The sequence below is a fragment of the Macaca fascicularis genome, chromosome 1 (genome assembly GCF_037993035.2).
Source record: "Macaca fascicularis isolate 582-1 chromosome 1, T2T-MFA8v1.1".
NCBI lineage: Eukaryota > Metazoa > Chordata > Mammalia > Primates > Cercopithecidae > Macaca > Macaca fascicularis.
Window position 1 is genome coordinate 211,637,408 of NC_088375.1, and position 115,607 is coordinate 211,753,014.

The 115,607-nt window shown below is 49.3% G+C and overlaps 2 protein-coding genes across 16 annotated transcripts; both read left to right on the forward strand.

Annotated features, from left to right (window-relative positions):
* Positions 1–592: 592 nt before the first annotated feature.
* On the forward strand, positions 593–55,392 carry ASAP3 (ArfGAP with SH3 domain, ankyrin repeat and PH domain 3). Of its 7 annotated transcripts, none has more exons than XM_045378280.3 (25): positions 593–796; positions 29,205–29,277; positions 29,373–29,518; positions 32,601–32,675; positions 33,844–33,893; positions 41,662–41,773; positions 42,002–42,087; positions 42,544–42,619; positions 42,801–42,887; positions 43,057–43,172; positions 44,717–44,786; positions 45,110–45,197; positions 46,480–46,528; positions 46,618–46,808; positions 46,894–47,027; positions 47,284–47,378; positions 47,934–48,111; positions 49,298–49,383; positions 49,547–49,662; positions 50,226–50,293; positions 50,387–50,494; positions 50,647–50,842; positions 52,006–52,228; positions 52,778–52,868; positions 54,039–55,392. In XM_045378280.3, exons 1-25 carry the CDS (start codon positions 668–670, stop codon positions 54,111–54,113), a joined length of 2,718 nt encoding a protein of 905 aa, XP_045234215.2. In that variant the 5' UTR covers positions 593–667; the 3' UTR covers positions 54,114–55,392. The 7 variants fall into 7 exon arrangements, 5 of the variants coding, with proteins under 5 accessions (XP_045234215.2, XP_005544528.3, XP_073873360.1 ...); XM_005544471.4 differs by having other exon boundaries at positions 43,063–43,172; XR_012424620.1 differs by lacking the exon at positions 47,284–47,378.
* Positions 55,393–59,291: 3,899 nt separating this feature from the next.
* Positions 59,292–104,799, forward strand: TCEA3 (transcription elongation factor A3). 9 transcript variants are annotated; one of them, XM_074017290.1, is made up of 12 exons: positions 59,292–59,646; positions 65,237–65,299; positions 66,377–66,482; positions 66,997–67,138; positions 74,632–74,694; positions 86,295–86,458; positions 86,649–86,704; positions 90,846–91,001; positions 98,639–98,785; positions 101,695–101,766; positions 104,321–104,414; positions 104,627–104,799. In XM_074017290.1, the coding sequence occupies exons 1-11, from the start codon at positions 59,407–59,409 to the stop codon at positions 104,375–104,377; spliced, it is 1,266 nt and encodes a 421-aa protein (XP_073873391.1). In that variant the 5' UTR covers positions 59,292–59,406; the 3' UTR covers positions 104,378–104,414; positions 104,627–104,799. The 9 variants fall into 9 exon arrangements, with proteins under 9 accessions (XP_073873391.1, XP_073873401.1, XP_065384011.1 ...); XM_074017300.1 differs by having other exon boundaries at positions 104,378–104,414; XM_065527939.2 differs by having other exon boundaries at positions 104,321–104,799.
* Positions 104,800–115,607: the final 10,808 nt, after the last annotated feature.

Consider the following 115,607-nt stretch of genomic DNA (forward strand, 5'->3'; position numbering starts at 1 on the left):
CAGAGCTTAGGCTGAGAGCTGGACGTAAGCAGCAAGGGAGGGGTGGGGCGATTCGGGGCGGAGCGAGGCAAGGAGATTGGGCGGGGCTGGGGAGAGAAGAAGGGAGGGTGGGTTTGGATAGGGCCGAAGGGGCGAGGTCATGGGGAACTCGGAACGGATCAGCAGAGGAGGGAGGAAGAGGCAGGGGGCTCTAAGACTGGGCGCGGAGATGGGGCAGCCTGGGCGGTGCGAGGGAGGAGGATTTGGAAGACCCAGAGCGGATGAAAGGAGACTGTGCCGTGGAGGGGCAGGAATGGGGGAAGGCGGAGGAGTTTCGACTGAGGCCAGGGGCGGGGCATCGAGCCAGGGGGCGGGGTCTGACGCCGTGAGGGGCTGGGGGCGGGGCCGAGGGGGCTGGCGAGGGCCCGGGGGTGCGGCCTGAGGCGGCGCGGGGCGGGGACTGGGGCCGAGGCCCGGACTGTGGCCGTGGAGGCCGGCGAAGGGCCGGGGGCGGGGCCGTCCCAGCTGAGGATCGGAGAGCGGCTGGAGGGGCGGGGGCGGGGCCTGCGGAGGGGCGGGGCGTGCGGAGGCCGGGACGGCGCCCCCGGCAGGCAGTGAGGCCGGCTGAGCGCGGAGCAGCGCAGTGCCCCCCGCGCCCCGCTCCGGCAGCCCCACGCCCGCGCCCGCCATGCCTGAGCAGTTCAGCGTCGCCGAGTTCCTGGCCGTCACCGCGGAAGACCTCAGCTCCCCGGCTGGGGCCGCTACCTTCGCCGCCAAGATGCCCCGGTGCCGGGGGGCGGCGCTGGCGCGGGAGGAGGTAAGGGGGCCGAGGCGGGAGGGGTCGGGGGTCGGCGCCGGGCCTGGCTTTGACCTCCACAGACGTGCCCCAAGCTGCGACGGCCCTTCACCGCGCCCCGAAACCTGCCCCCTCCCTAGGTCTGGGAGGACAGAGCGCATCTCCAACAGCTGCGTCCTTACCGTCGAGGCGGGGAGAGGCCCAAGGGACCGTTTTGGGGGGCCTCGAGGTCACTTCGATGACAGACTCCACAGGTCGGGGGACGTACCCCAAGTGCCCCGCGTGACCACCTCATCACATATGTGTTTGCCTAGCGCCTTCCAGCCGCAGTTTGCGTTTTCATCTTCGGAGCCCCACAAGTGTGACCCCCGAGTCACTCCTCTTCTGAGAAGCAGGCTTCCCGCCTCAGTCCTGAACTTTCTTTCCCCGGGCTGCAAGGAGGCCCTCTCCCCCTTGCGGCTGGTTCGGAGATTTGGCCCGCGTTTGTGGAATGAATGCGGATGGGAAGGCGCCAGGAGCCGGGGTTCACCTTGGCCCGGCTGTTGGCAAGTTTATCGTCTCCTCTCCCCTCCCCTCTCCTCTTTGTCTTTCCCAGCAAAGCGTCCCAGGCCTTTTCTTTCGGCCTTGCAGGCTGCCCCACCCCATTCCCATGCGCTTCGGAGTTCCTTCCATTCCTCTTCTCCGAACCTGCCGCAACTTTCCCCAGCTCCTCTGCAAGGAATATTCTAGGACAGACACCCCGTGTCTTGGTCCAACGGAGAATAATGTGTTTTTACAGCTCCCCATCCAAAGGATAATGTGTTTTTACAGCTCCCCATCCAACCGATGCCCTGAATTTTTACAGCTCCGCGTCCAAAGGATGTCCTGAATTTGGGTGGCATTTTGGACCTCAGCAACTCTTCCACCCTTCACCCTAAGTGTACTAGGCACCCATTGTGGGGCAGATACAAAGCTCAGTAGTTCATAACACCCTGCACCAGTGTCGGGAAATCTCTCCTTCTCTTCTCTCTTGGCAGGCTGGCCCTCCATCTCAGAGTCTGGTTGTACCACTTTGTAAGGGTGATAGAGGATTGTGGAAGGAGCATCGACTTTGGGGAAGGCAGACCTTTTTTCAGATGCTGGCTCTGCAGTTTGCCATTTGGGTGAACGTGGGCATGTGACCTGTTCTGTCATCTGTGGAATGGGGGTAATAATGTGTACCTCACATGAGACAATGCATATAAAGCATGCATCTTTCTTTTTAGAGACAGAGTCTCGCTCCATCTCTCAGGCTGGAGTGCAGTGGTGCGATCTCGGCTGACTGCAATCTCTGCCTCCAGGGTTCAAGCAGTTTTCATTCCTCAGCCTCCCAAGCGGCTGGAATTACAGGGGCCCGCCACCACACCCGGCTAATATTTGTATTTTTAGTAGAGACAGGGTTTCACCATGTTGGTCAGGCTGTTCTTGAACTTCTGAGCTCAGGCAATCTATCCGCCTTGGCCGTTCAAAGTGTTAGGATTATAGGCGTGAGCCACTGCGCTGGCCCGTGCTTCTTGATAAATGGAATGATTATTATCAGTTTAATTGGCAGATCTCTTTAGACAGTGATTGGGTCTCTTTTGTCTTCATTTGTCTCACAGAGCCTAGCCTTGTCTCATTTGTCTCACGGAGCCTAGCCTACTACTTTGCACATAGTAGGAGTACATGTTTTATTAAAATAAGCAGCCGGTCAGCTTTGGCTTCCTTCCTTGGGCAGAGCCAGTAGCTTGGAGTCCACTGCCTGTGGATGTGGGTTATATTTTACTGTGGGGCTCACAGGGAAACACTGCTGTCCAGCCCATCCTTTGGAGAGCTTCCTGAGGTTTGTCTTCATAGCCTTACATTTCACGACTCAGAAGAGCTCAGTGCCGTCTGCATTCTTAGGGGTTTCATTGTTCATCCTTCTGCCCAGGTTGTTCATTAGAATCTTAAGAGCAGGAGAAGGGGCTCCAATATGAACCTTATCCATGGACAGAAATGCCCATTTATGTAAGTGTAAGTGTAAGCACTGTGTGTTGGGGAGGGGCCCTTAGAATGGGTCTAGAGGCCACAGCAGGCTCTGTTCAGGGCTCAGCTTTGCCCCAGTTCAGGCAAGACAAAACCCATACTCCTTTGCCTTCAGATTTTTGGTTTGGTGCATGCAGAGGTTCCAACAAAAAGCCTTGTGGCCCCCAAACACAGCTTTTCTCTTCAGCATTTCAGGGCCCCAAAAGTTAGAGTCTGACCTTTGGATTAGACTTCCCTGAGGTTTCCTGTTTGGTTTTGCATTTGCATTTATATTTTGCGATTACATTGTGTTTACATGTAGTTTGATGCTGCAATTTTTTCCCCCAGTTCTGGGCATGACTAACCCACCCCCAGGCTTGAAGCTCTACTTGACCGAAGCAAAATGCAACTGATTCTTAAGTCAAGTCTTCCAGTTCTGGCTGGTTTCCTGGGAGTAACTAGGGACCCTGTCCTGGGACTTGCAGCCCTTTTGTACAGTCCTCCTGGGAAGGACCCTGGGCAGATCACAGGAAACTAGAATGTCAGGGTTGAGGGACCCTTTCAAGATAGAGACCAGCTAGAAAGTCTCTCAGATAAGATGGAGAAACTGAAGTCCAGAGAGGCCAAGAGACTTGTCCAAGCTCCTGCAGCTGGATAGTGGGAAAGTTAGCATTTCTACACACGTGTTTTACCCCTGGTCCTGTTCTCTTGCCTTTTAAAGTCCATCTGTCTGTCCTCCCTGTGTAACTTCTGTGAACCTCGTTATTTTATCCTTAAAATGGATCTCTTAATCACTCCCTGCTTACCTTACTGGGTTGTTAAAGTTTTTTGTGTTAAATTATGAAACAGCAGGCAACTGTGAGGGAGTATGTTAAGATAGTCATTACGTCAACCAGCCTCTTCCTGTCTTGGGCCCCTTTATGCCCATGATGTCATTGATATTCACAACAACAGGTGAAACCGGGCCTAGGGCAGTGAAGGCAGCTGCCCTGTGTCACATAGTGGGTCTCTCTGACTCTGCTGTGCTCTGCCTGGGCTCTGGCCAGCTCTCTGTGCCATCTCGACGGACATAAAGGACGCTAAGGACATAAAGATGCTGCTTTGATGTGCTGACTGACTAGGGAGAAGCAGAAGCCTGTTACAGGGAGATCAGTAAGAACCCCAGGAATTTGTCCTGAGTCCCCAGAGAAGGGTACAGTGAATGCCATAAGAGGCAAGTAGAGCAGGAGAGGGGGAGAGCAGTAAGGACTCGTGCAATGTGGGAGAAGTTCCTGGAGGAGGTGATACTTCTAGGTGGAAGGATAGATGAACCCCATTTAGCGGAGAGGACAAGGGGGTGATTTCAGAGACTGGTGGGAAGAGTGCATATTGGGAACCAAGTAAGCCATTTTGACCAGAGCTAACAATTCATACTATATTGTGTGCCTCAAACTGCTAGTGGACACACACCCGCCCCCTGAGTAGGTGTCAGATGAAGCAGTCTGCCACAAATAGGAGGTCTTCAAAGGCTTGTTTTGTATATATTTTTTGAAATTTTAAAATAAAATTTTAATTTGACAAGCAGCACAATTTATTATTATTTTATTTTTTGAGACAGGGTCTTGCTCTGTCACCCAGGCTGGAGTGCAGTGGCACAATCATGACTTATCACAGCCTTAGCCTCCCGGGCTCAGGTGATTTTCCCACCTCAGCCTCCTGAGTAGCTAGGATTACAGGTGCCTGGTTAATTTTTTTTTTTTTTTTTGAGACGGAGTTTCACTGTGTAGCCCAGGCTGGAGTGCAATGGCGCAATCTTGGCTCACTGCAACCTCCGCCTCCTGGGTTCAAGTGATTCTCCTGCCTCAGTCTCCCGAGTAGCTGGGACTACAGGCACATGCCACCATGTCCGGTTAATTTTTTTTGTGTATTTTTTTTTTTTTTATTGTAGAGACGAGGTTTCATTGTGTTAGCCAGGATGGTCTCAATCTCCTGACCTCATGATCTACCCGCCTCGGCCTCCCAAAGTGCTAGGATTACAGGCGTGAGCCACCACACCTGGTGTGCCTGGTTAATTTTTGTATTTTTTGTAGGAATGGGGTTTCAGCACGTTGCCTGGCTGGTCTTGAACTCCTGGGCTCAAGCGATCTGTCCACCTCGGCCTCTGAAAATGTTAGGATTACAGGCGTGAGCCATCATGCTCGGCCAGGGCATAATTTTTAATAAGAAATTTAAAACGTAACAGACAAGGCCTATGAACAACTATCTCAATCCCTATATTCTCCCCAGAGGTAATTGCTATGGAAATGTACATGCTTCCCAATGTATGTTCTCATGGAAAATATATTATCGGTGGGGGAATGGGAGTGGCTGGGGGAATGTTTACCTAAACTGGTATCAGGTCTTATAATGCACAGTTTAAATTGTTTTGGAGTCACATTTTTCTTTTCCTTTGTGACTTTTGCTTTTTTGAATCTTGTTTTAGAAAGGATTTCCTTCTTAATTTTTAATATTCTTGTGAATTTTACAGTTTGCTTTGTAATATGTATTTTAGTGTTAAAATTGTGTAATCTTAGAGATTGTTTGCAAGAAACATAAACCCTGTCAAGCTTGTTTCTGTTGGAGGGAAATTTGTTTGTTTGTTTTTTGATCATCAGGCAAGAAGATTGAGGGAAATTGGCTTTAAAGAATTAGATGTGCCTAATGGGACTGAAGAGCGAGAGGTAAAAGTACACCTCTCCAGGGCCTGGAACTGGAGGCTGGGAAGTTGTCAGGAACTAAGGCAGCTGCTTCATCATTCTTGTTCTTTCCTGCCTCTGCTTCTCTCTGCACATCTGATCAGTGCTTTTGCTCATTCATCATCACACAGGCCCCAAAGCACAGCCCCCATGCTCACGTGACCTCACTGGGCCAGTGTCTAAAGGTAACCGGACACAAGATTGAGCCAGTCTCATGTCCCACTTCCAAGTTCCTGGCAAAGGTTGACAGCCCGGCCCAGCTTCTGGATTGGTTCCAGTAGCTGGGTCTCCACCCCTGGTTTCATCACCAGAGGTCATGGAGGGAAAGTGACAGGCAGGGTAAACATGGCCATTGAGACCTACGGTGTGGGAGGGGGCACTTCTCAGAGAAGAGGGGCGCAGCCTGGAAAGTCCCCTCAGAAGTATCTATGGCGAGTCCTCTTTGTTTCACACAGTCCAGGTTCCAGGGGGAGGTGCCTTGCCCATCCTGTTCTGTGCCTCCCTGGTTTAGATCATTTATGCATACGCTCAGGTATAGAAGAACCCGTTTAGAAAACTCAGGTACAGGAGTGTTTTTATTTTTTATTTTTATTTTTATTTTTATTTTTTCGAGACGGAGTCTCGCTCTGTCACGCAGGCTGGAGTGCGGTGGTGTGATCTCAGCTCACTGCAAGCTCCGTTTCCCGGGTTCACACCATTCTTCTGCCTCAGCTTCCCGAGTAGCTGGGACTACAGGTGCCCACCACCACGCTCGGATAATTTTTTGTATTTTTAGTAGAGACAGGGGTTCACCGTGTTAGCCAGGATGGTCTTGTTCTCCTGACCTTGTGATTCGCTCACCTCGGCCGCCCAAAGTGCTGGGATTACAGGCGTGAGCCACTACCCGGCTGGAGTTGTTTTTTTTTTTTTTTTAAGACAGAATTTCAAAAAAAAAAAAAAAAAAAAAAGACAGAATTTCACTCTTGTCATCCAGGCTGGAGTGCAATGGCACAATCTGGGCTCACTGCAACCTCCACCTCCCGGGTTCAAGCTGGGATTCAAGGATTTTCCTGCCTCAGCCTCCCGAGTAACTGGGATTACAGGCACTCGCCACCATGCCTGGCTAATTTTTGTACTTTCAGTAGAGAGGGGTTTTGCCATGTTGGCCAGGCTAGTCTCGAACTCCTGACCTCAGGTGATCCACCTGCCTCTGCTTCCCAAAGTGCTGGGATTATAGGCATGAGCCACTGCGCCCAGCCAGGTATAGGGGTTTAAAAGATTTAAAAGATGAGATTAGAATGCTAAGGGGGTGCAGCAAGACTTGGAGGGTCTTGAATGCCAGTTGAGCATTCTGACTTTTTATTGGGCAGTGGGGACAAGTGGACTCAATCATGTTGCTCAAGGAATGGATGAGGTTGGCCCTGCCTGCTCCATGCCAGGCCCTGTGTGAGGCACTGGGCAGATGCATTGCTCGGTTAAAGAGATACAGTCCCTGCCCTGTGGACCTTACAGTCTTCTGGCAAAGCCTGACAGGAAGCAGGCAAACAAGTCACAACCAGGTGCAGTGGCTTATGGCTGTAATGCCAGCACTTTGGGAGGCCAAGGTGAGAGGATCACTGGAGCACAGGAGGTTGAGGCTGCAGTGAACTCTGATGGTGCCACTGCACTCTAGCCTGGGCGATAGAGCAAGATCCTGTCTCCAAAACAAAACAAAACAAACAAAAAGAACAAATAAGTCAGAAATTGCTCATTGTACTAAGTGGCACGAAGACTCATCCTCCTTGTCAAGGCCTTCCTTGAGGTTTGTTCCGGGTCCTCATCTCTTCAGGGAATCTCGTCCACACATGTGGCCTTAGTTACCTCTCATCTCCAGGTGACTCACACATTTGTACCTGTAGCCCAGATCCTCATGTGCCACTGCATACTTGACCACACTTCTGACTTTCCTCCAGGCTCCCTTCCAGCATTCTTTTCACAATGAGTGGTATGACCTCTCACCTCCACACTTGTGCCCCTCATCACCAAGGATCATCAGTTTTACCTTCTTTTTTTTTGTTTATTTGAGACGGAGTGTCGCTCTGTCACCCATACTGGAGTGCGGTGGCGCGATCTCGGCTCACTGCAACCTCCATCTCCCGGGTTCAAGTGATTCTGCTGCCTCAGCCTCCCCAAGGCAGGTGGATCACCTGAGGTCAGGAGTTCGAGACCAACCTGGCCAACATGGTGAAACCCCGTCTCTACTAAAAGTACAAAAATTAGCCGGGTGTGGTGGCATTTGCCTGTAATCCCAGCTACTCAGGTGGCTGAGACACAAGAATTGCTCGAACCCGGGAGGTAGTTCAAATGATCGCACCATTGCACTCCAGCCTGGGTAGCAGAGCAAGACTCTGTCCCCCCTGCAAAAAATTATTTTATTAAGATCTGATTTGTCAATAGATTTTGACTTCTATGAGGATATAAACTAATCTCACTCTTGTGTCCCTAGTATTTACCATAGAACCATAGTGTGTTTTCAGAAAATATTGGTTGAATAACAAATGAAAGGAAAAAAAACTAAAAAGGAGCATTCGTAGAGAATAATGGTATGGGGGTGCTCCAGATGGAGGGAACGTCTGGCAAAGGTCCTGAGGCAGTAAAGAAGCTGAAATATATGTGACCCTGAAAGGGGGCCCAAGGGGCAAAAGCACTGAGATGGGCAAAGGGAAGGGTGGCACTGGCTGAGTTCGGGTGGCGGTGGCGAGGTCATATTCAAGTTTGATGGCCCTGGTAGCGAGTTTAAGTTTTATTTCATATACAGGCAAGCAACATAATCCAGTTTATATTTTAGAAAGATCGTATCAGTTGTTGTGTGGAGACTAGATTGGAAGGGCCAGGAGAGGACCCAAGGAGGCCATGCAGTTATTTAGGGAAGAGATGATGGTGGTGTGGATAGGGTTGTGGTTGGTGGAGGAGGAGAGAAGAGCACAGATTGTAGAAGGGTTTTATAAGCAGTCAAGATTTGTTGATGTAGTACATGTGGGCAGTGCTCAAGACTGGGTCCCACATTTCTTTTTTTCCTTTTTCTTTTTTTGTTTGATTGGGATGGAGTCTTACTCTGTTGCCCAGGCTGGAGTCCAGTGGCACCATCTTGGCTTACTGCAACCTCCACCTCCGGGGTTCAAGTGATTTTCCTGCCTCAGCCTCCCAAGTAGCTGGGACTACAGGTGCCCGCCACCACACCCAGCTAATTTTTGTATTTTTAATAGAGACGGGGTTTCACCATGTTGGCCAGGCTGATCTCAAACTCCTGACCTCAAATGATCCGCCCGCCTCAGCCTCTCAAAGTGCTGGGATTACAAGTGTGAGCCACCGTGCCCAGCCTTAAATTTCTGATGGAAGGGTGCCATATACCGAGAAGGGGAAATCTGGCAGGGGAACAGGTTTGGGAGAAAACAAGAATTCTATTTTTTAAAAAATTTTTTGTGTTTTAGAGACAGGGTCTCCTTCTTTTGCCTAGGCTGGAATGCAGTGGTGCAATCATGGCTCACCACAGCCTTGAATTCCTGGGCTTAAGCAATCCTCCCGCTTCCATAGGCACATGCCACCACATCCATGCTAATTTGTTTTTTCTTTTGGTAAAGATGAGGTCTCACTGTGTTGCTTACGCTGGTCTCAAACTCTTGGGCTTAAGTGATCCTCCTGCCTTGGCCTCCCAAAGTGTTAGGGTTACAAGCACGAGCCACTTGCGTCTGGCCAATAATTCTATCTGTATATCTTTATAGGTCTTGAGACATCCAAGTGGAGATGTCAAGAAGGCAATATGTGAGTTTGGAATTCAAAGGAGCAGGCTGGAGATACACATTTGAGAGCTGTCAGCATCGAGACAGTGGGTTTCAAACTTGCATCTGTGTCAGAATCACCTGGCATCATTCCCAGAGAGTATGATTCAGTGGAGGTATCTTAGGCTTTTTATGGCAAGCAAGAGAAACCATCCTGAGCTGATTTAAGCAGAAAAGGGCTGCACTGAAAGGGAATGTTCAGTAGCTCACAGAATTTCTGGGAAGTTGGAAAACTGGGGCTGGGCAGCAGGCAGGATCTCAGCCAAAATCATGCCACCGAGCCAGTTTGGCAGGACACTGCTGCCACACACTAAATGCCATTGCTGTGTCACTGTCCCCTGGACACTAGGCACCATTGCTGCTGTTGCCACCAGCATTGGAATGGATCTTCCACTGTGCTCCTGATTCAAACTGTAATGAGGGCTTCTGATTGGTTGAGCTTAGGTGTAAGGGAGGCTGGAAAAGCAAGAATTTGTTGTTTTCAGCTTTCATAGGAGGTGAACTCTGCCAAGACTTGTGCAGCGAGGAAGTCCCCAGACATAAGAAGGAGGTCAGCTGCCAGACTGGCACACAATGATGGATGTACTTGACAGCAGGTTTGCCAGCTTGTGGGACTGTCTGGGAATCTGCATTTAAACCAGCACCCTGGAAATTCCCATGCAGGTGCTGCCTGAATCACATTTGCATCCATTGCTTGAACTAGTACTTAAAGCTGTGGGGGCTGGGCGTGGTGGCCCACACCCGTAATCCCAGCACTTTGGGAGGCTGAGGCAGGGGGATCACTTGAGGTCAGGAGTTTGAGACCAGCCTGGCCAACATGGCGAAACCCCGTCCACTAAAAATGCAAAAAATTAGCCGGGTGTGGTGGCGCGCACCTGTAATCCCAGCTACTCAGAGGCTGAGGTAGGAGAATCACTTGAACCTGGGAGGTGGAGGTTGCAGTGAGCCAAGATTGCGCCACTGCACTCCAGCTGGGATGAAAGGGCAAGACTGTGTCTCAAAAAAATAAAAAAATAAAAAATAAATAAAGCTGTGGAATGGACAAGATCACCTAGAGAGAGGAGTGAAGAAGGCCCAGGCCCAAGCTCTGGGGACCCTCAGTATCAAGAGATTGGGATAGGAAGAGGAATTAATAAAGGAGACCAAGAATGGGCTGCCAGTGGGGAAGGAAGGAAATAAGACAGTGCTGTGCCTCAGAAGCCAGGAGAGAAGTGTTCTGAGGAGAAGGGATGCTCGACTCTGTTAGATGCTGTCCAGATGCCCAGAGGTAAAATAAGACAATGACAGAGACACAGCCTCTGGTTTTGGCGACATGGAGGTCATTGGGAACCTTAAGAGCAGATTTATGGCTCACGCCTGTAATCCCAACACTTTGGAGGGCTGAGGTGGGTGGATCACCTGAGGTCAGGAGTTCGAGACCAACCTGGCCAACATGGCAAAACCCCATCTCTATTAAAAATACAAAAATTAGCCAGGCATGGTGGCGGGCACCTGTAATCCCAGCTACTCAGGAGGCTGAGGCAGGAGAATTGCTTGAACCCGGGAGATGGATGTTGCAGTGAGCCGAGATCGTGCCACTGCAGACACAACAAGACTCCATCTCAAAAAAAAAAAAGAAAGAAAGAAAAAGAAAAAAGAGCAGATTTAATGCCATTTTCGCCTCCACACCAGCCTGGACTGATTTGAGGAGGGGGCAGATGAGAAGTTCTCCCGAGAAGGGAAGCAGAGACATAGGGTGTGGCTAGGGCCCTGGGATCAACAGGGTTTTCTAGGATGGACTGGGGACCCAACTCCACTGAGCCAGCCTCCTCCCTACCAACAGCCTCTGCACAGGGGGCCAAGGGTCTTCCCAGAGTTGTCAGCCTTGAGCCTGTCTCTCAAAGTCTCCTTCTCTCCCCAAATTTGTCTTTTTTTGTACTCACTTCCTTGCCTAGTGTTCAGCTGTTTCTGGTCACTGAGGTGCAAGGAGACAGATGACTCAGGCAGATCTGGAGGCAGAAACTGTAACTTTAGGTCAGAGCAGAAGGAACATGCTTTCCCTGAAGGCGACTTGATCATATCATTCGCAGACAAGATGCTGCTAGAGAGTCCCTTTGATGGACCTAGAACTTGGGCCCAGGGCAGATGAGGGAGTGAGACCCACAGGGGCACAGTGAGTGGCTTCTGTGACTCTAGGGCAGGGCCCTGGGAAAACTGTGATTCCACCTCACCAACGTCACAGGAGGTGCTTTAGAGGGCATGGGAGGCTGAGCTGGGAACAGCTGCTGAAGGTTCTCTCACTTGACTGGTTTTAGACCTTGAAAGAGCTTTTAAGAATCCCAGCTGCCGCGGGCTACACCCAGACCCACTGAATCAGAATCTCCCAAGGGCGAGGCCTGGGCAAGTGTGCAGTTCAGAAGTTCCCAGGTAACTGATGGGCAGTCGGGGTGAAAACTATTGTGGTGAGCTATTGCATGCCCACTGAAGGTTGGTAATCCATTAAGCCGTATTTACTCAACGCCTGTGGTGTACAAAGGCAGGCTCTGAGGGCATGGAGAGATCCAGACAAGGTCCCCTTCTCGGTGGGAGGACTCTGCCAGTGAAAAGCTGATTGACAGCCTGTAGCTTACAGGGATGTGGCTGAGGTCTGTGGCGAGAGTCCAGTAACTAAAGTCAGACAGACTTGGGTTTCAATTCCTATTGGCTATGTGACTTTGGCCAAACGACTTAACCTTTCTGAATCTTGGTTTTCTGATCTGTGAATTAGGGATGATGATAACTGTCTTATGGGTTTGTTTGATGGAATAACACATAAAAAATCTAGCAAGCATATGCCTAGCACCTAACAGGTACTTAGTAATTTTTAAAAATTCCCTCTTACTGTAAACACAAGTACACCTGCACACAGGGTAGTTAAAGAGATCAGGAAACATACAGAGAAAAGAAGAAAGTAATTGCAATAGGGATGAGGTAATTACCATGAGTGAGTGTTGAGATTATCTGTGCGGTCCTGGCACCAGAGCAAAAAGGGAAACCTTGTATACCTTGGAGGTGTTGGGGAATGAACAGCTGAGCCTGATTTTGGACAAGGCAGGGTCTTCCCTCAGCTCTGCCCTTTGCTCTCTGCCTTCTGTTCATTTCTTTGTCAAACATTTGCTGAGGCCAGTGCAGTGGCTCATACCTGTAATCCCAGCACTGTGGGAGGCCAAGGTGGGAGGATCACTTGAAGCCAGGAGTTTTGAGACCACCCTGGGCAACAAAGAAAGACCCTGTCTCTACAAACACAAAACAAAATGTTTGCTGAGAGGCCACCTAGCAGTTCTCAGTCCTGGCTGCACCCTACAATCCCTTAGGTTGCTTCTAGGGAGATTTCTTCTCATTCAGATAAAATTCACATAACAGAAAACTCAACCATTTTAAAATGTACAATTCAGTGGCCTTAAGTATAGTCACAGTATTGTGCAGTCATCACCACTATGTAATTCCAGAACATTTCCATCACCCCAAAAAGAAACCCTGTATTGATTAGTAGTTACTCTCCACTCCCTTTCACCCAGCCCCCGGCAACTTTCCACCTCTATGGCTTTACCTATTCTGGACAGTTCACGTGAATGAAATCCTACTACATGTGGCCTTTTGTGTCTGATCTCTTTCAGTTGCATAATGTTTTCAGGGTTCATCCATGTTGTCTGGGTTGTGTTAAAAAGCAATAAAAATAGGAATAATAAACACACCGGGCAGTGTTGTAAGCATTTTTCAGATATTAACACATCATAACACAGGGCCTTCCAGTTATTTGGCTACATAGAAGGTGTCTGCTGGGCAGGAATAGCTACCGTGAAGCCCTTTCTGTGTGTCATATGCTGGGCCATGTGCTTAAATGCCTGACTGAGTTCAGTCTGATTAGATAGATGCTGTTATTATGCCATTTGACAGATGGGGAACATCTGTCAGAGAAGCTGTGTCACTTGCCTCATGTCACACAGCTAAGAGGACTGGAACCAGAATTTGGACTTTAGGACAGTACGACTTGAAAGCTGGAGTCCTTAACCCTTGCTCTGTTTTCTGTATTGCCATTGGGCCTTGCTAATAAGTATTCATACATTTAATCATTCATTCATTCATTCCACACGTGCTTATTAACACCCATATCCTGAGCCTGTGTTGAGTGCTGCAGATACAAAGGTAAATGAGCCATTCCCTGCCTTTCTGGAGTTTTCAGCCCCAGACTGAAAACTAGAGATCAGACATGTATGGCAAATAAGGGCCTGGATGCCCTAATGAAAGCCTGTAGTGGGCACAGGATGGAATAAAGGCAGGCAGGATCAGTTCTGTTGTGGTGGGGGGGTGACCTGTAAGTTGAGTCGGGAAAGATGAAGTGTTTACTAGACAGAATGGGGCAGAGGGAGCAGCATGAGCAAAGTTCTGATGACTGGAAACAGTTTGGCATATTTAGGAAATTGCCAAGAGTTCGATAGGGCTGGTTTTAAGGGATCAGTGATGGATAGCAAGTCCAAGTGGGGGGCAGGGAGGGATTAATCCTGGCCAAAAAGGGAACCCAGAAGGTGGGAAGTACCGTTTGTTGCTCTGTCCAAGAGGGCAGGCCAGGTTCTTCCCCAGGGTTGGGTGGAATTCAGGGCTTGGGGCCAGGGGTCGGGTAGAAACCTTTGGCGGTTAGTCCAGCAAAGTTCTTGTTCTCTTAGCTCATCACCGCCAAGCAATCTCCTGAGGACAATCCCAGCCAGGAAACTTGGGGTTTGCAGAGGCCTCAGCATATATTGAGGGTGTGGCTCCCTTCCTGCAACCCCTCTTCCTCCCTGCTTCCCACCACCCCACAAGGGGCAGCCTGTAAGGCTGAGCTGGGGAGGCTGGACAAGTGCCCAGGCTAGGAAGACGTCTGCAGAGGCCTGACCAAGGGGCGCACGGCCAGTCACGGGCTCCAGCAGTGCAGGAAGGAAAACAGCAAGAGGCCAAAGGATCCTGAAATAATAAATGTCAGAGCAGACAGGAGCCTTCCTTGTCACCACCCAAACCCTTCATTCCAGAAGAGGAGTCAGAGGCTCAGGGTGGGAAGGAGACTGGCCAGGTCACACTGTGGGACAGGGGCAGGGCTGGGGCTGGCTCTGGGTCCTGGCTCCCAGGCCTGGCCGTGTAGCCACCACAGCGGCTGTGGGGTGGCAAGCAGGGCCAAGGGCCACCTTTGCATGGATGAGGCAGAGGGATAGCTGGGAAGAGCACTGCCCTCCTCTGGCACCTCCTTCTGCCCCAGCCTGGACTCTCAGGTGCTGGGAGTGGGGGCTGATCCAGAGGAAAACCATTTGGAGTCTTTTGCTCGCTCCTGCTGGCGGCTGAGGTTGGAGCAGCCTTGTAGGGTATGACTGACCTCAACTGTGTCCCAGCGCTTTGGCCTGGAAGGGGATTTAGAGCTCATGTCTGTTAGCTCAAAATTGGACAGATGAGGAAACTGAGGCATAGAAGGAGGAAGGAACTTGCTCAGAGGCACACAGAGGGCTTAATGGCAGAGACAACCCTAAAATTCAGCACTTTCCAGTTCAGGGCTTTTGGTCTCATGGCCTTGTTCTATATGCAGTAGAAGGCTGTTTTCACAGAGTGTTTCTGCGGCTCCTCTAAAGATGACTGGCGTCCACCATTAGAGAAAACATTATCTCAATTTGTTTTCACAGCAATCCTTACAGAGATAACTGGGGCTCAGAGAGAGAGGATTTAGCTCGTAGTTTGCTTTAGTGTGATAGCAAGAAAGGGCTCTGGAGGCAGAGTTCTCTGCGCTTTTTTTTTTTTTTTTTTTTTGAGATGGAGTCTCGCTCTCTCGCCCAGGCTGGAGTGCAGTGGCCTGATCTCAGCTCATTGCAAGCTCTGCTTCCCGGGTTCACACCATTCTCCTGCCTCAGCCTCCCGAGTAGCTGGGACTACAGGCTCCTGCCACCACGCCTGGCAAATTGTTTTGTATTTTTTGTAGAGACGGGGTTTCGCCGTGTTGCCCAGGCTTGTCTCAAACTTGTGGGCTCAAGCAATCCACCCACTTAGGCCCCCCAAAGTGCTGGGATTACAGGCAGGAGCCACCACACCTGACCTGCATTTTCTGTAAATTGGTAATTGGATCTGAAAGTGAGAAGCCCTGGGTTTTTGGGGGTTTTTTTTGTACTTTATTTATCATTTTATTAAATACTTTAAGTGTAACTTGGTTTGTTCATTAAGATATTGTAATTTTTTTTTTTTGGAAATGGAGTCTTACTCTGTCTCCCAGGCTGGAGTGCAGTGGTGTGACCTTGGCTCACTGCAAGCTCCACTTCCTGGGTTCAAGCGATTCTCCTGCCTCAGCCTCCCGAGTAGCTGGGACTACAGGCATAAGCCACCACACCCGGCTAATTTTTGTATTTTTAGTAGAGACGGGGTTTCACCATGTTGGCAAGGATAGTCTCAAACTCCTGACCTTGTGATCTGCCTGCCCCGGCCTCCCAAAGTGCTGGGATTACAGGCGTGAGCCACCACGCCCGACCAAACATTGTATTTTTAGGATCATGCTTAATATGTAGTACATATAATTTAATCATCTTTGTGGACATTGGAGTCAAAGACCAAAGAGCCAGGATTCAGCCACCTCACAGGAAAACTCCTTTTTAGCGTTGGAGTTTCATTGATCTTCCCATATCACTTATACTGTTAGTATTGATTGATTGAAAAATACGGGAAAGAACATAAAGCTACCATGAATTCAGGAATGCTTTTAAAGAGTTCTGTGTCTTATTGATCATAGAGTTGCACATATTTGGAATGTGGTCAGACTAATTTGTGAAACTTTTTTTTTTTTGTTTTTGAGACGGAGTCTCGCTCTGTCGCCCAGGCTGGAGTGCATTGGCACAGTCTTGGCTCACTGCAAGCTCCGCCTTCCAGGTTTACGCCATTCTCCTGCCTCAGCCTCCCGAGTAGCTGGGACTACAGGCGCCTGCCACCTCGCCCGGCTTGTTTTTTGTATTTTTTAGTAGAGACGGGGTTTCACCGTGTTAGCCAGGATGGTCTCGATCTCCTGACCTCGTGATCTGCCCGTCTCGGCCTCCCAAAGTGCTGGGATTACAGGCTTGAGCCACCGCGCCCGGCCATGAAACATTTTTATACTCGTTGGTAGTGCTCATGATAAGTGTAGCTTCAGAGGGTCCTGCTAGTAACACCGTGGACCTCCAGGGTCTGGGTCCATTGCCTGGAAATGAACAAGGGAATTAGAGTCTTAACAGTTTAGTTCCCAGGTCCACGTTTTGGCTGTGTGAGTTCAGGCAATGATTTTCACTGTTCTGTGCCTCACTGACTCATCAGCCAGATGGGAACAAAAACGATGACTGCCCTGTTAAGATGCTGTGTGTGTTAAATGGTGGGTGTCAAACTCCCTTACAAACTGCAAAGCTTGATACAAGTTTTAGTTTGCCTTTTTTTTCCTTTTTTTTTTTTTTTTTTGAAACGGAGTTTCGCTCTGTCACCCAGGCTGGAGTGCAGTGGTGTGATCTCGGCTCACTGCAACCTCCGCCTCCTGGGTTCAAGCAATTCTCTGCCTCAGCCTCCTGAGTAGCCGGGACTACAGGCGCCTCCCACCACACCCGGCTAATTTTTTTTTTTTTGTATTTTCAATAGAGACGGAGTTTCACCATCTTGGCCAGGGTGGTCTTGAACTCCTGACCTTGTGATCCACCTGCCTCTGCCTCCCAAAGTGCTGGGATTACAGACGTGAGCCCCCACACCGGCCTAGTTTGTATTTCTTCCTTAGTTTGTTTGCATTTCTAGTGAAACCTGGGGCAAGAAACTCACCTGAGCCTTTATTTTGCAGTCTATAAAATGAGGAGGTAATGTTAGATAATCTCTAATATTCTGTGACTTTCCTCTTAAGGAACAACACCATAGTCCAAAGCAAAGATAGAAAATGTTTTTCACTTCCTGTACCAACTCTAGTTTAATTGGTAGGAGCTACTGTCATATCTTAACAGAATGATGAACCAAACCCACAGTCAGTGGGGAAAATACTGTGATCGATTAATAACAGCTGTAATGGGCCGGGCGTGGTGGCTCACACCTGTAATCCCAGTACTTTGGGAGGCCGAGCCGGGCAGATCATGAGGTCAGGAGATCGAGACCATCCTGGCTGACACGGTGAAACACCCATCTCTACTACAAATATGAAAAAATTAGCCAGGCGTGGTGGCGGGCGCCTGTAGTCCCAGCTACTCGGGAGGAGAGGAGAATGGTGTGAACATGGGAGGCGGAGCTTGCAGTGAGCTGAGATTGTGCTACTGCACTCTAGCCTGGGTGACAGACAGAGTGAGACTCCATCTCAATAATAATAATAACAATAATAATAATAATAATGACTGTAATGGGCCGGGTGAGGTGGCTCACACCTGTAGACCTACCACTTTGGAGGCTGAGGCAGATGGATTACCTGAGGTTGAGAGTTCAAGACCAGCCTGGCCAACATGGTGAAACCCCCATTTCTACTACAAAAACTTAGCCAGGTGCAGTGGTGCATGCATGCCTGTAATCCCAGCTACTCTGGAGGCTGAGGCAGGATAATCGCTTGAACTTGGGAGGTGGAGGTTGCAGTGAACTGAGATCATGCCAATACACTCCAGCCTGGGCTGCAGAGTGAGATTTCATCTCAATTCATCTCAAAATAATAGTAATAATAATAATCATAATCATAATGGCTGTAATGGTCATGGGATGACACAGAAGTGATGCCTATGCACTGTATTATAATTGTCCGAAGGAATGAATGTCTAATGGTGAAATGTAATCTGTATCTCTCAAGGCCTTAGCTCTAGCAGCTCTGCCCCCTTGGCTGAGTTGCCTTGGTAACCACAGCTGGCTCTGATAAACCATGGGAATGAAGAATGGGTCCTATTGATGAATCCTGACCCAGGAGGGGGGCATGCAGAAGGCCCTTCTAGGCAGGGCAGCTGGGCATGGCCTAGTGCTGCCATCTGTGGTCTTTTGCCTGCAGAGAACACAAACCAGGGAGCCAGAGCATGGTGTGTGTGGGGGTGTGTGTGTGTGTGTGTGTGTGTGTGTGTGTGTTGGGATCAGGGTAGGGGACACAAAGGGCAGTGCCAGCAGCTGGAATTTAGGCCTTGTCTAGGGCCAGCCAGGGTAGGCTTCCCAGAGGACTCCAGTGGGCTTTCCAAGCTCAGACGTGTCTCTTACACTCAGACGTGTTTTAGCCACCTTTGCCCAGTGCCTGCCAGGCTCTTGCATGGATCCATTGACTCTTAGCTTTGAATGAAATCTAAATAGCTGTCCATTCTAATCCAAAATCCAGTGTCTGAATCACTCTGTAGCACCTAAAGTATTTGAATACTTCAAGTGACAGGGAGCTCACTCCCTTCAGGGGTGGCCTCTTCTTCCTTAGGAATGTCCCCTGTTTGAGCTGAAATCTGTTTCTGTCTCCCTAACTCCCACCTCTCAGTCCTGGGAATCCTCTCTGAGGCCAGCCTGAACAAATTCGTTTTCTTTTCAGTAGGATATCCTTTAGAGTGTTTGTATTCGGGGCCTCACCATTGCTGTCAACCTTGTTTTCCTTGGACAGATCTCCCTCTGTGCCCCGCCTTCTCCCTCTCCTAAGACTGAGGGAATGGTGAGGGAATATGGTATAGTAGTGGAATTGGGATTTAGGTTTGAAGGCAGATCCAGTCGCAGGATCAAAGAAGCTGTGCCCCCTAATCTTTGTGGGGCAGCTTGGAGATGGGGAAAGAACATTGGCCCTGGATTTGGCTAGTCCTGGGTTTAAATTATAACTCTGGGCCAGGTGCGGTGGCTCACACCTATAATCCCAGCATTTTGGGAGGCCAAGGCAGGTGGAACACCTGAGGTCAGGAGTTTGAGATCAGCCTGGCCAAGATGGTGAAACCCTGTCTCTACTAAAAATACAAAAATTAGCTGGGCATGATGGCACATGCCTGTAATCCCAGCTACTCAGAAGGCTGAGGCAGGAGGCTTGCTTGAACCCAGGAGGCAGAGGTGGCAGTGACTGAGATCATGTGTCTGCACTCTAGCCTGGGTGACAGAGTAAGACTCTGTCTCAAAAAAAAAAAAAAAAGTTACAGCTCTACCACTGTTCATCACTATGTGACTTGGACATGTTCCTCCCCCTGACAGCTTCATCTTTAAAATGGGAATGGCAATGCCTTCCTCAAAGAGTGGCCAGGATAGTGACAAGTAATGAGGCTGCACAGAGCAGGCACTTGGGACATACTGCTTGCACTCCCCCTGCCTGGTAGTGGAGGTCTCCCGTGGTCCCTCTCCACCTGTGGTTCTTCACAGCTTGCTGATGAGGATCAACATGGAGTTGGGAGTGTGGGGAGATATGTTTAATTAATTCAATGAAACTTGAGAAATTCCTAAACCAAATTCAATTTAATTTTGAAGTAGATGACATTTTTAGTTATCAAATAGTAGACAGTATTCTAAGCACTTTACCTATAGAATTTACTTAATCTCCCCAACAACCTTATGTGGTAGGCAATATTATCATCTTCATTTTGTGAATGGGGAAATTGAGGGACTGAGCGGTCACCTCAGGTACCTGGTGGAGCTGGAATTCAAATCCAGGTAGTTTGGGGACAGCCCCATACTTTTTAGCAATGATGATGTACTGCATCTCTGAAGAGAATTAGAACAGTAAATGCCCAAACTTTAGCATGCATTAGAATCACCTGGAGGGCTTGTTAAACTACAGATTGCTGGACCTCACCCACAGATTTTCTGATTCAGCTGGAGAATTTGCTTTTCTAACAAGTTCCTGGGTGATGCTGCTGCTGGTTGAGGGCCCCCACCTTGAGAATCGCTGACTATAGGGATTAAATGGGCCCACCTGAACCTAGAGGCTGATTTCTTTTTTTTTTTTTTTAAGACAGTGTCTCATTCTGTCACTCAGGCTGGAGTGCAGTGGCATGATTATAGCTTTCTGCAACCTCGAATTCCTGGACTCAAGGCATCCTCCCACCTTAGCCTCCCAAATAGCTGGGACTACAGGTGTGTGTCACAGCACTTGGCTAATTTTTTTCTTTTTTAATTTTTTGTAGATGGTCGGGTGCAGTGGCTCATGCCTGTAATCCCAGCACTTTGGGAGGCCAAGGCAGGAGGATCACTTGAGGTCAGGAGTTCGAGACTAGCCTGGCCAACATGGTGAAACCCTATCTCTACTAAAAATACAAAAATTAGCCAGGCATGGTGGTGGGCGCCTATAGTCCCAACTACTTAGGAGGCTGAGGCAGGAGAATCGCTTGAACCTGGGAAGCGGAGGTTGCAGTGAGCCGAGATCACACCACTGCACTCCAACCTAGGCAAGAGAGAGAGACTCTGTCTCGAAAAAAAAAAAATTTTTTTTTTTTGGTATAGATGGGGTCTCACTTTGTTACCGAGGCTGGTCTTGAACTCCTGGGCTCAAGCAATCCTCTCACCTTGGCCTCCCAAAGTGCTGGGATGATAGGAGGGAGCCACCACACCCGGCTTTTCCTTAATCTCTCCAGTTTCATGGGGAATGAGGGCTGATCTCATACAGAGGCAGAAAACAAACCACAGTAAGAACCATGCTCATGTTTTCCAAATGCCTCAAGCCTTGCCACATGCTGCCATGTTTGTGATCTCATTAAGCCTCACAGTAATTCTGTGAGTTAAGCAGAGAATGGATTTTTTCCACCTGTAATCCCAGCACTTTGGGAGGCCGAGGCCGGCGGATCACGAGTTCAGGAGTTTGAGACCAGCCTGGCCAACATGGTGAAACCCCATCTCTATTAAAGATACAAAAAATTAGCCGGGCGTGTTGGCGGGAGGTGGAGGTTGCAGTGAGCCGAGATTGCACCATTGCACTCCAGCCTGGGTGATAGGGCGAGATTCCATCTCAAAAAAAAAAAAAAAAAAAAAGGTTTTAAAGAGAGGAAGTTTAGAAAACTAACTGGGCTAATATCACCCAAGGAGATAATTTTGGAGAGGCTGGGGCTAGAATCTTAGCTACTGACTCATCACAGCACTCTGGAAACCTCTCTGCCTTTCCCCACAATATCTTCCTTTCCCCAGGCTACTATCAGAATTGTCTCCTTAAAACTAAATTTTTTTATTGGTGTGCAGATGAGTGGATTAAAAAAAAACCCTGCATTTCTTTAGCTTAAATCTTTGAGCCCCATTACACCACGGGATAGATGTTATCAGTCATTTATACCCCAGTGTGAATGATTTTCAGATATTTTCTTGAGAAAGGAGTCATTAGAACTTTTCTCTTTTCATGCTCCCTTTGGGCACTTACATGTTCTGAAGTCTGTGGGTCTCTTGAAGGAAGGGGCCGTGTCTTATGTGTCCCCACCATCTGGCACCATGCCTGGCTGAAACAGTCACCAAGAAATGCTTGTTGAAATGAATGAATGAATGGAGGAACTATGTTCCTTTCCTTGCTCATTCTTCCCAGAGCAAGCCTTCCTGGTAGTCCTACCATTTATACCAAGCGTGCCCTCCCCTCTACCTCACAGTGCAGTCTCTTTAGTCTCTTTTCTGCCTGTCCAGGGGCCAGAGTTAAGCATCACAGCTTAAGGGAAGCCTTCCCCATTCCTTCAAAGCAGACATGGCTCTGTTTTCCCTGGACTCCCAGGAACCTTCCATCATAGCGCTCATCACATTGCATGATAAGTGTCTGCTTATAATGGCTTTTTCTTTTTCTTTTTTTTTTTTTTTTTTTTGAGGCAGAATCTCGCTGTGTCGCCCAGGCTGGAGTGCAGTGGTGTGATCTCAGCTCACTGCAAGCTCCGCCTCCTGGGTTCACGCCATTCTCCTGCCTCAGCCTCCTGAGTAGCTGGGACTATAGGTGCCCGCCACCACACCTGGCTAATTTTTTGTATTTTTAGTAGAGACGGGGTTTCACCGTGTTAGTCAGGATGGTCTCGATCTCCTGACCTCGTGATCCACCCGTCTCAGCCTCCCAAAGTGCTGGGATTATAGGCATGAGCCACTCGCCTGGCCTATAATGGCTTTTTCTTCCCTTCAATGATGATGTTCTTGAGAGCTGAGATTGTGTCTTTTTTTTTTTTTTTGAGACGGAGTCTGGCACTGTCCCCCTGGCTGGGGTACAATGGCGCAATCTCGGCTCACTGCAGCCTCCACCTCCCGGGTTCAAGCTATTCTCCTGCCTCTGCCTCCCGAGTAGCTGGGACTACAGGCACCCGCCACCACGCCGGCTAATTTTTTGTATTTTTAGTAGAGATGGGGTTTCACCATGTTAGCCAGGATGGTCTCAATCTCTTGACTTTGTGATCCGCCAGCCTTGGCCTCCCAAAGTACTGGGATTACAGGCATGAGCCACTGTGCCCGGCCAAGATTGTGTCTTTTTTACACAAGGTGTAGTGGGCACTCAATAACTAGTTGAATGACTAAACAGCCACGTGAACTTGGCAGCCAAGAGGATTAGGGACGGGAAGGGTATCTGGCTGGGAAGCTGTTTCCTAATAGATGTCTGTCTGACAAGGGCATCAAAAAAAAGTCTGTGGCTGGGCGCGGTGGCTCACACCTGTAATCCCAGCACTTTGGGAGGCCGAGGTGGGCGGATCACGAGGTCAGGAGATCTAGACCATCCTGGCTAACATGGTGAAGCCCAGTCTCTACTAAAAAATACAAAAAATTAGCCAGGCATGGTGGCGGGCGCCTGTAGTCCCAGCTACCTCAGGAGGCTGAGGCAGGAGAATGGCGGAACCCGGAAGGCGGAGCTTGCAGTGAGCAGAGATGGCACCACTGCACTCCAGCCTGGGTGACACAGTGAGACTCCTTCTCAAAAAAATAAAAATAAAAATAAAAATAAAAACAGTCTCTGAATGATTTGGGTGACTTGTCTCCCTGTACTGGTTAAAACTAGTTTCAGCTACAAGTGGCAGAATACCCAGTATAACAGTGGCTCAAATAAGAGATTTCTCTTTCATACTAAAGAAGTCTACAGATAAGTAGGCCGAGGCTGCTAGGGTAGTTTCTAATCACTCAGGACAAGGCTGATATCTTGTTGCTCTGCCATCCATTACAAATGGTTTCTACTTCATGGTCCAGGATTGCTGCCTGAGCTCTAGACATTGCAAGCACATTGTAGCCAGAAGAAAGGGGTGACAGAGGGTACCCTTGCATTCACCTTTTTTCTTTTGTTTCTTTTTTTGGGGGGCAGTGTTTTAAGACAGGGTCTCACTCTGTTGCCCGGGCTGGAGTGCAGTGGCACGATCATGACTCACTATAGCCTCAACTTCCTGGGGTCAAACAGTCCTCCCACCTCAGCCTCCTGAGTAGCTGGAACTACAGGCACATGCCCCCATGCCCGGTTTTTTATTTTTTGCAGAAACAGAGTCTCACTATGTTGCCCAGGCTGGCCTCGAACTCTTAGGCTCAAGCGATCCTCCAGCCCCAACCTCCCAAAGTGCTGGGATTACAGCCGTGAGCCACCACACCCCAGCCCCTTTTTTTCTTAATTAAAAAAAAAATTGACTTTATTTTTTAGAGCAGTTTTAGGTTCACAGCAAAATTGGGCAGGAAGTACATGGAGTTCCCATATACACACAGCCTCCCAGTCTGTCAGCAGCTCTTACCAGAGTGGTATATTTGTTTCAATCAATGACCATACATTGACACATCATCACCAAAAGTTCATAGTTTACATTAGGGTTCACTCTTAGTGTTGTACATTCTGTAGGATTGGACAAGTGTATAAGTCCATGTATCCACCATTATAGCATCATACAGAAATATTTCCCTGCCCTAAAAAGCTTCTGTGCTTCACCTGTTCCTCATCCCTCCCCCAATCCCTGGCTACCACTGATCTTTTTACTGTCTCCGGAGTTTTGCTTTTTTCAGAATATCATATAGTTGAAATCATGTAGTAGCCTTTTCTTTTTTTATTTGAGACAGAGTCTCACTCTGTCACCCAGGCTGGAGTGCAGGGGTGCGATCTCGGCTCACTGCAACCTTCGCCTCCTGGGTTCAAGCAATTCTCCTGCATCAGCCTCCCGAGTAGCTGGGATGACAGGCACCCACCACCACACATGGCTAATTTTTTGTATTTTTAGTAGAGATGGGGGTTTCACCATCTTGGCCAGGCTGGTCTTGAACTCCTGACCTCGTGGATCCACCCACCTCAGCCTCCCAAAGTGCTGGGATTACAGGCGTGAGCCACCGCACCCAGCCGTAGCAGCCTTTTCAAATTGGCTTCTTTCACTTAGTGATATGCATGTAACTTTCCTCTGCATCTTTTCATGGTTTGATAGCTCATTTCTTTTCAGTGCTGAATAATGTTTCACTCTCTGGATGTATGACAGTTTCTTTATCCATTCACCTGCCGAAGGACATCTTGGTTGTTTCTAGATTTTGGTAATTATGAATAAAGCTGACATAAACATCCGTGTGCAGGTGTGCATACATTTTCACCTCATTGAGAAAATATGATGGAGTATGATTGCTGAATCATTTGGCAATGATTAGTTAAAAAACTGTCAAACTGTCTTCCAAAGTGGCTGTACCATTTTGCATTCTCACCAACAGAGTTTCTGTTGCTCCACATCTTTCCCAGTATTTGTGGGTTTTTTTGTTTGTTTGTTTTGTTTTTTTTGCACGTGTGTGTGTATGTGTTTAGACGGCCGGGCTGGAGTGCAGTGGCACTATCTCGGCTCACTGGAACCTCTGCCTCCCAGGTTCACGTGATTCTCCTGCCTTAGCCTCCCGGGTAGCTGGGACCACAAGGATGTACCACCATGCCTGGCTAATTTTTGTATTTTTAGTAGAGACGGGGTTTCACCATCTTGGCCAGGCTAGTCTTGAACTCCTGACCTCAAGTGATCCATCCGCCTCAGCCTCCCAAAGTGCTGGGATTACAGGTGTGAGCCACCGCGCCCGGCCTCCCTTGGCAGTATTTGGTGTTGTCAGTGTTTTGGATTTTGGCCATTCTAACAGGTGTGTAGTTCCTCCCTTCCTTTTTTATTTTTTATTTTTTTAAAGCCACTTTATTGAGGTAGGATTGACATGTAAAAAGTTGTACATAGTCAGTGTATACAACTTGATGAGTTTGGGGATTATCTCCCTTCTTTGTAAGATACCTTTTGGAAGTTAACAAATAAAATATTATATTCCATGGCCAGGACTTAGTCCCATGACCACAGTTAGCTGCCAGGTAGGAAGTCTTTATTCTAGGTAGCCAAGTGGCCATCTGAAAAGTCAGGTTTCTTGTGGAGGAAGAAGAGAGAATGGACACTGGGAGCCACCCAGTGATCTCTGGCACATTACAGGGAAGGGAAATCTCAAACTTGCTTAAAGGAACTTCGTTGGGTGGGTTCAGGGATATTTTATGGAATTTCACCAAAGACATGATGTGTGGAGGTTGCCCCTGAAGAGGCAGCATCTGGAAAGTTGCCAGAAACCAGCACCGTTCTTCCTCTTCTGCCTTGCTGAGGCGGTATGCGGCTCGTTCACTTCTTTCTACACATCTGCTCCATTCTTTTCTCTCTGCATGTGGCAGGAAGGACATCCCAGCTTTAGCATTTCAGTCAGTTAACTAGCTTTCCAGAGCCCAATTCCAAAGTCCTTGGAGAGAGACTCTGATTGGTCCAGCTTGGATCAGGTGGGAGAGAGAATCTGATTGGTTTAGCTTGAATCAGGTGTCTGTTGAGTCTGGCTAGAACAAACAAGGCTGCAGGGGTCCACCTCCAGAGGAAAGGAGGGCAGTTTTCAGAAAATGGGTGTCATGGGATGGGAAGACTCCTCAAAATATATCTAGAGCAGAACATATTCCTCTCAGGTCCATGTCCCAGGACTTTGCAAACCGTCATTCATTTAGGTAAACATTTATTGAGCACCTTCTGTGTGCTAGGCACATGGATCTGCCCTCTAGGGATTTTGGAAATCTCTTTGGAAATTGTTCATATCTTTTTTTTTTTTTTTTTGAGATGAAGTCTCACTCCCATTGTGCAGGCTGGAGTGCAGTGGTGCAATCTCAGCTCACTGCAACCTCCACCTCTCGGGGTTCAAGAGATTCTCCTTCCTCAGCCTCCCGAGTAGCTGGGATTACAGGTGTGCACCACTATGCCCGGCTAATTTTTGTATGTTAAGTAGAGACAGTGTTTCGCCATGTTGGCCAAGCTGGTCTTGAACTCCTGACCTCAGGTGATCCACCACCTTAGCCTCCCAAAGTGCTAGGATTACAGGCATCAGCCACACTGTGCTGGCCCAGTTCTTCATATATTTAACCTGAATTGTCTGTTAGAGCAAAATCATAGCTCTTTAAATTACTCATCTTTTAGCTTTCCAGGTTTCAAGATGGGGATCAAGGGATTTGGTAAACACATGCTTCTGTTTCCCCATCTGGATTTTGGGGAACCATAGACATGGCCATGTTTTCTCCTCTTTTTTTTTTTCTTTTTCTGTTGACCAGTTTAGAAAGAAATGTTCTCCCCTCCTTGTCTTTGTCCCTTTAGTAAGAAACATTTTGGTTGTTTTTTGTTGTTTGCTTTGTTTTTTGAGACAGGGTCTCCCTCTGTCACCCATGCTGGAGTGCAGTGGCACAGTCAGGGCTCACTGCAGCTTTGACCTTCCCAGGCTCAGGTGATCCTCCCACCTCAGCCTCCCAAGTAGCTGGGACTATAGGCACATGCCACCACACGGAGATGGGGTTTTGCCAAGTTGTCCAGGCTGGTCTTGAAGTCCTTGGCTCAAGTGATCCTCCTGCTTTGGCCTCCCCAGGTGCTGGAATTACAGGTGCACACCACCACACCCAGCTAATTTATTTGTTTATTTTTTCTTTTTAGTAGAGACAAGGTCTCACTATATTGCCTAGGCTGGTCTTGAACTCCTGGTCTCAAGTGATCCTCTTGCCTCGGCCTCCCAAAGTGCTGGGATTATAGGCATGAGCCACCATGCCCAGCCTCATGTTTTAACCAACTCAAATATGTTGCCCTCTCCTTAATCTACCTGATTCTTTTGTTTTCTTTCTTCAGCCCTGGGATGGGCCTCCATGGGTCTCAAATATGGAAGTGTCTCAAGTTCACACCTGAGGAGGAAAATGTTAGGTTTCTAGCCCCTGTAGGAAAAGAACCCAGAACTTGGCAGACCTGTCTAGCATCAGCAGCAGCTGATGATAATGATCACCGGTGCTGTTCATTGAGGACATACTCCATGTCTAGCACCAAGCTAAATCCTGTATGTGCATCCTCTCATACATATAGCCCTCATACCAACCCTGAGAGGTAGGCATTGATTTCCCCATTTTACACATGGCTAATGAGGAAGCTCAGAAAGAATAGGCAACTGGTACCTGGGCACGGTGGCCCATGTCTGTAATTCCAGCACTTTGGGAGGCCGAAGCAGGTGGATCACTTGAGGTCAGGAGTTTGAGACCAGCCTGGCCAACACAATGAAACCCCGTCTCTACTAAAAATACAAAAAATTAGCCAGGTGGCGGGCGCCTGTAATCCCAGCTACTCAGGAGGCTGAGGCAGGAGAATTGCTTGAACCTGGGAGGCAGAGGTTGCAGTGAGCCAAGATTGTGCCACTGCACTCCGGCCTGAGCGACAAGAGCAAAACTTTGTCTCAAAAAAAAAAAAAAAAAGAATAGGCAACTTGTTCAAGGTCACATAGCCCCCGAGTAGTGGAGCTGAGCTTCAAAACTAGACCCCCCTTACTCCAGAGGCTTCCCATGCACCACAGGCCTCTGAGAACACTCCACATTGCCTCTGAGGTCTGCCCCATGCATGTCCTCCTGTGGGTATCATTTTGCATCTTTGGCGGTACCATTTCGAATGTGTTTACTAACTCTTGTCATGTAACTCTGGAAATCAGACTCTGATCCCATTTTATTTTTGTCATTGGAAAGAACAGCTGGGCTGGGGTCAGGGTGGGGCTGTGGTACATGGATGGAGCACTGTTCTGTGCTCTGCGGCTTCCCCACCATGTGACTCTGGGTAAGGGCCTCCTCTCTCTTGGCTTCAGTTTTCTCATCTATGGGCCCTTTCCAGCTCTGACATTCTGTGCTTTCCAAGTTAACTGTGCATTTCACAAGGATTTCATGAGGTTGTCAACTTCCACCCCACACTGAAAGAGGGAGTGTGTCTGGGAAGTTGCCCATCTAGGCTGAGCCTGCCTGGGACATGTGAGACTTGGTTCTTGTCATCACATCTCTGGCCTTTCCCACATTCTGATGTTTGTTCTGCAGTCTCTGGGCTTTGGGGTTATCTGGTGTTCTCTCTCCAGTTCTCCTCAGTGGGGCTGAAGTGTGCTCCCTCCCCCCTCTGCCATCTCCCCAGATCCAGGTGACTGAATGCCTCCAACCCCTCTCTGCTCACCCATAGCATCCTGGCCTCTTCCTCCTTGTCCTGACATAACTGTTTATTGAGCCTGGGGTTTGGTGAACAAGTGTCCCCTGCTTTTATCTTAAGGGAAGATAGAGATGTCTGTGTTCTCCCCTGTGGCCTTTTGTTCAACATTTTGTACACATTTACAAATCATTCATCTGCTCAGCAACTCCACAAGTCCCCTAGTATCATCCCCATTTTGTAGACAAGGCACTTAAGGCTGAGAGAAGTTAACAGATTTGTCTAACGGACACACCGGCTAGTGCCAGAGGCAAGATTCAAACCCAGGCCTGGCACACCCTGTCATGCCACATGACTTTGACTCACTACATTTACGTTGCATTGGATTCAGGGAGAAAAGTCCGTGGTCTTCTTGGAGTGGTATGACTGGTCTCTGGTTTCTGTGTGTTTTTTTGTTTGGTGGGGTAAATAGGAAGACCCTAGAGAGAAGTTCCAGAGGACAGCAAAACTCAATGTATTTGTTTGGGGGTGTGGGGGCTGGGAATCACAGAGACAGGGTTCCTGAAGGAAGCACCTTCTTCCAGCTCGGCATCCCTGAACGTCTATCCACATTTGCTTCTAGATCTTGGAAGGAGACCAAGCCATCCTGCAGAGAATAAAGAAGGCTGTGCGGGCAATCCACAGCTCCGGCCTTGGTAAGTGAGCCTGCTGGGTGCCCCGCCTGCTCAGGAAACTCCTCTCCCAGCCCTAGCCTGGAGCTAACTCCAAGCTCCCGTCCGTACCTCCACAGGCCATGTGGAGAATGAAGAGCAGTACCGAGAGGCCGTGGAATCCTTAGGCAACAGCCACCTGTCCCAGAACAGCCATGAGCTGTCCACAGGCTTCCTGAACTTGGCCGTGTTCACTCGCGAGGTTGCCGCACTCTTCAAGAACCTGGTGAGGCCCCTGTCTCTTCCTTGCCCAGCCCTCAGCCGGACTCAGGGTAAATCTCATGGTCTTAAGAACCTGACTGGGAAAGAGTCTGTTTCCTTCCTTCTCCCGATTTGCCCTTGACCTCTGATCCATGATCTGAGGTCCCTTTTCAGCCCTGACCCTTCTTTTGGATAATCCTCCTTTCTCTCTGGCTTCTTACCCAACTAACTCTTCTCTCTCTGTTCTCCTCCTTCTCTTCACCCAGGAGCAGAGGAGGGTCTTACAGCAGGGAAGAGCCCCATGCAAGGGAGAGTTCCCTGGAGGAGCTTTGGGATAAAGGAGAGAAAGGCTCGGGGGGTCCTACCTTTATACCGCTACTGCTGCCGCCGCCACCGTCTCCTCCTCTCCTCAGTCCCTCTTTATCCTCTGCTTTCCCAGTCACATCTGCTTCGTACTCAAATCCCAGGACCTGTCCCTGCCCCACAAGCCTCTCAGCCCCTGCACATGGCCCAGTGGCCTCAGGTTGCTTCCTGATGGCCTCCTTGGTGACTGCCTCCTCTCTGGTCCTTCAAGTCCTCGCCTCAAGGCCACCCTGTGATAGCAGCTCTTCCCATGAGCAGGCACAGTTCTCACTACTTCACATGTTCACTCATTTAATCCAGGGTGCACAGCTCTGTGGGGCTTGTGTGACTGTTGTCTCCACCTTACAGGCTAGGAAACTAGGACCTCCAGGTTAAGCAGCTTGCCCGAGGTCACACAGTTTGGTCTGAACCCAGGTTGTCTGACTCCAGAGTCCAAGCATAAGCCTGGCTGCACTGCCTCCCAGGAAAGCCTCTTGTCTCCCTCCAGGCTATGGCACTGGACCAGCTTTGTGGCTCCAGTCCTACCCAGCATCCTCCCTGGTTGGCAGGGGCCACATCACCCTTGAGAGGCAGTGTGCTCAGTGGTTAAGCACCCAACCTTGGACTTAGACTCCATCTTGGAATCCCCACTCTGCTGCTTACTAAGTCAAGTCACTCAGTCTGCCCAAGCCTCAGATCTCTCATCTGTGAAACTGGGATAATAATGCTACCAACCTCACAGGGCGGTAATGAGGATTAAGCAAGTTAGTGCCTACTTTATGGTAAGCGCTCAGTAAATGTTGGTTAATATTATATTAATGGCAAAACAGCAGTGACTTTTGCATCAACCTAATAAAATCTGTCATTGTTATAGCTCTTGGCATAGCTGTGCCTCGTACACTGTCCTGCATGTAAAAGCCTTTAACAATGTTTGAGGCTGGGTGCAACAGTTCACACCTTAATCCCAGCACTTTGGGAGCCTGAGATGTGCGGACTGCTTGAGCTCAGGAGCTCTAGACCAGCCTAGGCAATGTAGTGAGACCCTGTCTCTACAAAAAAGTATGAAAATTGCTGGGTGAGGTGGCTCATGCCTGTAATCCCAGCACTTTGGGAGGCCGAGGTGGGCGGATCACTTGAGGTCAGACATTCGAGACCAGCCGGGCCAACATGGTGAAACACTGTCTCTACTAAAAAATACAAAAATTAGCTGGGCATGGTAGCAGGTACCCGTAATCCCAGCTACTCAGGAGGCTGAGGCAGGAGAATCACTTGAACCTGGGAGGTGGAGGTGGCAGTGAGTTGAGATCACACCACTGCACTCCAGCCTGGGTGACAGAGTGAGACTCCATCTCAAAAAAAAAAAAAAAAAATTAGCCAGGTGTGGTGACGTACGCCTGTGGTCCCAGCTACCTGGGAGGCTGAAGTAGGAAGATCAGTTGAGCCTGGGGGAAGTTGAGGCTGTAGTGAGTGTGATCACACCACTGTGCTCCAGCCTGGGCGACAGAGTGAGACCCTGTCTCAAAAAAAAAAAAAATAGTATATGAGTTCAATTGAATTAGTGTCCTCCTTTGTCTTCACCTCTTCTCTCCCTGTTTCAGTCAAACTAGTGTTTCCTGGGGGTCTGCTGTCTGGTGGGCATTGTACCAGGGGTTGGTGATGCAGGAAAGTGTCAGACTGCCTCAGAGAGCCACAGTCTAGTGGGGGAGAGAAGAACTAAGGTGTGGACTAGTATCAAGAAATACCAGCAGCATGGTACAAACTCAAGGACCCAGCAGCTGGTGTCAGAGGCCTAGTGTTGCCATGGTTCAGAAAAGGGGAGATCAGGCAGGAGGAGTAGCCAGGAGAGGCTTCCTGGAGGAGAAGTCAAGACCCAAGCTGTATCTTGGAAGCTGGTTGAAATATTAGGCCTCTTTAGGTTGTGAAATTACAGAAACCCAACTCAAACTAGGTTACATTTTAAAAAGGGAATTCATTAGCCCCTGTAATGGGGAGTCCAGGGGTGCAGCTGGCTTTCCTTTTAAGATAGTTTCTCTGTCTCTGCTCAGTGGGCAGGATAGCCCAGCAGGCCCGGATGCCCATCTTACCAGAATAAAGACGGTCTTTCTCCCATGACTTAGGCAGAAAAATCCCAGAGAGGATTGTGATTGGCTGGCTTGGGTTGCGTGCCTGTTCCCTATCCAGTCCCTCTATCCTGGGGCTGGGGTGCCCTGCTCAGATCTGACTTCTGCGTTTACCCCATCTGACCACAGAGGAGGAGTTTCCCACAGGAAAGGGGGTTCTATGACCATTAGTAAGGGAGGCTCTGAAGCGTTAGCCAGCCCAGAACAACAGATGTGCTCTACTGGTCAACTCGAGAGAGTCAGAGAGGAGAAGGGAGGCTGCTTCTGGAGAGGAACAGGGGAGAGACTGACCATGGGATGCTGCTGGAGCAGTGCAGCAATGAGGCTGGAGCCATCAGGGGAGGGGCTCACTCCGACATACCTCGGCCTCCCCTCCTGCCCCCTTTCACACAGGAAGCCTGGTGGGCAGCAGGTCAGCCATCCTAAGCTGACCCCAGAGCCGGGTCCTCTAGTCCTCCCCAGGCTCAGCATTCCTGCCATGACGGCCCTCCTCACTTGGCTGTCATCTCTTTGATGACATATCTTCCTCTCCCCTGCTTCCCTTCCCCGCTGCTCTCTTTGCCAAGTGATGCTTCACCATACCCCGAATCCCTAGGGGCTGGATGCCGGTCACCTGAGGTAGGAATGGGCATCTGTTTTTTCCAGATTCAGAACCTGAACAACATTGTCTCTTTCCCCCTGGACAGTCTGATGAAGGGACAGCTGAGGGACGGTCGACAGGTGAGTCTCCATGCTGGGAGTGGTGTTGGGACAGAGTGAAAGAGGGGTGGGCAGGAGACTGTCGGGGGGCAGGGCTGGACTGAGGGTGGAGGCCAAGTGAAGGGGCTGTCTTAGCGGGAGTGCTGAGCCTGGGGAGATCTGGAGGACCTGGCTCGGGTCAGCCTAGGATGGCTGACCTGCTGTCTGCCAGGCCCCTTGTGTGAAACGTGTCTTGTAAATCTTACAGCCATACTATGAGGTAGGCTTTGTGGGTACGCTCATCCCCATTTTGCAGTTGAAATTCGAGGCCTAGGGAGTTAGGTAACCTGCTGATGGTTTACATAGCTAGGAAGCAGAGAGCCCATGTGGGAATCTAGGGATCCTGAATCCCATACTCGAGCTGTTCTCTCTGTGCCTGGCAGCCCTTGGCTGGATGCAGAGTGGAGCTCAAAGAAGGTGACAGAATAATCTCCCTGGGCAATCTGCCCCAGACGGCCCAGGGGAGGAGCCATGCTCCCCCAAGAGGGTTCCCTCCCTGCCCTAGGCTGCCAGCCTGGCACCAGTCTGCTAACCACACAAACCAGACAGGCAGCTTTTTCACCTTGGGAGTCTCAGGGTTATTCAGAAGGGTGTGAGCAGCCTGGCTAGATGAGGCTTAGGCAAGCTAGGTGGGGAGTAGCCAGGTCTCCCTGGCTTGCTGTATGGCCTTGGGTAGACTTCTCAACCTTTCTGCGCATGTTCCTTGACCTGTACCCTTGCTCTAAGAGGATGATCTAGCACCAGGCAGGAGAAAATACTGGGATAAAGTTAGGCAGGGGGGGGTTTGGCCTTCATCCTCCCATCCTCATGGTCATGACTGATCTCTCTTCTGAGCAAGAGGACTCAGGGTAGAGCCCAAAGATCTCTCCATACCTCAAGCCAGGGCCCACCAAACCTGACTGATTCTTGGCATCTCTGGGGAGGAGAAGGTCTGCTGGGAGGAGGGCCTCAGCCCTGAGAAATGGGGTCAGCTGAGCCTGTTTGGTGGGGGCAGGTTTGCAGCAGGACTGTGGGGGCAGGGGCTGGTTAGAGATGGCTCTGAGCTGCTCAGGGGAGCACACTAGCATGTCCCCCTACAGGCAGTAGAGCATACTGTTTATTCCAGTGCTCCAGCTTCCCTTTGGGCAAATTGTCCTTTTTTAACCCACAGGATTCCAAAAAGCAGCTGGAGAAGGCATGGAAGGACTATGAAACCAAAATGTAAGTGGCCACAGCCAGGGTGGTTTGTCCAGGAGAGTAGTGCTTACACTGCAGCAGGAGGCTGGATAGGGAAGAACCTAAATGCTGCTGAGCCATGTCATCCAGAAGTGGGTGGCATCTGGCTCTGTAGAGGCCTTAACAGGGGATTGTTTATACCCAGACCTGACTGGATTCTGGGGACTGGGCCACGAGACCACCAAAGGAGCTATTGTGAAGGGACCTCAGGATGCTGCTCGCAGAGTCCCATCTGCTCAGTGGTGCCAGACATGGGCAGGGATGGAGAGGAGCTAGCACTGACTGAACACCTCTGCGTGCTGGCCATTTAATCCTCACAGTCACCCAGTCATGTGAGAGAGAGGTATTAGTATCACAGTTACCACAGCAGGACTCAGAGAGGTTAAGTCACTTGCCCAAGGCACCACAGCTTGGCAGAGGCAGAACTGGGGTTTATACCCCTTGTTCCTCATTCTTCAATGCCAGGTGGTATATCTAGAGGAGCAAATGGAGTTGATGTCACACTCAGGCTTCCTGTGTCCTATGCACACCACACGATACTCCAGATCTCTCACCAGCTACTGGGACATCATAGGGAAAGAAGGAGCCTCAGGCAACCAGTGGCCAGTTCCGCCTGGGCAGAGACTCCTTCGGCTCTGTCTTCTGAGGAGTCTGTCCAGATCCCAGCCCTCACCCTCTGCCCAGCCAGGCCCATACTGTGGAGCATTGTTTGTGCTTTTTTGTAAAATTTTGTTTTCTGTTGCATTTTGCCAAAGCAATTTATGCTTATTATGAATAATTCAGAAGATGTGGAGAAGTAAAAGAAGAAAAAAATTTAATTATCCTTAGCAGAGGATTAGGGTCATGGCAGGGGGTAATACTCTCTGTTGTTTGAATTTTTTTTTTTTTCACAAGGTCTGGGTAACATTGCAATTTTCGTGATTAAAAAAAAAAAGTCAGATGGGGAGAAACTACCCAAAAATAGGAGGAAAATTCTTAATTTTCAAGCCTAAAGTATTAACATTTTAACATTTCTTTTTCTTTTTCTTTTCTTTTTTTTTTTTTTTGAGACAGAGTCTCACTCTGTCGCCCAGGCTGGAGTGCAGTGGCCGGATCTCAGCTCACTGCAAGCTCCGCCTCCATTCTCCTGCCTCAGCCTCCCGAGTAGCTGGGACTACAGACACCCGCCACCTTGCCTGGCTAGTTTTTTGTATTTTTTAATAGAGACAGGGTTTCACCGTGTTAGCCAGGATGGTCTCAATCTCCTGACCTCGTGATCCACCCGTCTCGGCCTCCCAAAGTGCTGGGATTACAGGCTTGAGCCACCGCGCCTGGCCAACATTTTACCATTTATTTTTCTATGTACAAAGAAATGTTTTTATAAAAATGAGATCATAACAGTGTACTATTTTGTAATCTCCTTTTTTCATTCAAAAATATATTGTAACCATCTTCGTACACCATTACATATTCTTCCACAACATCAAACAGTTGTGCCAAAACATGCATAAGCCATCATGTATTTAATCTGTTCCTGTCACTGGAGAAGCATCCTTGGATTTAAATGTTTGCCCCTACTCATAATTATTTCTGCAGGATCAATTTCAAGAAGTAGATCCTGGAGCTTTTTATTGTTCCCTCAGCTCCCAGAGCCATGGCACTGTTCCAGGTCTGAAGGAAGGCCACATCTTGTCCCTACACAAGCATCTCCATCCCCAGCTGTGGGCATAGATCCTGTGATGAAGGGTGTAGGCACTGTGTGGCCATCCCTGTGGGGCCCCATCCCTGCCTGTGACGGGGCACGGCCATCTGCTGTCACTGGAGGTCCAGGGATGGGTCTTTATGATTTGCTCTGGGGCCACATGGCCCTCTTCTTCCTGAGTTACCTTTACTAAGCCCTTAGACTTTCGGGGATCATCTACCAAATGGAAATAATAAGCTCTACTCTGCTGACCTTCCCGAAGCAGGTCTGCTTTTCCTAGGTTTCTTTTTTTTTTTCCTTTTTGTGGAGAACGGGGTCTCGCTATATTACCCAGGCAGGTCTCGAACTCCTGGGCTCAAGCTATCCTCCCGCCTCTGCCTCCCTGAGAGCTGGGATTACAGGCGTGAGCCACCGCGCCCGGCCCCTAGGTTTCTATATTGAACCTTCCTGTAGGATTTCATTTACAGGCCAGGCTCCATTTAGTTGATGGGAAAGGGGGCTTGGCTGAGGTTATTCGGTGAATTATAGACAGGACCTGGACTAGAACCCAGGCCTTCTGAGTCTAGTGCTATTTCTGCCACGTGACCTCCTGGCTCCCACCATGGAGCCACATAGTTTGAGCTAATGTCTTGGCACGGGTGACTGTACATTCCTTTTCCATACGGGCTCCAGGTGTAGCCAGATATGCGTGAGCCATAAGTTGCTATGTAATTCCATCACATTCTTGCCAAACAAGTCTGAGCAGCAGCTGGAAGGGCCCGGGGCCCTGATAGCATCTGTCAAATACCACTGGGAGCGTCACCCCGGCTGTTCATATAGGAAGAGGATTCCATCTCCACGTGGGGCTGCTGAGAAAGGCATTCCGGGTCCTGTGCAGAGGCCAAGTTTATCTAGGTGGTTCCATGTACAGGTCTGTTTCCTCATCTATAAAATAGGGACAGTAATACTTTGCAGGGTGATGAATGTGGCGATGAATAAGCATAGTGCATATAAAGCACTCAGCACTTCAGTTCAGCAAGTATTTATTGACCACCTCTGAGCCAGAACTAGGACCAGAATAACACAGGAAGAGACTGAGAGGCAGAAACCCACACATCTGCTGATAGCATTTCCCTTGGCCAGCTTTTAATCTTGTGCAAGCCATTTTCCCTCTCTGGATCTCAGTTTCATCATCTGTAAAATGGTCCCTGTTCTGAGAGAGACTGTTATCTCTCAGAAAAGAAACAGTGTGACTGTCAGCAGCTCGCAGGAATGAGGCAGGGAAGGAGGAATGGAACAAACCTGAGTCACAGTGTTGGTTGCCAGGGCTGCCCCTAAGGCTCAGGCACCAGCCAGTCCTGGGTTCAACTCCTGGCCCCACCACTTAACAGCTGTTTGACTTGGACAAGTGACTTATCTCACCACAGGTTCCTCTTCTATAAAATGGGATAATGATTCTGCCTTATGGGGCCATCATTTTAGCATGTGAAGGGCCTAGCAGAGTGCCTGGGCCTAAAAATTATAATTAGGAGCCTGTAATCCTAGCACTTTGGGAGGCCAAGACAGGAGGATCACTTGGGCTCAGGAGTTTGAAACCAGCCTGGGCAACATAGTGAGACCTTGCCTCTATTTAAAAAATTAGTAATAATAATACCTATATAACAAATGTAAATAATATATATATATATAATTAGAAGCCACATGTGGTGGCTAATGCCTGTAATCTCAGCTACTTGGGAGGCTGAGGCAGGAGGATTGCTTGAGGCCAGGAAATTTGAGACCAGCTTGGGAGACAGAGCTAGACCTTGTCTCTAAAAAAGAATAATAATAATTAGTAATAATAGCAGCTTCTACTTATTTAGAGTTTACTTTGTGCCAGGCACTGGAGTAAGGTCTTTGCATCTATTACCAGATTTATTCTCCCTGGCAGGGAAAGCTGCTATTGTTATTCCCAATTTATAGGTAAGTAGTGAGGAATCCCAGCCCACAATCCCTGTCTTAGTGGATGCCCCCTGGTTTGAAAGGCAAGAAGAGAGGCAGCTCAATAAATAATTAAAATACAAAGTGGTAATGCCATAATGATAGTATTAGCACAGAGATGGCCAAAAAAAAAAGTATTTTTTTTGAATGGAGGGAAGGGTAGTCAGAAAAGGCATCACAGGTGACATGGCACCTAAGCGTGGCTCAAGGTTTCAAGGTTGGTGGGTGTGTGATTTGTTTTAAATACTTTCCTGCCTGTACCACAAGTACCTGTACCCATCCCATGAATAACACTGGACTGTTGCTGTAGTTTCCTTCTGCAATGATCTCAGTCTTAGTAACTAGCATTTAAGTACTTTCACCCACTATTTCATTTCATTCCTTCTGTTGCAACTCCACTCATAAGAAAGAAAAATGTTTCTAACATTTGAAATGTTTAAAAAATGTTGGCTATCCTTTGAGGATAGGGAAGGAATGGGACTTGTTATTTTATAGGGGAAGAAAAGCACTCCCCAGTTATTAGGTCATCTCAGAATGACTATGTCAGACTTTGTAGGGAAAATCTCTATGAATTATCTTAGCTGAGGCTGAGGGACAGAACTTTGATAACTGACAAAACCATTTTGTCAAAGCTGAAGTACATTGACAAAGTTGTGTACTTCACAGCTTATCTACACCGAGTTAAGTAGCACCATCTTTTCATCTCTACTAGCATTCAAAAAATAAAAGAAAGAAGAAAGTACCATATGCTGAAAAAAATTATATAAAAGGGATCACCAGTATTTACCACTCTAGCATCATTGCCATCATTAGAAACATCATAATCCTACCATTCATTGAGGGCTTGCCATAGGCCAGGAACTGTACTGTTTCCTATGCATTATATTATCCAAGGACTACGTGTCATTACAGTGGTTCCCCCTTATCCTTGGGGGATATGTTCCGAGACCCCCAGTGGATGCTTGAAACTGAAGATGATACTGAACCTTATATTAAGTTGGTGCAAAAGTAATTCCGGCAGTGTACAGACCAGGTGTCCTCAACCCCTGGGCCATGGACTGGTACTGGTCCAAGGCCTGTTAGGAACCTGGACTGAATAGCAGGAGGTGAGCATTGGCAGGCGAGCGAGCATTACCGCCTGAGCTCTGCCTCTTGTCAGATCAGCATGGCATTAGATTTTCATAGGAGCACAAACCCTATTGTGAGCTTCACATGCCAGGGATCTAGGTTGAATGCTCCTTATGAGAATCTAAGCCTGATGATCTGAGCTGGAACAGTTTTATCCCAAAACCACCCTCCCCCACCCTGCCATCCGTGGAAATATTGTCTTCCATGAAACCAGCTCCTGGTGCCAAAATGTTGGGGACTGCTGGATAGACTGTAAATACACTGGACAAAAGGATGATTCATGTTCCAGGCAGGATGGAGCAGAAGGATGCAGGATTTCACATGCTACTCATAATGATGCATAATTTAAAACTTACGAATTGGGCCAGGCATGGTGGCTCATGCCTGTAATTCCAGCACTTTGGGAGGCCAAGGCAGGCAGATCACCTGAGGTCAGGAGTTCGAGACCAGCCTGAAACACATGGCGAAACCCTGGCTCTACTAAAAATACAAAAATTAGCTGGGTATGGTGGTGGGTGCCTGTAATCCCAGCTACTTGGGAGGCTGAGGCAGGAGAATTGCTTGAACTTGGGAGGTGGAGGTTTCAGTGAGCTGAGATCGTGCCATGGCACTCCAGCCTGGGTGATAAGCAAAACTCCATCTCAAAAAAAACCAAAAGACAAAAAAAGTACGAATTGTTTATTTCTGGAATTTTCCATTTAATATTTTTGGACAGGGATTGACCATGAATAACTGAAACCACAGAAAGCAAAACTACAGAGAAGGGGGGACTACAGTATTATTCTCATTTTCCAAATGGGGAAACCATTTCAGAAAGTTTTATAAAGGTTAAGTAAATGAAGGAGCTGCCATTCAAATCCAGAATCTACATTTCTAACCACTGTACTATATTGTGGTTTGCTTTTTGTCCATTTACTCTGTAGCAGATATCTTTCCATGTCAGTATAGTCATCCCTCAGTATCTATGGGGGATTGGTTCCAGGACCCTCGCAGATACCAAAATCTGAGGATGCTAAAGCCCCTTAGTCAGCCGCCTATATCCTCAGGCTTTACACCCACAGATATGGAGGGCTGACTGCATGTACAGATATTCCTTCTTTTTTTTTTTTCTTGAGACACGGTCTACTCTGTTGCCCAGGCTGGGGTGCAGTGGTTACAGATAAAAATCTCCATTTTCCAGATAAGGAGGCTCAGAGGCTCAGAGAGGGGAAGACAGCTAGTAGCAGCAGAACTTGTATTAATCCCACTCTGTCTTTGTCTTCTCTGCTCAGGGCTATCCCCACTTGACAGCAGAACTATTAAGCAAGCCCTCTCCTTTACATGGGATTTGGAGTCACATGCACCCAGCCTGAGATGTGGAAATACTCTCCTGGCTGCGAGTGGGTAGTCTGCTGGGCATGGGATTTCCAGGAAACCATTTACACACAGATCCACCCATCCCCAAAGACGGAAAACAGCCAAGCTCTGAGAGGGAAGGCCCCCGTTACTCTCAGCTACAAGGATGGGAAGCGCTTTCTGTCTCCACTTAAAAAAAGAGCACGGTGGGGCGTGGTGGCTCATGCCTGTAATTTCAGCACTTTGGGAGGCTGAGGTGGATGGATCACTTGAGGCCCGAGTTCAAAGACTAGCCTAGCCAACATGGTGAAACCCCGTCTCTACTAAAAATACAAAAGTTAACTGGGCATTGGCCAGGCACAATGGCTCACGCCTGTAATCCCAGCACTTTGGGAGACTGAGGTGGGTGGATCACCTGAGGTCAGGAGATCAAGATCATCCTGGCTAACACGGTGAAACCCCATCTCTACTAAAAATACAAACAACTAGCCAGGCATGGTGACACCCACCTGTAGTCCCAGCTACTCGGGAGGCTGAGGCAGGAGAATCGCTTGAACCCGGGAAGCGGAGGTTGCAGTGAGCCAAGATCGCACCACTGCACTCCAGCCTGGGCAACAGAGTGAGACTCCATCTAAAAAAAAAAAATGGGTGGGCGTGGTGGTAGGCACCTGTAATCCCAGCTATTCAGGCGGCTGAGGCACGAGAATCGCTTGAACCTGGGAGATGGAGGTTGCAGTGAGCTGAGATTGCGCCACTGCACTCCAGCCTGGGCTCAGAAGAATGAAAGCACTTTGAAATAACTCAGAAACAGAAAGTCAAACACTGCATGTTCTCCCTTATAAGTGGGGGGTGAGCAATGGGTACATGTGGACAGACAGAGCAGAATAGTAGACATTGGAGACTTCAAAAGGTGGGAGGGTAGGTGAGGGATGAAAAATTACCTATTGGGTACCATGTACACTATTTGGGTGATGGGTACTCTAAAAGCCCAGGCTTCACCACTGCACAATATATCCACGAAACAAACCTGCACTTGTACCCCCTGAATTTAATACAAATAAAAAAGATTGAAGGCACCTGTGCTGTTAAATCCCTTCCAGGAAAATCAGAACTGTTTGCCCCAAATCTCACTTGGCCCTTGTTTGAGCCCTTCATCCCCCTGCATAAAAACCTTCAAATCCTTCCCATTACTCTTGGGATAAAGACCAAGAATATATTAACATGGTGTGAATTAGACCCTGCATGGTCTGGCACCTCTTCACCTCAGTGGGCACCAACCCTCTCCATCTTGGCACTGTTGCTCCTGCCTTGGGACTGTCATATGGTCCAGCTCTCTTGCCCAGCAGTAGCTTCCTCCAAGCTTCTCAGGCTTCAGATCCCAGCTCAGACATCAACGAAGCAGCCCCAACGAAGTTGGATCCCCATTTTCTCTCCCATAGTTCTCTGTGTGGCTGTGATTTGATTCATGTCTTTCTCCCCCACCACTCTGTGGATTCCCTAAGCTGTCTTGTTCATTGTACCCAGCCCCACCACACAGCTGGCACAGGAGGGCCTCCTGCACCATGTGGCCCCTTTGCTCATGCATCCCTGGCAGAAGAGGATGTAGGGGCTGGTGAGAGTTGTTCAGGCTTCTCTTTCCTTGGGATCTAGGGCCAAGCTGGAGAAGGAGCGCGATCGGGCTAGGGTGATAGGAGGGATCCCTGGGGAGGTGGCCCAGGACACGCAGAGAGAGCGGCGCATCTTCCAGCTGCACATGTGTGAGGTAAGGGGTGCTCTGGATGAGGGAGGGGGGCGTGGGATGTGTCTTCCTGTCTGCCTCTCCAGGGGACCAGTCACAGGCTCAGCTCAGGTCCTGGCCACATGGCCCTGTGGGATGTCACCAAGGCCCAGTCACAGCCAGGAGGATTAGCTTGGGATGGGGACTGCAGCCTCTCGTTCCCAGGATCCTGCTTCAGCTCACATGACACATCTTGCCCTGCCCTCCTCCTAGTATCTGCTCAAAGCTGGGGAGAGCCAGATGAAGCAAGGTCCCGACTTCCTTCAGAGCCTCATCAAGTTCTTCCACGCCCAGCACAAGTAGGTATCTCCCCACGTCCCTGCCACTAACCCTTCCAGTGTCACAGAACAAGGCCCCTCTCAGGGTGTGGAAGACTGGCAAGTCTCTTTGGAGGCCTGCATCTTGTTGGCAGAACTTTCATAGCTCCTCCTCATTGAGTGCTCACTGAATGTCAGGCACGAGTACTTTACAAACATCAATTCACTCAATCCCCCAACACTTCTGGGAGCAGGTACTATATTATCCCCATTTTATAGATGAGAAAACTGAGGCTCATTTTCCAAGATTACACTGCTAGTAAGTGGGATTTGAATCTAGTCAAGAGAGACTTGTCTATGGAGTGTCTGTTCTTGACCGTCAGACTACAATGCCCTGAGGTGCCCTGTGATCCTTACAGCAGCTTCTCCCACACTTCTGGCTTCATCTCTCATTTCCATCTTTATCTGGACCCTTGTTTGGCCTCTGACATCTCTTAGCTTTTTCCAAGATGGCTGGAAGGCTGCCCAGAGCCTGTTCCCCTTCATCGAGAAGCTGGCGGCCTCAGTACATGCAGTAAGTTGGGTCTCACCCTTGGGCACGTGATCAAGCCCCCTGTCCTTCCAGGAAAGTCTGTGGGTGTGGAAGAGCTGGCTCCTGCCCACAGAGTGAGGCTACTGCTCTGCTCTTCTGGTTCTGGGCTCTGTACCTGACACATTTGTTGGCTGGTGATGGGGTCCCTTCCTCTGTCCCACAGCTCCATCAAGCCCAGGAGGAGGAGCTACAGAAGCTGACCCAGCTCCGGGACTCCCTCCGAGGGACACTGCAGCTTGAGAGCAGAGAGGTCAGCCCCTGAACCATCCCAAAAGGAATGCCTTCCCCCAAAGCCCACCATGGAGGGAGGGAGAGAAGGAAGATCCACAGGGTCCCCTGGAAAAGTCTCCCTGAGTGAGCCCCCGCAGAATGGGGCTCTTTCCACTGAGATGCCCTGAGGTCTCCTTTGCATGTCCGAGGGACAGGAACACCTGAGCCGGAAGAATTCAGGATGTGGCTACAGCATCCACCAGCACCAAGGCAACAAACAGTTTGGGACGGAGAAAGTGGGCTTTCTATACAAGAAAAGCGACGGGTAAGTGATTCAGAGCTTACATAATTTGCCCAGTGTCACACTGCAAGTAAATGACAGGGTTGGGGAAGCTGCCCAGAGGAACTGTTCTGATCATTTATGTAGACACGGAGGGTTACAATGCAAACTCCTCAAATCCTGGGTTGTCCAGGACACCTGGGCACGTGAACTTCTGCTAAAGGTGATTGGTTGTTTTAAGTTAAAGAAGAATAGCAGTAGCTAACACTTATTGAACACTTACTATGCCCTCATTCTTTTTTTTTTTTTTTTTTTGAGACGGAGTCTCCCTCTGTCACCCAGGCTGGAGTGCAGTGGCGCGATCTCGGCTCACTGCAACCTCTGCCTCCCAGGTTCAAGCGATTCTCCTGCCTCAGCCTCCCGAGTAGCTGGGACTACAGGCGCCCACCACCACACCCAGCTATTTTTTTATATTTTTAGTAGAGACAGGGTTTCACCATGTTAGCCAGGATGGTCTCGATCTGCTGACCTCTTGATCTGCCTGCCTCAGCCTCCCAAAGTGTTGGGACTACTGGCGTGAGCCCTTGTGCCCAGCCTGTGACCTCATTCTTAACCTCTACAATATACTGAATATGCCTAGAAATGAAACTATTGGCTGTGCCTTGCTCCCTAGTGTAAAAAAAAAAAAAAAAAATCAGTCTGTGGGCCAGGCACGGTGGCTCACACCTGTAATCTCAGCACTTTGGGAGGCCAAGGCAGGTGGATCACTTGAGGTCAGGAGTTCAAGACCAGCCTGCCCAACATAGTGAAACCCCATCTCTACTAAAAATACAAAAAATTAGCTGGGTGTGGTGGCATGAGCCTGTAGTCCCAGCTGCTTGGGAGGCTGAGTTAGGAGAATCGCTTGAACCCAGGAGGTGGAGGTTGCAATGAGCCGAGATCATGCCACTGCACTCCAGCCTGGGCAACAGAGCAAGACCCTGTCTCAAAAACAAACAAACAAACAAAACAAAAACAAACTGCTGTGAAATGCAAAGGCCCCTGTGGGATATATTCATGTTTCTACCTACCAATCAGTTTAATCAGAGAAGAATAACCTTGAAGAAGAAACCAATGAATATTTACCTGTTACAGGAGAAGTGTTTAGTTTTGGATCCTGGACTTGCTAATTTTATTTTTGGGGTATTAATATTGATCTTGCTTAGTTGAACCATAATTTGTTTGTTGTTGTCAAGAGCCTGTGTTTCTCAGACTAGGAGCTCCCTAATGATATAAGCTGTGTCTCCCCCATCAGACTAGAAGCTCTCAGAGAGCCAAAGTCACATCATCTCCTTAGAATAAGGATTCCCAGGGAGTGAGGCTGTGTTTCTCTATCAAACTGGGATCTTCTTAAGAGCGGAACTGTGTCTCCTCCATCAGAAGGGAGCCCCAGAGAGTCGGGGGTTGTGGGGAGGTGTAGGGTTAGGAGAAGAAAGAGGTAAAGGGATGTGGCTAGAGATCATACAGGTGGGGGCAAATCTCTGTTCTCTGACACCAGGGAATTAGGTGTGAGTCTTGGGTCACTGTCCTTCTATCCCTCTGGGCCTTAGAATTCGAAGAGTCTGGCAGAAAAGGAAGTGTGGAGTCAAGTATGGCTGCCTGACCATCTCACACAGCACGGTGAGGCCTAGAGGTGGTGGGTGTCTCAGGGCACGATGGACCCTCTTCTGGTGTTCTGAGCAAACAATGTCAGGCCCTCCCTCCAAGACTGACCCGCAAACCTAGGTCCAGGGAGCTGGAGACCCTTGTGGGAGGACAGATGGGACCCAAAGGCCCCAATCTAGTCTTAGTCTACACACCACATCCTTGAGGTGCTGCTGGGTGAAGAGAAACACAAATGGAACAGGATGATTATGCCCATTTAACAGAGTGGAAAATGGAGGCCTAAAGAGAATGGAGGGCCAGAGGTAATGCATACATCATCCACCCCCAAATTCCCACAGATAAACCGGCCCCCAGTGAAGCTGACCCTGCTGACGTGCCAAGTGAGGCCAAACCCCGAGGAGAAAAAGTGCTTCGACCTGGTGACCCGTGAGTGGTCTCTGTGCCTCTCCCCTACAGCTGCCCAGGGCTTCTCTAAGACACCTGTCAGCTCCCAGGGGACTTCAGCGAGGGGTCTGTGTCCAGTTCCACACATGGTATTGAAGAGCTGCTACTGCAGGCATAAGAATCCTTAGGTCCAGGACACCCACATCACATTAAACGTCAAAATGCACCCACTTTCCATAATAAATGGGACTATTTTATATAGAGTATATTTGAGTGGATTTGGGTCATCTGGGTTTTTAAATCATTTCTTTTTAAAAAAATATTGTACCTTTTTTCCCCAAATACCCAGAGCTGAAGGAGATGAAATTATTGTTTCTTTACATTTTCCACTTTTCGTTCTTTGGAGCCTTTGGTGCAGGCTTTGTGTGAGAGCAGACACAGGCTGAGAAAGACCTAGATCTTGTCCTCAGGAAGCTCTCTGGCAGGGGTGTGGGGTGGGTACCCAGGACTGTAAGATGAGGGGGCTGTCCAGAAGATGGGTGCAGATATAGCCCCATAGGAGATTAGGGAGCAGGAAGGCCTGCACTGCTGTGGGGAACCAGGAAAGGCTCTTGGAGGAGAGAGTATTTGAATTTAGCCTTGAAGGACATGTAGAATGAAGAGTTTGTGGGGTGGGGGCTTTTGAGGAGACAGGATTAGCATGATGAAAGGCATGGAAGCAGGAGAGTGGGGCCGCCCAGTTTGGCCAGAGTGGAGGGTTCATGTAGCAGAGTGAGAGATGAGGCCTGGAAATCCCTCTTAAAAGTTCGGACCTTATTTCCTGGCAATAGGGAGCCATGGGAGATCTTGGAGCAGGGCAGTAGGGCAGTGGTGTAGTTAGAGCAGAGCCTTGGGCACAACAGTTGGGAGCTGGTACAGGCTGGAGAAAAGAGGAAATGGGAAGCAGGGAGACCAGACAGGTAGCCTGGTCGCCCTGGAGGAGACCAGGAGGAGCCCAGTGGGATGGTGACAGTTGGTTCAGAGGATGCCCTGCCTCTGAGCTGGGTTCTCTGGGGTTCTATGCCCTGGGAGACCTCATCTGAGCCTGGAACCAGGGCTTCATGCAGAGAGAGCTTTGTTGGGATCCTACTTCGGAGGCCACTTCTGAGAAACTGCCCCTGCTGTCGGCCACTGTCATTCCGCTCCCTTCCCACTCCTAGCTTGAGAGTCCAACTTGGCAGGGACACATCTCCATGTGGCCCAGCGGCTTTTGGCAGGGGCTCCCTGGGCTTCGGGAAGGCCAGCAGCATTTCTGTGGGCCAGAAGCCCCCTTCTCTCCCGACAGACAACCGGACGTACCACTTCCAGGCAGAGGACGAGCACGAGTGTGAGGCGTGAGTGCCCGGCCAGCCTTGTGGGTTGGGGCGGTAGCCCTATCTCTTCCCGCCTGACATCCCCGTCCCACCCCGCTCAATCTCCGCAGGTGGGTGTCAGTGCTGCAGAACAGCAAGGACGAAGCCCTGAGCAGCGCCTTCCTTGGGGAGCCCAGCGGTGGCCTGGGGTCCTGGGGGGCCGCCGGGCATGACGGGGAGCCCCATGACCTCACAAAGCTGCTCATCGCGGAGGTGAAGAGCAGGCCTGGGAATAGCCAGTGCTGCGACTGCGGGGCTGCAGGTCAAGCCTCGGGGCCTGGGCTGGAGGGAGGGGGAAGTAGAGGGGAGGGGCTGCACCTCCAGGCTCCAGCTGCTTTCCTCTGCAGACCCCACGTGGCTCAGCACCAACCTGGGCGTGCTCACCTGCATCCAGTGCTCGGGCGTCCACCGCGAACTGGGCGTGCGCTTCTCGCGCATGCAGTCACTCACCTTGGACCTGCTGGGCCCCTCGGAGTTGTTGGTGAGGGCGGGGCGGGGCCCGGAAGGGGCCAGACACGGAGATAGGGGTGTAGTTTCATCCGGCAGCGAGACTTGCAGGTTGTGGGTGGGACCTGGCCAAGGTGGGCGGGGACAAGCCAGGTAGCTGGTGGTCAGGGGCGGGGCCTGAACCGGGAGGGCGCCCGAGGGGCGGGACTCTGGGGACTCGGAGCTCCACCCCGTGCAGGCCTAACCACCCGGTCTTACTCTGCCCCACCCCTATTTTCCCACGACTCCAGCTGGCCTTGAACATGGGAAACATGAGCTTCAATGAGGTCATGGAGGCCCAGCTACCCTCACATGGCGGCCCTAAACCCTCACCTGAAAGTGACATGTAAGGGGATTCTCAGAGAGAGGGGCGTCCTGCCTACGGGATTCTGCCTCCGCAGCTCCCAGGGTCGCAGAAAGGTCTTAGATCAGAAGTCTGGGGAGGCTGGGCGCAGTGACTCACGCCTGTAATCCTAACACTTTGGGAGGCCAAGGCGGGCGGATCACTTGAGGTCAGGCGTTCAAGACCAGCCCGGCTAACATGGCAAAACCCCGCCAGTACTCAAAATACAAAAATTAGCTGGGCGTGGTGGCACATGCCTGTAGTTCCACCTAGTCAGGAGGCTGAGGCACGAGAATTGCTTGAACCCTGGAGGCAGAGGTTGCAGTGAGCTGAGATTGCGCCACTGCACTCCAGCCTGGGTGATAGAGTGAGACTCTGTCTCAAAAAAAAAAAAAAAAAAAAAAAGCCTGAGGAGCTGGGGAAGGGGAGCCTCAGATCTGGACATCTTCAGGACATGGTTCTGGAAAAAAGGAGAGCTGTATCTCCTGTGGGAGGGCCCCAGGGATCAGCTGGACAGACACGGTCCGTGCTCTGAGATCCTGTGGTTGTCTTTGGTAGGGGCACCCGCAGGGACTACATCGTGGCCAAGTATGTGGAGCACAGGTTTGCACGCCGGTGCACACCTGAGCCTCGGAGACTCTGGACAGCCATTTGCAACAGGGACCTCCTGTCGGTACTGGAGGCCTTTGCCAATGGGCAAGACTTTGGACAGCCGCTGCCAGGGCCTGATGCACAGGTGAGAACCCCCTCCAAGGGCCACTTATAACCCACCTGCCTCACACTCTGACATCTGCTCAAATCTCACCCATCAGAGTGGTAAGTGGGAAGGAGCACAGCTTCAGTTAAGCAGACCTGGGTGGGAATCCTTGCTGTTTTTTCCCAGCTGTGTGATCTAGTGCAGGTTACTTCTCTGAGTCTCATTTCCTCATCTATAAAAGGGGTTAATAATAGCACCCATGGTGATGAAGTGAGAATTAAGTCATGTATATAAAGGGCTTAGTGTACAATGGGTATGCAATAAATGTTCATATCTTTTTCTTTCACCTAAGTAGCCCTGAAATGTAAGGGCAGGTCAGTTTAGAGCCAGGAAGACCACATTGCTTTGGCTATTCCAAGAACAAACACATGAGCATGGGGAAAGGATATCAGAGACATTTGAAAAAGTAAATCAACAGGAGTTGCTGACTGATTGGACATCAAAAATTGGATGTTGGCTGGGTGCAATGGCTCACGCACTGTAATCCCAACACTTTGGGAAGCCGAAGTGAAAGGATCACTTGAGCCCCGGAGTTCAGAATCAGCTTGGGCAAAATAAGGAAACCCCCATCTCTACAACAACAACAACTAACATTAGCTGGGTATGGTGGCACACATCTGTGGTCCCAGCTACTCAGAAGGCTGAGGTGGGAGGGTGACTTGAGCCCAGGAGGTTGAGGCTACAGAGAGCTGTGACTGCGCCACTGCCCTCCAGCTTGGGTGACAAAGCGAGACCCTATCTCAGAAAAACTAAAAACGGGTATCTTTGAACTGTCTGTCTGATATCTTGGTGGGCTATCCAATGAGCAGTGCAGCATTTAGGTGAGGTAAGAATTTGGAACAGCCTATACGTGTGTGATAATTGAAAACGTGAGGTTGCTGAGGTCTTGGTGGGGAAGTACAATCAGGGAGAGGAGCCCAGAGTCGAGAAAGAAGTTTGGGTAACACCTGTTGGGGGCAGAGGAGTAAGAGCCATGAAAGGCAACATTGAGAGAATGGCCCTTCACCTTCCTGCCAAACATGAGGCTCTGCCCTTGCAGTCTCATCTCTCCAGGGTTCTGGCAGCTTCCTATGGGAGGATAAGAGGGTAGCAAGAGTGTAAGAGGGAAATACTGGGTTGGAGGCAGGTGCACTAGGGGGAAACTCAGGAGTGGATGTGTTTTCAGGCACCTGAAGAGCTCGCCCTGCACTTGGCTATCAAAGTTGCCAGCCAGGCCTCCCTGCCTCTGGTGGATTTCATCATCCAGAATGGGTGAGAGCCTCCCTGCCTCTCTCTCTGGCTCCTCACACTCCTGCTCCTTTCCTTCCTGTTCTCCCACTGTCTTCCCTCCTTTCCCCTCCCACTTTTTCCCCTGACTTTGATCCCTTCATTGATCTGTTCCCCTTCCTTTCTCCCTGAACCCTCCTCTCCCCAGTGGTCACCTGGATGCCAAGGCTGCTGACGGGAACACGGCTCTGCACTACGCAGCACTCTACAACCAGCCCGACTGCCTCAAGCTGCTGCTGAAGGGGAGAGCTTTGGTTGGCACAGGTGGGGTTTGAATACCTCCTCCGTCAGACTCCTATTCCTGACTGCCCCTTGTGTGGACTTCCGATGGTCTCGGGCTCTAATCCTGGCTTACTTCTGACCACATCTGTGATCTTAGGGGTTTGTCATTCATCTCTTGAATTTCAGCTTCCTCATCTGTAAAATGGGAATAATACCGCTGACCTAGCAGGACTGCTAAAGAGAAAAGAAAATATTTCTGGAAGTACTTAGGCAAATAAATATTAGCTGGATCTGAATGATAATGATTGTAATAGCTAATATTTATTGTGTAACATATGCCTGGCAATGGGGCAAGTGCTTTACATGTGTTAATTAAACGAATCCTCATAACCACTTCATCAGGTAGTTCCAAGTACTCATCATAAACAATTTTGTCCCAAAAGGTTATATAACTTGCCCTGTGGTCACATAGCCAGAACATGGCAGAGCCAGGATTCAAACCCAGACATTCTGATTACAGAGGCCCGTCCTCATCTCTAAACTGTAATGTTTCTTTGACCATGACCATGACCATGACCATGACCCCTGACTTTCCCCCCTCACAGTAAACGAAGCAGGCGAGACAGCTCTGGACATAGCCAGGAAGAAGCACCACAAGGAGTGTGAGGAGCTGGTGAGGTCTCGGGGAGGCAAGGGGCCCCTGACCCTTTCTCTCTCCCTGCTGAGCCCCCAACCCTCTGAACTGCCAAGCCTTTGTGTTTGGCAGCTGGAGCAGGCTCAGGCGGGGACCCTTGCCTTCCCTCTACATGTGGACTACTCCTGGGTAATTTCCACAGAGCCTGGCTTTGACAGTGAGGAGGATGAGGAAGAGAAGGTGGGTCCCAGCCCTGTCCCTCAGACCTCTGGATGGCAGAAGGAAAGAGCCAGATTGGGCTGGGTGTGTGTTGGCGGGGGCGGTGAGGTGGGGGGACAGGGCTACACCAGAGGAACCAGGCTGCCCTCATCCTCACTCTTTTGCCCTGGCAGCGCTGCTTGCTGAAGCTCCCGGTCCAGGCCCACTGGGCCAGTGGGAGGCTGGACATCAGCAACAAGACCTATGAGACTGTCACCAGCCTGGGAGCAGCCACCCCTCAGGGCGAGAGTGAGGACTGTCCCCCACCCTTGCCAGTCAAAAACTCTTCTCGGACCGTGGTCCAAGGGTGTGCAAGACGTGCCAGTGGAGGTACAGTTGGATGCCCAGATAAATGCTCACCATGCCATTCACAGAGGGCCTATGCCGGGGCACTGAGCTGAGTGCATATGTTAGTCCATAGCATCCTTACGATGACCTCCCAGATAGGGGTTCTCATCTTCCCCTTACAGATAAAAGAACAGAGGTGTTAAGTCACATGCTTAAGATCTCACAGGTAATAAGTCTCTGATGTAGGATTCAAATATCAGCCCATCTTATTCCAAATTCCTCAATGCTCCACTTAACAAGAGAGAAAAGAGTTTATTGAGCATCTCCTTCATCCTGAGTCCTTTGAGGGCTACCAAGACACAGTCTAGTAGGGGAGATAAAAACTGGAATGCACTTCATTATAATACAAGGCACAGTGTGATATAGAATGTGAATCCCAAAAGGACAAGGACTTCGAGTGTTTTGTTGAATACTGTTTTTCCAGCGCCTAGTGCAGAGCCTGGCTGTTCTCAAGAACTATTAGTTGAATGAAGGAACAGACTTGTTCTGGGAGGTCAGGGCAGTTGGGGAGGGAGCATGTCCTGCTGGGACTGGGGGTTGGTTTAGGAAGGCTTCCTGGTGGGGATAGCATCTGAGTGAACCTGAGGGATGGGCAGGAGAATCCAAACTGGGATGGGGTGTGAGCACAAGCAAAAAAGTGAGTCAGCATGGTCCTGGCCACCGTGAACAAAGGCTTCATCAGTTGAAGAATACTGGACAGGTAGATGGGGAATGGACTATTGGCAGAGAACCAGAAGAGATCCTAGCCCAGACGCGGTGGCTCACACCTGTAATCCCAGCACTTTGGGAGGCTGAGACAGGCGGATCAACTCAGGTAAGGATTTTGAGACCAGCCTGGCCAACATGGTGAAACCCCATCTCTACTAAAAATGCAAAAATTAACCAGGCATGGTGGCATGCACCTGTAATCCCAACTACTGTGGAGGCTGAGGCAGGAGAATCTCTTGAACCTAGGAGGCGGAGGTTGCAGTGAGCCAAGATCGTGCCACTGCACTCCAGCCTGGGTGACAGAGTGAAACTCTGTCTCAAAAAAAAAAAAAAAAAAAGAAAAAAGAAAAAGAAAAAAGATCCTAGAGGCCAGAGACTGCTTTGAGGTTGGGCACAGAGCAACTGATAAAGAAAAGCTTTGTCATTTCTGATTCCAGATCATTCTGAAGTCTCCAGCCTGAGTTCAGAGGCCCCTGAGACCCCTGAGAACCTGGGCAGTCCAGCCTCCTCCTCCAGCCTCATGAGCCCCGTGGAACCTGGGGGTCCCAGCCAAGCCCCACCCAACTCTGAAGAGGGCCTCCGAGAACCCCCAGGCACCTCCAGACCGAGCCTGACATCCGGGACCACCCCTTTGGAGATGTACCTCCCCGTCAGGTTCAGGTTGGTGAGGGCTCAGCTCTGCGACCAGGGCAAATCCCCTGACTTCTCCAAGCATCCATTGATTTCCACACCTCTAAACAGTACCTGCCTGGGTCACACTCCATCTCTGGGTCCATCACTTATGCAGAAATGTTGGACCCTGGGACCCCTTCCCCCTTCACACACTTGCTCCCAAATCCTGCATGGAGAGCTGAGGAGGAGCCAGGGATCCTGCCTGCTGATGTTGGAGTAAAGGAGGCTTAGCCCTCTGTGTGGCTTATTCTAGAGGCTCTCAGTGGGCTCTTCACTCTGTCCCCACCTCCAACCTCTCCCTTCCTTGCAAACCTGTTCAGTCTGGAGTTTGGGGAGAAGTAGACCGGGGATATCCACAGAGTCTTCTGGAGGTCAGTTCCAGCCTTCTTGGGCCTGTGATGGACCTGGTCTGGGGACCTTGTGGACTCTACCCACCCATCCTAAGCCCCCAGACTGACTCTGTTCCTGAGCCCTTTCTCCCCACTCTGAGGGGCTCTCTGGACACAAGGGTCACATTGGCCTTTCCCTGCCTTCCAGCTCTGAGAGCACTCGCTCCTATCGGCGGGGGGCACGGAGCCCGGAAGATGGTCCCTCAGCCAGGCAGCCTCTGCCCAGAAGGAACATGCCGGTAGGAACTCTGGGACCATGGTTCGAGGGGCGGTGGCAGGGTGCCTGAGAGGCAGAGTTAGTCAAGAGTAAGTGTATTGGGGTGGGAGACCTCCCCATGATTGGGGTACAAATGGACCCAGGCAGCCACAGTTTGGACAGTCCCTGTCCTAGTGCCCAGGTGGCCACTGTTTGGCCAGTCCCTCTCCTGGTGCCCAGGCGGCCATGGTTTGGCCAGTCCCTCTCCTGGTATCCAGGCGGCCATGGTTTGACCAGTCCCTGTCCTGGTGTCCGGTGGGCAAGGTTTGGCCAGTTCTTGTGCTGGTGCCCAGTCAGATGCGGTTTGACCAGTCCCTGTCCTGGTGCTCCTCTTTCCCTCCTCTAGCCCAGGGCTGGGTGAAGCTGAGGAGAACCCAGGCCTTGACGGATGGCAGTGGTGATGAGGCCCAAGCTCTGGCTTTTCCCCGGGGGAGGATGAGGGAAGTTGTGTTAGCCAGGCCAGTTGCTCAGAGAAGGCATCACTTCCCTGCAGAAGAGGCAGGATTAGGTGGCCGTGTACCAGCCCTTGTTTGCCTAACTCTCCCCTTGTTCATTAGTCTCCTGGAATCCACAGGGACTTTCAGATCCCAGGCATAGAGGGATGTGACAGGGACAGGGCAAGAGCTGTCATCCTTAATGCAGCTTCTCCCTGCTGAATCACCAAGTCTCCAACAATGGCATATATTAATTGAACCTAGGAGTGGGCACAGATCAGAGCCAGTTGTGTTGGGAAGGAAGCCTCTTCTGTCCTTTGTTCCTCTGGGAATTCCTCAGAATGGCATTGGTTACGTTGGGAGTCAGAATGGCAGGGGCAGAAGCTGGTTCTGTCCGGGGAATCATCATCTTTAATCCACCAGAGTTAGGCACGAGACACAAATCTATGTCCACATCCTGGTTCCACTATTGCCCTGAAAACCAAGTATCCATCAGATGGCATTTAATTGATGCCTGTGATTGTGGTGTGTATGATAGCAAGAGCTTGAGCTTTAGAGTAAGGAGACTTTGGACAAGTGGCTTCACTTCATCAAGCCTCAGTTTCTTTGTAAAGTGAGAATAATCTATCCACAATAGGACAGATGTGAAACTGAGTGAGGTGAACACCTGGTGTGTTACAAGTGCTTTGAAAGTGTCAGTTTCATCCTTCTTTCTGCAGGTTGGCGTCACTGAAGGAGATGGCTCAAGGACTGGGAGTCTCCCAGCAAGTTCTGTGCAACTTTTGCAAGACTAGCTCCTTGCTGGCCCCCTCATGTCCCATTCTGGGCCCCAACGTTCAGCGCTCACAAAACTGGGGAGCTGAGACGTTTGTTCTCTTGGATCTCACTCTCTCTGTCACTTGTACCTCTGTGACTGGCCTTCTTCCTGCCATGGGCCATGTCCCTACCAAGGACACATGGCCTTTCCCTGTTAGGGCTGATGGCAGTTCTTTTCTATCTCATTACCCGCTAGGGGCCTGGGAGCCCTGTGGCTGGATCTGAGTGCTCCTGAGCTGGCTTCAGTTGCAGAATTCTCAGTCCCTCATCAGATCGAGACTCTATTTCCCCCATCTGTCTGGGGGCTTCACAAGGGCAGGAGAGCCCTCCATCACTGACTTCCAGATCAGGGACCCTGCCAAGTAGGGACTGTCTTCTCAGCCAGCCGTTTATTAGTCTAGTATTCCTTTACTAAATTCCAGCTCTATGTCTGGACCTGTGTTAGTCACTTCAGATGCCACACGAGTAAGACAGGGGCCCTGCAGGGGTGGTCCTTTGGTGGAAAGCTGGTCTTAAGGGTTGGGCTTGGGAATAGGCAGGGTCAGATTCCAGGGCATGACTCTGGACTCAGCGGGTTTATACCTGTGTGACCATTGCAGTTGTCTATAGACCACATCCATTCTGGCTGTCAACATGCATGCTATACTGGCTGTTAAATAAAAATATTCTGAATGTCACCCCTTTTGAGGGACAGCACAGCCTTCCCTAGGCACTCTCCTACATTCCCCAGCCAAGTAGTAGAGTCGAATGCACCCACATTTGCCTGTGTCCTTGATTTAGCAGGAAGGAAAGAAATGGTCTGGGTTGATGGATGCCCACTTCTCTTCTCTTTCTCTTGGTCAACTCAGGAGCCTTTTAGTCTGAGGGAATGGAGAGGCAAAGAAATAAGGGAGAGTAATAGAAATGGGAGGGCAGAGACTTAAGGGTTCTGCTTCACAGCACTAGAAATTCTATCATTGCTCAGCCCCAATGAGAAAGCAGATACACCTAAGCCATCATCAGCTGCTAACATCTCAACTTGCCAGTTGCTGGGTGCTGCGCCCTGGCAGGAACGGGCCAAGCCAAGCAGGGGAGACCAGAGAGCACCAATGGCCAACGCTGCTGCCTGGCTGTGGAGGCTGTGCTGTTTCCCCTGGAGACCTGACCAGTCTGTGGTTCCCACAGGAACAGGGTTGTCTTTTGAGCCCCCAGTGTCTGGTTTCATTCATCTCAGATTTGTTATTTCACTCATCTCTAATAAAGGATTGGGGGGTCAGTTTCCAGTGGTTTCATTTATGTGATCTAAAGAGCAACAGGGAGGGGAACGGAATCTTGGGGCTTGAAATTCTTTCTCTGGACCTGGCAAGGGAGATGGCCTGATGTGGAATAGTGGTTTGCAACCACAGTGTTTTGCGCCAGAGAACTTCTGATAAAGCAGAAAACAGTTTTGACTGTTCCCAACTGGAGGGTGCTAGTGGCATTTAGTGGACAAAGGTCAGGGATGCTCCTAAACATCCTATGGTGCACAGGTCAACCCTCCATAGCAATGCAGTATTCAGTCCAAAATGTTAATAATGCCAAGGTTGAGAAACCCTGGAAAAAACACTGGACTGGGAGTCTGGAGACCTGAAATTCTAGCTCTCCTGTGGTCCTCTGCCACTGTCTCTGCTGATTGCCCCTGAGACAAGGATTTGGGAGCAAGTAGCTTATCTGTGAAATGATCCCAGGAAGCATAATGAGGGAAGAGAGAAGTGAAACAGAAAGTCAAAGAGCAATAAAGAGCTGGGTGTGGTGGTGAGAACCTATAGTCCAGCTATTCGGGTGGGAGAATTGCTTGAGCCCAGGAGTTCAAGGCTGCAGTGAGCCATGATGGCGCTACTGCACTCCAGCCTGAGCAACAGAGCGAGTCTCTGTCTCTGACTCTTGTTGAGGACCTGTGAGAAACAGTATTGACTACAACATGCCTTTGCATTGTCCCATTGAGAGTAAAGAAACTGGATGTTTTCCACCAACTCTGGTTTCTTGCTGGTTGTGGGTGTCCTTTCTGAGGGCATCAATTTCCTATCACCCCAAAGCTCCTAATCAGAGAAATGTGGGGAGCTGTCCAAGGTGTGTCCAGGAATTATCTTCCAGTGACCTGCAGGGTGGATAAGTAGGCAGAGGGGATATGATGATATCAACAGGGTCCAACCCAGAGAGGATCATCACCCTCTTTAGGCCTCAGTCTTCCCATCTATACAATAAAGAGGTTGGACTCCATGTTTTCTTAGGGTCCTTCATACCTGGATGTTCTAGGTGACCGGCAGCGCACCATGCTCAGGTCACACAGCTTAGGGTGGGGACTGGGTAGAAGTTTGAGAAAAATTCTTTTTTTTTCTTTTTCTTCGTGTGTGTGTGTGTGTGTGTTTTTTTTTTTTTTTTTAATGGCTCTGTCTCCCACACTGGAGTCCAGTGGCACAATCAGAGCTCACTGTAACCTTGAACTCCTGGGATCAAGCAGTCCTCCTTCCTCAGCCTTCTGAGTAGCTGGGACTATAGGCGCATGCCACCATGCCTGGCTTTTAAAAATAATTCGTAGAGACGAGGTCTCTCTCTGTTGCCCAGACTAGTCTTGAACTCCTGGCTTCAAGCAGTCCTCCTGCCTTGGCCTCCCAAAGTGCTAGGATTACAGGCATGAGTCATCACTCCTTGCCGTTTTTTGTGTGTGTGTGTGTCTTTTTTTTTTTTAAAGGCAATCCTAAGTAGCCTCAGGCTGCTGAGGTTGAATCGCTTCAACCCAGAAGGGTTTGGCTGGGATTGGCCAAAAGGCCTCCCCAAATCCCAAACCATTAGAGTCTAACCTCCCAAATGTGACTGGCAGCACTGCATGCTCAGGTCCCACCCACTGCCTCTCCCCCACACTCCTCACCTCTGTGCTGCAGCCACGCCAAATTTTCAGTTCCTCCAACACTGTCAGGCAGGCCAGGCACCCTCCCATCCCTAAGCTTTGCACATTTGGAACTCACTCCAAGAGAAGAGGACTGTTTTGTTCCTCTCTGGGTATCCAGAACAAGAAATGCCTGGCACATATTAGGTGCTCCATAAATATATGTTGAATGCCTCTTCCTTTCTTCCGTGAACACTCTTCCTCCTCCCCTCCATGGCCGCTGTGTGCTTCAGCCCAAAGTTTAAACTTCATTTCTTCAGAGAAGATGACACCCTAAATAGTGCAGGTCCCCTCAAATGTGTCCTTAAGGTCCTTCACTGCTTCCTGCCCTTCACCCCAGCTATGATAAATACATTAATTGACCATGTCTGTTTGTGTTTAAGGTTTCTCTTGCCCATAGACTGAGTCTCAAGCTTTCTGGGACCGGGTCTGTCTTGTTCATTGCTTGGACACTCAATATGTATTTGTTGAATGGATGAAAAAACCCACTCTGTCCTCCCTTGATCCCAGTCACAAAGCATTTAGAAGATAGGTGTTCACACCAAGCTGCCTCTGCGACCCAAGCTGAAATGGCATTCGGTCAGGAAAATGGGGAGATTTCACTCGACACCCCAACCCCGCAGTCGCAACCTGCACACCCTGTGGACCACTTTTCATGCCTTACCTCCAGGTTCCTGAGCCCCACTCCCGTCACAGGAAGATCATTTTCTGTCCATTAAACTCATTTAGCAAGAGAACTGGATCTGTGGGAGATACTTGGAGATCACTGGAGATCATTCCATGGGAAGGCAGATCTGTGCATGGCTGGGGAAGGTAGACACAGTTGTGTTTCCACCACTCCACCAAGATGACCCTTCTAAACCCAACCCCACTGAGGGGGCACTGGCCTGACCTGGCAGCCTTGCACCTGGATCAGTATTTCTCAAAATTTGGTGCACGTAAGAATGAATCTTGTCTGTAATCACAGCTTTGGGAGGCTGAGGCAGGAGGATCCCTTGAGACCAGGAGTTCCAGACCAGCCTGGGCAACATAGCAAGACTCACTCTTTACAAAAAAATTTAAAAAATTAGCTGGGCATGATATATGACTCCCACCTGTAGTCCTTGCTACTCAGGAGGCTGAGGCAGAAAGGATCACTTGAGCCGGGGAGGTCGAGGCAGTGAGCGTGATTGCTCCACTGCACTCTGGCCTCAGCAACAGAGGGAGACCTTGTCTCAAAAAAATAAAAATAATCGGCCGGGCGCGGTGGCTCAAGGCTGTAATCCCAGCACTTTGGGAGGCCGAGGCGGGTGGATCACGAGGTCAGGAGATCGAGACTATCCTGACTAACATGGTGAAACCCCGTCTCTACTAAAAATACAAAAAACTAGCCGGGCGTGGTGGCGGGCGCCTGTAGTCTCAGCTACTTGGGAGGCTGAGGCGGGAGAATGGCGTGAACCCGGGAGGCGGAGCTTGCAGTGAGCCGAGATCACGCCACTGCACTCCAGCCTGGGAGACACAGCGAGACTCCGTCTCAAAAAAATAAAATAAAATAAAATAAAATAAATAATAATAATCTCCCCCACAAGCTCTCACTACTCAAGAGTGTAGTTCTGGGACCAGCAGCAACCCCAGCACCTAGGAGCTTGTTCAAAATGCAAAGCCTTACTAACAAAATAGCCAGCAAACTAAGTTTTAGGTAGACAGAGGCAAACAGGAGCCTGGATACACGTGGCATGCACAGGCCGTGTGCAGGATGGAGTGAGTGCAGGTTAAAGCAGAGCTGGATTTAGTGATCTACACACACACACACACACACACACACACACACACACACACACACACACACACACACGGGATTCGAGCGCACCCAGTTGCCTCCACTTGGGCATAGGCGCGGAACTGAGTCCTCCCGTTTTGAGATGCAACGGTGCAGAGACCCGGGAGCCCAGAACGCTTCCCGGGGCCCCTGGGACACCCTCGGGCGCCCCCGCGACCGCCGCCTGTGGCCAGGTCACAGCCTCCCAACTTGCCAGAGAACCCTCCTTCCCAAATCTCCCTTCGGTCCCCCGGCGCCCTTGGAAGCGCCGGAGGTGGAGGGTTCCCCCTCTCAGCCTCGTTCCTCCCCTGAAGCCCGACCGGCCGGCGCGGGCAGTGCCCTGGCAAGTCCTTGAAGTCTATATTTAGTGCCCGCCACCCCTCCCCCGCACAGTTGGAAGGCGGGCGGTGGGGGGTGGGGGTGGGGAGAGCCCCGCCCCCGCCGGGCGTGTGTGTCGTGTGTGTTTGGGGCCCGCTCGGGTTGCGCGCCCTCTGCCTTCGCGCCTCCTGCCCCCGAGGCCCGACTGCTGCCCCTGCGCCCCTCGCCCCGCCAGGCGTCGCGGGCCAACATGGGCCAGGAAGAGGAGCTGCTGAGGATCGCCAAAAAGCTGGAGAAGATGGTGGCCAGGAAGAACACGGTGAGGCTGCAGAGTTTGGGCCACGGCCCCCGCCCCCGGGAGGCGCGGGCGAGCCCCGGATTCCGGGGTGGGGACGTACTGGCGGGGCGCGTACGGGACTCCAGGACCCGAGGGAGGAGCGGCTGGTGCAGGGCCCAAGGCCCCTTAGGGACCCTTGCTGAGCACCTCGAGGTGGGTGTGTGCGTGGCCCAGGACGCCAGGGGGATCTTGCGGGTCCCAGAGGCGCGACTTGTGCACGTTCCTTTGGACGTGTAGGGTTCACCCTGGGCAGCTAATGCGGGGCCCAGGAAAGCGGGCGAAGAGAGCTGGACGTGGGAAAGGACTTTGGGAGTCCCAGGACTTGGCGTGTGCAAAGCCCGGGGAGTGGCGGCGATGGCGGGGGCGGGGCTGGGGGCAAATCCTGGTGGCCCGAGAAGTGACAGAGAAACTTGGACTGACGGGGGTACTGAGCTGCATCCCTGCACCCCGGAGTGGGTCTGCGGGAGAGAAGTAAGAGGCCGTGGATCGTGCGACCCCACAGCTTGGGGCGTCAGGAGCGGTTCTTTTGGCAACTTTCCCTTTCCTTGGCCTTGGGGTGCGGCCCGGACGGGCGGGGGCCGAACAGGTGCGGGGGCCCGCGGGGCGGGGGAAGGGGGCCGGGCTGGAGGCCTTTGCAGCAAGGGCGAGGGCGGAGGGAGGAGCGGGCTCGGCGGGAGGTTGGGAGCAGGGCTGACAGCCCTACCGGAGGGTCCTGGCCAGAGTGCAGATCCAACTGGAAGTTAATGTTTGATCTTCCCCGTGATCTTTGCCTGGGGTTGGCGGCCGACTGGTCGCCTGGCCAGAGCAAATTTGGCCTTGGGTCCTGGAGGGCCTGGGCTCGCCCTGGGAGGGAAGAAAGGGAGCTTGGTGAGCATGACCATCCCACCTCCCCGCCCTGTCCCTGGGTCCTCTTCCTCCCACCATGGGTAGCCATGTGCTGCAGCCACCTGCACTGCCAGGACCTAGGAGCCTGGGAAAGGAAGAGACCCTAAGGGAAGTTTTAGAGCCAGGAAGAGTAGCCAAGGCCCAGGGAAGGGTCGCTGGAACCATGGAGTGGCAGGATGGACACTAGGCAGTCATGAGGTGGTGTCTATATAAAGGCCAGAGCCTCAGTTTCTCCATCTGTAAGAAAGAGATGAGATTATCTGCCTCTAGAGAAGGGATGTCACTGGATTCTTGTCTCTGCTTGCAGCGATGAGGATTGGAGAGATGAGACAGAGATGTAAACCCCTTAGTAGGACTCAGACCGGTGCTTGTAAGAGCTGGCGAACAAGATCTGCTTCTAGGCAGCCAGGTACAACACAAAAAGGTACAGCACAAACCTGCAGAGTGCTGGGAGCTTCTCACCCAACACTCCCAACCTCTACGCGCTCCCTATTCCAGACTCCTCCACAACACTCAGTGCAACTGAACCTCAAGTCATGGGGGGCATTTTCTCAGCTGGGGTTGGCGGAGCCCAGCCAGGGATTCTGAGCCAAATTCTAGTTCAAATAGACAGGTTATCCCAGCCCAGCTCCTTGCTGACCCCCAAGTTTGGTCCAGGAAAGAAATTCTGGGCCTCTGGGTAAGAGGGGTAGGGTGGGGACGCCTAGAGACCCAGGGACAAGCAGCCTGCTTGGGGTAGAGCTCTGGCTGAAGATGAAGGAACCTGCCATGGGCTCCCCCTCACTCCTTTTATGACCCTAGGCAAAAGCCACTCAACCTTCCCTCTCTGGGCCTCAAGTTTCCCCTTCTGTGAAGTGGGAAGAGGAAATGGTGTCTTTTGGAGATGGATTCCTGTGGAAGTGCCCAGAGCTGTCCCCAGAAAATATACAAGTCTGGCCGCAGGGTCCCTGCAGCGTGGAGCCAGTTTACAGCCACGTCTGCGCCTGGACACTTGGCAGCATCTGGGTGGGCACGGAGCTCTGGGCGTCTGGCCGAGAAAGGTGGGGCCTGCTCTGGGAGTGAAAGTGGGCCCGCCCAGCGGTGGTTAGGCAGAGGAGGACATACTTCCTGTAATAAGACGGATCCTCCACGTTGCAGCTCAGGCCTGGGGTTTACTGCCAATTGCTGAAGTCTCAGCCACTTAGGGCTTTGTCACATCCTCTGAGCATGCACTAACAGAAGCAACTTCAAACATACAACAAAGTGCCTACGGTCACAGCTACACACACACACACACACATAGCTATAATGTGCGGCTACAACACAGCAGTTAAACAAGCAACTGAACCTAACTGCATATGAGACACGGCTACTGACACCAACATGACAAGCATCCTGATCCATATGACCCACATTGACCATTAGAGTTACAGAATGATACACAAAGACAGCCACACACGTGCGCACGCAGCACAGCTACACCCAGACATGCAATGCTACAGACTTAGCAAACAGCCACATTTATACATTCAGATGTTATAACACAGGCATCATCCCACAAAGACAAATAGACACAGATGTGCCTGGAGCTGCATATTCACAGCTCCACACTTAGACCAGAGATACTGCTGGCTGCAGAACCCGTATGTGTATTCAGAGAGATACACCCAGCAACATTTGCACAAGGCTTTGTGAACCCAGCTACAATCCAGGCTCATGGCTGTTCTCCTCCAATATGACCCAGTTATACAACCGTGACACACGAGGCATATACCCAGTGGGGAGCTGGAACTGGCTTAACGCTGATTGTTGCATTTTCAGGAATTTTGCAACCTGGTGGTTAAACACAGCAATTGTTTTAAAAAATTACATTATCTGCTTACAATTAAATAAATTATATTAAAAACAAAGGTAATGGGCCGGGCGCGGTGGCTCAAGCCTGTAATCCCAGCACTTTGGGAGGCCGAGACGGGCGGATCACGAGGTCAGGAGATCGAGACCATCCTGGCTAACACAGTGAAACCCCGTCTCTACTAAAAAATACAAAAAACTAGCCGGGCGAGGTGGCGGGCGCCTGTAGTCCCAGCTACTCAGGAGGCTGAGGCAGGAGAATGGCGTAAATCCGGGAGGCGGAGCTTGCAGTGAGCCGAGATCCGGCCACTGCACTCCAGCCTGGGCGACAGAGCGAGACTCCGCCTCAAAAAAAATAAAATAAAATAAAAAATAAAATAAAAAATACAAACAAAGGTAATGAATCCTCCAAAATAATCACTTCCTGATTATTTTACTACATTTTACTGTCATGTATGGTCAGAGGTAATTTACTTCTATTGTTATCTGTACGGTGGAAATGCTGTAGAATGTACATCTATAGTACTGTACATCTCCTCCCAAAACTTCCTTCAGTTCAGTGACAGCATGTCGGTAGCTTGAAATTGGCCATGGGATGAGTGTTTACACCACAGAAATTGGCAAACACTATAGGTCAGTTGTTTTTTTTTTTTTTCCCCCTTGAGAACTGGTTGTTAAACGTTGGCCAGCACACCACTGCACTTACCCATGTTGATATTCCATGATTGTGTATGTGTAGACAGATCTATGCCTACGCTAACACAATTTGTATAGTAGTTAGAGCCCAAAAGGCCTGAGTTTGAATCCCTGCTTGGCTCCTTATAAAGCATGTGACCTTGAGAAAATTACTTAACCTCTCTGTTTCTTGGATTGCTCCTTGGTGAACATGGGATAATAATTCTGTAAAAATGGGACTAATACGCAGGACCCACCCGATAGGGTCATTGTGAAACTTAAATGAGATAATGCAGGTAAAATACTTAGAAGAGTACCCAGTACATAGCAAGCCTTTAATTAATGTTACACTTGGAGTTGTGCACCCCCAAGTTCACATGCACACACATCTGCAGGTCACGCCTCTGAAAACATACTGCGAACCCAAGTTCTCAGGGAGGCTAAGGACTGACAGAGGGCAGCTCTTAGGACATGGTCCAGGTCCTGGCAGGGTAGGGATTGGCAGCTGGAACCATGAAGTGTGGGCCAAGGATAGGAACATACAGGACACAGTCAGCTGGTGCTCCCCAGGGAACTGATCTCAGGACAGCAGGCAGGTATGGCTTCTAGGAAGGGGTAGGGGGAAAGGAGAAGGCTGAAATGGGTCAGAGGGTGTCCAGGGCCTGGCAGCTCACAGATTTTCAAACCTAAACCTTATTTTTCTCCCGCCCGCCTTCTTTCTGCTTTAACCCTGCACAAGTTCATCCACTCAGGAAGCACTGGGCTCTCTGCTGAGCCCTAAGGTCTCAGAGATTAGAACGGTTCTCTTTACCTGAGAGAAGTCAAAGTATCTGTCCACACAAAGACTTGAAATGAATGTACCTAGAAGCTTTATTTTAAGCAGCCCCAAACTGGAACCTATCCATAAGTCCCATCAACCAGTGAATGAATTTAAAACATTGTGGTAGACTGAGCGTGGTGGCTCACGCCTGTAATCCCAGCACTTGGGGAGGCCAAGGCAGGAGGGTCACTTGAGACCAGAAGTTTGAGACCAGCTTGGGTGACATGGCAAAACCCCATCTCTACAAAACAATACAAAAAATTAGCCAGATGTGGTGGTTCATACCTGTGGTCCCAGTTATTCGGGAGGCTGAGGTGGGAGGATCACCCGAGCCTGGAAAGTCAAAGCTGCAGTGATTGTGCGACTGCGCTCCAGCCTGGGCAACAGGGTGAGATCTTGTCTCAAAAACAAACAAACAAACAAACAAACAAACTGTGGTACAATACATACAGTGGAAAACCACTCAGCAATAAAAATGAACTACTGATCCACGAGACAACATGGATGAGTCTCAGAAATAATTATGCCCAAATAAGCCAGATAAAAAAGGGGTTTTGCCCTACATACTCTATATAAAATCCTTAAAGATACAAGGTCACCCATAGTAACAGAAGGCAGAATTGTGGTTGTTTAGGATTGGGGATGGGGAGGGATGGATTAGAAAGAGGACAGGAAGAAGCTTTTGGGGCTGGTGGCTGTGCTTTTATCTTGATTATGGTGAGGATTCCATGGGTGTACAGGTATGTTGAAACTCATCAAATTTTACGCTGTAAAATATGCAGTTATTGTATGTCAATCATACCTCAATAAAGCTGTTTTTTTGTTTTGTTTTGTTTTGTTCGAGTTGGAGTCTCGCTCTGTCACCCAGGCTGGAGTGCAGTGGCGCCGTCTTGGCTCACTGTAACCTCCATCTCCCGGGCTCAAGCGATTTTCCTGCCTCAGCCTCCTGAGTAACTGGGGTTACGGGCATGCGCCACCACGCCTGGCTAATTTTTGTATTTTAGTAGAGATGGGGCTTCACCATGTTGGCCAGGCTGGTCTTGAACTCCTGGCCTCAAGTGATCCACCCACCTCAGCCTGCCAAAGTGCTGGAATTATAGGTGTGAGCCACTGTGCAGGCCAAGCTGTTTTGTTTTGTTTTTTAAAAAGGCCCCGGTCCTCAGCCTGTGAAGTTCACAGTGGGGAGGTAAGGGGAGGACGCTCCAGGCACACGAGCAACAATAAGCCAGGAAGGAATTCATTTTGGAGGAAAGATGGGGAAAGGGGAGGACATTCCTGGGAAGAGGCACAGCAGAACCAAAGGCTGGAGGTCAGGAGCCTGGCTCAGAGGGTTTGAACCCAGCAGGTGGCGGGGGATGAAGTTAGAGCATCGTCTAGGACAGAATGTTTCTCGTTTCTCTCCTTCCTTCTGCCCCTTGCCTGTCCTTCGGCCACGTGTCTATATTCTCCTCCTCTGTGTACCAAGACCACACAGTAGTCAGAGAAGCCCGGGCAGGACCCGGGCCCCAGTCCTCACCTTGTGGTCTCCCACAGGAAGGGGCCCTGGACCTTCTGAAGAAGCTGCACAGCTGCCAGATGTCCATCCAGCTACTACAGGTGGGGTGGGGGCGGGAAGCCTTGGGGCAGTGCCTGGGAGGAGAGCTGGTGGGTTAGGGAAAGACCCCCAATGGGGGAAGGTGGAGTCTGGGAGGAATTTCTGAGGGGAGGCCGGGGGGGTGGGAATCTTGAGGTGCAGACCTCCCAGGGGGGGACTGAGGGGGACACAGGGGCATCCTGGGGGCAGAGAGGGTACCTTCTAGGTGTCAGGGACCTCTGGGCCTTGGAGCAAGACTGGTTTGCTTTTCCTGAATAGTCCAATTCCCAAGGCCCTGGGCCTGTGGGATCCAGGAGGCCAATGATCCAGGGAGAGGGAAAAGTCCCCCATTTAAAATCCCTGTGTGGCCCTTAAAGTCCCCAAATTTACCAAAAGCTCCTGGCGGTGAAAAATGAGCACAGACAGATGCAAGGTCGCATAGCTGGAGCTGCTGTCTCAGTTGAAACTGGAGCTCAAAGACACTAGAGGGAGCTGGCCACGGTGGCTCTCGCCTGTAATCCCAGCACTTTGGGAGGCCGAGGAGGGCAGATCACCTAAGGTCAGGAGTTCAAGACCAGCCTGGCCAGCATGGTGAAACCCCGTTTATACTAAAGATACAAAAAGTAGCTGGGCACGGTGACGGACACCTATAACCCCAGCTACTCGGGAGGCTGAGACACGAGAATCACTTGAACCTGGGAGGTGCAGTGAACTGAGTGCAGTGAACTGAGATTGCACCACTGCACTCCAGCCTGGGCAACACAGCTAGACTCCATCTCAAAAAAATAGACACTAGAGGGTTGGGAATGGGAGGGGTCCTGACAGTCAGCCAAGTGCCGCTCCCAACCCTAGGTGCAGCCTTTCACCAAAGCCACAGGTATCCTCCATGTCAGGCTTAGCCCTGGGCCCTCGACCTCGTGCAGAGCAGGGCCTCAGTTATAGTAGTGGGGTTCTGACCTCAGCCAGGAGTCAGGGCTAGGACTCTGGGGATACAGGTTGGAAGGGGAGGTGGTGGTAGAGCTGGGGCAGGACCTGCCAATGAGGGCAGCCATTCCTGTGTATCCATTCCCCGATCATGCCTTAACCCTGTCACTTTGCAGACAACCAGGATTGGAGTTGCTGTTAATGGAGTCCGCAAGCACTGCTCAGACAAGGAGGTGGTGTCCTTGGCCAAAGTCCTCATCAAAAACTGGAAGCGGCTGCTAGGTGAGACAGGACAAGGTTGACTTGAGTCCTGTTTTTCTTCTAGCACTTGGGACAGGACTGGGCCTGACTCATAGCCGGCACTCAGTGTATGTCTGTTGAGTGACTTAATCAGTGACAGATGGCCTCTGGATCTGGGAGGTAGCTAGTGGGGGACTGCCAATGTTTGTGTACATAAGTACAAGATTTGTAGACTTGTGAGTTTTGTGTACATGCAACCCTTATGTGTTTGTGCTCTCACGCATTTGTCTATATAATACATGTCTACATACATGCATTTATGTGAATATGTGCAGAGATGTGTTTGCCAATGTATTTATGTCCCCATGTGAGAATGCATATTTGTACACATGGTTCTGTTGTATGTGCATTTGTGTGTAAATGTGTTTGCGTGTGTGTTGGGAGTGTGTGTGCAGCTGTCCTCGTCCCTGCCCTTTGCTCCCTGCCCACTAAAGTCATGCTGGGTTCTGCTGAGACAGAGCTTAGCTGAGGGACAATGCCACCCTTTTGCTTTCAGACTCCCCTGGACCCCCAAAAGGAGAAAAAGGAAAGGAAAGAGAAAAAGCAAAGAAGAAGGAGAAAGGGCTTGACTGTTCAGACTGGAAGCCAGAAGCAGGCCTTTCTCCACCAAGGAAAAAACGAGAAGACCCCAAAACCAGGTATCCTTTTCTGGGATGGAGACAAGGGAGCTGACACCTGTCATGTCCTCTGCCAGCAGCTCTGTGTATATTATCTCATTTAAACCTCGCATCCTGGGGAGGAAGATATTGGTATTATCTCATGCAGTGCCCCCTCTGGGGGTCTTCTTTGGCTCAACCAGACGTTAGACTCACAAGACCCAAATAGGCCATAAATAGTACTGGCTTTGCCTAGAAGGATGCAGGGACAGGAAAGAGTGCGTCTGCAGGAGGGCCTCCAGCATTCCTCTACAGAGAGTTCCCATAGGAGACCACACAGCAGTCTAGAGCTCTTCTCTGGCCCACCCAGGCAACAGACAGGGTGCAGGGAAACAAGACCACAGTGGGCGTATACCTCACATCCAAATCTTGTAACAGTCCCAAAGACAAAGTTTCCAAGATGCTAGCAAAGGCAATAGTCACTTATAAGATTCACTGCACCTGGTGTGGTGGCTCACACCTGTAATCCCAGCACTTTGGGAGGCTGAGGCAGGAGGATCACTTGAGCCCATGAGTTTGAGACAAGCCTGGGCAACATGGCAAAACTCTGCCTCTACAAAAAATACAAAAATTAGCCAGGTGTGGTGGTGCGCACCTGTAATCCTAGCTACTCTGGAGGCTGAGGTGGGAGAATCACTTGTGCCCGGGAGATGGAGATTGCAGTGAGTTGAGATTGCGCCACTACACTCCAGCCTGAGCAACAGAGCAAGACGCTATCTCAAAAACAAACAAAAACCAAGACATATATTATAAATTAAAAGGATCTCTACTTTCTGTATTATACAATAAAAATTTTAAATCTGAATTATTGGGATTTTTCGCAATGATCCTGTACTGCTTTTGAAACAAAAAAAATAATAGTAGTGCTTTTAAAAACTAAACAAATAAGAGTGATAAAAATCTGTTGTAGAACATGATGGAAGGCCGGGCACGGTATCTCACCCCTGTAATCCCAGCACTTTGGGAGGCCAAGGTGGGTGGATCACCTGAGGTCGGGAGTTCGAGACCAGCCTGACCAACATGAAGAAACCCCATCTCTACTAAAAATACAAAATTAACTGGGCATGGTGGCACATGCCTGTAATCGCAACTACTCAGGAGGCTGAGGCAGGAGAATCACTTGAACCCGGAAGTTGGAGGTTGCAGTGAGCCGAGATTGCGCCATTGCACTCCAGCCTGGGCAACAAGAGTGAAACTCCGTCAAAAAAAAAAAAGAAAAATTTAGAAAAGTAGAAAAAAAAAATCATCCACATTCCCACCACCTAAAGACAATCACCACTCTTGATGTGTTGGTGTATGGCTTTTCTTTCTGTTCTCTCTTTGACTTGTTTTCTATAGTCATCCCCAACTTTAATAGCCTGCTTTTTAAAAGGTAATGCCTGTGAGATGGTTTTGTCACATTTTCTATGTTCCGTTCCTTTCCATTGCTTATTTTGCAAGTGTATCCTACTTGGAAAAACCCTAACTGGCATCTAAAAATTATTCTACCAAAGAGACACATGCACTTGTGTGTTCATCACAGTACTATTCATAATAGCAAAGATGGTCGGGCGTGGTGGCTCACGTCTATAATCCCAGTACTTTGGGAGGCCACGGCAGGCAGATCACTTGAGGTCAGGAGTTCGAGACCAGCCTGGCCAACATGGTGAAACCCTGTCTCTACTAAAAATACAAGTATTAGCTGAGCATGGTGGTGGGTGCCTGTAATCCCAGCTACTTGGGAGGCTGAGGCAGGAGGATCGCTTGAATTTGGGAGGCTGAGGTTGCAGTGAGCCAAGATCACCCCACTGCACTCCAGCCTGGACAACAGAGCGAGATTCTGTCTTTAAAAAAAAAAAAAAGGAACATACATATGGACCGAGCAAGGTGGCTCACGCTTGTAATCCCAGCACTTAGGGAGGTGGAGGCAGGTAGATCACTTGAGCTCAGGAGTTAGAGACCAACGGCGAAACCCCATCTCTATTAAAAGTAAGAAAAATTAGCTGGGCGTGGTGGCATGCACCTGTGTTCCCAGCTACTTGGGAGGGTAAGGTGGGAGGATCACTTGAGCCTGGGAGGCGGATGTTACAGTGAGCAGAGGTCACACCACTGCACTCTGGCCTGGGTGAGAAGTGAGACTCCGTCTCAAAAAAAAAAAAAAAAATTCATATGCACATTGATATTTATATTTTGTTAATAAAATTTGAAGTGCACTATACATTTTCAGGGACACTAAATTGTTATGCCCGGTCACTTTTCACAGCCATGGAGCTCTGAAATGAAGTTGTTGCTGAGGCTGAGCAGAAAATGGAGAGGTTTCTTCTCATTCTGCTGGGAGAAGCCAGTTGTCAGGGGTCCTATTTCAGCTCAGTTAATTAATTTCCTTTCTTTTTAGTTTTCTTAATGATAATTCATTATACAAACACTGTAACCACATTAGTGCAACTTAGAATAAGCATGGGAAATATTTGTGCACATCAGACAAATTAAGCAGCTTTTATTTTTCTTCCTCTCCTCTCCCAGGCCTGGTCTAACTACATACGTAATTTTTCTATTCCTTTAGGCAGAGTGTGTGTTTTTTTTTTTTTTTTTTTTTTGAGGCGGAATTTCACTCTTTTTGCTCAGGCTGGAGTGCACTGGTGCAACCTCGGCTCACTGCAACCTCTGCCTCCTGGGTTCAAGCGATTCTCCTGTCTCAGCCTCTCGAGTAGCTGGGATTACAGATACCTGCCACCATGCCCAGCTAATTTTTTTTTTTTTTTTTGAGGTGGAGTTTCGCTCTTGTTGCCCAGGCTGGAGTGCAATGGCGTGATCTCAGCTCACTGCAACCTCCGCCTCCCAGGTTCAAGTGATTCTTCTACAGGCATGAACCACTGCGCCCAGCCTCTTTACTGCCTCCCGAGTAACTGAGATTACAGGCATGTGCCACCATGCCTGGCTATTTTTTGTATTTTTTTTTAGTAGAGACAGAGTTTCTCCATATTGCTCGGGCTGGTCTCGAACTCCCGACATCAGGTGATCTGCCCGCCTCAGCTTCCCAAAATGCTGGAATTACAGGCATGAGCCACTGCACCCAGCCTTTTTGTATTTTTAGTAGAGACAGGGTTTCACCATGTTTAACCGGGCTGGTCTTGAACTCCTGACCTCAGGTAATCCACCCACCTCAGCCTCCCAAAGTGCTGGGATTACAGACGTGAGCCGCCGTGCCCGGCCAATTTTTTTTTTTTTCCAGACAGAGTCTTGCTCTGTCTCCCAGGCTGGAGTGCAGTGGCGCGATCTTGGCTCACTGCAAGCTCTGCCTCCCGGATTCACGCCATTCTCCTGCCTCAGCCTCCCGAGTAGCTGGGACTACAGGTGCTTGCCACCACGCCTGGCTAATTTTTTGTATTTTTAGTAGAGGCGGGGTTTCACCATGTTGGCCAGGATGGTCTTGATCTCCTGACCTCGTGATCCACCCGCCTCGGCCTCCCAAAGTTCTGGGATTACAGGCGTGAGCCACTGTGCCCGACTTTTTTTTTTTTTTTTTTTTGAGACAGCGTCTCACTGTGTTGCCCAGGCTGGAGTGCAGTGGCATGGTCACAGTTCACTGCAGCCTGCAACACCTAGGCTCAAGTGATCCTCTAACCTCAGCCTCCTGAGTAGCTGGGAGTGTGGGTGCAAATTGCTTTTTAAAATATAAAACAGTATTTGAATTTTTGTCCTTAGGAAAGATTATACATGATTTGGAAATGAGACTGTAGCAAACAATGGCCAAAGAAGAGTCACCCATTCTGTGCCTTCTCCTTTGGTCACTCAGAAATATCCTACTATCAGCTATTGTTGTGGGAAACTGAGGACCAGAGAGACCAATAGGAGAACAGGAGGATTGTTTATTTAAGGTATGCACCGGCCCAGTGGATTCATACCTAAAAAGCTGAGCATTTTAACAAAGAGAGAGCAGGGTTTTTATAAGCAGTCTTACAGAAGCAAAGCAAAAGCAGTTAATTATATGATAGGTCACATAATCTACAGCATAGCATAACTTGTGGCCTTGCATAGCTGGTGACCTTGTAGCTGTATTGAAAGAAAAAAAAGAACTGGCTAAATACAGACATTTGTAAAACATAGTCATGCTTAAGAAGCCAGGGAAAGGAGTAATAGTAAAGGAATTTGTCTCTTTCTTTTTTTCCTTCAACCTTGCTCTGGAGAGGAGGGGGGTCTAGAGCCCATTCCTTTGGCCTTCGCTTCTCAAACAGCATTATCTTATAACTGTCCTTGAAGTGAGCTTGCTAGGCAGAGGAAAATTTGTTCTTTGCTTTTAACCCTTGCCTTGCCTGTTACTTTTCTTAGAGTGAATGAATGCATATTTATTTTTAAATTTCTGCCTCACTATGATTGTTGTTGCTTGTCACCTCCCATTATTTTTATCCATGTATTCACCATAGTCTACTTTTTCTTCTGCATAAATTCAAGACCCCTGGCTGGGTGCAGTGGCTCATGCCTGTAATCCCAGCACTTTGGGAGGCCAAGATGGGCGGATCACTTGGGGTCAGAAGTTTGAGACCAGCCTGGCCAACATGACAAAACCCCATCTCTACTAAAAATACAAAAATTAGCTGGAAATGGTGGCATGCACCTGTAATCCCAGCTACTCGGGAGGCTGAGGCATGGGAATCCCTTGAACCCAGGGGATGGTGGTTGCAGTGAGCTGAGATGGTGCCATTCTATTCCAGCCTGGGTGACAGATTGAGACTCCATCTCAAAATAAATAAATAAAAATAAAAATAAATTCCAGACTCCTTTTTCACTGATGTGCGACATCTCCAAGGCCTGGCTAGAATGCTGATATTCTGTGCCATGTCATCTTGACAGACATCACCCATTTGGCACACTTCCCTGTCCCCTGATCACCACATCTCATTTGCTGCTAGAGAAAATATTGTGCTGGAGTATTTCCTTCCATCTGTCTCATGATAGGGTCCTAACCCACTTGCCCGAGTAACTGCACACAATTCAGGGACATTTCAAGAAGCAAACTGCTAGCTATTTTGGACTCATGCCTTACAAACTGATGAAGTACCTGTAATACAGGTCTTCGAAACATGGTTTCTATTTTCTTTCTTTTTTTATTTTTTATTTTTGAAACGGAGTCTCTGTTTGTCACCTAGGCTGTCATGGTCTCAGCTCACTGGAACCACTATCTCCCAGGTTCAAGTGATTCTTCTGCCTCAGCCTCCGAGTAGCTGGGATTACAGAGCACACCACCATGCCCGGCTAATTTTTGAATTTTTAGTAGAGATGGGGGTTTCACCATATTGACCAGGCTGGTTTCGAACTCCTGACTCAAGTGACCTGCCTGCTTTGGCCTCCCAAAGTGCTGGGATTACAGGTGTGAGCCACCGTGCCCAGCTGGTTTCTATTTTCTTACAGTCTAATCTTTAGACTTTTCCTGATGCTCTAGCCCAGACCTGTATCAACGAATATGTCACCTTTTTATTTATCTTGCTATCGTATTCTAAGCATGTTTTCATGTTCCTGAATAGTTTTCATAACAGTCATTTGCAATAACTGCAGAGCATTTCTGATTTGTTCTAAAAAGAAAAGCAACGAGGAAGAGTCAGAAAGTGGTTCTCCAGGGTGGAGTCTCGTGTCTTCTCTCCCCTCTCCCACTGTAGGAATTCCAGCTTATGGTTCCTGCTTGCATTGTCTATCCCCAAGGTGCACTAAGGAGAAACCCCACAGAAGAACTCCCAGGGCCTGTTGTGGGAGTGCAGGGGCATGTGAATGAGGACCTCTCTTCCCCTCTCCCGTGTGTCTGGTGGAGGGCTGCTCCTGGGGTCATTAGTTAGTGACCAGCACTTCCAGCCAGCCTAGCTGAGGGAGAGAACTCCCTCAAACAGAGGCCCTGGGGAGCTTGCAGGAGGCAGCTCTTGGGTCCAGAGGCCACTGAGAGAGTGACCACCCAAGGGGAAGTGGGCTGAGCACAGATAGTGTTCACCACAGTGACCAAAACCTGCCAAATGCTGCTCTTGTGGAATTTACATGGGGTGTCAGACAATAAATATAATTAAATATAAATAAGTAAATTGGCCGGGCTCAGTGGCTCACGCCTGTAATCCCAGCACTTTGGGAGGCCGAGGTGGGCAGATCACCTGATGTCAGGAGTTTGAGACCAGCCTGGCCAACATGGTGAAACCCCCTCTCTACTAAGAATATAAAAATTAGCTAGGCGTGGTGGCACGTGCCTGTCATCCCAGCTACCCGGGAGGCTGAGGCAGGAGAATCACTTGAACCCAGGAGGCGGAGGTCTCAGTGAGTCGCTAAGATAGCACCACTGCACTCCAGCCTGGGCAACAGAGTGAGACTCTGTCTCAAAGGAAAAAAAGTCAATTATGCTAGTCAAGTATGCTAGAAGGTGACATGTACTATGGAATTAAAAGGAGGGCAGGGTAAGTGAGATGGAGAGTGGGGTTTGCAATTAACAAACAGATTAATTTTTTAAAACCAGTAAAAAGAAGAACTACATTATACATCATAAAAAGAATGTAGCTGCATGCATTTTGGAAAAATTGGGGGAAAAATTCACTTTTTTTTTTTTTTTTTGAGACGCTCTGTCGCCCAGGCTGGAGTGCAGTGGCCGGATCTCGGCTCACTGCAAGCTCCGCCTCCTGTGTTTACGCCATTCTCCTGCCTCAGCCTCCCGAGTAGCTGGGACTACAGGCGCCGGCCACCTCGTCCAGCTAGTTTTTTGTATTTTTTAGTAGAGACGGGGTTTCACCGTGTTAGCCAGGATGTTCTCCATCTCCTGACCTCGTGATCCACCCGTCTCGGCCTCCCAAAGTGCTGAGATTACAGGCTTGAGCCACTGCACCTGGCCGAAAAATTCGCCTTTAAACCCATCACCCTAGCTGTAAACAGCATTTGAATATATTTTCTTTAGATCTGCTTTTCCTCCTGTGCATTGGTTTTCTTGCGTGACTTTAGTCACAGTCCGCATCTAATTTTGTCTCTTGCTTTTTTGATTGCTATTTTAACCCAGCTCTTCTATCCCCAAGGCCCATGTGTTTCTCCTCTCCTCCTCCTAAAGTGCCTGCCAGGGAGGCTGAAGCGGATCTCTCTGTTTCTCTGGTTCCAGATGAGTATAGACAACTCCAGGAATCCAGTCTCTGTGGACTCCAGTTAGCTAAGGCCTGCCTGACAGCCAGGAGGACAAGGGCCTGCTGAGAATAGTTGTTAATAATGAGCAACACAACACATGTCACATACATGCGATATGTGTTAGGCCCTTGGCAGATATCGACTTCCTTCCCTTGTATTGGTTCATTTGATGGAGGGTAGGTGAAGGTCATGACCAGCCGGCACCGCCTGGAGCTCCCTCTCCCACGTAGCTGTGGTCCGGGTGGGCTTCCTTAGCCTCAATCCAGCTGGCCTTTTCCCAGGATGCTTTCTCCCCACCTTCCTGTCAGCACTGATGCTAGCCTACAAAGCAGTCTAATCGCCAATTTCTCTTCTTTCAGGAGAGACTCTGTGGACTCCAAGTCTTCTGCCACCTCCTCTCCAAAAAGGCCATCAGTGGAAAGGTAAAGGAAGCCACAGCCTTCTCCATCCCAATGTCCTATTCAGCCTGTGTCCCCTTCTCTGTTTTTATGGAGGAAGCTTAAGGCAGAGGAAAGAGGGGAAGGAAGAAACGTCCTACGTTATGTTGCCCCCATATTCTAAGACCCACACAGTCTTTCCACATTTCAGCCCTGGGGGACCCTCTGGATGTGCCTTTCATCTCTCTGTGGTCAATTGCTCAATTCATCATGTATTCATTCATGTATTTATTCATCCATCCATTTAGCAAGTGGGCCCCTGAATCAGGCATGTGGCTCCTTCCCTGGGACGGCTGACTGGTTGCTGTTGCCCCATCATTGTCAGACGACCAGTCTCAAGGTCTGATTGAACCCAGTGAGGACAGAGGTCTTGAAAGCCGATACCTAGGCTGGGCACAGTGGCTCATGCCTGTAATCCCAGCACTTTGGGAGGACGAGGCAGGCAGATCACTTGAGGTCAGGAGTTCGAGACCAGCCTGGCCAACATGGCAAAACCCTGCCTCTACTAAAAATACAAAAATTAGCCAGGCATGGTGGTGGGCACTTGTAATCCCAGCTACTCAGGAGGCTGAGGCAGTAGAATCGCTTGAACCCAGGAGGCAGATGTTGCAGTGAGTCGAGGTCACGCCACTGCACTCCAGCCTGGGCAACAGAGTGAGACTCCATCTCAAAAACAAAAACAAAACAATGGCCAGGCACAGTGGCTCACACCTGTAATCCCAGCACTTTGGGAGGCTGAGGCGGGTGGATCACGAGGTCAGGAGATTGAGACCATCCTGGCTAACACGGTGAAACCCCGCTTCTACTAAAAAAATACAAAAAAATTAGCCGGGCGTGGTGGTGGGCGCCTGTAATCCTAGCTACTTGGGAGGCTGAGGCAGGAGAATGGTGTGAACCTGGGAGGTGGAGCTTGCAGTGAGCTGAGATTGCGCCACTGCACTCCAGCCTGGCTGCAGAGCGAGACTCTGTCAAAAAAAAAAAAAAAAAAAAAAAAAAAAAAAAAAAGCCTATACCTGGAGTGGGCTCTCTGGATTTGGGCTGAACTGGCTAGGATGTCTACCCAAAAAATCATCCAGTCATTTAGTCATCAAATATTTATTGAGGGCCTACTATGTGGCGAGAACTGTTCTAGGTGCCAGGGATACAGAAATTCACAAAAGAGACAAAAATTCCTGCAGTGATGGGGGGCCTTTAGTCTAAATAGGGGGCGACAGGTAAAGTTTAGAAGGTGACAAGTCCTGTGGAAAACAGAAGTGGAGAGGGAAGAGGATTGGGGAAGGATATTCATGGAGTTGTCAGAAAAGGCCTAATTGAGGAAGTGACCGTTAGGTAACAGCTTGAAAGAGGGTTTTAGCCAAGCAGATATTGGGGTCATTCCAAGCCAAGCACCCTGAGGTTGGGGTGTGCCTGGCAGAGTCAAGGAGCAGTGAGGTGGCCAAGGGCTGGAGCAGTTTAAGCAAGGGGGAGAGTTGGAGGAATGAGTAAAGCTGGAGCTATTGGAGGATACGGAGGGCGGGAATGATGTCACCAAATTTATCAGGATGGCTCTGGCTGCTGTGCCAGGAATGAAGGAGCAGCAACACCAGCCAGGAGGCTGTTGTGGTAATTCAGGCAAGATATCACAGTGGCATGGATGAGGGAGGTAATGGTGGAAGTAGGGTGAAGGGGTGGTTTCAGGATATATCTTGACAGGAAAGCTGACAGAACTTCCTGACAGATTGAATGTGGGGAATGAGAGAAACAGAGGAGTCGGGGATGAGTCCAAGATTTTTCACTTGAGCATCTGCAAGGATGGAGTTGCCATGAATTGGCATGGGGAAGAGTGTGCTTATGCAAATCAGGCTTGGGGTGGAAAATTCAGAGTTCAGGTCTCGATGTGTTGGATTCGAGGCGTGTGTTAGTCATTCAGTTGGAGAAGTCGAATATGCAGTTGGATTATATGAAGCTACAATTCAGGAAGAAAGTCTCAGCTGGAAATATAAATTGCAGAGTCAAGGCCAGGTGCGGTGGCTCATGCCTGTAATCCCAGCACTTTAGGAAGCCGAGGTGGGCAGATTGCTTGAAGCTGTGAGTTCAAGACCAGCCTGGCCAACATGGAGAAACCCCATTTCTGCTAAAAATACAAGTCAGTCGGCGTGGTGGCAGGTGCCTGTAATCCCAGCTACTCAGGAGGCTGAGACAAGAGAATCACTTGAACCTGGGAGGCAGAGGTTGCAGTGAGCTGAGATCACGCCACTGCACTCAGCCTGGGGGACGGAATGAGACTCCATCTCAAAACAAAACAAAAATTGTAGTCATTAGTGTGTAACTGACATCTGAAGAACCTGGATGAGAGCACCAAGGAGAGATTGTGAGTAAAGGAATGGGTGTGAAGTGTGGTCTAAGAGAGTGGTCAGAGGTCACAGGAGGAGAAACAGGGCCAAGGAGAGCAGGCCAGGCCAGGAAGTAGCCAAGCAGCAGATCAAGGAGAACGATTAGGGTCCATGGGGCCATGTTGGGTTTGGGGGCACCCTGGTGGGAAGTTGCAGAATTATTTTAAGCCTAATGTATCAGTAAGATTGCCATTGGAAAGAAAAGTAGAGACACAAAAATTAGGTTGTTTAAGGTTTTATGAAGATTAAACAGGGCCGGGCACGGTGGCTCAAGCCTGTAATCCCAGCACTTTGGGAGGCCGAGACGGGCGGATCATGAGGTCAGGAGATCGAGACCATCCTGGCTAACATGGTGAAACCCTGTCCCTACTAAAAAATACAAAAAACTAGCCGGGCGAGGTGGTGGGCACCTGTAGTCCCAGGTACTCGGGAGGCTGAGGCAGGAGAATGGCGTAAACCCAGGAGGCGGAGCTTGCAGTGAGCTGAGATCCGGCCACTGCACTCCAGCCTGGGGGACAGAGTGACACTTCGTCTCAAAAAAAAAAAAAAAAAAAAAAAAAGATTAAACAGGCCTAGGCTGCATTGCACACCTCCATCCAGCATGGCAGCTGCTCCAGCTGATGAGTGGAAGCTATCTGGAGTGCTGATTGGAGAGGGAATCAGAGGCTGTAGAAAAAGTTCTGCAGTCAATTAGCAATGTCTGATGTGGGTCAGGCCTAGAAATTGTGGCTCCTAGAAATGGTTCTAGACCAGTGGATCTCAGCAGGGGTCATTTAGAAATGTGTGGAGGCATTTTGGGTTGTCACTATGACTTGGGCCAAAGTAGGGGTAGGGCGAGAAGGAGAGGGATACTTCTGACATTTCCTGGCAGGAACCAGAGATGCCACGTGTGAAGACTTTCCTGGATAATGAAGGGTCATCTTATTCCCAGATGAAACACTGGCCACTTGTGACATTCTGGATTTGATACTGTAATAAAAACACTCAGGTGGGGCGCGGTGACTCATGCCTGTAATCCCAGCACTTTGGGAGGCCAAGGCGGGTGGATCACGAGGTCAGGAGATTGAGGCCATTCCTGGCTAACACGGTGAAACCTCGTCTCTACTAAAAACATAAAAAATTAGCCGGGCGTAGTGGCGAGCTCCTGTAGTCCCAGCTACTCGGAAGGTTGAGGCAGGAGAGTGACGTGAACCTGGGAGGCAGAGCTTGCAGTGAGCTGAGATCACGCCACTGCACTCCAGCCTGGGCAACAGAGCAAGACTCCATCTCAAAAAATAAAAAAATAAAAATAAAAACACTCGACGTTCGTGTAAGGATTTGAGCCTCCAGACTCCTCCTGACTTTGCCTTCATGGTCTTGAAATCCCCTAGCTCCCTCCCATAATGCATTCTTTCTCTGAAGATCAGTCAGACAGAATCTGTTTGTCCTTCCAGAAGCTGTGCCATTTCCTGCTGGTTCACTAGTGAGGGTAGGAAACCAAAAGGGACACAAGCAAGTCTCATTATCATTATTTTTTTGAGATGGAGTCTCACTCTGTCACCAGGCTGGAGTGCAGTGGAGTGGATGAATGAATAAATGAATGAATACATGATGAATTGAGGAACTGACCACAGAGAGATGAAAGGCACACCCAGAGGGTCCCCCAGGGCTGAAATGTGGAAAGAAGAAGGTCCTCTTTGGAAGGAGTGCAATGCAACCTCCATTTCCCGGGTTCAAGTGATTCTCTTGCCTCAGCCACCCAAGTAGCTGGGACTACAGATGCGGCCCACCATGCCCAGCTAACTTTTTGTATTTTTAGTAGAGACAGGGTTTCACCATGTTGGCCAGTATGGTCTCAATCTCTTGACCTCGTGATCCACCTTCTTCGGCCACCCCAAAGTACTGGGATTACAGGCATGAGCCACCATGCCCAGCTGCAAATCTCATTAATTTTTCTCCTACCCAGACTGTTTCCTGCACGATTTATTTCTCTATTTCATTTTTCTCTTTCATTCATTCATCCATTCATTGATTTGGTAAGCACATCTATTGAGCACTTCCTTGCAAATTCAACATTCTCCAGGGATCAAGGGCACATGCATATACTGGGTGACTAGTGGAGATCATGGCAAACTAGAAAGTACGTGTCTGTCTGAAGGGGACAGCCACTACCCCACCCCAGCTGATTGTTGCTTTGGGGAAATGCAGGTCCAGTGTGCCATGCCTTCCAATTACTTAAAAAAAAAAAAAACCAGACACCTAGATTTTCATATGAGACTCCCCCCAACCACCTTTTTTGAGATAGGATCTTGCCCAGGCTGGAGTGCAGTGGTATAAACAGGGCTCACTGCAGCCTCAGCCTCCCGTTCAAGTGATCCTCCTGCCCTAGCCTCCCGTGTAGCTAGGACCACAGGTGCATGTCACCACACCTGGCTAACTTAAAAAATATATTTTTTTTGTAGAAACAGAGTCTCACTTTGTTGCCCAGGCTGGTCTCGAACTCCTGTGCTCAAGCAGTCCTCCTGCCTCAACCACCCAAAGTGCTGGGATTACAGGTGTGAGCCACCATGCCCGACCAAAACTCCCAATTATCAGTATCAGCAACATATTCACATTTTTCTGTGACACAGTAGCTCCAAAACATATTCGTAGCCCACCTGTTTTCGACCTCTAAGGCCAGGCAAAGGTTAAAACTCATCATTTCTCCCTTCTTAGGGCTAACCATGAGTGCAGAGGCAGACACCAAAATGCATGTTTTTAGAAAGGGGTAGGTATAAAACACCATGGGAGCATAGGAAGCATGTCTCAATATGACTATAAAAGTCAAAGGAGGCTTCATGGAAGAGAAAGTATTTGAGCTGAGAATGGAAAGTCTAATAGGAGGAGTTTTGGAGGCAAGTCAGGAGAGTCATTTCAAGCAGAAAGAAATGGCACACGCAAAGGTGTGGAAGTGGGAGTGAGCATGATGCTCTGAGAACTGTAGCTGGAGTACCAGGAAGAAGACCACGAAGGATACCATGGTGACAGGGGACAACTGTTCTCAGTTGTCCTTTTACCTGGCTGTCAGAATGATTTGCTACTTGCAGAGCATGCTCGCTGATGCAGTAACAGAAATGCCCTCGAGGTGGCGCACAGAAGCAGCGAGCCCGGCCTCCGGATGCCTCTACTCAGACCTGTGGCAGGAGGGTTTTTTAAGGGCTAGTGCGGTGCAGGCACATCCAGGGAGCAGAAGGAAGCTGTTGATAAATCCAATCCCCAATCCCACCCCGGCCGGTGATGCCCTCTCTGCAGTTTGGCTCAGTTCCCAGGCGTGTGCACTGAAAGCAAAATGAGTGTGGCTGCCTGAAATGCTGCCCAGACACGAATTCCAGCCAGCCAGCCAGCTCCTAACTGGGGAGGCGGGACCAGGGCTGGGTGTGCCCTGCCAGGAAGGTGGGAAGAAATGCTCCAAACAGCCTAGTCTTGCTCAGGTAAGAGGACTCTGGAAACCTTTCTTTTAGAGACACAGTTGATGTGTTGAAAATAATTTGGAAGGGCGACAGACAGGTTCGTGGTCTGACTATACCCTTTGCTAGTTGGATGGGTAACTTGGGACAGTAACTTGGACAGATAATTCATTTCAGCTCTCTGAGCTTCAATCTATTGATCTGTAAAATGGAGACAATTATGAACCCCTCTCAAGGTCATTGTGAGGATTAAATAAGGTAATGAAATACCCAGCACTGTTCCCAAACCATGTAAGTGCTCAATGAACACATAATACTTTGTAATAATACTCACATGAAACCTGGTTATCTATGTAAACTGCGTAACACTTTGTTACTTAGTTGCTTTCATCTGCCCCTTAAGATGGGTACTGTTGTTTAACCTATTTTACGTGTGAAAAAAACTGAGGCACCTAGGGGTTAAGGAACCCAACCAAGGTCACATAGCTACAAAGTGTTGGTATCAGGCTGTGAACCTGGGAGTTAAACTCCAGAGCCTAGGTTCTTAATAAGTAAAGTAACTCAGTGCAGTCATTTCAAAAATGGCCACCATTATTACTGTCACTCGTTGGGCTCCCTCAAAGCAGCATGCTACAGGCTCCCCTGACGGTTTTCCTGTGGTGAGTCGTAGCTGTTGAGAGTGTGCAAGGGCGCGCACAGGTCGGCGAGGCACCATCCCAGCTGCAGGAGATGGCGTTACCTGGGTCCTGGGAGTTGACGGAGGCTGGCTCCGAGAGAGATCCCTCTCGTACTCCTGATCCCTCTCCTAGGCCCAGAGAGTGGAGCCACTGTCCTTCCAAAGAGGACCTTCTTCTTTCCACATTTCAGCCATGGGGGATCCTCTGGATGTGCCTTTCGTCTCTCTATGGTCAGTTCCTCAATTCGTCATATATTCATCCATTTATTCATTCATCCATCCATTTAGCAACGATGTATCAAGTGTCCACCTAGGGCACTGTTACAGGAGCTGGAATGCAGTAGTGAACCTGTGACGGGGTCCCAATACTCTGGAGCCTGTAATCTGGAGATGGAGGCAGACGATGTTTATAAACACATGAACAAGTTAATCATACACTTGGATAAGTGCTGTAAAAGATAGAAATCAGGTGATGTGTTAGGGAGTTACAGTGCGGGGACTATCAGCCTTGGCTGAGGTGGTGACGGAAGGCCTCCCTCATGCCAGCTGAGACCTGGAGGAGGAAGAACATTCCAGGAAGGAAGACCAGCCTGTGCAAAGGCCGGGCACTGGGAGGATGGGTATGTTTAAGGAACAGAAAGAAGCAGTGCTGTGGGGGCCTTCCATAAACCATGAGAAGAGCATGGCATGAGATCACATCAAAAAGCGGGTAGGGGCAGGAAGTGCAGTGGCTGGGAGGCTGTGGTGAGTTTTTTTTGTTTTCTTTTTGTTGTTTTTTTGGAGACACAGTCTCGCTGTGTCGCTCAGACTGATGCGCAGTGGCGTGATCTCAGCTCACTACAGCCTCCACCTCCTGGGTTCAAGCGATTCTTGTGCCTCAGCCTTTTGAGTAACTGGGATTACAGGCGTGCGCCACCATGCCCAACTAATTTTTATATGTTTAGTACAGACAGGGTTTGGCCATGTTGGCCAGGATGGTCTCGAACTCCTGACCACAAGTGATTCTCCCACCTCGATGTCCCAAAGTGCTGGGACTTTAGGCATGAGCCACTGCACCTGGCCAGGAGTTTTACTTTATGCTAAAAATAATTGGAAGCTGTTACACCACCAATCCCCAACCTTTTTGGCACCAGGGACTGGTTTCATAGAAGACAGTTTTTCCACGGACCAGGGCTTGTGGGGGATGGTTTCAAGATGAAACTGTTCCACCTCTGATCATCAGGCATTAGATTCTTATAAGGAGCGTGTAACCTAGATCCCTCACGTGCACAGTTCACAATAGTCCCACTTCTTGCTGTGTGACCCGATTCCTAACAGGCCACAGACCTGTACTGGTCTGTGGCCCCAGGGGGTGAGAACCCTGTGTTGGAGGGTTACAAGCAGGGGAGTGACTTGATCAGTTGTGGATTTTTGAAAAGTCCCTCTGGCTGCCCTTTGGCAAATGGGTTGTAGTGGGGGAAGAGGACACAGGGAAACCAGTTTGGGGGCTGTTGTGACTGTTCAGGCGGGAACCCAGTGACCAGGACCAGGCTTGGGGGCAGGCACATCCATTTTTGGTTGCCGACAGCCCCACTAGTTCACACCCTGTCCAGCCTTTCCTCACCCAAACCTCCTGCTGCAGTCTGACTCCAGGAAAAATCTGCTTGGATCTCAGCTTCCCTGTCCCTCCACCATGCTGCCAGGCAACCCAGTTGTCAGGCAGGGTCGGGTAGAATCAAGGCTAGATTAATCTAGGACAGCAAGTTTCAAAACTGCATTAAAAATAAATAAATAAATAAAAGGTAGGAAATCAATCCCTTTGGACAAAATTTTTAGAAATTCAAAATGTAAACCTTATAAGAACAGAGCTTTGCATCCCCCGCCCACCTCACCGGTATGCACGGAGACACCTTTGAGGAACCTCAAGTCTCTAGAGAATGCAAAAATCCCAAAGGTCCAGGGGTCTGAAGTGAAAGAGGGGATCCAAGGTCAGGCCAAACAGCAAGAGGTGGGGGACAGGGAGGTCACCAGCAGAGTCCACACTGAGCTGTGCCCAGCTGGATGTTGGATGAGATTCTCTGGTAACTCCAGGTTGTTGATCCTGAGAAGTCTGGGCTACTCAGTCAGTCTCACTCTCAGACACAACTCCCTGGGCCTGAAAGACTTTGGCAGAAGTCCAGAATCCTCTTCTTCCTGAAAGGAAGTAGCATGTCTACAGCCTGAAAGTGAACATGAGAAGCAGCTGTGGATCCAGGTCCCAAGGCTGCCTGGTGCAGCTGCCCAGGCTGTGCACTGTACAATTACAGGAGGTATCAAGCTAATAACGTGAATGGTGCCTCCTGGAGTGAGGAAATGCAGCAGCTCTCTGGGCACTTCCACAAGGGCTCAGTTTGGTAAGACCCTCGAGTGGGTCTTAATTTCACTCCAGAGGGGACCTTAATTTTTTCAACTCTGATGAATCCACTTTTTTCTGAGCAGAGATATAGGGGCTGGCTGGCAGATTCTGATGGGTTATTGAAAAAGGAGGTGAGAAGAGCAGAGGAATGAAGACAGAGACTTCCTAACTTCCTGGCTCCTACCCTAAGAATAGTGCAAAAACATCTCTGGAGGGAGGGAGTTGTGCAACTATCACAAAGTCATGCCAGGCACAGTGGCTCATGCCTGTAATCCCAGCACATTGGGAGGCCAAGGCGAGTGGATCATTTGAGGCCAGGAGTTTGAGTCCAGCCTGAGCAACATATTGAGAACCCCATTTCTACAGAAAAAAAAAAAAAAAGGCCTGATGTGGCAGCATCTGCCCGGAGTCAGTCCTAGTTACTTGGGAGGCTGAGGCGGGAGGATCATTTGAGCCCAGGAGTTCAAGATTGCAGTGAGCTATGATTGACACACTTCACTTCTTCAAGGCTCCGTTCCATCATCTGTAAAATGGGCCCAGTAATTTGTGACTTTTAGGGTTATCAAGAAGAATAAAGAGCAGACCTGCGGTAAATGGTGGCTTTTGTTTTACCATCCTTAACAAACCCCAGAGTCTGGTTAGATCTTTTCTCTCCAACTCCCTCTCCTTCTCGCAAGCTCCCTCGCCCTCACGCTCCAGCTACACTGAGCCCTTTGACATTGCCCATGCAAACCTTGGTCTTCCACACTTCCATGCATTTCTGGCACGAATGCATTTTTTGGCTGGGCACCATAGCTCATGCCTGTAATCCCAGCACTTTGGGAGGCCAAGGCGGGTAGATCACCTGAGGTCAGGGGTTCAAGACCAGCCTGGCCAACATGGCAAAACCCCATCTCTACTAAAAATACAAAAATTAGCTGGGCGTGGTGGCGCACGCCTGTAATCCCAGCTACTAGGGAGGCTGAGGCAGGAGAATCGCTCGAATCCAGAAAGTGGAGGTCACAGTGAGCCAAGATTGTGTCACTGCACTCCAGCCTGGATGACAGAGCGAGACTCCCTCTCAAAAAAAAAAAAAAAGTGTTTCTCACATCACAAAAGTAGATATATTCTTTATAGAAGATTTAGCAAATAGGCATAAGCAAACAAAGAAAATCTATTTCTTTGTTCCACCTCAGAGAGATAATTGCTGTTAACATGGTGTTACAGGCTGAATGTTTGTGACCCCCTAAAATTCATATGTTGAAATCCCAAACCCCACTGTGATTGTATTTGGGGATAGGGCCTTCGTTAAGGTTAAATGAGGTCATAAGGGTGGAGCCCTGATCCAGTAGTATTACTGTCCCTATGAGAAGAGCCACCATGTAAACACAATGAGAAGACTGCCATTCGCAAGCAAAGAGAGAGCCCTCACCAGAAAGCAAATTGGCCAGCAACTTGATCTTGGGCTTCCCAGCCTCCAGAACCATGAGAAATAAATTCTGTTAGCGAAGCCACCCAGTCTGATATTTTGTTATGACAGCTTGAGCCACATAGTTAGCCTTCTAAATGTCTGTGCGTGTATGCATACACACACACACACACACACATATACACTTAAAACCAGTATGAGATAATTCTTGGATAGTACATCATAGATTATAGCATAGGTGTTGACTGGGTGTGGTGGCTCACACCTGTAATCCCAGCACTTTGGAAGGCCAAGGCAGGTGGATTGCTTGAGCCCAGGAGTTTTAGATCAGCCTGAGCAACATGGTGAGATCCCATCTCCACAAAAAAATGTAAAAATTAGCCAGGTATGATGGCATGCTTCTGTGATCCCAGCTCCTTGGAGGTTGAGGTGGGAGGATTGTCTGAGCCCAGGAGGTCAAGGTTATAGTGAGCCATGATTGCACCACTGCACTCCAGCCTGGGTGACAGAGAGAGATCCTATCTCAAAAAATAGATTAATAAAAAGAGCATAGGTGTTGGAATTAGACAGATGTAGGTTCAAATCGTGGTGGTGTATAGCCTTAGGCAAATCTCAGTGGTGTACCTCTCTGGGTTTATTTCCTCATCTTTAAATGGGGATGATGAGAGTATCTACCTCCTGGGACGGGTATGAAGATTAAATTGGAAAATACTTGTAAAGTGCCTGGCACAGTTCTGGCATCCAGTAAAGCCAGCCCTTTTAAATGGTGGTAGATATTCACTAGACTGTAAGCCCCTTGAGGGAAGGAGCTTTGCTGACTTATCTGCATTATCCCTTGTTCTTGGCAAGTACCTGGAGAACAGGTGTCTAATAAATATTTAGTGAATGAGTGAATAAACAGTTCATACATTTAGGAGAGCATAGATAGCAGCTAGCACAGTGCATAATCAATTGCATATAATTATTGGTGGCGTTACACTGTTCTACAATGAGGAAAGCACAGTGGCTGGTTAAGAGCCAACTGCCTGGGTTTGAATTCTGTTTCTACTGGTTCGTCGAAGTGTGACCTGAGCCAAGTGCACCTTTAGATACATCTTTCTCTACCATGCACTTTAAAATGCGTCTCTCAAATGGGGATAAGAATAGTATCAACCTCATGGGGTTGTCATGAGGATTAAATGAGATGATCCATGTCAAATGCCTAAAATAGTACCTACCTCATCGGGTTATGAGGATTATAGGAGATCATCCATCAAGACATCTAGAATGCTGCTCAATAAATGCTTTACTCTCTTAATGTCAAATGTCTGTTACTGATTGTCATCCTCAGATCAAACAGCAGCAAATCAAAAGCGGAGAGCCCCAGAACACCTAGCAGCCCCTTGACCCCCACGTTTGCCTCCTCCATCTGTCTCCTGGCCCCCTGCTATCTCACAGGGGACTCTGTCCGGGACAAGTGTGTGGAGATGCTGTCAGCAGCCCTGAAAGCGGACGGTGAGAGAGCCTGGGCTAGGGATGAGGGAGGGAAGGGGTTCCTTTTCCCAATCTCGCCAAGGGCAGATGAGATTCAGTCTTTCTCAGCACCCCTGGGGATGGTACAGGAACACTGTAGTTCCTGGCACAAGCAGGCTTCACTGCCTATGTTGTGTCTGGCTGATACCTGTATTTCTCGAATCTCTTTTAGATGATTACAAGGACTATGGAGTCAACTGTGACAAGATGGCATCAGAAATCGAAGATCATATCCTTGAATTGTGCCAGGGCTGTGGGTGTCTGGACCGTCTAGCAGCACCCCTCCAAGGTGCAAGCGAGCTGGGAGAGTGAGGAAGGAGAGGAAGGGCTCCAGGAACAGCCCCTGCTCTGCCCCTGAACCAGAGCTCTTAATTCTATCTAACATTAATTATTATTTTACACCTGCCAGCAAAACTTGAAAATGAGCAGTACCTCATTTAGCGTTGATAACAACCCCACAGGGTAGGTTCCCTGATTTATCCAGTTTCATGGGTGAAGTCACCGAGACTCAGAGAGGTCGAATCATTTCCCAAAGCCCATATAGCTAACAGTAGTAGCAGAGATGGGATCTGAACCCAGAAAGTATGACCCTGGAACCTGGAGGCTCAGCGGCTGTGCCAGCTAGGCTGTGTCATAGCGTGCCTCAGTTGGTCAAGTCGTTACCTCCAAGAACAGACTAGACTGAGAAGTCAGCATTTCTCATGCTCAGCCTTTTCCCTTCTCCCATCCTCTGATGTTAACAGCTCCCCCTTTTTGTTGTTGTTGAGACGGAGTTTTGCTCTTGTTGCCCAGGCTGGAGTGCAATGGCGCAATCTCGCCTCCCTGCAACCTACAACTTCTGGGTTCAAGCAATTCTCCTGCCTCAGCCTCTCAAGTAGCTGGAATTACAGGCATGCACCATCACACCTGACTAATTTTGTATTTTTAGTAGAGATGGGTTTCACGATGTTGGTCAGGCTGGTCTCAGACTCCTGACCTCAGGTGATGCACCCCTGCTTTGCCTCCCAAAGTGCTGGGATTACTGACGTGAGCCACCACGCCCAGCACCCCCTGCCCCATTTTTTTACTCCCAAATATATATCAAGCACTGCAATGGCCAATTGACAATTCCTACCTCTGTTAGCTCTCACAGCATTCTCCGTGAGGCAGGGATGGTTCCCATTTTACAGAAGAGGAGTCTGAGGCTCAGAACTGCTCGGTGTCAAAGCGGGACTGGAGACTTTGTCTTTGGATTCCACCTACTGAACCCTTTCGATGTGCCCCCTGCTCCCCAGCTTATCACCTGAAAGGGGCCTTGTGTAGACAGGAGAGGTGACCACCACTGGGATATATTAATAGATCTCTTGCACCAAAAGATGTTTGGCTTGGGAGAAAAAAATTCCCTCCTCACTTGGCCCCCATTGAATGAAAACATGGAGCTTCTTTTACTAGAGACAAAGGTTTGCATGGTGTTGGAGCGGGGAGGCAATCAGGGGACAGGAAGTCTAAGTGTCACACCAAGATGCAAGCGACCCTTTTGAGGGCTCCTGGGCTCTACCTGCGGAGTTCAGCAGGATCTGTTGGGGAGGGTCAGGGGCCGATCTGCAGACGACAAATTTGCGTTTCCATCTCCTGCCTGTGGCCTACCCTAATTCCCTCCAACTCATTTTCTGGTGGTTTCTCTCTACTCTCATTTAATGATTAATCAGCAATACCTCAACAAGTCTGGAGCCATTCAGTACCTCAAAAAGTACATTTTCATCATTTCCCATTAATTCAGGAAGGCAGAACCCAAGGTATCAGAACTATCACAAGTTTCATCTTCATTTTGTCCTGAACAGTCATCCCTCCAAGCAGGTCCTTTCCACCTTTAAGCCCAGTTTGAAACAACCGCAGATGGTCCAGTACAAAGTTCCACTCCCAGCCTTTCGTCCATCCACTTTTTTTTTTTTTTTTTTTTTTTGAGACGGAGTCTCGCTCTGTTGCCCAGGCTGGAGTGCAGTGGCTGGATCTCAGCTCATTGCAAGCTCCGCCTCCCAGGTTCACGCCATTCTCCTGCCTCAGCCTCCCGAGTAGCTGGGACTACGGGCGCCCGCCACCTCGCCCAGCTAGTTTTTTTAAAAATATTTTTTAGGCCGGGCGCGGTGGCTCAAGCCTGTAATCCCAGCACTTTGGGAGGCCGAGACGGGTGGATCACGAGGTCAGGAGATCGAGACCATCCTGGCTAACACGGTGAAACCCCGTCTCTACTAAAAAATACAAAAAACTAGCCGGGTGAGTTGGCGGGCGCCTGTAGTCCCAGCTACTTGGGAGGCTGAGGCAGGAGAATGGCGTAAACCCGGGAGGCGGAGCTTGCAGTGAGCTGAGATCCGGCCACTGCACTCCAGCCTGGGCCACAGAGCAAGACTCTGTCTCAAAACAAAACAAAACAAAAAAAATATTTTTTAGTAGAGACGGAGTTTCACCGTGTTAGCCAGGATGGTCTCGATCTCCTGACCTCGTGATCCGCCCGTCTCGGCCTCCCAAGGTGCTGGGATTACAGGCTTGAGCCACCGCGCCCGGCCTCCATCCACTTTTTTTTTTTTTTTTTTTGAGATGGAGTCTTGCTCTGTTGCCCAGGCTGGAGTGCAGTGGCATGATCTCTGCTCACTGCAACCTCTGCCTTCTGGGTTCAAGTGGTTCTCCTGCCTCAGCCTCCCAAGTAGCTGGGATTACAGGTGCCCACCACCACACCTGGCTAATTTTGTTGTATTTTTAGTAGAGATGGGGTTTCACCATGTTGCCCAGGCTGGTCTCGAACTCCTGACCTCAGGTGATCCGCCCTCCTCAGCCTCACAAAGTGCTGGGATTACAGGTGTGAGCCACCGCGCCCGGCCTGAATGTCCCTGTTCTAAAGGAGAGGAAATCAAAGCTGCATCAAACCCTTTAGCTCTTTGTTCTTAGCTAGCTGGAGGTCAGGGGGAGGGTACATTTGGGGGCTTGACCGCTCTGTGTCCTAAAATAGATCTGTGCTCTTTGGAGTGGCCCTGTGCTAACAATGCAGCCAAAAGTTCCTCTGAGGGGCCAGTGCCCCCTGGTCTGCTCTCCACCTCGTCCCCTCCTGTGACCTTGGGGCATGGAGACGGAGTCAGAGACTGGTGAAATATCGCCAGCCCTGCTGGCTCCACATATCAGTACACCCGAGGAATCCCAAGTGGCACATTTTAAAACACATTTTTTGGCTTTCACATGCATTGTGGCATATTCTTTGCTTTTCACACTTTTATTGTACAGACAGCATTAAAACAATAACAGAATAAAGAAAGAATACCACCTCCCCTCCCACCACTTCTAGCAAGTCATCTGTTTTCATTTTTCCACATTCCCCGCAGTCGCTTTCTTGTATATGGTTATTCCCAGCAACAGCTTTGTCTTCCTGATCTTCCTTGGCTCAGGAGACCAAGAAAATGAGGCTGTGTTCCCTGAGCTCCTCCAGAGGGTGGAGGGAGTGGGAGGCTCGGAAGCCTGCCTAGGATGCAGTGTTTGGACAGAAACTCACTGTGGTTGGTGGCCAGGGGTGACTTCCTGCCGGGTGAGTGGAGAGAGTGTTACCGTCAGGAGGGGTCTGGCTTCCAGCCCTGTCTCTGCCGGGAATTTGCCCCATGGCCTTGAACAAGGGCCTGCACCCTTTCTAAGCCTCAGCTGCCTCATCTATTAATGGGAGAAGTAACTCTGACCAGCAATTCCCAGCGTGGGTTCCATGGGATGGTAACAGGTCTTGTAGCGGAAAGGAAGGAGGGGAAGGGGACTCTATAATCAAATGTATTGGGAACACCAGATTAAACAAAGCTCAGTGGTTTCTTTTTTGCAATAAGGCTTCTTAGAACCTTAAACATGTGGCTCTTAATCTTTTCCACTGACAGCAGGACTCACAACCTCCAGGGGCCCTTCCCAACTAGAAGTTCTCTGCATCCTTGTCATCATCTTAGCAGCCCATGTATGTTCAGCATTTGATATATCCCAGACACCACACTACTGCATCGTGTGGCTTAGTTCACAGAATCCTTGTATTTTATAAATAAGGAAACTCAGGCGTATAGAGGTTGTGTGACTCACCTGAGGTCACACAAGAGGCTCAGACAAACCCAGGGTCCTGGTGTCCCTGACACTATAGTGCTTGCTATGATCTGATCTTACCCCAGAGACTGTTTTCTGTCTCTGATATTTGGCTGACCACAAATGCCCAAGAGAGATTCCCACTTGGGGAGTCAGAGGTCACAAAAGAGGGGCCCAACCCCTGTAGAAATCCAGGGATAGGAAGAGAGGGTCCTGGAGCTCCTCAGGCATCAGGGCCAGGCCTGCACCCTTCCGTGCCCCTCCACGAGTGGCTGGCCCGCCCTTGACTGTGTCACATATCTACCAAGAGCTCAAGAGCACAGACATGAAGTACCGGAACCGCGTGCGCAGCCGCATTAGCAACCTCAAGGACCCCAGGAACCCCAGCCTGCGGCGGAATGTACTCAGTGGGGCCATCTCTGCAGGGCTCATAGCCAAGATGACAGCAGAGGTGAGAGCAGGGCGTCTGCATGGTGGGGCAGGAAGCCAGGTCCCCCCAGCCCTGCCTAGTGCAGAGGGTCAGTGGCTCATGACTCAGCAGCGATGAGCCAGGGAGCTTTTCCAACCAGCCTCATCTCAGCCTCCCCACCGGGCTCTGGACTAGCAGAATCCTGAACACAGCTAATAGGTTCTAAGTGCTGTGCTAAGCATGTTCAGCGAATTGGCCAAGTTGTTCACACCAACTGAGATAGAAAGGTGTATTATCCCCATTCTACAGATGAGGATCCTGAGGCTCAGAGGAGTAAATGGATTTGCCCATGCACACAGCTAGAAACAGCTGAGGCCAGGAGGCAAGCTGTCTGGCCCCAGAGCTAGATTGTGCAGAGTGCGTGGGGGCTGTACGTGTGGAGTGCGTGTCCGTGTGGTACATATGATGTGTGAGGTGTGTAGGGGTATATGTGGGGTGCGTGTGTGGTGTGTATATGTGGGGTGTGTGTGTGGTGTGTATGTGTGGGGTACGTGTGTTGTGTGTATATGTGGAGTGTGTGTGGTATGTATGTGTATGTATGTATGGAGCATGTGCGTATGGTATATATTAGAGATCCCCAACCCTCGGGCCACCGGCTGGTACCTGTTGGGAACCAGGCCACACAACAGGAGGTGAGCAGTGGGCAAGCTAGCGAAGCTTCATCTGTGTTTACAGCCTCTCCCCATCACTTGCATTTCTGCCTGAGCTCCACCTCCTGTCAGATCAGTGGCGGCATTAGATTCTCATAGGAGCACGAACCCTATTGTGAACTGTGCATACGAGGGATCTAGGTTGCACGCTCCTCATGAGAATCTAATGCCTGATGATCTGTCACTGTCTCCCAGCACCCCAAGTGGGGACCATCTAGTTGCAGGAAAACAAGGGATCTCAGGGCTCCCACTGATTCTACATTATGGTGAGTTGGATAGTTATTTCATTATCTATATCACAATGTAATAATAATAGAAATAAAGTGCACAATAAATGTAATGTACTTGAATCATCCTGAAACCATCCCCCACCCCGTCTATGGAAAAACTGTCTTCCAGGAAACCAGTCCCTGGTGCCAAAAAGGTTGGGGACCACTGGTGTGTATGATGTGTGGAGTGTGGGGGCTGTGTATGTGTGGAGTGTGTGTGTGTGTGGTGTGTATGATGTGTGAGGTGTGTTTGGTGTTTAGTATGTGTGTGGTATGTATGATGTGTGGAGTGTGTGTGGTGTGTATGATGTGTGAGTGTATTGTGTATGATGTGTGGAGTGTGTGTGGTGTGTATGATGTGTGAGTGTATTGTGTATGATGTGTGAAGTGTGTGTGTATGATGTGTGGAGTGTGTGTATGATGTGTGGAGTGTGTGTGGTGTGTATGATGTGTGGAGTGTGTGTGTATGATGTGTGGAGTGTGTGTATGATGTGTGGAGTGTGTGCATTGTGCATGATGTGTGGAGTATGTATGTATTGTGTATGATGTGTGGAGTGTGTGTGGTGTGTATGATGTGTGAAGTGTGTGTATGATGTGTGAAGTGTGTGTATGATGTGTGGAGTGTGTGTATGATATGTGGAGTGTGTGTATGATATGTGGAGTGTGTGTGTATGATGTGTGGAGTGTGTGCATGATGTGTGGAGTGTGTGTATGATATGTGGAGTGTGTGTATGATGTGTGGAGTGTGTGTATGATATGTGGAATGTGTGTATGATATGTGGAGTGTGTGTGTATGATGTGTGGAGTGTGTGTATGATGTGTGGAGTGTGTGTATGATGTGTGGAGTGTGTGTATGATATGTGGAGTGTGTGTGTATGATGTGTGGAGTGTGTGTATATGTGGAGTGTGTGTGTATGATGTGTGGAGTGTGTGTATGATATGTGGAGTGTGTGTATGATGTGTGGAGTGTGTGTATGATGTGTGGAGTGTGTGTGGTGTGTATGATGTGTGAAGTGTGTGTATGATGTGTGGAGTGTGTGTATGATATGTGGAGTGTGTATATGATATGTGGAGTGTGTGTATGATATGTGGAGTGTGTGTATGATGTGTGGAGTGTGTGTGGTGTGTATGATGTGTGAAGTGTGTGTATGATGTGTGGAGTGTGTGTGTATGATGTGTGGAGTGTGTGTATGATGTGTGGAGTGTGTGTATGAGATGTGGAGTGTGTGTGTATGATGTGTGAAGTGTGTGTATGATGTGTGGAGTGTGTGTATGAGATGTGGAGTGTGTGTGTATGATGTGTGAAGTGTGTGTGGTGTGTATGATGTGTGAAGTGTGTGTATGATGTGTGGAGTGTGTGTGTATGATGTGTGGAGTGTGTGTGGTGGGTATGATGTGTGGAGTATGTGTGTATTGTCTATGATGTGTGGAGTGTGTGTATGATGTGTGGAGTGTGTGTGTTTTGTGTATGATGTGTGGAGTGTGTGTGGTGTGTATGATGTGTGGAGTATGCATGTATTGTGTATGATGTGTGGAGTGTGTATGTATGATGTGTGAAGTGTGTGTGTATGATATGTGAAGTGTGTGTGTATGATGTGTGAAGTGTGTGTATGATGTGTGGAGTGTGTGTGGTGTGTATGATGTGTGGAGTGTGTGTGGTGTGTATGATGTGTGGAATGTGTGTGTATGATGTGTGGAGTGTGTGTGTTTTGTGTATGATGTGTGGAGTGTGTGTGCATGATGTGTGGCGCATTGTGTATGATGTGTGGAGTGTGTGTGTATGATGTGTCATGTGAAGTATGTGTGTGGTGTGTGATTAGCATATGTGTGGCATGTGTGGTGTGTGTATGTGTGGCATGTGGAAGTGTGTGTCTGTGTTATGTAGTGTGTGTACGTACATTCTTCTGAGGAGAGGGTTCACTGTTTTCCTCAAATACCCAAAACAAACAGCAAAGAGCCTTGGCGTTAGGATAAGATGGGGAACTTGGCACAGGTAGACCAGGGTTATCTTTCTGCCTGATTTAAAGATCTGATCTTTTTGGGTAGATAGCAGCATATGCCTGGAGTTATAAATTGCAACTTGGCTTTACAGTGTGTCTTTCGTCAGTTCAGACTGCTATAACGAAATACCATCGCCTGGGTGGTTTATAAACAACAGGCATTTATTCCTCACATTTCTGTTGTTTGTTTGTTTGCTTGTTTTTTTGTGTGTTTTTTTTTTTGAGATGGAGTCTCACTCTTTTGCCCAGGTTGGAGTGTAGTGGCACAATCTGGGCTCACTGCAGCCTCCTCCTCCCAGGTTCAAGCGATTCTCCTGCCTCAACCTCCCTGATAGCTGGGATTACAGGTGCGTGCCACCAAGCCCGGCTAATTTTTGTATTCTTAGTAGAGACGGGGTTTCACCATGTTGGCCAGGCTGGTCTTGAACTCCTGACCTCAGGTGATCCACCCGCCTCAGCCTCCCAAAGTGCTGGGATTATAAGTGTGAGCCATCGTGCCTGGCCTAGTTCTCACATCTCTAGAGATTGGACAGTGCAAGATCAGGGCACCAGCAGACTCAGTATCTAGTGAGGGCCTGCTTCCTCATAGACAGCCATCTTCTCACTGTAACCTCACATGGTGGAGGGGTCTTTCTCAGGCTCCTATTAGAGGGGCACTAATCCCCTGCACCAGGGCTCTGCCCTTGAGAGCTAATCACCTCCCAAAGACCCCCTAATAACCCTTACCTTGGGGTTAGGATTTCAACAGGCCGGGTGAGGTGGCTCATGCTTGTAATCCCAGCACTTTGGGAGGCCGAGTTGGGCAGAACTCCTGAGTTCAGGAGATCAAGATGGCAAAACTCTGTCTCTACTAAAAATACAAAAATTAACCGGGTGTGGTGGCACACACCTGTAGTCTCAGCTACTCGGGAGGCTGAGGCAGGAGAATCGTTTGAACCCAGGAGGCAGAGGTTGCAGTAAGCTGAGATCCTGCCACTGCACTCCCAGCCTGGGCGACAGAGTGAGACTCCATCTCAAAAAAAAAAAGAAAAGAAAAGAAAAAAAAAGAAAAATCTTAGCTTGGGCTTGGGCTGCCTGCTGTGCTGGGAAGCTCCCATCAGGACCCATGCGGACGGTGTCTCTCTCAGCGTTCCCTTCCCCGACTCCCTTTTTATGCTTCTTTCCTTGTTCATCTGACTCCCTCATTCTTCCTTCTTCTCTTTTCTTCCCTACCCAGACATAGCAAAGAATGGAGTAGGTTCCGAGACACCCATGAGCACTGCTGAGTGGACATACCATCCTGTCAGTGCCCCGAGAACCAACATTCACAGTCCACCCAGCACTGACAACAGTGTCTGGTACATCACAGGGCTCAACAAATAGGGATCGAATTGTGGTCTCTGACTCTCATTGCCCTCATTTTCTACCTTATTTTCTACAGTATTGTACCTATTCTCCGTGTGTCTGATGCTGCCTCATTCTAATGAGGCAGGGCAGAGAAGTAAATGGATTGGCGTGTGGCTGGATAGATTTTTCTGTTCTCTATTTCTCAGCTGGCACACAAAACCTTCCTTTCACAATCTGACCTCCAGCCACATCTCCCGCACTCGACTTGAACCTACCCCAAATACTTTTACCCAAACGTGCTATTCTTGTCCTCTGATCTTTTGTGCCTGCTGTTTTTTTGGGTTTTGTTGTTTGTTTGTTTGTTTTGTTTTGTTTTGTTTTTCTTTTGAGATGGAGTCTGGCTGTCACCCAGGTTGGAGTGCAATGGCATGATCTCAGCTCACTGCAACCTCCACCTCCCAGGTTCAAGAGATTCTCCTGCCTCAGCCTCCCAAGTAGTTGGGACTACAGGCATGCACCTGTAACCATGTAACCATGTAATCATGCCTGGCTAATTTTTCTATTTTTACTAGAGACGAAGTTTCGCCATGTTGGTCAGGTTGGTCTCAAACTCCTGACCTCAGGTGATCTGCCCGCCTCGGCTTCCCAGAGTGCTGGGATTACATGTGTGAGCCACTGTGCCTGGCCCTGCTGTTTTATTTGTCTGGAATGTGCCACCACCCACCCCGGGAACTCCTATCTTTCAAGACTGGTTAAAGTACTAGCTTCTTCATGACCCACCAGACCCCAAACAGTTAACCACCATACCCTGCTGCTTTCCCCTGCACTTTATATACCTTGGCTTTAGTACTTCCTTCCCTCTCTTGCAATCCTATGTAAATGCTTGGCTACCCTACCAGATTAGCACTACTTGGGAGGAGGAACCAGATCTTCCTTTTTGAATCTGTTGGACTCAGAGGCAGTAGCATGCTTGAGCTAGCTCCTACCAGCTAAAGGGAGCTGGTGATGTGTAGCTCTTCCCAACTCTGCGTTCAGTTATATCACATTAGCAGCTTGAAATTGGCCAGGAATTTTGTCCCATTGACCATAGCATTTTGTCCCCTGGAAGCTGACAAACGCTACAAATCGAGGCATCCCCACAACCAAAGCTGATTTACTGATTTAACTGATATAGTTAAAGGCATTCAATAAATTGGCATCCAGTAGATTTTGGTTTTGTTTTTTGAGATGGAGTCTTTCTCTGTCGCCCAGGCTGGAGTGCAGTGACGCAATCTCGGCTCACTGCACTCTCCACCTCCCAGGTTCAAGCAGTTCTCCTGCCTCAGCCTCCTGAATAGCTGAGATTACAGGCATGCACCACCACGCCTGGCTTTTTTTTTTTTTTTTTTTTTTTAAGATGGACTCTTGCTCTTGTTGCCCAGGCTGGAGTGCAATGGTGCAGTCTCAGCTCACTGCAACCTACACTTCCCAGGTTCAAGCAATTGTCCTGTCTCAGCCTCCGGAGTAGCTGGGATTACAGGTGCCCGCCACCACGCCTAGCTAATTTTTTTGTATTTTTAGTACAGATGGGGTTTCACCATGTTGGCCTGGCTGGTCCTGAACTCCTGACCTCAGGTGATCCACCCGTCTCGGCCTCCCAAAGTGCTGGGATTACAGGCGTAAGCCACTGCACCCGGCCACATCCAGTAAATTTTGAATGGGCAAATGCTTTGTGCTCTGGAAAATCCCCCCAAATTAAAGTCAGCTACTTTTTACTCATATGGGTAAATGACTTTCATTGACTTGTTTTTCTGTATTTTCCTGCCATTGGTTAGGGCCTAGCCTTTGAATTTAACACACTAGGAATTTAAAAATTAATATGTACCAGAATAACTTGAGGACACTAGTGAAAATGCATATTCTGGCCAGCCACAATGGCTCACGCCTGTAATCCCAGCACTTCGGGAGTACAGAGTAGGCAGATAGCTTGAGCTCAGGAGACCAGCCTGGGCAATGTGGTAAAACCCCATCTCTACCAAAAAATAAACCAGGTTTGGTGGTGCATGCCTATAGTCCCAGCTACTTGGGAGACTGAGGTGGGAGAATCACTTGAGCCTGGGGAGGTTGAGGCTGCTGTGAGTCATCGCACCACTGCACTCCAGCCTAGGTGACAGCAAGACCCTGTCCCAAAAATAAATAAATAAATAAATAACTTTTAAAAATGCATATTCCTGGGCCTGCCCTTAGCAATTCAGATTCATAGGAATCTGCATTTTATCAAGAAGCCTAAGTGGTTATCATGAAAGGTGAGCACACTAAAATGCTTTGACCTTTATGCCAGCTTTCTTCTCCATGGTTTAAGAAGTCCTGACAGATAGCAACAATGAAAACATTTAGGACAGGGGTGGTGGTTCACACCTGTAATCCCAGCACTTTGGGAGGCCGAAGCGGGTGGATCACGAGGTCAGGAGATCGAGACCATCCTGACCAACATGATGAAACTCCATCTCTACAAAAAATATAAAAATTAGCTGGGCATGGTGGCAGGCGCCTGTAGTCCCAGCTACTCAGGAGGCTGAGGCAGAATCGCTTGAACCCGGGAGGTGGAGGTTGCGGTGAGCTGAGATAGCACCACTGCACTCCAGCCTGGTGACAGAGCGAGACTCCATCTCAAAAAAAATGTTTAAAATCCTCATTTGACATTCGCGTCAGCCACCCTCCTTCCCCTTCCACCAACCCTTAACTGGAACTCTCTGCAGTTTGACTGTCACCCTCTCTGCTCTCATCTGGCAGAGGCTTAAGGGGAGACAAGTGGCCAGGGAGATGGACAGAGAAGGCAAAGGCGTGGGTGATGCATGCTCACAGATGAGCAGTTAGTTGTGTGAGCCCAGGAGCTTCAGGGCGGGGGTAGCAGCAGCAAGTCATGGGTAGTTGTGCCAGGGTTCCCATGAAGCAGAACAGCAGGGCAGTGATCACAGCGTAAAAGAGCACTGGGTCAAGTCCAGAGAGGAAGGCTAAGGGGAACATCATAGACCAGGTGGCAGTGATCAAGCAGCTCAAGCAGGAGGCTTCAGGCCAAGGCCAAGGTCCTGGCAGGCAGGATGAGCCCCAGATCTGAAGAAATGTACACAAGAGTGCTCGTCCTCGGGCAGAGGCTGTTTGCCTGCTGCTCTCCTAAATGTGCTTTATGACCTTCCAGTCATGGGCGGCAGGGGACTCTGCGGGGACAGCTTTCTCCCAGCTGGGGCAGGACCTGGAATCCAGGCCTCCCTCCAGCTCCTTGCAGTCAGTAAAGCATGTTAGCTCCTCTTCTGTTCAGGCTCTCTAGAAACTGGGTGTGGGGCAGGGCCCCTGTGACCCCTCAGCCCTGAAGGGCAAGCTCTTTTTTTCTCCAGGAAATGGCCAGTGATGAACTGAGGGAGTTGAGGAATGCCATGACCCAGGAGGCCATCCGTGAGCACCAGATGGCCAAGACCGGCGGCACCACCACTGACCTCTTCCAGTGCAGCAAATGCAAGAAGAAGAACTGCACCTATAACCAGGTATGGACAGTGAGGGGATGGGCTGGAGGTGCAGGAGGCCGCAGGGGCAGACAGATGGAAAATCAGAGAGAAGCTTAGGGAAGAGCCAGAGGGGAGAAAGGGTTAAAACTCTCTAAGCTTGGCCGGGTGCAGTGGCTCACGTCTGTAATCCCAGCACTTTGGGAGGCCAAGGTGAGTGGATCACCTGAGGTCAGGAGTTCGAGACCAGCCTGGCCAACATGGTGAAACCCCATCTCTACTAAAAATACAAAAATTAGCCAGGCATAGTGGCACATGCCTGTAATCCCAGCTACCCTGGAGGCTGAGGCAGGAGAATCACTGGAACCTGGGAGGCGAAGCCTACAGTGAGCCAAGATTGCACTACTGTACTCCAGCCTGGGCGACAGAGTGAGACTCTGTCTCAAAACAAACAAACAACAAAAAAAAAACCTCTCTAGGCTGGGCCAGCTCAGTGGCTCACACCTATAATCTCAGCACTTTTGAGAGGCCGAGGCAGGCAGATAGCTTGAACCTGGGAGTTTGAGTGCAGCCTGGGCAACGTGGTGAAACGTCATCTTTACTAAAAATACAAAAATTAGCCAGGCTTGGTGGTGCATGCCTGTAGTCCCAGCTACTGGATGCGAGGGGGAATGGGTGGTGATGAGGCATGAGAATCACTGGAGCCCAGGAGGTTGAGGCTCCAGTGAACTGAGGCTGCAGTGAGCCGTGATTGCACCACTGCACTCCTGCCTGGGTGACAGAACGAGACCCTGTCTCAACAAAACAAAGAAAACCTTAAAAACTCTTCAGGCTGCAGAGAGAAGGGCGAGCCTTGGTACACTAACGTGATGCATCTGTGGCTTCTGGACAATGTTCTGAGTTTAGAATCATCCCACTATGTGTCTATGAGGCGTGGTCAGTGTGTTGTCATCTGCCCTGAAGTGACAAGAAGAAGAATCAGACTCATGGCGGCTGAAGAGTCCCAGACAGTTGAAAGGGAACTTGGCAATGTGAAACCCAGCTCCCTCATTACACTCCCAGGGAAACTGAGGCCCACACAAGCCACAGATGGGCTTTTTAGCCTTGCCCAAGGTGGCAGAGCAGGCTAGTGTCAGAGATAGTAATAAACCAGATCCAGACCTTTCTGCCTGCAATCCAGCTAACTTGGTCAATAAAGCCTAAGGGCTTTAGCTCTGATTCCTACAGTTGAAGACAATTGCCTTGGCATGGGGAACTTGGGAAGGCTGTGGAGGCCCCTTCTTTTTTTTTTTTTTTTTTTTTTGAGACGGAGTCTCGCTCTGTCACCCAGGCTGGAGTGCAGTGGCCGGATCTCAGCTCACTGCAAGCTCCACCTCCCGGGTTTACGCCATTCTCCTGCCTCAGCTTCCCGAGTAGCTGGGACTACAGGCGCCCGCCACCTCGCCCGGCTAGTTTTTTGTATTTTTTTAGTAGAGACGGGGTTTCACCGGGTTAGCCAGGATGGTCTCGATCTCCTGACCTCGTGATCCACCCGTCTCGGCCTCCCAAAGTGCTGGGATTACAGGCTTGAGCCACCGCACCCAGCCGAGGCCCCTTCTTTTAAAACCAGAGAATGGCCTCCTCTTTCTGGGTTGCACATGGTACGCCCTTACAGCACAAATATCCTTGGATTCTCACTGGCGTCTAGTTATTCTAGAACTCTATTCAGAGTTCTCCGTCTGTTCGGCACACACCATTTATCAAGGGCACCTTGCCTGCGGCATTCTGTGGCCAGGGCAGAAATGCAGTCAGCCTTGTCATTCTGGAGGAGTCCCTTGGAGAATTCCAGGTCTGGAATTCGGAGATGTTTGTGCAAGCTTCTGCTCTCTCCCAAGCACCTTTCCATGTGGAGTGATGCACTTCCTGTGCCTCACTTCTTTCTAGAAGTAAACTGCCCACTAGCAAAGTTTTCTTTCTGCTTGTCACTGCTATCCCGTGACCAGGCTGCGCTAAGCTGTGTATGCCTGCAGACTGCTGGGCTGCTGGGGCTCACTCAAGGAGGGTGGTGGGCATAACTCGTCCCACACCACAGATTCCCAGCTGACATCATTCATATCTGATTGTCAGCAAAGTAATGACTTGCTACATGTCATGGCCAGCCAAGGTTGGCCTTAGGAAACCAGAACAGGAGCTGTTAAATCTGGAAATGCCAGGGCTTTACTGTGGGATACCCGGTTCCTGCACCTGAATGATGAGGCTAAGAGGATGAGAAAACATAATATTAAATAGTCCCAAAGATATTTAGGTCCCTTTTCCTCTCTGGGCCTCAGGTCTTCCACCAGTAAAATAAGGAAGATGAACTAGACCACTAAGCCTGCTTGCAGCTCACTCTAGTGAGTGTGTCCAGTAGGGTGTGTTCAGGGGTGAGTCAGGGAATACTTCCTGTAGGAGATAAGTCTTGAGGCAAGAGAAGAGAGATCTGTTATGAAAGATCAACAAGAGTCATCAACAAGAGTGAAAGTCCAAATTAGCTGGGCATGGTGGTGGGCGCCTGTAATCCCAGCTATTCAGGAGGCTGAGGCAGGAGAATCACTTGAACCCAGGAGGCAGAGGTTGCAGTGAGCCGAGATGGCACCACGGCACTCCAGCCTGGGCAACAGAGCGAGACTGCAGTGTCAAAAACAAAACAAAACAAAAAACAAACAAACAACGACAACAACAAAAACAAAGAGTGAAAGTACAAAAGGCCAGGTTAAGCCAGTAAGATACTGGGAGTGAGCTGATGGACTGCCAGAGGAGAGGAAAGCATGATACTAATATTATGGAGCTGTCAGTGATAAGGAAATTGCCAACATGGGGTGGGAATATCAGTGCCAACCTCTGGGATTTGGACCTACTCCCAAAGACAGTGGGAGCCATGGCAGGTCCTAGAACAGCGAAGTGACTTCATGAGTGGTTCTTCTCTCTCTCAGGTGCAGACACGCAGTGCTGATGAGCCCATGACTACCTTTGTCTTATGCAATGAATGTGGCAATCGCTGGAAGGTCTGTTTGTTTATATATTTCCCCCTTCCCTGTCATCCACATACCTTGCCCACATAAGGCGTAGCATACCCACATCCCAGAAGGGGCCTTGTGCATGGCAGCGCTTGCCAGCCTGCACAGAGTAGGCCTGCAGAGCCAGAGATAGTGGCGGATTGCTGTTGGGGAGGTGGGAAGAGAACACACAGGCATGTTTTCATTTTAGAAAGGCACCAAGCTGGGGTGGGGGCAGCAGCCCACATTTTATCACAGGATGAGCAAGTCTGTCATTCGAGCACAGATGGAATTGGCTTCCTGAGATCCACAGAGGAGAGGAAAAACATTCTGCACTTGGACCACGCCTCTTTGGAAAGTGCTTCCACAGATGGTATTTCCTTTGAACCTGGCCACAGCCGGGGATGGGAAACAGGAAGGCTGAGCCCTGTCAGAAAGGAGTTGACCCTAAATGCCACCAGGTCATCCTTCCCTCCTAAGGAAGCTCTGGAAGTCTTACATTACCCAAGTCTGTAACTCAGACCGCCCCAGCTCCTGCAAAGGCAGAAGTGTTGTTTTCAGGCATGGGAGCCAAGCAAAGACTCCGCCCAGAGTGCTCCTTCCTGCCAAGTCTCCTGAAGGAACAGAGTGTGGTCACGTGACTAATGTCAGTTTCCAACTGCTATCCGACGTGTATGTGCACCACGTGATGTCTGGGCCACCAGGCAGGCTACAGGTGCTCCAGAAGTTCTAAGGTACTTAGCAAGGAGTACAAGACAAGTCAGGATCCCTGGCTTCAGGTGCCATTCTGCGCTTCTCACCCTGAGCGTGTTACTCACCTCCTTGAGCGAAAGAGGAATAATAATGCCTTTCTCCCAGGGTTGATGATGTGAGGATCATTTTGACATGAGGATTATTACATATGCATAAACACTTTGCAAACAACTACAAGAATGGTTCCTTTATAATGTTATTCTTACTTTCAGACAGGGAAATTGAAATACAGAAATAGTTAATAAGCATAAAGCCACAGTTTGGAGCACTGAAAGCTGATGCTCCGACTTCCTGATCAATTCTTTTTCTTACTAAGGACCTCAGTAGTCCTTACTGGGGCCTCATTAGAACTGCCATATTTTTAAAGGTAAAACCAGATGATTATGTATTTTTTCTTTTTTCACTTATTGAGCACTTAGGGATGGGGTCAGTATAGTGGCCTACTGGTTTAGAGCATGGGATTTGGCATCAGGCTCGAATCCTAGCTTTACCCCTTACAAAGTGACTTAGCTCAGTGACTTGAACTCACTAAGCCTGGATTTCCTCATCTATAAAATGAGGGTATTCATATCTAGCCCACAGAGCTGTTCTGAGGATTAGAGAAGGTAACACATGTAAAGCATTAACAGGGCCTTGAGAGCTCATATGGCATCTTTGTCAAATTAGGAAAAGGTGTCCCTTCCTCCAGGTGACACAGCCTCATGCCAGGGTACAGAGCAAATAGAGCACGGGCTAAGTTTCAGCCTCAGCTTGCCCCTTTGGCCAGGCTGTTTTGTGCAGTCAACAAATTATACAACCATACAAAAAAAAAAAAAAAAAAAAAAAAGGCCCTGAGCACAGACATACCTGGTACATAAAACCACTATTCTTACTATTTTGGGTATGCCATCTATTAGTATTATGGGAGTTTGAGCAACTCGCTTAACCTCTCTGATCTGCTTCCTTACCTGTAAAATGGGAGTGATAGGCCGGGCATAGTGGCTCATACCTGTAATCCCAGCACTTTGGGAGGCCAGTGGATCACCTGAGGTCAGGAGTTTGAGACAGCCCGACCAACATGGAGAAACTCTGTCTCTACTAAAAATACAAAATTAGCCAAGTGTGGTGACACATGCCTGTAATCCCAGCTACTCAGGAGAGTGAGGCAGGAGAATCGCTTGAACTCGGGAGGCAGAGGTTATGGTGAGCCAAGATCTTGTCATTGCACTCCAACCTGGGTGACAAGTGAAACTCCGTCTCAGAAAAAAAAAAAAAATTGGGAGTGATATTAGTGCCTACCTCACAGAGTGATTGTAAGGGGGAAATGAGTTAATACATGTTAATACTGCCTAGCACAGAGTAAATGCTCAATAAATGTAGCTCTTGTGATTTTGTTACTGTTAGAGAAAGGACATTCTGAATGCTCTAAATCCAGCTCCTCCTCCTTGATTCCTCCTAGTTGGAGGGACAGGATCCACTAGAGGTTACAACTACAGGCTTCTGAACACACTTCCAGATGGTCTCTGTTACCACGTGGGAGACTGAAAGTCTAACCAAGTTAGTAGTAGACTGTTAGGCTACTAACAGTCTAACCTGTTAGTAGTCATCCCAGTGATGTTCTTGATCATAAATTGAGAGCTCAGCACATTCCTGGCACCGAGTCGCCATTCATTTATTACCTGATATCATTCTCACATTCACCAGCATTATCAGCTCATTTTACAGGTGAGTGATATGTTCAAGATCACACAGCTAATAATGGCAGAGCTGGGCTTTGGACTCTGGTCTGTGTGGCTCCAGACACCACCTTCTTTTTCATATTCCCCCACAGCCTCCTTGGAGGATGCTGAGAAACCTTTCAAATTTTGTTGCCTTTCTGGTTTTGTAGTTCTGCTGATGGAACAGCCAGGACCGCCATGAACAAGGTGAGGAAGAACAAAGAGGAAGCGCTGAACTGTCTAAACTGGAGAAGCAATAAAAATTAAAGTGAAGGAAGATACTGAACTCTGAGTGGGGTGGTACGAGTTGGAGGAAGAATTCTCTTGCAAATTAATAATCGGTCATTAGAAACAATTGGTTAAGTGGGGAGCCTAATTGGAGTATGATGCTGAGAATCTTATTGATGAACCTCTTGTAGAAACTGCAGAGGACCAGGCACAGTGGCTCATGGCTGTAATATGCAAACTCCTGGAGACTGAGGTGGGAGAATCACTTGACCCCAGAAGTTTGAGTCCAGCCCGGGCAACATAGCAAGACCCCATCTCTACAAAAATAAAAGAAAAAGAAAAAATAAAACTGCAGTGCGTTAGACCTGAGGTGTCGTATCTTTGATGGTAGGCTGGCAGACCTTTGCTTTGAGTTCCTTCTCTCCCATTGGGATCTCCCAGCCTTTTTCTGAATTGAAAAATGCCAGATCAACACAAAGCTCACCCGCCCCCCGACTTCAGAGTCACACGTGCAGAACAGCTGATACACCGTTTGGCTTCAGCAGATATTACTTCCATACTATGTACTAGGTTGCAGCAAAAGTAATTGCGGTTTTTGCAATTACTTTTGCAGTAGCCTAATAGAAATATTTCTTCCCTACTCTTTCCTCATCTCTTCCCAAACTCTTTGCTATTCCCTGTTCACAGCTGGCTGTGGGGGCTTTTGAGGACTCCAGATCATATCCCTCTAGGCAGGGAACAAATCCTCTTGAGCTGGGCTTTCTGAGTGAAGATTACAGCAGCACTCTGACTTCCACGGCCCCTTGAAAGTCCTGAGCCTCAGAACCCACCCAGGCCCTAGCAATGTGTTCCTCACAGCTCCATCTGTGACCTGAGCTTCACAAGACATCTGCAGAGCACAGAGACTTTGCCATGCTTCTCCCATGATAATTATTGGCTTGCTTTTTTTGTTTTTGTTTTTCTTTTTTAGAGGCTGGAATGCAGTGGTGTGATCTCGGCTCACTGCAATTTCCACCTCCTAGGTTCAAGCAATTCTCCTGTCTTAGCCTCCTGAGTAGCTGGGACTATAGGCATGAGCCATCAACCCTGGCTAATTTTTTATATTTTTAGTAGAGACAGGTTTTTGCCCTGATGGCCAGGCTAGTCTCGAATTCCTGGGCTCAAGTGATCCACCCTCCTCGACCTCCCAAAGTGGTGGGATTACAGGTGTGAGCCACCATGCCTGGCCTTGGCTTGCTTTTGATGCTGACAGGAACTTTCGGTAAAGCTAGAAACTTCTAGAAAAGCCTTGGGGAAGCTGTTGGGGCAACTACAACCCAAGTTCCTCATATACCCTGGACATCATTTACTTTAGAATTGGTTACTGTCTTCTTCCTTCCATCCATAAGTGCCTTCTCCTGTAGATGAAGCCGGGAAATAAACTAGGTACAGGAGTCTTCCACCGTCTTTGACTTTTATTTATTTATTTCTATTTATTTATTTATTTATTTTTGAGATAGGGTCTCTCTCTGTCACCCAGACTGGAGTGCAGTGGCACAATCTTGGCTCACCGCAACCTCCGCCTCCCAGGTTCAAGCGATTCTCCTGCCTCAGTCTCCTGAGTAGCTGGGATTACAGGCACGCACCATTACCACCAGTTAGTTTTTGTATTTTTATTACAGACAGGGTTTCACCATGTTGGCCAGGCTAGTCTTGAATTCCTGACCTCAAATGATCCACCCACTTTGGCCTCCCAAAGTTCTGGGATTTAGCCACTGTGCCCGGCTTCATCTTTGACATTTTTGTTTCTGTTTGAGACGGAGTTTCTTGTTGCCCAGGTTGGGGTGAAATGGCACGATCTTGGCTCACTGTACGCTCTGCCTCCTGGGTTCAAGCAATTCTCCTGCCTCAGCCTCCTGAGTAGCTGGGATTACAGGCCCCCGCCACCACACCTCGCTAATTTTTTTTTTTTTTTTTTTGTATTTTTAGTAGAGACGGGGTTTTACCATGTTGGCCAGGCTGGTCTCGAACTCCTGACCTCAGGTGATCCACCCACCTTGGCCTCCCAAAGTGCTGGGACTACAGACGTGAGCCACTGCACCTGGTCTGTCTCTGAGTTTTAAAGTTAGATTTGGGATGAATCCCTTCCTTGGAAAGATCGAAAATCCTCTCACTGATGATACAAGACAAAGAGCTCATAAATGGCAGAGCCAGGACAGAGACCCAGGTCTTCTGCTTGCTATCATTGTGCTATAAGACATCCAGAGCTGGCCAGGTGCGGTGGCTCAAGCCTGTAATCCCAGCACTTTGGGAGGCCGAGACGGGCGGATCACGAGGTCAGGAGATCAAGACCATCCTGGCTAACTCGGTGAAACCCCGTCTCTACTAAAATAAAATAGCAAAAAACTAGCTGGGCATGGTGGCAGGCGCCTGTAGTCCCAGCTACTCGGGAGGCTGAGGCAGGAGAATGGCATAAACCCAGGAGGTGGAGCTTGCAGTGAGCCGAGATCGCGCCACTGGGCGACAGAGCGAGACTCCGTCTCAAAAAAAAAAAAAAAAAAAGAGATCCAGAGCTATACACAGCGATCAGCCCCTACCTTCCAGGAAGTCACAACCTGGCAGGGAAAGAAACCATAGGCACAGATTTCCACAACAGATGGGATGCGATAAATGCCACATACATCTGAGGGACCTATATTATCCACAGACGTGCAGGGGGATGTTGCTTAGAAACCCAGATGTTTCTTAAACTTTAATACAGGTGAGAATTCACTGGGGATTGTACTGAAATGCAGATTCCAATTCAATGGGTCTGGGGTGGGCCTTGAGATTGTTCATTTCTTTCTTTTCTTTCTCTCTTTTTTTTTTTTTTTTTTTAAGACAGGGTTTCACTCTGTTGCCCAGACTCCAGACTGGAGTGCAGTAACACCATCATGGCTCACTGTGGACTTGACCTCCTAGGGTCAGGCGATCCTTCCACCTCAGCCTCTGGAGTATCTGGGGCTACAGGCGTGCACCACCACACCTGGCTAATTTTTTATTTTTTATAGAGATGGGGTCTCCCTATGTAGTCGAGGCTGGTCTCAAACTCCTGGGCTCAAGCAATCCTCCTGCCTCAGCCTCTCAAAGTGCTGGGATTACAGGCATGAGCCAGCGCACCCAGCTGATTTTTCATTTCTAACCCAATGCAGCTGGTCCACAGACCACACTTTGAGTAGGAAGGCCTTAGATGTCCAGATTTTTCTCTGTATTATCTAATCCTCCATCCAAATGTCTAGAAACCAAAAGCAGAACAAAAAGCAACCACTGTCAATTTAATAAGTCCAATAAAGGTTACTTTTGGGTGAGTTTTGTTTTGTTTTGTTTTGTTTCGAGACAGAGTCTTGCTCTGTTGCCCGGGCTGGAGTGCTCTGTCACCCAGGCTGGCGCGATCTCGGCTCACTGCAACCTCCATCTTCCGGGTTCAAGAGATTCTCCTGCCTCAGCCTCCCAAGTACTGGAACCCCAGTACTGGAACCACCACACCCGGCTAATTTTTGTACTTTCAATAGAGATGGGGTTTCACCATGTTGGCCAGGCTGGTCTCAAACTCCTGACCTCAGGGGATCTGCCCGCCTCGGCCTCCCAAAGTGCTGGGATTAGAGGCATGAAGCACCATGCCTGGCCTTGAGTGAGGCTTTTTTTTTTTTTTTTTTTGGAGACAGAGTCTTGCACTGTCGCCCAGGCTGGAGTGTAGGGGCGCTATATCGGCTCACTGCAACCTCCACCTCCCGGGTTCAAGCAATTTTCCTGCCTCAGCCTCCCAGGCAGCTGAGATTACAGGCGCCTGCCACCACGCCTGGCTAATTTTTTATTTTTTTATTTTTTTTTATTTTTAGTAGAAATGGGGTTTCACCATGTTGGTCAGGCTGGTCTCGAACTCCTGACCTCATGATCCGCCCGCCTCGGCCTCCCAAAGTGCTGGGATTACAGGTGTGAGCCACCGCGCCCAGCCAACCTTGGGTGAGTTTTTTAAACGCGGCACCTTGGGGCGATTTTCAGTAGTCACAATCTAAATATCCATTGTGTTTCCTGTGTCATAGCATAGGGATTTAGAGCACAGAAAAAAAAAAAAAGAAGAAAACTGATCTTCACCCTCAATAACCTTACTGTTTACAAAGGAGATGAGTCAGATTAAACAGCAAAAGCTCAAGTCCACACATCTATACAGTATACATTCACATTCACAAAAGGACACAAAAGAGTATGAACAGGCTACAGACTGTCATCAGCAGGCGGCAAAACCCTCCCTGCAGGCCTTCCCGTGTCCACTCTGGATCCACTCCAATTCATGCTCTCCATAACAACTGACCGGAACTGGCTTTTCCACATCGTAAAACTGATCCTTAGAGTCTCCCACTCTACACTCCCATTTAAAACCCTCCTCCCCCCCTTCCCCCACCACTGCTCTTGGCAAGGTCTACAAGGCCCTGCAGGGCGGGCCTGTGCCTCACCCGCCCCCGCACTTTGTGCTGCAATCACACTGGCCTTCTCTCAGTTCTTCACGACATGCTGTGCTCCTCCTTGTCACAGTCTTTCCACACGCTGTTGGCTGGAACACGTGGTTTAACCCCATCTCCTTCATAACCAGAGATGAAGAAGGTGCGAACTACAAGCGAGTTAGCATTCACTTCTGCCACCCAGGAGGGCCTCCGAGGGGAGGGGAGGTGCTTACCGTATGGGAGGAAAAAGACAAGGTCAAGTGAGGCGAAACAGGCAACATGCTTGGAATGAAAGAGCTCACCAGAATGTTATGGCCAAAAGAACTTGAAAATAGGCTGGGTGCGGTGGCTCATGCCTATAATCCCAGCACTTTAGGAGTCCAGGTGGGCAGATCACTTGAGGTCAGGAGTTCGACACCAGCCTGGGCAACATGGTGAAACCCCATCCCTATTAAAAATACAAAAACAAACAAAAAAATAGCTGGGCAAGGTGGCGCATGCCTGTAATCCCAGCTACTCTGGAGGCTGAGGCAGGAGAATCACTTGAACCCAGGAGGCAGAGGTTGCAGTGAGCCGAGATTGCCACTGCACTCCAACCTGGGTGACAAGAGCGAGACTCCACCTCAAAAAAACAAACAAACAAACAAACAAATAAAAACTTGAAAATGGAAGAATGGAAGATGGTTCAAGATCCTATGGCCAATTTGGGTGTCTTCAAAAGGTTCCAGGAACCTAAAATACGTACAGGATGAGAAGTCTTTCTTAGTATTTTCATCCAGACTACCAAATCTCTCATTAGCCCCGGTTTTTCTTTAGTTCGAGACTTACATTGCCAAATGCCTATTTGGATACCTCCTCGCAAGCACCCCACTGACCCTCTCAATACTATAATCCAGTTAATCTGAAACTGAACTCACATCTCTGTTTTTTAATTTAAAAATAATTTTTTTGAGATAGGGTCTCATCCCGTCACCCAGGTTGGAATACAGTGGTGCAATCACAGCTCACCGAAGCCTTGAGGATCAAGTGATCCTCCCACCTTTGCCTCCCAAGTAGCTAGAACCACAGGTATACACCACCACCCCGGCTAATTTTTTTTTATTTGTAGAGATGAAATCTCGCTGTGTTTTCCAGGCTGGTCTCGAACTCCTGTGCTTGAGTGATCCTCCCACCTCAGCCTCCCAAAGTGCTGGGATTACAGGTGTGAGCCACCATACCCCGCCATTTTGTTTGTTTGTTTTTTGAGAGACAGGGTCTCACTCTGTTGCCTGGGCTAGAGTGCAGTGGTGTGATCATAGGTCACTGCAGTCTTGAACTCGTAGGCTTAAGTGATCCTCCCACCTCAGCTTCCTGAGTAGCTGGGACTACAGGCACATGCTACCACATCTGGCTAATTTTTTTTTTCTTTTGTCAGGCACAGTGGCTCATGCCTGTAATCCCAGCACTTTGGGAGGCCGAGGTGGGCAGATCACCTGAGGTCAGGAGTTTGAGACCAGGCTGCCAACATGTACTAAACATCTACTAAAAATACAAAAATTACCCAGTCACAGTGGCGCATGCCTGTAATCCCAGCTACTCAGAAGGCTGAGGCACAAGAATCGCTTGAGCCTGGGAGGTGGAGGTTGCAGTGAAGTGCGACTGCACTCCAGCCCGGGTGACAGAGTGAGACACTGTCTCAAAAAAAAAAAAAAAAAATCTATAGAGATGGGCACTCGGGGGAGGGGGGGTCTCCCTATGTTACCAAGCCTGGTCTCCAACTCCTGACCTCAAGCGATCCTCCCGCCTGGGCCTCCCAAAGTGTTGAGATCACAGGTTTGAGCCACTGAGCCACCGAGCCACTGCACCCCATGCATCTTTTCTTTCTTTGGTCCCCTCTTCTGTCTTTCCTATTTATCAGCTAATTCATTCCTTAAAACCATCTGTGACCCTTTCCCCTTGTCCTCTTCACTTATTTCCCAATTCTAGAGTCTCTCCCTTCACCAACCCTTATCTCCATTCCCATCACTGTCATCACGGCCTTTCAGGTTTTCTTTTTTTTCTTGAGATGGAGTCTCACTCTCGCCCAGGCTGGAGTGCAGTGGTGCGATCTCCACTCACTGCAAGCTCTGCCTCCCGGGTTCATACCATTCTCCTGCCTCAGCCTCCCGAGTAGCTGGGACTACAGGTGCCCGCCATCACGCTTGGCTAATTTTTTTTTTTTTTTTTTTTTAGTAGAGACGGGGTTTCACCGTGTTAGTCAAGATGGAGGTTTTCTTTTTTCTAGGACTGGTGCAAAGGTCTTCTACTGATCCCCCAACTCAGAGCACTATCTTCCCTGCATCTACCCTGCCTGGCTCTGAGCGTCATTCCCTGTCTTCAGCAGGTTCCACCAGCTATCAAAACTCAACTATTTGGTTTGATTTTCAAAGCTCTGTCTGCCCTCTGCCTTTTTTGGGGGAAGGCAGGGGGACCTAGAGGCTTTTATGTCTGACTGCGCCAATGGGCCCTTGCCCTCTGCTTGGCTTTGGTGGTTCATCGTCCCTGCTGTCCCTTATGCTCCAGGCTAAAGGAGATATTTGCCCTGTGTTTGAATACCCAATGGACCTTCTCATTTGTGACTGCTTGTATTGCTTCCTTTTCCCCAGCCGGATCCAAATCTTATCCATTCTTCAAGGCTCACCTCAGATGCACATCTTCTTATGAGGTCTCTAATCCCCTAGCAACGCGAGACGGTTCCTTAGAACTCCCACAGCATCGAGAAATTCTCGTAGCACACATTGCATTCAACCATCATGATGATGATGATGATTCCTTTAAAATTTTTGTATGACAGTGTGAGTAATATCTATTAATCACTGAGCATTTACTAGCTGAATATCTTGGGCACATTATACAATTTCTGCATGCTTCTAGTTTCGTTGGTAAAACAGTGGTAATAAGAGCTCCTAGCTCAGAGGATTGTTGTGAGGATTCATTTAGTTAATACAAACAGAGCAGCAGAATCAGGCCTGACACATAGTGACTGATTAGTTGTTACTAATATTAGCTACGGTTGTTACTATGAGTGCAGGGTAGCACTTTACATTGATTGCCTCAATGAGCCCTCTGACCTCATGAACTAGGTTACTATTATTATACTCTTTTAAAAAAATTGTAGTAAACTACACATAACATAAACCATCTTAGCAGTTTTTAAAAATTTATTTTGAGACAGTCTCTGTCGCCCAGACAGGAGAGCAGTAGCGCAATCTCGGCTCACTACAACCTCTGCCTCCTGGGTTCAAGTGATTCTCGTGCCTCAGCCTTCTGAGTAGCTGAGATTACAGGTGCACACCACCGGGCCTAGCTAACTTTTGTATTTTTAGTGGAGATGGGGTTTCAACATGTTGGCCAGGCTGGTCTGGAACTCTCAGCTTCACGTGATCCACCCGCCTCGGCCTCCCAAAGTGCTCGGATTACAGGCATGTGCCACTGCGCCCAGTCCATCTTAATAATGTTTAACTATATAGCTCAGTAGGGTTAAGTACATTCATATTGTTGTACAACCAGTCTCTAGAACTCTTCATCTTGCAAACTGAACCTTTACACTCCTTAAATAACTCATTTCCTCCTCCCCTCAAGCCCTGGAAAGCACTATTCTACTTTCTATGAATTTGTATTATTTTAGTCTTTACAGACTGAGAAAACCAAGGTTCTGAGAGTAATTTTTTTTTTGAGACGGAATACGGAATCTCACTGTCATCCAGGCTGGAGTACAGTGGCACAATCTTGCCTCACTGCAACCTCCACCTCCCGGGTTCAAGCAATTCTCCTGTCTCAGTCTCCTGAGTAGCTGGGATGACAGGCCCACGCCACCATGCCCAGTTAATTTTTGTATTTTTAGTAGATACAGGTTTCACCATGTTGGTCAGGCTTGTCTCGAACTCCCGACTTCATGATCCGCCCACCTCGGCCTCCCAAAGTGCTAAGATTACAGGTGTGAGTCAAATAATTTTTTTTTAGAGAAAGAACCTGGATTTGAACCCAGAGCCCAGGTCATGCTTTGAGCCACTTTGCAATATGTTCACCTCACAGAACATCTGTGATGTGTTTTCCCTGCCCCATAATAGTGATGGCCATGGTATGCCAAGGCCCTCCCCTGTACCATTCTCACATTTAGTCCATGCAGCAGCCCTGCAGTCGTTGTGAGGGGTGATGTCCTATTTCCCAGCTCAGTAGCTGGTATAGAATCGGGTTCAGTGAGTATGGGTCTGTTTGACGTCTTTAAGTAGGCGTCTTTAAACAATACTAAATAAGTTTGTATTGCATTTCTAATGCAATTGTCTATATTTAATGCAATTGTCTATATATTAATGCAATTGTCTATATACTTGGAAAATATTGATTCTTTTTGGAGAAAACCAGTTGAAATGTATGAGGTCATAAAGAGCTTCCCAATCATCTCTACTTCCCCCTCCTCTGCAGAGTCAATCTGCTCTCCTCACCCCAGGCCAGTCCCCGGGCCATCCCCCCATCTTTACCTCATCACTAACATTGCAACTCACAGCCAAAGGCAGAGACAAACAGGCAGACAGGCAAGGGGACTAGGAGATTCTCCGTGCTCTGCTTCCTCCCCCTGCTGCTCCACCCCCACACTATTCCCTCTAGCCAAAACCAATCCTGACCAGCCTGGAACATGCTCTGGCCTTTCACGCCTCCGTGCCTTCGCACATGCTGTTCTTGAAGACTGGAATGCTTTCCCTCCCACCTTCTCCACCTCCAAACTCCTACAGTCTTACCAGCTCAGATGTCACCTCCTCTGTGAAGCCTCCCCGCCCCGCTCCCCGCCAGCTAGGAATCCACCCCCTCCTGGGTACAGACAGCACACCCCTTATTATAGCACTTGGACTGCAATGGCTGTTTGCAAGTCAGTGTGTCCCCCATGTCCCCAACTCCTTGTGCAGTGATGAGCCTTTATGCAGCCCAGGTCACTTTGATTTTCTGAGGTGCCCATCTGTCTGAAAATGAAGAGACGACAAAACAGGATGACACACATGAAGGCAGGTTTTAAAATGTTTAACAAATTAATGTTAAATACTATGACAGTTGTGCTGCTCACAAGATAATTATAAAATTTATTAAAATGTAAGAACTTAGAGTGCTCCACAGGCACCGTGGCCTGGTAATAGAGTACAGGTTTAAGGATATACAAGGAGGGTCTTTGATCCCATCAGCCAGTGGAGCCGACATAATGTATAACCTTACTTAGAGATAAAGTCGAAAGCCTAAATTGGAGACCCTGGCCAAATGGCTCTTCTGGCCTCTTTCCCAGTGATGACAGGCTGTCCTGCTGCCTCTGCACATAGTAGGTACTCATTGTTTGCTGAATCATGGGAACGAATACAACTTTCCAATTTGGTTACCAAAAACCCACATACAGTAAGTATTCCCAAGAAACACTGCAGTCTAGAACAATGGGGCAGGAAGCCACCTCCTCCTCCAATGACCCCAACCCTGAGTCCAGCTGAAGGCTGCAACAGGAAGCCCCTCAGCCACTGTCCTTCCACTCCCTCTTCCCCACTGCCCCCAGGGGCTCCAGATGCAGTCATGCTTTCCATCCGCTCCCAGCCTCTCTTCTCTTTCCAACCTCTAGAGGGTCCCAGGTGAAGAAAGGAAAAAGCACTTACAGAAGGAGGCAGGCAGCCAAGCTCAGCCCAGAGAGCCATCCTGGGCGCCACCCCGCCCCCGTCCCGCAGGCCTCAGGAATAAAAGAAACAGCAAGAAGACAAAGAAGGGCTTAAAGCACTGGGGCAAAGGGGTGGGGGGAAGGCCTAAGGAAGTTTACAAAGCAATCTGTCAGAGAAGGGATGAAAAGGGAGCCCCGCTGGGCTGAGGGGCTCAAGCCCTCAGCTCACCTTAGGCCCAGTTAGAAACCTGCAATTACTTCAGCTAGTCAGAAAGACTCCCCTCCTCCTCGCTCCGAGAAGTGTGATTATTAACCTCTGAACCAGAAGTTTCCCTGAGCGTGAAGCCTCAACTTGCTGGGGTTTTGGCAGCCCCAAGTACCTATGCTCTACTAGGCTCAGCACACCGCTCAATGGAGCCCACCAAACTGGCCCAACCTCTGTTGCGTCTGAATTTCTGGAAGAAACACAATGAGGATAAGGTCACCCACAGTTTCTCACAGCTATTGAGCCACTTAGATTTCCCAGATTTTCTGGGCTATCCAATATACCCACAAGCAGTTCTGGAAGTTTCCCTTACCACCAAAGCCAGGGTTCATAAAAAGTAACGGCTATCATCCAAGAGCGCACGCTCTGGAGCGCTTTAATCATCTCACCCACGTCTCACAACATCCTTAGGTATGATGGCCCTCATTTTAGAGAAAAGGAAATGGGCCTGGATTCAATGACTTTCCAAAGGATACACAGCCTGGATTCCGAACCAGGTCTGTCTGACCTTGAGGCCCACGCTCTTTCCACTGGGGATACCGCCTCTCAGGAATCCTCCAGGATTCCATTTTATATGGTGCTCGGATCAATTTTATTTTTACAGCCAGTCTAATTTAGCAGTGGGGGGCTGTATACTAACTTTAGTGATATTAATGTTACTAAGTCTGGTAACCCACTACAATCGGACCAGCCTCGGATCGATTTTAGATGAGGTAGGATGGTATAATTCTGTGACATCTGAAGAATTCCTAGCCCCACAGTTGCGGGTGGAAAGAGAAGGAATGGGAAAGTCTGCATTATGG

Excerpts from the sequence above, each read along its gene's own strand:
- ASAP3 (XM_045378280.3), top strand. The coding sequence starts at position 668 with ATGCCTGAGCAGTTCAGCGTCGCCGAGTTCCTGGCCGTCACCGCGGAA. Across the intron at positions 33,894-41,661 it reads AAGGACTATGAAACCAAAAT|GGCCAAGCTGGAGAAGGAGC; the intron begins GTAAGTGGCCAC and ends CTTGGGATCTAG. Across the intron at positions 50,495-50,646 it reads AGGAGGATGAGGAAGAGAAG|CGCTGCTTGCTGAAGCTCCC; the intron begins GTGGGTCCCAGC and ends TTGCCCTGGCAG.
- TCEA3 (XM_065527939.2), top strand. The coding sequence starts at position 59,407 with ATGGGCCAGGAAGAGGAGCTGCTGAGGATCGCCAAAAAGCTGGAGAAG. Across the intron at positions 66,483-66,996 it reads AAACTGGAAGCGGCTGCTAG|ACTCCCCTGGACCCCCAAAA; the intron begins GTGAGACAGGAC and ends TTTTGCTTTCAG. Across the intron at positions 86,459-86,648 it reads AGCAGCCCTGAAAGCGGACG|ATGATTACAAGGACTATGGA; the intron begins GTGAGAGAGCCT and ends AATCTCTTTTAG.